The sequence below is a fragment of the Heloderma suspectum genome, chromosome 2 (genome assembly GCF_057233095.1).
Source record: "Heloderma suspectum isolate Gila_16-S chromosome 2, 16-S_ref, whole genome shotgun sequence".
Taxonomy (NCBI): Eukaryota; Metazoa; Chordata; class Lepidosauria; order Squamata; family Helodermatidae; genus Heloderma; species Heloderma suspectum.
The window spans coordinates 166,414,540-166,548,404 of record NC_139459.1 but is presented as its reverse complement, the minus strand read 5'-3'; the positions used below and the strand labels follow the sequence as shown (position 1 = coordinate 166,548,404).

Sequence of the window (133,865 nt, the reverse complement as noted above, 5' to 3'; positions counted from 1 at the left end):
GTTTTAAAAAGTGTGCCCCAGAATCTCTTCACGTGACACAGAAGGTGCTGGGCAAACCCCTGCATTAGACGTGGCTCCTTGCCTCTTCTGTGACATGCTAAGACAGCTTGGGGCGCACCTCGTGGATTTCATGCTGCTCCGTCCGTGCGCCAAACGCTTGTTGCCCCATGCAGCTGCTTGTGCAGACCGATGACTGTGCGGCTCGGGGCACAAGCGATGTGCTCTGGGTCACCTACGGAGCGTGCAAAACAGCAAGGTTTGGCCCTAAATGGCTGCATTCCAGCTTAGCACCTTAGCCAGGTCTAGCCTGCCAAGTGCAGGGACACTCCATCTACTGCCACCACCATGTCCCAGGCACGGCAGAACCTATTTCTTGGGGGCCCAAGTCAGCCAGGGCCTCTTACAGGTGTCCAAGCAGTTGCCATACCTAGCAGCATCCGAAGCTCATCCCTGGTCCCGGTCTCTGGCTTCTGTGCCATCAGGCTCTTGCCTTCAGTGGGCTGGGAAGGAACAGTGTAGATCAGCAGGAGGAGAGAGAGGCTGTGGAGGAGCCGAGGTGCGCCCATCCCTTCCCCAGTGAGCAGGGCCAGGTTCTATAGGGGAGATGGCTCCTTTCCCCTGGTTTATATCTTCTTTGGGAGAGTGGGCGGGAGGGGGAATAGCCTTTACACTGGCTCGAGGAGAAGCGTTAACCCTTGCACCTTTCAGCTATTCCAGATCACGCAGGCAAGTGGGGTTCCCTGCATGATGGGCTTAAAGGCTCAGTTGAGAAGGCACTCATAAATCACCGCGGCTTTGATGAGATCCCTATGCAGGATGCAGGCTCTCCAGCAGCCTCGCCTCTCGATCGCCCTGGGAGCCCTCCCAGCCTGAGGGGGACACCTGCAGATGGCCGGCTTCCACTCTGCTCTCTTCGCCAGGTTGCAGGCCAGCCCAATTGCACAACGAGCCCACACGGCTGCCGCCACTTGGGGCAGCAGTTTTCCGAAGGCACCGGTGGAAAAGTAAGATCCGCTGCAATGCTGCTCCAGGCGAGACCAGGGCTATTATTTACGGCCAAGCGCAATCTGACTGAGTATCCTCTGCGCTTGTGTAAGATATATCTTAGATTGCTCAGGGTCTTTTGCCCATGGCAGTGAAATGCCTCCACCCAGCCATGACCATGTACAGTGGCTTTGATGGAGGCTGCAACTGTTGGGGTTCCTGACAAATGTTGCTCTTGCCTCCCAATCCGAAATGGTTAAATCTTTAAGAAAGCCCAGAATCCTTGAATGGAAATTCCTAGAGTTGATTATGCCCAGACCTGCTGTGGCGAAATGCCTTTGAGAGGAGTCGGTTGTGGTGGGGGGGGAAGAGAAGGAAGAGCAATTCCATAAATTACAGATGCATGGAACATGCCGAACTGACTGGCTTGGCCCTGGCTTCAGAGATGATCCCAGCCTGCATCTATCTGACAAGATGTCTGGAAAGGGGGACTCCCTTTCTCCGCGCTGATGGATGGCAAGGAGATGAGGCCAGGCCCCCCCTCTTGTTTTGGAAAGTGGTGACAACGGTGATGCTTCTGACCTGTAAACACAGCTACGCTTCACAAGTGTGCCTCTGGTGGAACACAGAACTGAAATGACCACGACAGGGAGCAAAGTGCAGCAGCGTCACTTGGGAAGAAAACCAACCAGATGCTACCATTTAAAAAAATAATTACTGCAAAGCTGTGTGATGTTCCTTTGGGAATTTAAACTGCAGGAAGGTGAATTCTTTGCCTCCAGTAAAACTGTAAGAAATGCCATGCTGGATCAGGCCAGATAGTGTTATGTAGTGGTACTAGTCAGAGAGCATATATCTGTGATTGGTGCCAGAAACATAAGGCATCATGGTAATACCCCTCTCAAATTAGGCTCAGCAACTAATAATCTGAAGTGATACAGATGACACAATTCTGTACAAACAGAAAAAACATCAATGGACAGCAACAAGGAGAGGGCCTTCTCCGTGGTGGCCCTTGATTGTGGATTGTTCTCCCCAGTGAGGTTCACCTGATGCCAACCTCATGGTTTTGGTGCCAAGTTAAGAGCTTCCCCCACTCATATGATGGGGCTTTTTAATGTTAGCTGTTTTATCGACTCCTGTGTTGTTTTTCGTTAGTTGTTTTAGCCCTTTTAAACTGTTTTATATTTTTGTATGTTAATGGTTTTATATTACGTTTTATCATGTTGCATTTTTAGGGTCTTAATTTTTGTGAGCCATCCAGATTGCTCTGGCTATTGGGTGGTAGAGAAGTGGAATTAATAAATGAGTGAATGAATGAGAATGTGGTGCAGGCTGCAGAAAACAGCTTCCATTTAAATGACCTAAAAGGAAAGATACTCAGGCCCTGTTAGGCAGTCTGGCTGTTTGCATAACACGAGAGCCCACCGTGGGTTATTGAACCCATGGTGAGGCTGTGGTGCTGCGGCTGCCATTTTGAATATCCAACCCCTGCTCCGGGGTAGTCGTATTGTGCGAACCCAGCGAACGTGAGTTACGCGAGGGTTAAACAGTCCTCGCATAACCTTTGGTCTGTTTTAGCTTGTTTAACCCTCGCATAACCCACACTTGCCAGGTTTGCAGGACACAATCCCCAAGCAGGGGTTGCATATTCAAATTGGTGCCTGCAGTCACCATGGCTCATCCTGGGTTAAATAACTCATGACGCTCGCGTCATTCAAACCCAGTCAGTGTGTAACACATCTCCTGGCCTTTTTAGCAAGAAGGGATCTTCAACCTTAGTTACAGAGAGCAGCCAAATTATGTAGGTTACTGATATTTCATGGTTTATGGTTTTCTAGAAACCTCATCTTTCCTCTTAAAAAAACAACAAACAATTCTACACCTCAGCATTGTGGATTACTGTTTGAATATATGCACACAATGTTTGCAAACATGTCCAGTTTTCAGAAGAACATCTCCAGTTTCCACACCTGCATGGCTCCTCTTCCCTCGCCTCTAGCTTCCATCCATATTTCTTTGTGGGTCAACAACCATACTCCCATCCCTCACTACCCATAACTATTCACATTACCAAAAGAGCAGCTCTATATAGCACAAGCCAGATTCCTTATATTGTATTCATTGGCTTAATTTGCACAGAAACTTTGGGGTGATTTGCATTGTTTTGCAATAGCACATGAATGGAACACTTACCAGAAGAGGACTTGCCTGATGCTCACAATTCTTAAGCAGCTCAGTGTGGATTCCTCCCCCCACCCCTCACACACACACTCAAATTAGACATAGAATGAAGCCTGACCCCCTTCCGCACACTCTGCTCACTCGCAGTGACCATCTTCTCAGTAATGCTGTAGCTAAAGAATAACTGGGAAAGGTCAGTAGCAACCAGTATTCACTAAATGGGGGTGATGATACAAGACAAGCTGCGCTTCCCACACCTCAGCTCCACCCATCAAAAGCTTCTCCTATCTATTTTACCTCCGCTTTACCACCTGTCAACCATGATAGCTAAAACAGAACCTCCATGTTCAGAAGCAGTGTACCTCTGAATTCCAGATGCTGGAGACAAACAACAGGGGAACACTGCTACCTTCATTCCTTGCTTGTGTATTTCCCCAAAGTTTGGAAACAGAATGGAAGACTTTTGATCTGCGCCAGAGCGAATCATCTTATGTTCTTGTGCAACTGCTAAACCCAAATACTGCTCTTCTGCCTCACATATACAGAACATATTTTCTCCTTGTATATTTGCATATCTTCCAGCTGCCCCCCAGAATGCATTCCCCTCCAAATAATTTCCTTCCCAGATTCTCTCAAAATTCATTCCCCCAAAACCATCTCCTCTAGAATCCCCAAGATAATTTTCCCCAGATATTTTCCAAATAAAGTTCCCCTCTGCCCCCCAAAATTACTGTTTCGCAAAATTCCACACACACACACAGAAAGAGCAATCCTCGTTGTTGTTGCTTCCTTCATGCCAGCTCCCCTTCAATGCAGCCCAATCGTAGGAGGCCGCTGTTTGCCTAGTTCCTCCCTAAAGAGGCGGGGCTTGGGAAACAAAGGTGCAAACTGTTTGAGATAATGGGGCAGCAGAGCTACTGCCAATCAACCATCCACCACAACGAGCCAACCTGCTCTGAACTCATTACACACCACCTGTCCCACACAATGGAATCTGATGCGCACTATTCAGGCTTGACCCTAAGGGGCATGCTGGGCCTGAACCCCATTGTGCACCATTGTGCACTTGTGCCCCTCTGCAGCCTCAAAACACTCTCTCTACATATGTTGATTTATTTTGATCACACATATGAGCACTGATTTTTAAGGCATTTTTTGTCCTTTTTAAAGATAGTACAGCGAGAGCCCAGCATTCTGCATGTCACACCATAAGCAGGCTGGCTTAACCATCCTGCAAAAGATCTGATCTCTCTTCTGTGGTTTAATTATATGGGAGCAGCCCAATGTGGACGACCCCTGATTTTGTCCCAATGCAGGTTGCCTTCTGATGCAGCGCGTGAGAGCCCTGATCCATGAAGGGAGTTCTGCATGTTCATCCACCCCACATTGAACTTGAGGGATGTGTCAGATGGGTATCCTCATCGGCCTTCACTGGCTGGACACGATAAAGCACGCTGAGAGCTGGATTGAGGCAAGCGACTGTTCCTTTCTTAAGAAAACTGGGAAGTGGCGGACAGGTTCCCATCTTTCCTCGAAGGCGTTCAGGGCGGTGTTCCTGGGGAAGTTCAGGGAGCAACAAGGAGACACCCAGGCCAATTAAATGACTGACGCTGGCCCTAGAGGGCTGCTGCTGCAGCAGAGGTGGCTCAGGAAGGCCAAAGAGAGCAGACAGGGCTCTACGACCTTTGCAACTTGACACTGTTTTGACATGAAACACCTTGGAGATATTTCTACGACAGCCCACCACTGCATGTGACTTTGGCTGTCCATTGCCATTGGCAAGCTGATGCTATAGTGCCAAGAAGAAGGCACGCACTAGCAGTGCCTCCAAAGAGCTTTTCCTCGGTACACTGTGTGCTGTTCAGGCCAGTGCGCGACTCCGGTCCAGCTGCCTCCATGTCTGCCGGCGTTCCTGGGATGCCGAGGGAAAGGTCAACAAAGGGGGAAGAGGAATGTGGGGTAGGCAAGCCGTCGTCTGGCTGTCGGCTTAGCTCTGTGGTGCATGGAACATCTTCTTGAGCCTCCTCAAGGCTGGGAGCGCTGGCATGTGGCACGACAGAAGCAATCAATCACCATCAAGCTGACACACGAGGGATCTCCGCTGTCTGCGCTTGGTCTCTCCAAGCACATTCCTTCCACTTGGCATAGGGACTACCACAACAGGGCCCGATGGAGGCTTAGCAGGAGTGGAAACAGTCTGGAGGACCATAAGGAGAGGAATAATAGGACTGGTGGGAAGCAAGGATGGCCAGTGGTTAAGAATTGTGGGGATGGGTAGAAAGGAGGACACCTTGATTCGATCTCCTCCTTACGTGGAAAGCGAGTAGGCCCTAACTCAATAGGATCCCCATTTGGTTGGGACAAGGAGAATTGGGTGTGCTTGGCTGTTGTCTGGATCTATAATAGGAATGTGACATAATAGGATAGAGCAGTGGTTTTCCAAACGGTGTTCCAGGGAGTCCTGGACTTTGTCAGGGTTTTAGCAAAGGTTCCTCAGCAAGAAGATCAGTAATGGCAGAAACCCATCCCAGAAATACAGTTTTCCCGCCATCACTGGCCTACCCCTGCAGTGTGCAGCTCAAGGTGGGTGCAGGCTATGTTCTATGTTGTGCATTCAGTTTGCCCAGGGGGCCATGGCTGAGTGAACAGAATCTGCAGCCTACAGCATGACCCTGATCTGCTTGGTGACATTCAGAGGTTCCTCATCAGAAAGGATTCCTGAGAGAGCAGAGGATTAAAAACCATTTCCCTGTGAAGGAAGCTGGGAGTCAGCAGTTCTCTTAGCAGGCCCTCAATTGGAATGGTGCCCAGTAGACATTTCCTGCCTGCCAGAAGATACTTTGAAATAAGACTGTTCTGAGCAGACTATAGATCTGATCCTTACCTCTTGGAAACAGATGAAGCCGTGGAGACCCAGGGAAGGAAGCAGAGCAAGTAGTTTCATGGGCATAGAGAGGGGTGATGGTAAGTAAAGGGAGACTCACTATACAGTGGCATTTCTTCACCCCCACCCCCACCATCATCATCAATTTATATCCCACCTTTCCACTGAAAAATGGCACTCAAAGCAGCTAGCAGCAAAATCCAGATCAACAAAATCTTAATTAAAAATGGAATAACAATTAAAGAAACAAACAGCACCAACCAATTAAAAACCCCTTCAGCAGCAGACAAGCTTACGTTCCAATAGTCTGCCTGAATAAAACTTTCTTTGCCTGCTGCTGAAAGGACAACAGAGAGCAAGCCAACTTAGCCTCCCTCAGCAGGGAGTTCCAGAGTCTGGGAGTGGACCCTGAGAAGGCCCTTGGGTGCTTCACACAGGCAAATTCAGCCCTCTGGGGTTCCCCAAATGGCCACACCCATTTCCCCTGACAGCTGGTCATTTGGTGGTTTCCCAGCTTTTGCAGTTTTTTCTCCATTCTATAAGGTTGAAATGCCTCTCCTAAAGCTTAGTTGCTGGCAGCAAGCGCGTTAAGCTAAAATACGCTGTTATGTTTGGTATTTTGGCCTCGACTCTCCTTTGTCTTTGGACCTGCCCACCAATGGAATGCAGCCCCGGAGAGCTTCCCCGAAATGGAATTTGGCCCTCTGGCTGAAAGAGGTTTGGCACCCCCAATCTAAAAGAACTGCCTTCTTGGATTAGGCTAAAGATCCATCAAGTTCAGCATCCTGTTTCCAAAAGAAGCCAGAGATGGATGCTTCTGGGAAGCCCATAATCAGGATATGAAGGAATGCCTGAGGAGGCAAAGGAGGAAAAACAGATGGATTAGCAGCTGCCAAGAGGGATGGCTATGATGATAGCAAGTCCCCTTGCTTGCTTGCTTCTCCCTGGCTCTTGCTCACAGGGCAACTGGCCGACTTATGCCAGCCCAGTTGCACATGTCTACATCTGGATCCAACCCATGATTTGAGCCCTTAGTCTATGAGAGAATGCTAGGATTGGTTCTAAGATGCTTATGGTCTCTGATATGTCAGTCTTAACTGCCTTATCCACATGTGTGTGTGTGTGTGTGTGTTGTTTTTTAAAAGAAGTTTCTCTATGTGACTTTGTTTTGGCTTTTGCATAAATTTCGATTGTGGGAACACATTTTAGCTGATGCTATCTGTAGCATAACTAAGGGGGGCTTCTGTGTGTGCTGTTGAAGCTTAATCTGTAACAGTTCAAAAGGATCGTGGTACAGCTCTCTTGGGCTGGACTACTCCAGAAGGCATGTGGAAAACTCCAGACGGCATGTGGATGCTTCCCTATGCACAAAAATTCCTGCACATAGAAAATCATTACATCAAGGAAAAACTTGGGTTAAAATTTAGATGGGGCTCACTTCCCAAACAGGATCAGGTTCACAATCTGGGGATGCTGCTTGATCCAGCTGTGTTGTTGGAGGCTGTAGTGACATACCTGGCGCACAGTGCCACCCAGCAGGTGAGACTGGTGCAACAGCTGTGGCCTTTCTTGGATGGAGATAGAGTGGTGACATTGATCCATGTCCTGGTAGCTTCCAGACTTAATTACTGCAAATGCATAATATGTGGGGCTGCCCTTGAAGACTTTTTGGAAACTACAGTTAGCTGAGAAAGCAGCTGCTAGGCTGTTAATGGGACCATCCCTAGAAGGACCAACTGGCACATCATGCCAGTTCTGAAGCAATTGCTGGCTTCCGGCCCACTTCTGAACACAGTTCAAGGTGCTGAGACTTGCGTTTAAAAACATTTATACTGCTTGCTTGCTTGCTTAAAGTATTTTGATCCTGATCCTCAGCCAAAAAGATGGAGTTAAAACCTGACTCAGCTCTGCCCACCTGGGTACTCAGTGCAGCACCAACATAGGTTGGAGGGCCGGGGGGGGTGAGTGAGTTGCCGTGGTTCATAGAACCTCCATCTCTATCACTAGGAGTCCACTCCACCTTGGAGCGGGCCTTGAGGGGTTGCACCTGGTGTTGGGCCATAGAGACAGATTGGGGATGCTGCTGGTGTACCGCCCACCCTGCTGCCCAGCATCTTCCCTGACTGAGCTGGCGGAGGCAGTCGCAAGTGTGGTGTTGGGTGGTTCTGGGTGACTTCAACTTCCATGCTGAGGCTGTCTCCAGAGTTCCAGCTCAGGACTTCATGGCCTCCATGACAACCACAGGGCTGTCTCAGTATGTGATCGGCCTAAAACATGAAGCAGGGCACACCCCTGATTTGGTTTTTGCTCCAACTTGTGAGATGGGTACTCTGAAGATTGGGGGGCTCCAAGTAACCCCATTGTCATGGTCAGACCACTTCCTGGTGAGATTTGAACATACAGCATTACTCTCCTCCCATGGGGGTGGGGGATCTATTCGGATGGTCCGCCCCAGGAGACTGATGGAATCCAATGGATTTCTGAATGCTCTTGGGGATTTTCCAGTGGAGAGAGCTGGTGATCCAGCCGAGGCCTGAGCCTCACTGCAGAACAGTGAGATGTGGAGGGCCATTGACTTCATTGCACCTGAGTGCCCTCTCCCTGGTATACTGGGGAGCCGTGGTCAACTAAACAGGCTGGACGTCGGCTAGAGCGCAAATGGCACAAGACTCAAAGTGAAGATGACTGAGCATGCTCTAGAGTGCATAATCGTGCCTACTGCGTGGCAGTGCGGGCAGCAAATAAGGTTTATTTTGCTGCCTCCATTGCATCCTCAAGTAGCTGTCCAGCAGAGCTCTTCCAGGTGGTCCGGCAGTTGTTAACATCTTCCTCAGTAAATGGGGCCCTGGCCCCATCAAGGACCCACTGTGACCTTTTTGCATCGCACTTTGAGGACAGAATCACTTGTCTCCACAGCGAACTTGATGCTGTTGTTAGTGCAGTACCAGTTGAGGTGTCTGATGACACCATCTGCCCGCTTTTGTGGGATCAGTTCCAGTAGTTACGGCCTGATGATGTGGAGAAGATGCTTGCAATAATACGACCAACCACGTGCCCTCTTGATTCTCCTGGCTAACAAAAGCTACCTGAGGGGGTATGACTGGGTGGGTCCAGGGAGTGATAAATGCTTCCCTATGGGAAGGGGTGGTCCCTGCTGTCCTTAAGGAGGCAGTCGTGCAGCCACTCCTGAAGAAGCCCACTCTGGACCCAATGGTATTAGACAACTACCGCCCAGACAAATACGCCTTTTCTAGGGAAGGTACTTGAGAGGGTCGTGGCGGTCCAACTGCAGGCAGTCTTGGAGGATACTGATTATCTAGACCCATTTCAATCTGGGTTTCGTCCTGGTTAAATCAGCCTTGGTCACCCTGATGGATGACCTTTATCGGCAGAGGGACAGGGGGAGTGCAACCCTGTTAATTCTGCTCGATCTCTCAGTGGCTTTTGATACCATCAATCATGGTATCCTCCTGGATTGACTCTGTGGAATGGGTATCATAGGCACTGTGTTACAGTGGTTCCTGTCCTACCTACAGGGCTGATTTCAGAGAGTAACATTGAGTGACCATTCCTATGCCCCTTGGCAATTGAGCTGTGGGGTTCCGCAGGGCACCATCTTGTCCCCAATGTTGTTTAACATCTATATGAAGCCCCTGGGTACAGTCATTAGGGGATTTGGAGCCAAGTCCATCAGTATGCTGATGACATGCAGCTCTATCTCCCTGTGACATCTGAATCAGGAGAGGCTGTGCAAGTCCTGAATCAGTGCCTAGACTCAGTAATGGGCTGGATGAGGGCCAATAAACTGAAGCTGAATCCTGGCAATACAGAAGCCCTGTGGGTGAGTGGTTCCTGGGTCCGGGAGATAGGCTCATTGCCTGTTCTGGGTGGGGTTGCACTCTCTCTGAAAAATCAGGTCCGTAGTCTGGGGGTACTCCTAGATCCATCATTGTCGCTGGAGGCCCAAGTGGTCGCTGTGGCTCTGAGTGCCTTTTACCAGCTTTGGCTGGTTTACCAACTACAACCTCTCGTGGACAGGGATAGCTTGACCACGGTGGTACAGGCATTAGTAACTTCAAGACTGGATTACTGCAATGCGCTCTATGTGGGGCTGCCCTTAAGGCTGGTCCGGAAGCTGGAGCTAGTGCAGAATGCAGCAACTTGGCTGTTGTCGGGAGCGGCCCCTTTTCAGCCTGCAACTCCTCTCCTGAGGGAACTGCTCTGGCTGCCTATTCGCTACTGGGCCAGGTTTAAGGTATTAGTACTAGTGTACAAAGCCCTAAACAACTTGGGACCAGGATATGTGAGAACGTGCCTCCTTCTTTACCAACCTGCCCGGTCACTGAGGTAATCAGAGGGCATGTTCCTGGTGGTTCCACATGGACCTATGGTCTGGTTGCAGTCCACCAGGAAAAGATCCTTCAGTGTGGTGGCCCCCTTCCTGTGGAATTCCCTGCCTTCAGAGTTCAGGCAGGCACAAACATCGTATTCCTTCCGGCGCCTCCTGAAGACGTTATTACAAGAGGCCTTCCTTGCATGACCAGCTGAGGTTTGTTAAATTCCACTTTGTTGGGGTTTGTCTTTTTACAAAATGTTTTAACTCTTTTAACCTGCTGTTTTATTCTTTTACCGTGTTGTTCACTGCTCCGAAATCTTCTGATGTGGAGCGGTATGTGTATGTATGTATGTATGTGTGTGTGTATACATTTTGTTGAAGTAGGCTTAGATTGCCTGGAAATGCAAGAGTACTACCTCATCTCAGAGGACTTGCCAGATCACTGTGATCCCGGAGAACATACAAAGACCTTTCTCTAGCCCAGAAAAACAGCGTGGCTACACTTATGATGCCACATTTATGCCTTTATTTGGTTTGTCAGCGTGTGTTAAAAAAAGAAGTTGCAAGTAGTGGAACTCCCTGCTTTTGGAGGTCAGGCAGGCATCAACATTGTGTCATTTTCGGCACCTGCTGAAGACATCTTTATTTCAAGAAGCCTTCCTTGACAGCCACAGTTTTTATTGGTATTGTTTTTTACAAACTTTCAATATGTTTAATTTTGATGTGTTTTAATATGGTGTTTTTATTATTTTTATCTTTTATTGATCACCACTCTGCTCTGGAATCTATTTAGATGTGGGACAGTATATTAATTAATTAAAATTAAATAAAAAGTAGTGGCAGGTAACCTGAAGGGTTAAGGTCAAACTCAAAGTACATAGCCTTCTCATGTTTAAATTTAATGGCTGCAGGCAAACCTGAGTCTGGCTTATAGGAGTACAAGCCCTCTACTTGGGTCAGTTTAGTTTAGGGTTGTGTGAAGAAGATACTGCATGTGTCTTTTATGGCACAAGAACCCCACTGCCTCTCATGGCTTTGCAACGTGGTGTAAAATACCATGCAGTCTTCCATAGGAGAGAACGTATTTGTTCTTCTCTTACATAGAAGAAAATTAGATGTGAAGTAGCCTTCAGTAGCAAGCACTTTGAAACTAGACCTCCCCACATGTAAGAGGGCACCTTACAGTCAACGGAAACAAGGAAGTAGGGCATGGATATTTAATTCAGTTAAGAGTGACATAATTAAATTTTGTAGGGAGGGAAACATTATTTAATAATTCACTGATTGTATTGTGATGTCCAATTAAGGGTTCATGTATGGGACCACAAAGACCCACATTCCTTTTGACTGATGTTGCATTACCTTGTCACTTAGCATTTAAATAAGCCTTCCCAAACCTAGTGCCCTCCAATGTTTTGGACTACAACTCCCAGCATCCCTGACTACTGGCCATGCTGCCTGGGCATCAAAACATCTGGAGGGCACCAGGTTGGGGAACAGTGATGTAGATCCGTACATACACTGATGGTGCTTTAGATAGTTTTCTTAGGAAGAGTCTGGGAGAAAACCGTATCAAAGTTCTGCTTAGGTGTAACAACCTACTTAATGGTTGCCAGTATTACTACGGCCACCATGGCAAAGTCTGAGAGGGCTGTGCGCCACCCCCCTCGGCTGCAATGAACACAATCAGGTTTTGTGAACTGTAAACACAGCTGCCCCTGCAAAACACCACAGGAACTACAGTGCTTGGAAAATGGACGATACAGCAGCCTGCAGACATGACCCAAATCTTTAGAAGCTGGCCCAGTGCCAAAGAGAGGCCTGTGCCTCTGGGCAGGTGTTATCTCAAGGGAGTTATTTTTAGCCAGGACATCTGAAGGCCTGCTCTCCTGCCAACAGAGGCCGCAGTGGGTAGTGGCATGCAAGGAACAATGTGAGGAATGCTGGAGCTGCTCCAGGCTGGAGGATCGTGGATCTGCTGAGGATAAATCACTGTTGGACTTTCCTTAATGCTCCTGAATTGGTGATGGATGAGGACAAGGTGTTGGAATGACAGGAGGCAATACTTAAGAGAGGTTGGGGGGGAGGGGGAGAATAGCTTAATATGCAACAGCTACTTCTGCCAAAGCGGGGAGCCACACTTGTAAAAATCTCCATGTCGGTTGCCAAGTGGCTTTGCACAGCTGTGCAAGTAGCTTGTGTGATCTCCACTGTGTGGCAGTTGTGCAAAGGATATGCAGCAGGTAGATAGATCTAGCAGTAGCATATCAACTTGCTCCGAAAGCCTTTAAAAACAGCCATATTTCATGATGTGCTGAAAGATGGACAGTGATTGCACCAGGTGAATTTCCCTGACGGGAATGGCACCACAACAAAAAGGGCCTTGACTCATCTTTTCGTTCTTGCCAGTCAATAAGTATCAAGGTGGCTTTAGCTGCTTTGGGATAGCGAACGTTTTGACTGCTGGAGGCAGTGGCTTCTGAAAGTCTGCAATGTTGTAACTGCTCAAAAATTGAAATTCCAAATTAAATTGGCCAGGCCAATTATTAATTATTCAATTATTATGAAAAAGCATTTTGAGAGTGGTAGCCCTTGCTTACCTTGAAAATTCATCAAAATGTAAGTGCACTGCTAGTATCAGTTTTGTGATCAGGTGTTTGGTGAGAACTACTGCATAAGCTTTCTTTGTATACTGAAATGTTTTTTCTACTTTTCTTATATTTGGTGTTTTGTATTGGTTCTTTGAAAACACTGAATAAAAAGCATATTTTAAAGTTTTAAAAAATCTTGCAGGTACTGTTGGCCTTGTAGCCTCCCTCCTGTTCCTTTAACCCTCATCCATTTCGGATGACCTTTATTTAGCATTGCCCTCCATCTTGTTTTGGGCTGTACCATCCTCTTTAAAGAAACAAAATAATTAGGCATGCTAGTTCCAGAAAACAGGCATTCTCCAGACATTCCAAGTCCTAAAATAACTCCTAGCGTATTGTTAGAATAAAACCAGACAAATCGGAGGAACTGTTTGCTTGGATTTTAGCATGAGGCAGAGCAATTGGGATGGAACAGGTGAGACTCTTGGGTTTCCTTGTGTCTATAATCCTCTGTAATGTTTGCTTAAGTCTGATGATGCTGTCTATTTAGATAGTATAGCTTAACCTGCTTCTCTCATGGAAATTTAAGCAGCTGATAATGTCATGCAAATAAGGCAGTTCTGTTGTCTATTATTTCATATTTTTCTGCTGGTGCTGTATGCATCCTCTCGAGCATTTCCTCTTCCTGCATGGTTTGAATAGAACCCTTGTCAGTTGTAGGCTTGGTGGGGCACTACAACAAAACTGCAGCTCCTAACTAGGCCAGACATGCACATGCACAAAACAGTTTTGGCTTGAGCTGCTGGTGCGCATGAATGGATTAAGAGAAAAGCAGAGGCAGCACTGTGGTAACAAAGCAGCCAAGGCTGAGCAAGTCCCTGCCCTTTCATCCACTGAATGTTTTGGGTGAAGTCATCTCCAAGTTGTGCTGGCATTCCCATAGAAGGTGATGGTGGTAGGAGAATGAGGGGGCCCTTGCCCAGGAGTATTGTCATCCATTCCTCCCTCAAAAACCCACAGGACACATGAATGCGTGCGAGGATGCTTGGCAGATAAGACAGAGCATTTTTAGCATATTAATCACAACAAAGCCAGGCATCCCAGAGACAACTTCCTTGAATAAGAGCAAGTGATGATGCAAGTCATGAAGTCAAGAAGGCTGCTGAGGAATCAAAGGGGGAGCCCTCTAACCCCCCCAAAGGTGACTTCTTGACATAGGTATGCCATAACATGCCTGGGCAGCTCCTTTGCTGGGGTGATGCCTGCAAAAGCAGGTACTCAGAAAGTTAGGTATTGGCACAGCAGCAGCTCCAGTCTCTAGTTAGTTGGTCTTTAAATAAGGAGAAAGACACACAAAGGGGATACACACACACACACTCTCACACTCAAGTTGGGTACATTGTATGCAGGAGGGATGGGGATTATACTGCTGACCTCACTCTACATGCTCTTAGACCTTCTGAACAGGCACCAATGTACACATGCATGCACACCACCCAAACCTATGTATGCCCTGAGCAGACTGTACCTTCAGAACCTACACACATTGGGGTGTATGCGTACAGGCCTGTGTAGAAATACTACTTCAGTGTGTACTGGTTGGGAATGAAGCCCCAAAGTGCAACCCAACAATGCTCCCTGCCAATGCATACATTCATGCCCATTTTGACCACTTGTCCAGAGCTATGCACAAACACTGTAATTTTACTGCAACCAGGTCAATCACAGATGTAAGAATGCCATCTAGAATTCTGCATGGAAACAGTCACAAGTGTTTTGCAAATAAGCAGGAGATACCAGTTGGTAGACTAAATGAAGAGGGGAACACCTTTTCCAGGTGCCTCAGCAAATTCTTCCCCCCCTAAAAAAACAAAAACAAACACCCACTAACTCAAAACTCCTATTTCTGCACCTACCCCCTCCCAAAGACAAATCATGGAACTATGGAGCAATTCTAGAGCATTAAAGTTAAATATGTATATGCAAATCTAAGCTATTCCCATTCATTATAGAATTTGAAATTCAGAGCTCTCTCTTTTTTTAAAGCCCAAAGCTGTTTATTGCAAACTTAAAACAATCATGTGTTTTCAGCCAAAGGAAACTAGTCACAGCAGGGTGTTCTCGTCCAAATCCTTTCTGTTTGTCAGAGCATACAGTTTCAGACCTTGAAAAAAAGTTACATGGAAAAGTATTTGTGTACCACTAATGGCTTTCTCAGAGTCTCTGTCCTTTTGGGTAAGGGGAACAAGGAGAGAAGAATGGAACAGGTTGCAAGCAACTTGCAGAGGGACAGTGGTTTGCCTACCATAGGAGAAAACACGGGGAAAAGGGTATAAGAGATGTCCCTGTTTATTTCCCCAAAATGGGAGCATTTAGATGGTGAACCCCTCCCACATGGAAGAGAAAACTATCCCCCCCCCCACTCAGACAGGCCATACCTTCAAAGCTCCTTAATAGGCTGTGCCAGTCTTCTGCCCCCTGCCACCAGCCCTTATCTCAATGGGGCACCCAGATGACGGCAAGACAGTGGCCCTTCCCCTTCTCCCAAAGGGTGCAAATGCCAGCCCACACGGCCCTAGCTCCCAGCCACCACAGCTCCTGGTTCAGTGCAAGGGGCTCAGAGCTGCCCAGAAGGATGGTGGGTACCGAAGGACAGTTTGTATCTGGCCCCTCCTCTGGCCTCCTCATTCCTTGAGGAAAAAGTGCATCTTGTCATTGATGTTCTTGCGCTCAGGGTTGAGGTGCTTCAGGATCTGGGCCAGCACGTTGACTGTCTTCTCGCTGCTCAGCCCCGTTTTCTTGGTCTGGAACTTTTTCAGCAGGTCCTTGGTGGTCATGGGCTTGCGGGTCAAGTAGCGGCGCACGGCATCCTCTGTCAGCTGCACATCGCTGCAAGGAAGGAAACCGGCTAAGGGGCAGGCAGCAGCTACAGCACGAAGCCATAAGCAGGGGAAGGGGCCCCTGAAGGAGGAAGCACATTTACACCCCCCCCCCCAGCTCTCTCTGTGGGAAGTCAGTGCCAGTATTATTGTCCCAACACCTTTCTCTGGTGTGAATAGCTGTATATGGCAACCGCATGGTTTGGAAGAGTAAACGTACAAGCGCTCAGTGTTTCACATACATTATCGCAGTATTCCTTACAACAGCCCTGCAAGGCCAGTATTATTATTCCCAGATTGCAGATGGGAGGAGGTGGAGGCCAACAGAAATAGTGGCTAGCCTATGCCCATAGCTGAGTTGGGATGTGAACTAAGGGCTCCCTCTCCTCAACTCATACCCCTAGGCCACTAAGCTACACTAGATGTAGCTTAGCTAGGGATTTTTTTTAAATGCAGGGTGTACAGAGCGTTTCTCAAAAGCTCATGTGCATTGATGGTGCTGTAATATTTTAGAAGTAATTGCGGGACCCAACCCACAGCAAGGACCTTCCTTCCCATATATCTGCTCCCCACCCAAGCCTGTTCTGACCAAAGCATGTGGCTGCAAAAGCTGGCATTCACACACTTACCCACTGCTAGGTGTTGACTTGCCCGACTGTGGCTGCGGGGTGGACTTCCCAGAGGTCGGGGTGGCCTGGGGCCCAGCATCTATTTTCAACCTCTTGGCTGCAGGGAGGTCGCTAGAACCTGCTTGCCGCTTACCTGTTCCAGGGAAACAAGACCAGCCCCACGTCAGGACTTTGATCCCAAAGCCCCTTCCCCTTCAACCCCCAGGGCCCAGACCAGACCGGTTCTTCCCTGCCTGGGGAAATAAAGGAAATCTGGCCCTCACAGAGTGGCTGAAGAGGGAACTGGTATTCTGGGTTCCTTGCTGTTTTCAGTTCTCTTAAGCATATGGTTTAGTCCAATGGCGTACTACTGAAAACTCTATCCCAACGAAAAAAGCTCTGCACCCAGACGTAAGTGTGCTTATTTGCTCCCAAGATTTGAATTTTTGCAAGATCTGCTTTTTGTTGCTAGCAGAACAGTGACCAAATGGGGTGCAAAGAATGGGAGCAGAGAGTGACTGAAAGCCATAAAGAGGAGGCAAGAGAACGGGTTCACAAAGGAGCCATGCCCACTGAGCCCTAGAGCCTTTTGCATACACAGCTTGCAAAATGCCTCAGGAAGCCTAAACATTTGCTTCAAAAAGGAAAGATCCACACACATGGTTCAGAAATACACTGGCTTCAGAATGCACAAGAAGCAGACAAGGTCAAATCCTGTCCTGTGCTCCCACCCTGCCGTACCTTGCTCCAGTTTATTGGCTGCAGCCCGGAGTGTGGAGGAGGTGCTGCCGGCATCCACCAAGGGTGTTCCTGGGCGGCTGTTCCCTTGTGAGCTGCTTGCCGAGCCCTTGCGCTCCTTCTTGGGCGGGGTCTTCTTCTTCTGCAGTGGCAGAAACACAGGCTCAGCTGGGGATGGCTCTTCCTCTCGAGCACTATAGTTCCAGTCAGAGATACCCAAACAGGAACCTCTTGTTCCATTGACTTAAAACACCTACTGAGCATGAGCAAACAGCAGGACAGAACTGCTCTGCCAGGCCTGAAGACAGCTGGTGCTGGGAAGAGCAGTTCAGACAGGCTCAATGCAGGAAGATGAGGCAGGATGATCAAGCCTAGGTCGTGGAGCCAACGGGGCTGACTCAGGCTTGTAAGATAGCCAGTTGCCAGGACACATCTGGGCAGGGAAAGTCACTCACCCTGTCCCTCCCTTGAGGCTCCAGAAGGCAAAAACGTAAGTGCATTGGCAAGCAGTCAAATAAAACATTTCATGGACTAGTAACTTCCATGGACTGATTTGCAAGGCTGTCCTAACCTAACCACAGACAAAGGGGTCAGGAAAACAAAACCGGAGGAGAAAGGATTAGCAAACCATTAGACACTGACCATTAAGTCAAAAGAGAGCAAGTTGGCAGATCCACCATCAGGAGAATTATGCACAGCACACAAACATTAAGTTGCCCAGTGTAATCAGGTTACAGTCAGATTGTGTTAGGACAAACGAAGGAGAGTTTTACTCAAGAGTCTTGAGTTATGGTATCGCAATGGTATGGCCTCTGTTTGTGCGAACACAAGACCATGTCACCCGCAAAAGGTCTGCCCTAACTGCAAAAACACTTGTGGAATTATTAACTAATGTCAAAACATTTCTTGTTTGTCTTTTTGCCCAAACTGAGCCCTCAAGGCAGTTTATGGCAGTTGCGGAGGAGATGCTGGTGAGTAGTGAGCCAGAGGCTGGGACTGGCATTTACTGACAGGCACAGAACATGAAAAGGATAGTAGTGTGCGTCTCTCTTCCCAACACTTCTTTAGTTCATAGTCTTTACCAGAGATCAAGTCCACTTTAAAACAGTGGCAAAAAAACATTTTTCTCCATGATTTTGAGGCCTATGTAAATAGCCCTTTAAGAACAAAAACATTAGGGGATAGATCCAGATGTGTGTGCCCACCCCCCTGCACAGCAGCCTCTCTAGCCCCCTGAAAATGCTACAGAGGGTCAGGGGAGGTGAGCTGTGATGCAGAAAGGGAAAATCAGGCAGAGGCACCTTCTGTGAGTGGAACCCTTCCATCTACAGAAGGCAGATCCTGTACCCAGCCTTAGAGAATCACTGGACACCCTGCTGCAACAGAACTTCCTTCACATGGAGCACAATCATGAGCATAACCACAAAAAAAATCCTAATGGGAATTTTTAGAGCTTCCACAGAGGAGCCCCTATAGAGTGAGATGACCTTCCTTGGGTCAGCACTTTAAATCAGCTCTGTGGTCGCTCAGCTGAAATTGTCAAGGTGGAAAATTGCACCACACACCACATTATGAGACGGAGGCCTAGTCCACTCAGAAAGCAGCAGGAAACCACAAATCCTGCAGTGGCAGAGGGGCCTGGAATGGGTTGTTCAAGCTGCAGCTGGGGAGCGGTGTGTGCGCGCGTGCGGGGGGAGGAATGTGTTTTCAGGAGGTTATAGGTCCAGCCACTCTTTGCTGTGCTCATTCTCGATTTGCAGGGTGTTAATGTAAGAAAGCATTAAAAAAAATGCAACACCCCACAGCAACCATAAGTGGTACAGTCCATTCTACTGCATATGGAGACCACGCCTGACCTGGGAACTTCAGCAGCCAATCAAGGTACAGGAGTGAAGCCCCAGGCAAGCCCCACCCCTAGGCTGTATCTGGGATTACCATCATGAAGAGCGCTGACGATGCTTCACTGTCAATGTCGCTGTCCTCAGATGTCTCGGACTCATCACTGCTGTCTGTAAAGCAGAGCCAACGCGTCAGTCAGGGCTTTGCTGCCTCATGGCCACCAGCCACTGGACCTGGGGAGCTCAGGCTGCCCCTTGCTCAACAGGGAATCCCCTACAGCTACTGCAAGGCTGCTCAGTCCAGAAATAAAGTACTACACTCTCCCCTAAGGTGGCAAGGCCAGAAGTAGAGCTTTGGTGTTCAAGCTCCCAACGCTTCTGGACTCCCAGCTAGTTGGAGTGTGTTGCTGGAGACTCATTTCAGGCGGCCAGGGCTGCGCGCACTACCAGAGGTAAAATTCTGCACCAAGGGAAGCAGAATTCAGCAACCTATATAAAATTAGGCAAGTGTGTATGGCTTGTTTAAAGGCTTTCATTATTTAAACTGCTGTGCTAGGCAGAGGAGAAGTTAGTTGCTATACAGGGCACTTGAACCCTGAATCCAACAAACACGACCACACACTTTAAAGCATATCTCTGCATCCATAAGGGCTAGAACCTTGATCTTAAAAAAGGGAGGGGGGCTTAAGTGGACATTAAGATTCTTGAGGAGTTGAATTCTACGCCTATTACCATATTCTGTGCAGTTACGGCACACATTCAGCCCTGTCTTTATCGTTCCTAAGCCTGATCCGTGCTTCCCCTTCCCATCCTTCTGCCATATCCAGCTTCAGCAGCCTGACCTTCTTCACCTTTCTTTTTCTTCTTGTCCTGTGGCGTAGGGATCTTCTTCTCCTCCTCTTCCTCCTCCTTCTCCTCTGCTGGCTTCTCCTCCTCGCTCTCTTCACTACTATCACTTGCTTCATCTATACCTGCAGAGTAAGAAGGCAATGGGTTTAGGAGGAAGCAGACCTTTGTTGACTCGCCTCCAAGCAAATGTCCTTCGGGAGCTTGCGTGATCTGACCTGGAGACACAGAAGCTCATGGTTGTTCACCCTGCCCATTACAGGCACAGACATAGGCGCAGATGGGAACGGGACAGACGTTCAGTTGGCAATGATGCAGATCTGCCCAGCAGTTTTCTCCTTACCCCATGCCAATGTCCACTAAAAGGAAGCCTATCAGGCCCATAGACCTGGTGATCTCTGCTGGAGGTGCAGTCCTGGAGAGGGGGGTTGGGGGTGTGTCAGGGATCTTTAAACAGATAATGCTCAGCAGTCTCACTGAACCACAGCTCCCAAGATTCTATGGGGGAAAGCCATGATACTTGAGTTGGCATAAAACTGACCTACAGTTGTAGCCTACCTCAGATAAGGGCAAAGGGAGAACAAAACCAAATTGCATGTGAACTGCAACCCCACTCCCCCAACTGACACAGCCATACACCCTACCAAGGAGACAGGCAAGATAACCACCAGAGCCAGCAGGCAAAGAAAACCCCGTTTGGGAGGGCTCTTGGCCTCGCTGCTGTCTTGACTCGTTGGTGAGCGTGCAGCTAGTCCGCTTAATAAGCCACGAACCTTTGGGAATGTCTTCCTCTTTGGTCACCTTGGGTTTGCCCACCACTTCCTCGACCGAACTGCTGTAAGAGGACAGAAAGAAGGCCCTGGCGTGAGTAACGCAACGCGCTGACGGCAATGTAAAGTGGCAGCAGGGAACGTCACTTGCCCCATCTGAGGAAAAATGGGAAGGAGCAGCAGGGCCACACGGGGGATGCTCAGGCAATGCTAGTCCCAGCTGGGAAGAAACAGCCCACAGTGGTGCCTACCTAGACCCATCAGACATGTAGTCCACCTCCTGGCCTTCGAAGTCCCCATCGTCGCTGTCTTCAAAGGCTTCATCATCGGATCCCTTCTTCTTTTTCTTCTTCTTGGTCAGAGGGGCTTTCTTCTTGGGCTTGGCTGGCTTCTCGCCTAATGAGGGATGATGGGCAACGTTACCCACTTTCCCGAAAAGGCAAACCTCTCAAGGCCATCCCCTGAAAGGGGCAGGCAACAGGTTTCAATCCAAGTAAACAAGGAAGCCCTTTACACAGCATAGAGCAAATGCTGCAGATTGGGACATGCTGGGATCCTGAAAACAGATTCAATACATGGGGGGGGGGGGGTCAAAGGAGGTCTGCCTACTCCACTAGTGATAGTGCCTGAGCCCAGGCAGAAAGACGCCCAAGCAACAGCAGATGCAAGAGATGTAGGGAAGTGTGTGAGGCTTTTGGAAGGACCCCCATCCTTGTTGCATGGTCCAAACATGTTACAAAGCGGCGCTGGTAGCTGGGCTACGGCGCTGGTAGCAGGGCTACGGCACTGGCTGCATTTCTGGAGCTCTGGCTTCATCACACCTGAGTTGCTCAGGTGGTCCAGGTCATAAGGAGAACCCTGACAAATATCAACAACAAAATGACTTCCCTCCCACCCTAAATTATCCTGCTGAGATGAAGAAAGCCTGGAGTAACCAGGAGTGGATTTTTGTGTGGAAGGACTGTGAGTTCCATTCAGTTCTAGAACTCAAAACAAATTCCTGAGCTCAGAATTCCTTAATCCTAAGTGTATGTCTCTTGCACCAACCTCCAGTTGAGGATTCTCTAAATTCTAATAAGAACAAAATAGATCCCACAAGCCTGAAGTTTACCCATCCCTGCCTTAGGGGATGAAAAGACTAGTGAATTGTGAAGCACATAACCCCACCCCTGGTGCATCATCTTGCATGCATTCTTGGAAGGCACAGCCATCTTTGTGTCTTCTATACATCCTCACAGACATTGCCCCAAGCCCACCAGGGCACCCCTTCCCAGAATTCCCCAGACAGGAAGGAAGAAAGACTTGGTGGGCCGAGGGCCGGGTGAGCCCGTAATAAAGCAAGCTGCCGCCACCACCTCTCCAAGAGGCCCTTCAGGATCCCACATGGACAGGGATCCCCAGCTGCGCCCCCCCCCCCCCCAAACACACACACACACACCATCAGCGTCGCTGGACTCGCTGTCATCTGAGCTCATCTCCAGGTCATCTTCCAGGTCATGGATTCTGAGGTCACCCCCTTTCTTTCTGCCTTTCTTTTCCTTCTCCTCCTCTTCTTCCTCGCCACGGTCCTTCAGCCGCCGCTGCTGCATAATGCTGAAGTGGTTCAGCACCTTGTTCCGCCTGCAGAGGAGAGGAAGGACCAGCCTCACCTGGACTGCTTGTTAGTTAAAGCCCGACTTGCGGGGGCGAGGCTCAGCCAGAAGAGACGCTTGCAAGAACCTGGGCTAAGGCCTTAACAAGGCCCGAAAAGCATACTGTGGCATCTAGAACCCTTCGGCTCCGTTCCTGGTTTTTAGGAGTGCATAGGGAAGTATTTTGGTGCTGGGTGAAAAGGACAATTGGCACCCCAGCCCTTGCCAAATGCCTCAGTTCTGTTCCAAGTCCCAGGAGTAGGGTCTTTGGGCTAAGATCCACAAAACGGCGCTGTGAAGAACTGGAGTAGCACACTGGCTGAAGACTAAGTGGAGAGAAGGAGGAGCATGTAAGCTGGCTTGGGCTCCTTGCAAGAGGGGGGAAAAGGCAGGATGCAAATATAAGCAATCAGTCAATCCCTGGCCCAAATCTCACCCCTGCCGCGAACTCATGAGGCAGCCTTACAAAACGTAATCTCCTGCCTGCAATATGGCGAGGATGATAATACTGACCTACCTTACAGGGCTCTTGTAACAACCCTTGAGATTTTATTTTATTCATTACGTTTCTATACCACCCAATAGCCGACGCTCTGAGATAATGAATATAAAGTACTTAAACTCCAAAATGCAATGTAAACGCTTGGCATTTATTACCCTACTTCCGACATGTGTTTCTTGAGCAGCAGGCCTTCCATGCAAGTTGTTTTTGAAACGGAAGGGAATGATACAGCATGGGAGTCTGCTGGCCAAAGTTAAAAAAGACAAGCACTTACTGGGCGCATGTAAGACCTTGGTTGCATGAAGAGGACCTCTTTGGACCCTGGCTTATAGATTTCAGTGAGGATTCAGGCAGAACTGAAAGCCTGGACTCAGCACCCAACACGAAGCCCCTAAAAGCTAGAACATCACTAGCACAGTAAACCCAAGGATGCATAACTGAGACAAATGCATATTCTTCCCATGTCGACCCTCACATCCTTCTGTTGCCTCCTCTGTGGCACACTTCAGATTGTAAGCTCCTTGGGGCAGGGACTAATCTTTTGTGTTACTCTGTATCACAAAATGATAATAGCAGCAGGAGCTCTGTACCAGAAGCGGGACACTGGCACATCCTGGGAGTGTCCCAAACCCTCTCCCTATCAGGCCATGAGAAGGCTGCTTACTCATTAACTCCCAGGGAGCCTCTCCAGCATTTTGACTAACTTAGCTATTCCTTTGCTTTTCCAGTTCTTTTCAACACCCCACCATCTCTTGGTACTGCCCAGGTTGGCTGAGGATGTAAAGTTGCTGTAAGTGCTGCTCCCAGCAGGCACCAGCCTCTCAGGCCTTTCTGCAAGCCCTGATCCAACATCTCTTAGGCAGGAATGAAAATCTCCCACGCTCACCTCTCCCACTCCTCCTCGGCTTCCTCTGCAGTCAACGTGCGGTGCTTGGCAATGGGCGTAAAGTTATACCAGTTGTTGACCGGGAAGGCTTCAAAGGCACCATCTGGACACTGTGTGAAGATGTAGTAGGAGGTGTTCTCTGTCACACCACCCTTTTTCACACCTTTGAACCTGAGTGGAAAGAAACATGAGGCAGCGTCATAGTTTAAAGCTGAAGCACCGTTAGAAGGCCAGGATCCAAAAGTTTTGGCTCCAGATCCAGAAAGAAATAATGCATAACCAGGGGGAAAACGACACACACCTAAGAATCTGTAATCATAACAGTACAAACTGAGGAATACAGCTTGTAATACAAAATCTGAGAAGTTCTCCTAAGTACTGAGACTTTTAGCTTCTGCTTAAATAAACTTTTTTTTTTAAAAAGAGAGTTTCTAGTATTTATTTATTTATATTTATTTATTTCATTTCTATACCTCCCAATAGCCGAAGCTCTCTGGGCGGTTCACAAAAATTAAAACCAAACAGCACACAATAAAACAATTTAAAATATATAAAACAAGTACTTATGGCTATTGAAAATTATACAGCTTTGGGGTGTGGGATCAGTTTCTTTGTTTTGCAACCCCTTCCCCAAGTTTGGAACCAGAACAAAAGCATGCAAATTAAACAAGATTTATAAGTTTTAACTGGTATAGGACAGATAAAAGGAAGTATTTCTTCACACAGCACATAGTTAAACTACAATTTGCTCCCAAAAGAAGTAGTGATAGCCACCAACTTGAACAACTTTAAAAGGGGATTAGGCAAATTCATGGAGGCTAAGGTCAAGATGGTGATATGCTACCTCCAGTATCAGGAGCAGTATACCTCATTTGGCCAGTTGCTAGGGAATATGAGGGTGCTGTTGTGCTCATATCATGCTTGTGGGCTTCCCATGGAAGCATCTGGTTGGCTACTGTAAAAACAGAATGCTGGACTAAAAGGCCTTTGGTTGGATCCAGCACAGATCTTATGCTCTGGTTGAGTAAATTGCTCCATTCCCTACTCACAACACTGGAGAGGCTCTCCGTGTGCTCCCACCCAACACTTTTCCTGGCAAGAACAAACTGAAGAGCAAGAGTATCCCACAAGTCAAAGCCGAGACCCCATTTGGCAAAAAGCCCCCACTGCTCACTTGCGTCCAGCCTTGCCGTTAACTTTCAGGAGCCAGGGCTGGTCTTCAAGCTTGAACTCCTTCAGGATGATGCCATATTTCTTGCGCCGTGCCTCCTCCCGCAGCTTGCGGTTGAACTCGCTGCCAGCTCCCGACTCCGGCATCTCTTCCTCCTGGTAGATCTTCTTGTTGCTGAGATCTCGCTCCATCTTTGCCTAGGGAGGAGCAGGAAAGAAGAGTGCCAAGGAAACATTGCAGCGTCTCCAGTAAGATGGGGTGTGCGTTCCTGAGAAACCGCACCGCACGCTAACGGCCCTCTTGCACAAAGTGTGGGTTCCCGTGCAGTAGCCATTTGTACTATTTGTCTCGCTCAGGTGGCACCTGCTTCCTTTACAGCTGAAGTCATGTGATTGTGACAACCAGGAGCACTAGGGTTCAGTTGCAGGAATGCGCACCTGCGGAGAAGCCCCACAGCCTGGCTGCGCATAGTCACAAAGGCCAAGGGCCTCTCTACAGCTGTGTGCACGCAACGCACAGAACAAGCCTTTGGGGCGCGTTCCTTCCCACATGTTCTGCTCATCATCCAAGGCCTGCCCCGGATTCTTTGGCTGTCTGGTGGCAATGACAAGCACAGCCTTTTCTGTTGTGACCCCCGCCCTGTGGAGTGCCCTCCCAGCCGAAATTCACCACGCCCCAACCCTCTATGGTTTTAGATGTTTAAACCTGGCTGTTTACGAAGGCCTTCAGCTCTGAAGCCTCTTTCCCCTTGTGATGAATATGTCCTATGCCTTCGTTTTGTTTTTCTGGGTTATATGAGCTGCTGTTTTCGTTTATAGCAGTATCATCTGATGGTTGTTTAATGCATGTTACGGATTTGGTTTCACTGCGTGTAGATTTTGCATTTGTAAGCCATTTTGAGTTCCTCTTTGAAAAAAAATGGGAGATATATATATATATTTAAAATAAGGCAAATCAATTAAAAAGGAACGGCCTCGTTCTCACAGAAACGGCAAACCCGGATCTAAATCTAGACTGTACCACTACGGGTGGGCTCACCTGATGCACCACCAAATGAAAAATAAAAATCTTTGCATGTGGAAAAGTAGCATGCCAGGGAGAAGAGCTGTTGCTTAGTCTTCTCCCTGATCTGCTCATTTTCCACATGTAGGAATCTTCCCCCAACCCCACGGAGGAGCATTCCATCCTATGAGCCCCCATCTCTAGTCTGAAGTGGTACAGCCCAGACACAGGTTTAGCACTTTGGTGAGAACTGGACTTCCATCCCATAAACAGATAAAAAATGAAACAGGCTAACACAGAAGAGGACAGAGATGCCAACTGGCTGCCCCAAGAAGCCCCTACTGGGCTGACCCACTACTATAGGTTCTTCTCTGGCTCATGTTGCTGGAGCTGAGGAGGGAGACTGTGGCACAACCAAGGCCCTGCTCCAGGGTTGGCTGAGATGGTACGCCAGAGACCTCATATCCTCACCAGCAAAAAAGCACTGCATCCAAGATTCGTACCAGAAAGACATGTGGTGCCCATGTGATTTATTATATATCAATTATTGTCATTTATATCCTTCTGAGGAGCTCCCCAATACATAAAACTATCATAAATACAGTTCAAAGAGTATCAGATACTCAGAGATTAAAACACACTGGGATAAAAGATAGAAACTTAGCAGAAAGCTATAATAAAAGGCCTTGCAAAAGAGAAAAGTCTCCAGGGCTTTTTTAAAAACAGGGAAAGTGGAGACATGATGGAACTCCTGCAGAATGAACTCCAGGAAGGGCCACCACTGAAAAGGTCCCATCTCTGGTACCCACCAGTCTAATCTTTCCAACCAGCAGGGCTTCTAAGGCCAATCTTAAGGTCCAGATGAGCTCGTATGGGCACAGAAAGTCCTCCAAATAATTGCATTCAAGGCTGCTAGGCAAGATGCTCAACATGCAAAGTGCAACCAGCTACTGCCTGGCTTGGCAACTCCATTAGCCTGAGTGCAGGGCCCTACCTGGTGCCAGGTGGCAAAGTTGACTTTGTCCGCAGCATTGAAGGCCATAATATTGTATTTCTTGGAGGTGTTCCTGTGGAAAAAGGAGGCAGAAATGAGTCAGATCAGTGCCCAGCACTCAAGGTTGGAGCAAAGTGGGAATGCCTCACAGAGGGGAGTCGTTTTCTGGTCAACAGGGGAAATCCATCCCCACACCCCTGCAGAAAGGGAGAAGGAGGCATGAGTATGCTTTAGCATGGTTGATGGCCAGTGGCTTTAACCAGCACATTTTAAGGTGTATCTCTACCACAGAGATGGGCAACCTGCGGCCCTCCATCTTATTTTATGTCCTCCCGCCAGTTCCCCCCTCCCATCTTTCCCATCCCTTCTTGTACCAGCTGCTGCAAAGACAACAGAATAGAGACCAGCAGGTTGGCAGACGATCGAGCTAGGAGGTAGTGCGGTTAAGCAGACAGACTCCAGTTCAGCCATCAAATCAGCACATGGCTTTTGGGCAAGAGACTCTATTGAAGTTTCAGTTCTCCATGTATTAAAACAACAGCATCAGCAACCTTTTCCCACACCGTTGCATGGAGGAAAGAGCACTATAAAATGCCCTGCACACAAGAAGTGCTACAGAATATGCACACAAGCAACAAAGCCACCACAGAAAAAGCCTTTGGTTTTAGCAATGTGGTTCATTAATTCTGAACAATTAAAGTAGAATACAAGCCACAGGAATCCATCTTGCACACATATAGGCTCTATGCATGCGCATGCATAAGCCGATGTTTTTCAAGAGAGTTGAACTCAGATGCCTTCTAAACATAGTCTAAGCCCCCACCCCACTCTAAACACCAGCAGCCATCTCTTTCAACAGGCAAGTACACAGAATCCTTGCATACAGCCACATGTACGCAGATTATCTGTGTGTATGTGCATAAAGATCTGCGGACTGGGGCTTTGGCCAGAAGCTCCCTGTTCCCTTTCTCTTGGCAGGTTCCATAGTTTGTATAGCAGTTTTAGTGGCTACAATGCTAAACCTCTGCCACTGGCAAAAAAAACGCCTCTGGTTGTACCTGCTCCAGAATCATCTCTCTGGAATTTCATAAGCCCCCTCCATATGTTTTGAACATCCATCCCCACACACACATACCCTAGGACCAACCCCACAATTTGAGAAACACTGGTGTAAACAGTGGTCAAGGGACTGCCTCTCAAGGCTTGAGTCTGCTTCACCTATTAATTGGCTTGCAGGTCTCACAGTGAAACACACTCTCACCAGGAACATCAAGAGCAGCAAGCAACACCTTTCATTCCATTTATGTGCAAGCCTGGATCAGCAGAAAAATTATCAAGAGAATGTGAATTATGCAAAATATGCTAGAGAGAGAAAGAATTGTACTTACTTGGGAACACGGACCACATATTCAGTCGCTGTCTGGCTGCTGGTCCCCTACAAAAAACAAGAAAAAAGGAACAGGAATTGTACCGGTTAAAGTGGAAGCACAGAGAAGCCTGGCCAAGCTACCCCACAACCCACATGCCAGTGTGGCTGAGCCTTTGAGATGATCCAGGAGGGAATCAGGATTAGACATGCCCACAGACCAGAGGCAGTTCAGACAACTCGGCCTGAATCCCAGCAGAACGGGAACTCACCAAAGAAGTCATTTCTGGACGTGGAGCACAGGTGCCCAGCTGAGACTGTGCTGAGATTGTGCTGGAGCACAGGTGCCCAGCTGAAAAGCACAAGTCTGAGGGAGGAAGAGGACCGAAGAGTCGGGTCAAGGCAGAAGACCGGGAACTCTGGGAACGAAGTCAGCTGAGGTGCTGGGGGAAGTGATGGAAACGGGCAAGAGGAGCAAGGAGCAGCCCCAGCTAGGACTGCCACTGTTCGTCAACAATTCCGGCTCCTCGAAATAGCGCCTTTACCCTGCGCAGTTTTTAGAAACAGAGGACAAAACGCCGACCAGAGGCTGACCGCCTTTCCCCCCCGACAGGAAGCCAGCCTTTTTTTAAGAAGCACACGCCAACAACCAATGCAACAGCAGAGGACGTTTGAGCATGTGCAGAACACTCCCCTTCATTGCAGGGGACCATCTTTAATGTTCTTCGAAGCACGCGCAGGCGCGTACCTCGTAGAACCCGCAGGAATCACAAGAAGAACGCGGGGCGCGCCAGCCCGGTCTCTGGCACGGTGGCCTCCTGGGGGGCGCGCCCGTGGAGCCGGGATATCTGGGCCCATTCTGCAACTGGGGGACGGCGAGGGAGCTGGGAGCCAGGACGCCTGGGTCTTTCGCCAGGATGGCACTCCGGGCGAGAAGAGAGGCGGCGCCTAGCCGGGCTCCTGCGCCCCTTCCGAGGAGGGGAGAGGGCGCTTAAAGCCGGGACGACTGAGCCCAGTGGCGAAGCAGCAGAGCCGCCCCGCCCAGTCCCCCCCCCCCGTCGCCCTCACCTAGGCAGCTTAAGCCTCCTCCGTTTCCCCCATCACGCATGCGTCAAACCCGGGCGGCCGGCCACCAAGGGGAGAGGGCTTTCCGATTGTCTTAACCAGACTTCCGGTACTCGATTGCAGCTAGTGCAATCCTCCATGTGAGGGGCAGAGGAACTTAATATAAAAGGTCAGCGAAAGCCTTTCGCTGCACAATTGGAGGTCCCCATTTTGTGGCTGGGGGTTGAAGTAAACCTGCCTGGTCCCACCCCAAAAAAGTACAAAAGAAGCTAGATGTGGCGGATTTTAAATGCCACGTGTCAAGGAAGAAATCCGAGAGATGGAGATTCACTGGGAAGGCTCCACCTGCGGAACTTCTAGTTGTCATCTCAGTTCAAAAGCGTAGAGGTGTAAAGGGCGTCAAGTTGCCGGCAGCAGGTCTAGGGCCGCTGCTGCTTTGAATGCACGTGTAGAAAAGCGGGCGGAAAATAAACTGAAACAAGTAAATAAAACAAACTCTGGGTGAGCCTTCGCATGTAAAATCTCCACGTCAGCTCTGCCAGGGAACCTGTAACGAACACTTGCTGTGCAGGCTACTCCTGAGCATGTTTTATGTGGAAGTCTCGCTGATTTCAATGGGGCCTACTCCCAAGTAAACATGCATATGAGTGCAGCTTACTTTGGGGAACTGGGCCCTTCCTCATGTCCTTGTAACACTTTACTTGGTGCCATGAACTATTATATACAATGACTACAATAAATAATGATAAATAATTGTAATAAATAAATATAACTATGCACGTTTTGGTTTTTTGTTTTTTTTTGAAGAGCAACAGTGCTACGTACAATTGTGGGATTCCTTCAAAGCACTGCAACAAAGGAAAGCCTGTTACAGCTTTGTCTGTTTCATTTAAATGTTTACATTTAATTTATATGTACTTCCACTACTTCCACGTTATATATGGAGTCTAACGGGAACCTGACGTCACAGCTCTGTGGAGCGTTATGGCTTTCTTTTAAACTATTTGGCCAAGGCCAACTCCACCTGCTGACCGGGCATGGCCGGTTTCTCTTATCGGAAGTTAGAGGAGGGGGGCGGGATCTTTGCGGGTTGATATGGCAACCATGTGGGCCACCCCTTTTTGGGAACAGGCGGGCAGAAATAATGTACTTTGGGGCTTAAAATGTGGTATTATGGAGTACTGCAGTGCTTTGCCTTGGGAGTCCAGACTAAACCGATTCATCCAGATAGAGGAACACTGATTAATTTCGAGTTTATTGGCATGTCAGGGGAAAGAGCTTGACATCTTTTTATAGATGTTCAGATGTTAGCAATTCTTGTTCCTTTTTTTTAATTCTTTTTTTTATCCTGCCCTTCCTTCAAGGAGCAGAGTATATGGGGGTTATCCCATTTTACCCCTACAACAACCCAATGGAGTAGGCTAGGCTGAGAGAGTGGCTGGCCAAAATCACTTGATCAACTTTATGGCTGAGCACAGATCTGAAAGCCCCCCACCCCGGTTCGAGAAGGACATGTTCACCACTGCGGCAGACTTGCTCCCAGTTGCATATGTAAACAGCATTGCATCTATCTCTACCTGTTTGGCTGGGAGAGCCACACAACACATGCTTGTTACCTAAATGTTAATATGTGCATGCTTTCTGGGTGGGAGGCAACTGTTTTGATGTCAAAGTTCCACATTGGATAGCAACTGGATCTCATTATGGAAGCGGCATGTTCATTTCATTGGTCTCGCCGCCCCATGCCCTTGCAAGACAAATAGACCAAGGGCAGCATGTGACTCCCTTGTTGCAACAGCTTCACTAGCTATTGGTCTACGCAATTCAACGTACTGGTTATGAGCTAGGAAGACCTACACGACTTAGGACTCAGCTATTTGAAAGCTCACATTCTCCCTTGTGAGCCTGCCTGGGTTTTTAGATCCTTAGCAGAGGTCTTTCTCTCTGTCCTGCCACTATCAGAGGCACATTTGGTAGAAACACAAGAGAGGGCCTTAGTGGCTGCTCCCAGGGTCTGGAACTCCCTACCAACACAGCCCAAGCCAGCCCCATCTCTGTTCTCCTGCCGTCTGTGTGTTAATTATAATTTTCTATTTTATCTTGTATTTTAGTGTTAGCCGACTTGAGCATGATTTATTACTGATTTCATCCATTTATAGCCTGCTTGATTATATCTAAAAAGACATGTGCAGATGTCTCTGGAGCAAAACTGGTCCCATATAAATATTTTCAATACAAAATGTCCACAGTTAAAAGATCTTTTAAAAGAATGCAAAACATTTCATTTAAAAACATTTTTAAAAAACACAGACCACCATTCTCAATTAAATCACTGGAAATCAAAGAACTAACAAACAACGAACTGGGCAGTAGCTGCTAGTAGAAAGGCAGGATATCAAATAGATAGATTAGATAGATAGATAGATAGATAGATAGATAGATAGATAGATAGATAGATGACAGACAGACTGATCCGGCTCACAGGGACAGGAGGGAACTTCTGCTATGAATACCTTTCTGGGTACCAGAATGGAAAATGCTCACTGTGCATGTCAACCCAAGCCACAGTTTCCACAGCTGGCATCACTGCAGGATGAATAGATGGCCATCTATGCATGGTTTAAGACCAGTTTTTCTCCAGAGACATTTGCACACTTCCAATTAGACCAAATTGTCAGTATACTTGTTGACCATGTAGACTGGTTCTTGTAGAAGAAACAGTCCAGGGGACTTAATAGTTAATTTAGCAGTAATGGTGCACAGTGGACGTTAAGCAGGCCGAAGAAAAAAGGATCAAATCCTGCAGATGAGAAGCAGCTGAGGAAGTCCACAGCTATGGTCCCACAAGACTTGAGATCACCTCCATACTCACCCTACAGTATCTTGCGTTACCCAACAGTTGCGATTGTCAGGATCCAACTTCAGCAGCCTCCTTCGCTTCTTTTTTCCCTTGAGAGAGTTAAAAAGCAAAGGAGAGAGGTTCTTCCACCTCCTCTGCTTGCAAAGCTAGATTAGACCTATTAGTAGATTTCCTTCCATACCAAATTGAACCCTAAGCCCAGACATGAATGAAATGCACTTTTCTGGATTTTGACTCTCAAACCCTTCGCCTCCATTTGTTCTCTGTTGACCCTCTGTCAGAACACAACACCTGTCCCACCTCAAAAGCAAATCTTGCCTGCCCCAGCTTTGCCTGCCCCAGGGTCAGAAAATCCATGACATCAGATGTCTGTGACATCAGAAAGACAGCTCAGGAAAGTCACATGCCAGCCAAGCTGAAATGGCCAAATTAGTTTTGTACAGGAGTTTGAAGTTTGCCGGGCCGGGGCCTGGAGATCCCAGGGTTGAGCCCTCAGGATGGGGATTTGCCAGAGCAGCCTCCCCAAAACCACCAAGCCCTTGAAGCGTGAACTAAAAGGTAATTGGGTAAATTTCTTCTTGTTCCGTGCATGTTGTAACCATTTGAAATAATATATCAGCAGGTGTTCCAGGCAGCAGATTTCACTTGGGTTTGACTCCTAGCTCCAGGATGGAGAAGGCCATCAGCTTCAAGTCCTTCCCAGGACACAATCCACCAGGAACATCTGTACAAGTCTCCACAGAATAAACACAAGTGTTCTGGTTCGTCCAATGTGGCTTGCACAAGAGAATTTCCCGGCAGATTGTGACCCACATGAGTCTGAACTGTCTATCCCAATCTGCTACTCTGAATGAAAATATCATCTCCTCCCTGATGCACTTGCCCCTCCAAGCTGGCACTGGAGCAGGAGTCATGTTTACACGTTCCTTTTCACAAACCAATGTAGTGCTCTTGCATGGTTCCTCTTTGTTTCAATGGGGGCTCCAAAGAGGAATGGCTTGGTGGATTGTGGCCCAGTTTAATTAATGAGGGAGAGGTGCCATTTGGATTTTCAGTCTCAGGCACTAAAATATAGGGACTGCTTAAAATATTGGGACACTAAAATATTGGGGCAACTCTATATAAATGAGAGCGGAAGAAGCACCGAGGGACCAAATCGCTGTCTAATTAGGCAGAGAAAGTGGAACCAGAACCTGCAGACTTGTTGCTGTTGTTGTTTTCATTGTCTATACCACCCAATAGCCAAGGCTCTCCAGGCAGTCCACAACAATTCACAAGATAAAATACAGCTTAAACAATTAAATACCGTTAAAAAAAAAAAACAATTTAAACAGCTAAAAACATTTTCAATACAATACTAGACCTGTTCAGACAGCTGGAATAAATGCCCCCTCATATGCCATTAAATGCCTGGGAGTAGAGGACAGTTTTAACCTGGTGCCCAAAAGATGACAGTGTTGGCGCCAGGTGGACCTCAGTGGAGAGATCATTCCATAATTGGGGGGCCACCACTGAAAAGCCCTTTCCCTTGTTGCCCCCTTCCAAGCCAGCAGTAGCTGAGGTTTTAGTTCATGGTTTTTATTTTATTTATCTATTACATTTCTATACCGCCCAATAGCCGAAGCTCTCTGGGCAGGTCACAGCAATTAAAATAAAAAAATGCATGATAAAATGCAATATCAAATGTAAACATTTAAAATTACAGCATACAAGTTCAAACCAAAATAAAACCTAGCAGCAATGCGGAAATTCTTTCAGCCCAAGGGCCAAATTCAATTTCAGAGAAGCTCTTGGGGCCCCATTCCAGTGGTGGGTGGGGCCAATGGGGCAGGGGCAAAAATATTGTTGCTTCAAGCCCTTACTGTCAGTAAATGAGCCTTATGAGAGGCATTTCAACCATTTAGAATGGGGGGGGGGAGACTGCACAAAAGCTGGGAAATCACCAAATGATTGGTGGTTGGGGGAGGAAACAGGTAGGGCCAAGGAAGGGAGTGTGGGGATCTGGGGAACCCCGGAGTCCCAGATTGGGTTCCCAGGTCTGAAGTTCCCCACCCATGCTTTAGTTGCTCCCATGAGATTTGAGATTGCCCTTGTGATCATACTGTCTTTGTCCTCTTCTCCAGCCCTTGCTGGTTTCATCCTACAGTAGCCATCCCCACCTGGCACTGCCCAGATGTGTTGGACCACAAGGCTGGGGCATGATGGGGGTTGTAGCCCAACACATCTGGAGGGATACCAGATTGGGGAAGGCTGCCTTAGGGCAGGGATGGCCATTGTCTGTAAGGGGCAGCTATGCTCCAGAGTCCAGACAGAGGTCAGGAATAGTCTGCTTCCTGATAACATTGGCACTGCCAGGAAGAGTGTTGCAGTTATGGAACACGTGCGCTCAGGCACTGCACTAATGGCCTGAGGATCATATTTAGATAGTGTATTTTAGAAAAGCAAAAAGGGATGCAACATGGAAGCGTTGAATCTAGTGTGTGTGTGTGTGCGTGTGCGTGTGCGTGCGCGTGCGCACACAGGCAGGCAGGCAGGCAGAAAGACAGACAGTAAACATTTTTGATAGAGCTAACAGTGGCCAGATAAAATTGACTCAGGGTTGACATCTTGCCCATGAGTTGCCAGTTGGCCATCCCCACAGTATGTCCTTATCTCCCCCCACATCATCATCTGGCCTCACCTGAACCAAAAGGACTCCAAATGTCACCACTGGCTGTGTTACAGTTTCTTGTGTCAGCACATATACTAGCAAAGGAGTGGGGAGTCAGAAACAGGCTCCTCTCACTGACATGACTGCCCTTTCTCAGCTTTAGTTAAGCTAGGGGGGCTGTGTGCTCCCTGGTGGAGTGCATTTGGCGTCTAACTTGTTTGTGTCATGGGCCTGGGCCTCTTTTTCTCTGACCGATAGATCAATTTCCAGAGGGGCGGCCATGTTAGTGTGCTGCAGCAAAAGCAACACAATGTCGTCCGGCACCTAAAAGACAAACACATTTATTCTGGCATAAGCTTTCATGGACACTCTCCGCTTCAGGGATTCAGCTGGTTTGAAGGTGTTAAAGCCCCATGGTTTTATAGGGTGTTGAGAACTGAACCAAGTGAACTTAGAATGGGAAAAGGAAAGGCTCTGCAGTAACTGGAACTCTTTCCAGAGGGGTAGCTGTGTTCATGTATGTTGCAGCAAAAATGACAAAGAGCTTTGAGGCACCTTAAAGACTAACAAATTTACTCTGGCATAAGCTTTTATTCTGGCATAAGGCAGCCTTCCCCAATTTAGCACCTTCCAGATTTATTGGACTACGACTCCCACCATCTCCAGCCAGCACAGTAATTGTTCATGCTGACCAGGGATTGTGAGAATTGTGGTCCAACACATCTGGAGGGTGCCTGGTTGGAGAAGGCTGGCATGAGGTTGCACGGGGAAGAGGGCGCGTCATCTTCAGATGAAGTGAGCTGGTGTGTCTTGCTGCAAGATGTTGTCAGAGCCATTCGAACCAATGGCATGTGAAAAGGGCTGGAGGGGAGAGCTCATGGTCCAGTGCTGGAGCGCAGGCTTTGCCTGAGCCGTTGGAACACTGCTGCCACAGAAATAGAGAATACAGGCCTGGATGATCTGACTCAGTCTCAGGCAGCTTGGTGTGTTCAAATGCACACAGGAAGTGTAACCTTTCTTTACAAAGAGAGACACCCCTGACCACCGGATGGCAAGTGTTGCCCACAAAAGATGGATACTACCACCATGCCTTTCTTCGGAATGCTCCTGCCATTGCTGACTGGCCACCGTCAGACAACAGAATAATTCTGTTACGGCTGATGGCCAAGACAAACAATAATGACAATGGAATAGTGAGCTGGAGATATCATTGGTCTGAGCCTCCAGGCTCAGACTAAGATGTTTTAGTTGGTACCTGAGACGGAGGATCTAAATGGCACCCATTTTCGGTACTTAAACACGGGGCACAGCCCACTAGAAAGTTCTGCCCAAGACCTACTGGAAACCAAAAGATGTGCTCTTGTGCAGTTCCTGTTCAGTGCCAGTGGGGCTTGTGCAGGGAAGCATCCCAGTAGAGGGTGTGCCCCCTGGGTCAGATCTGTTCATCTTCTACTCTGCTCCCCTTAATGACATTATGCTGAACTGCTGTTTTTATACAGTTATTATTTATTTCAGAAGTGGGGAACCTGTGACCCTCCAGATGTTGTTGGACTTCAACTCCCATCAGCCCTAGCCAGCATGGACAATGGTCAAGGATTATGGGAGTTCTGGTCCAACAACATCTGGAGGACTTATTCCCCTACCACCTGGTTTATTTGGATTTTTTCCGTTTATTTTAAATATCGATCTTAGCTGGTTTGCTGCCTTGAATCCCTTTTTTGGGGAAATCGGCAGCATATACGCTTTTTAAATAAAATAAACAAATGAAATTCGAAATCTATCGCCTGAGGTGGTAGGGTTGCCTTTGTGTTCCCATATAGCAAATATCTGATCCTTGCCAATTATTGCTAAACAGAAACTGCCAGTAGAATGAACCCCTTTCATGTGCCGCTCTCTTTCTTTTGCTGCAGAGAAGCTGCAAAGCCACATCGTCATCTTTATGATAGGAGGCCCGGGCTGTGGCAAAGGGGTCCAGAGTACCCGGGTGGCTGTCAAATACAATTTCTACCACATATCTATTGGCAATCTGCTGCGGGAGGAAGGGAGCAGGGCTACCAGCAAGGGCAAGGCCATCCGGGACATCCTGCTGAAAGGTGCCCTCGTGCCCTCGGTAAGAAGCACCTGCAGCTGCCCTCTGCAGAATCCCTTTCTACTGGATAATGTTAAAGATATTGCATTGGATCCAGGCTAAGAGTTGAACCCTAAGTTAGTCATGCAATTTGGCCTGTCAGGCAAGCCCACACTGCATCTGGCTAACACTGCAGATAGACAGGTTAAAAACAAGCTCAACTGAACTTTTGGGAAGAAAATTGCAAGCACATTCTCAGAAACTGAATTTTGTTGCATTTTAACACTTTATTCTAGTTTGAATGTTGGCATTCCCACCCTATGGATGATGCTGGAATTAAGTCTTTGAAGGCACAATCCTATGCATGTTTAGACAGAGAAAAGGCCTACAATTCTCAGCATGCCCCAGAGGCCTGGTGCCTTTGCATATCAGCTGCTCTAGAGCAATAATGGATGTTGCCTCCATCACCTTCTTCTGGACTTCCCAGAGGCATCTGGGAAACTAGATGCTGGACTAGATGGGGCTTTGGTGTGATCCCTCTTCTTTCCTTCTTACATTTTCAGCATTCCAGAAGTACAATTTGAATTCTGTTTTTGTTTTTTGCAGGGAGCGTGGGGGACAAAATTTTGAATTTCTGCAAAGTTTTATTTCGTGGCTAATGCAGACTCTAGGGCCAGCTCTGGGTTTTGATGTCTCCCCCCCCCCCACCTCCCCAGCATGAGAGCTTGCTCAGTTTTAAGATCCCTCCCTTTCTGCTTGTGGCTTGATTGTGGAGTGGACTGGAATGGAAATGAGCTGATTGTTATACTTTCAAGCAGGAGTCCCCATCGCCTGGACCCAATGACAGCAGGCCTCTTGCACTTCCTCACATAGCTTTCCAGCCTCTCTTTCTGCTGCTTTCCTGAGCACCAAGAAAGCAGCAGTCAAGGTGGGTTGTGCTGATTCCAGGGCTTAGCTGCCTTGGTAGGCTCTGGCCAGCTGTCTGAATTGGTCCAGTGCTGGCTGTGGTCAAGGGTTTACTTGTACAGTGCTTCATGGTCAGGCTATCTGCTGGGGTGCAGCCTAAACTGTAATGGTGAAAAACAGCTGATGGGGGGGCACTGTCCTGCTGGACTCCATTCTGGATGGCTCCTTGCAGCGCTTGAATATGTTGCAGGAATATGGCCAGATATCCAGACCCTCCAAGGAAGGCAGATCAGTTGGCATTAGGAAGTAAGGTCTCTTGCTTTTCTCTGGCATAATAAAGCTCCTTTGGGGATCAAGATGCCTGTCTCCCCAGGGCTTCATCGTGGAGCTGCTGATCGATAACATGCTAAAAGCAGAGAATGTCCGGGGATTCGTTATCGAAGGCTTCCCCCGGGAAATCAACCAGGCCAAGCTGTTCGAGGAAGTCGTAAGTGCAGCCACTGGGTGGGAGCTGAAAGGGGAAGGCTGGCTTCGCTTACGGCAAGGGCGGGGGACGCATGGCCCTCCCGATCATGTTGAACTGCAACTCCCATGAACCCTAGCCAGCACAGCTAGTGGCAAGGGAGCACAGGAGCTGCAGCCCAGCAACGTCTGGAAGGCCACGCATTCCACACCAATGAAGAGCTGGGAAATTTTCCATAGGCTGTCATTGTGCTGGAACAGGGAACACTGTCTGTATATTAGGAACTTGTGAATTGGGATGGGAACATTTGCTGATGGTCTAGGTCTAGTGCAGCCTTCTCCAACCTGGTGCCCTCCAGATACATTGAACGGCCAGCTCATCTCATTTGAGAGGTAGAGTAACATGGCTCAGGATAGCAGCTGGGATGCAAGAGTCCTCCTGTGTTTGTGGAACTGTCCATCCGGTTTGGAATAGCTGATTAGAAAGCAAGGAAGTGAGAGACGCAGACCCCTATGCAGGTTCTGTGGGAAGCACAAGTATGGGTGGAGAAATCTGGTCCTGTTCGCCTGGGGGTTTTAAGCTTTCTCACTGGCCTTGCGGTTTGGAAAACTCCCTGCCTGGTATGGTTGGAGAGATGCATTCTCTCACTGCCACTGAGAGGTCAGAGAAGGAACAGCACTCCACCTCCTCTTGCCCTGGGAAGTGCCAGGCTTTCCAAACGGGTATGTTACTCCGTAGAACGCCACAGTCATACCAGCTGACTTTGGTCTGTTTGGCTGCTTAACACAGTATGTTCACTGATGCAGAACTGACTGGGTGAGTGATGGGGCACAAGACTAGACAAGCAGCTACTCCATAAAGCTGCTGCTATGACCTTAAGTGGGAGCAGAACACAACATAAAGCAGTGGGGAACCTACAGCCCATGGGCTGGATCCAGCCCTTCAAAGCTCCCTGTGGGCAGCTTCCCCACCCCCACCCCCAAGGAGAGTGTGGAAGGGACAAATCAGGCCAGCTGACCCACCCTGCTCTTTCAAAGTCTTGGGAGGGAGGCTTCACATAGACAGCTTTGAACAGGTGCAGGTTGGGCCAGCTGACCTGTTCCACACGTTCAGCTTTGAAGGCTTGGATTGGGCTGGCTGTTCCGCCCTTGGAAAGTGCCCCCCTTTTTGGGGGTGGCCCCTGGTGGGCCTCCACAGCACCGCCATATGATACTCCGTGCCCCCTTCTTTTCATAGCCTATTGCCTGACACACGATATTCAGCATCTTTCTCCAGGGATGGGCAACTCGTAGCCTGCCAGTTGTTTTGACTTACATTACCCATCATCCCTTGCCATTGGCTATACTGGCTAGGGCTGACTGGAGCTGTAGGCCACAAATTGCCCACCAATGTCTTAAATCCATTGGCCAGTGGCTTAGATGGCCTTAGAAGATTAGACCAATTCATGGAGGGGTTGGGTCTATGGAATATCCGTATACAGAGGCAGTATATCTCTGCAAGCCAGTTGCTGGGGGGCAATAGTGAAGGAAGGCCTTTATACCTTGTTTGTGAGCTTTGTAGAAGCATCTGGCCGGCCACTAATGGGAACAGGATGCTGGACTTAAGATAGGTCCTTTCCCAGCAAGGTTCTTCTTGGGTTAGCAAGGGTGTGTCTATATTGCAAGCACTGGATCCCAGTTACAGCCTCTGCCCTTCTGGTCTAGAAGAGCTTTGCAGGTCAAGCACAAAACAATTAACAGCTGAGCTGTGCATTTCACATTACAGGTGGGCCGTTCGCCCAACATTGTTATAGTGTTTGACTGCTCTACAGAGACGATGATCCAGCGACTGCTGATCCGAAGCCAGATGGGCGGACGGGTGGATGACCATGAGAGAATCATCCGGCAGCGGCTTGAGACCCACTATACGCTGTGTGAGCCTGTCCTCAGCCACTACCTCCAGAAGAGCATACTTCGGAATGTAGGTCTCTGTGAATCCGGCCGGGCCCCTAATGCGCCCATCTGCTTCCACGGAACCCAGGCAGGGGAAGGCCTGGCTGCTTGGCAGCAAAGAGAGAAGCTACGCTCAGACATGATTCTGCTCTGGACTAGCAGCCAATGCAGTCCCTTCAGAGACAGACCCCTGCCTCCCCAGAAACAGGAGGCCATCTGCCAGGTTGTGCCCGTAGACAAAAGGTGTGGGCAGCTAGTAAAGCTGGAGGCAGGGTCGCATTAATACTGCAAGGCAGATGTTACAGAAGGATCCTCATGCCCCAAGGAAGTCTAGGAGAAAAGGAACAAGGGGAGGAGGCTGGGGTAAAATGCCGCTGTTTCCAGCAAATAGGTTGGATCCAGGCTTAAATCATGCTTCGAGGAGACCTATTGAAATCAATGAGACTTAAGTTATCTGTTTTATGTAATGGGATTTATGAATTGCTTAAAAAAAAATTTAAGTGATGCACAATAACATGTCTAACTTCTTCCATTGATTTCAACATGCTGAACGCTATATGTGATTAAGTCTGGATCCAATCCAATGTGGTTTTGGGTTGTTTTTCTTCCAGAGATAAACAGCCTTATTTATACTGGAATGTGAAAACCACATGGATATTGGAAAGAAGGCCACCCACACAAGAGAATGGTTCAACGAATGCTTAGCAGTTATATGGTGCTTCTGAGTGTTCAAAGTTCTTCACATATGATTGTCATTGTGAGACAAGTTTCTGCTCATAGGCCTTTCCTTATGAAATCCACTTTGCATTCTGACACGTCGTCCTAAATGTATTTATTCTTCCATTGAGTAAACATCAGTTAAAGGACCAAAGTTGGAAAGGATATCTCGCTAATTTGTTGCAATCCCCTTTAGTAAGGCAGGATGGCAGAGATCTAAGGAGGCCTGAAAGATGATACCCAGACTTAGCCTGACTGCTACACCTTAAAAGGACATTACACAATGTCCTCCAGTTTACTACTGCATTAAGAGTTATGCAGTTTCTCCTAATGCTGAATCGTTACATAAAAGCCCAGTTTATCTTGGACACACACCAGAATCCCCTTGACTACACCCTGCTAATTTTTCCTCATTTATCAGGGAGGCTGTCCTTCACACTTAAGGGAAAAACTACCATAATTGCACTGGGGACTCCATTGCTGGTGGCAACGTCTGCTCCCACCTCTCCTAATACTAAACAGCCTTCACTCCCACTGACAAAAGCCAAGGGGACAGAGGCAGCAGCAGTAAGTGCTGTTATACTGAAGTTACTCCTTGGCGCCCATAGGTATCAACAGGCATTTAGCAAATTTGTTAAAACCCTAATTCTACCTTCGTTTGTTTAAATCTGTTGCTTTTAAATCTCTTTCCATGATCCTTGTAAATACGGAAATATAGTTAACTACTTTTTTAAAAGTCTGAGACAGCTGCTGTTCTACCTTGGGAACACAATACTTCAGATAAACTCTTTGCAATGCCAGGTTTTGCTGCTTTTATTTCCTAAAACAGAATTGGGGGACCTACTCTAAAAGGGGGCTGTAGCACAAAATTAAAAGACCATGAGGAATCCTGCTGAAGAGAATTCAGGTCAGGTTGCTGCACCAAGGCTAAGTGTGCGCAAAACAGTTTCAGATATACATTTTTATCTTCAAGGTCAACCAACAGAATTGATTGATAACAGCTTCAAGACAGAGAGGAAACTATTCCTTCACCGAAGGCGTAGTTAACTTAATTAACTGCAACAAGATGGAAGGATGGTGACTAGCTTAAATGTTTTTTTGAAAAAGGATTAGACATGTCTCAATGGAACTTCCATGTTCAGAGGCAGTATACCTCCACAAACCAGTTGCTGGGAGAAGTGGGGAAATTGAACAGCAGGGCAAGATGGTTGCCTTCATCAATTGCTTATATACACCTCCCAGACATATCTGCATAGGCACTATAGGACACAGGATGTTGGAAGAGCTTTTGGTCTGACCAAGTAGAGCTTTTTGATCAGGGTTGCTTAGACATCCCCATTTTAAGATGGCACCATCTTAAATCAGAGAACCTTTAGTCTTTATATACCTATGAGCTAAAGCAAGCCTCAGGGTTTCTGTACCCAGGAAATATTAACAGCAATGGGCTCCTGCCAGCAGTGAAAGGGAAGTGTGATGGCCCCAGATAAGGTGTCCAAGAGCCCTTCATTCTGTTTTTGTATTTACAGATCCTTGGAGAGGAGCCCCCGGAAACAGTCTTTACCAAGTGTTGCAGTGTTGTCGATGATGTGATAAAGGCAGCTGCTTTAAATGCATAGCTATTTAGTTCTACGTACAAATAAAGGTTTAAACTTCTGGTCCATTACAATGCCCTCCTCAAAACTCTTAACCCCACCCCACCCCGAGCCTCAATACTGGTTCATACATGCATGTACATCACTTGATGGCTTGTTGCTTAATGTGTGAATGGACTACTTTGAAAAGTAATGTTTAGAATGCGATCATGCATTCACACATGTAGGTCACACCACTTAATGCTGCGGTCGTCATGAACACGCATGAATTAAAAAGACCACCCCATCTTGCTCCAGCAATCTGTCAGTGACTTTCATCTGAGATGGCAGAGCAGAGCTTCAAAACAAGAGGTTGTGGAGGCCACCAAGCAGCCAAGGGGATCTATGACTAGCACCAAAGCACACTAGGAAGGCATCTTCTAGCCTTAGAACTTTTGAAGAGAAACACATGTAAAGCAAGACTTATTAAGATCTAGGGTCAGATGCAGAAGTATCCAACAGAATATTAGTGCCCTTTATGGCAATTCCTCATTTGTCCACCACCACAGCTACGTTCAATAGCATCAAGTGCCCAGCCCAGCAAAAGGGGATCTCTTACAGTGAACAACTGAGAGTGTATGGGTGGAAAGCAGCAAGCAGCTTCAACAGAAAAGAGCCCATTAGAGCAGCCTTCCCCAACCTGGTGTCCTCCAGATGTTTTGGACTTCAATGCCTATAAGTCCCAGCCAGCATGGCCAATCATCAGGAATACTAGGAATTGCAGTCCAAAACCTCTGGAGGGCACCACGTGGGGGAAAGCTGCATTAGAGCTGCTTGCCACAATCTTCCCCCTTCAGATCATGCAAGAGCAACATTGCATCCAAATATGAACATGTGTTTAGCACTGGCTCAACCCTGGAAGGCCTGGGCATAGCATAAGGACAATGTTCAGTCTATTAAAAACCACCACTGAGAGGCAGCTCTTCCCCACTCAGCATTGGTAAGAATCTGATTCCTTTGCCCAGAGCACTGCTTTCTGGGGCCCTACCTTTGGAAACACACACGGTTGCATCAGAGACTTTAAAACAAAAAAGCATTTTATTCAACAAAAATGCACAAATGCCTGCTCAAACTATAAAAACACAGGAAGCTCTTAATTCATGACCATTATCAGGCTTTTACAACAGCTATATTGTGAACAAACATCAGCTTCAAAAAACCCTATGGACAGAAAGAGAAAGACAGACACCACCCAGCAGACACAGGGGGATGTTTTGTTATCATTTATTTGTGAAGTTAAAAACGAGCGGTAAAAAGTAAAAATTGAGCATACAATTGTTTGTTTCAATTTCCTCTTGAACAGACAAAAACACGACAGATCAGTCCCAGCAGTGGAGAAATGAAGGGGCAGGGAAGGGGTTGTCTGAAACACCAACACCTTTGTCCGAGGAATGTTCCAACTCTAACTAAAAAGCAGAGTGACTTTTCCTTGTAAAGTTTATTTTTGAAACGAAACAGAAAGAAAAGAGGAAGTGTTACCCTGAAAACTGAGGTGTGTGTCAGGCAGGATGGGGTCTGGCGGCGGCGGTTTTAGTCGGCTATCTTCTACAGCTGCTGGCTCAACATTAGGGGTTTGGAGATCTGGATTTTTTTTTTTAAAGAGAGACTTGAAGGCGGCATGGCCGAGATTCAGAAGAAACCCAGCAATCAGAGCAACAGGCCAGCTCCCTTCCCACCCTGTCACTTCCTGCAGCAGCCACCTCTCTTTCCAAAACAAAAAGGTTCTCAGAGATGGGGAGGTTCACATTCAACTCACTGAGCCTGTTGAAAGGGGGGAAAAAACATGATGGGAGCCTGTTACTGATGAAGGAAGCAAGAGAAGTAAATACATCTCAAGGATGTGTATTTCCATCATCTCTGGGACAAAAGTTTGGTTTCCTGAAATTCAGTTGTCACTTCCCCCCATAAGCTTGAACTTTACTGAACATTTTTAGATACAACAGCATAGAATCAGTATATAAAATAAAAACTCAGCACACAGAAAAGGTGACAATACCTGCTTAATGCGCATGCCATTATACATTTCCGGACTATTAGTGTAACAATTTCCTATCCCAAACCCCACCTTCAGTTTAAAACAACTTTGGTCATTATGGTTACAGAGACATTTCAACTTTGTCAGCCTGGAAACCGAGTCAACCCAGTGCCTGTTCATCTCAATGAACCTGCCCCTTCTTCATTAGGGAGATGGCTGAATGCTCTGAAAATCAATGCATTTTGTATAACTTACTCCTTCAGCCAGCCCCTGACACAACTGCCTGTCTCCTTCTGGAGAATCACCATTCACAAAGGGAATAGGAAAAGGCCTTCACAACCTTGCCCATCACAGGGATCTGCCAATAACTATCTGTAGAGAATGTGTTATACCCACTGTAGTGCTAGGCCAGTCTAGCAGTGGCTGTGCACACCACAGTATACATGCACAGTGTACATGTGCATGTATGTGGTACATACAGTGTACCACAGTATACATGCACAGAATTTGGTATCAGGAACAAAATCCAGTGTCCCGACAGCTTCCACATTGATTTTATAAAAACCCATTTCTAGCTTTTGTGGTGGTGAAAATAAGTTTGAAATTATGAACAATGTCTGAAGTATCAGAAGCAAGCGTGCGTTTGATTTTAAATAAACAGGAGGGGGAGAGTCCAGCTCCTTGCCTCTCTACCAAAGGTTGGGAGGAGCAGAATTATGTGTATATAGCGACCATAGCATATTTGCTTAATGTGTAAGTTATACAGGTTACAGATACGGTATTTTTTTAAACATGCTTCATAGCTTTGGCTTTATTCCTGTCTTATCTTTGAAGATAAATTCCCCAGCGTATTTTTGAGAGCACAACCTGTGCTGTCCATTTTACTGGTAGTCAAAATGCAGGGAAGCTGGTGCTGAGCTCAGAGCCGCAAAGGCAGGGTCACCTAGAAAATGAACCAAACCTCTCCCTCATGTGTCCAGCATTGTTTTCTCAAATACTCAGGAACCCCACCTGGTCTCAAAAAAGCAATGCTTGCATGGCTCTGTGCTCTACAACTTGAAGATATGGCTCAGGCTTCCACAGAAGTTCAGCTTTCCTGAATTTCTCCCTCAAAACTGTACCATTTCCATATTCCCCTCCCAAGTCCTTAAAGCTAAAACACTTACCAATTTGTATCTTATAGCAACGTGCATTAGAAATGAAACATAATGCCAATCCAGGGAACTCCAGGATACAAGTTCCCAAACTTTTGTCCTAGCTCCAACTAACAAATGGGGGTCATCAGTTGGATATTTCTGCTCACAACCCCACTGCACCTCAACTACTTGCTGAGTGTGTCAGTGTCCTCCTGTACATTGGGGTACAATGTAAAAATACACCCCAACTACGTAACACGAGCAGCATGCAAGTTTACATGCATGCCTTGTGTTGGCTGGCAATGAAATGGGTCAAGGGGCACTCAAATGCAGCTTCCTGCTGCTCACGAGCATACAGCTCACACAGTAATCTCAACTATGAGATGGCTGCAGGAGAATCACCTTATGCTGGAAAAAATGATGTGCAAATTGACCCTTTTCCTGGTGCTTGGATTGGTGTAAACCCAGTTTGACTGAAGAGATAGTGTAGGACTTTTGACTGAAAAATGTAGTTCTATCTCCTGACACAAGAGTTAAAGAAGTCAATGTTTGGAATTCAAAGTGAAGCCAGGAAGGAAATTTCCGTTCTTGAAGGCAGACAGCTACTGTGCTGCTAGTTAGGGAGCAGAAAATCCTTAGATTTGCGGAGATGCCTCCTCCCTGGGTTGTGTTTGCCTATGTTCCACTTTTTCTGCCAGGAAACTGGCAGGGTGGCCTACTCTGGCAGCTGTTTCACTCCACATATTTGAAACCAAGGATGTTGGAGGCCATCTCATGTGGAATATAACCCTAAACCCTCAGTTTGAACTCTAGTGGTGCTCCTGAAGCAGCATGCTGCTTGCGCTACTGAGATAGAAATCAATTTGGATTGCATCTGCCCCAGATTTAAGAAGAACATTAACTTCTCCAAAGCCACTAGGCTAAACTTCAAAAGAAAAAGAGTGTGGCATGGAATTCTGATGGGGTGGGGGTGGGATTAATGTACCAGCCACCCAAATTACATCTCATGTTTTCACAGGAGTTTGACTCTAAGCCAGGCTCCAGACCCCTTCTACAGGCACCTGTTTCAAAGCAGAAAGAACACACCAGCAATAGTTCTGGAACTCACCTGCTGTCCCTGCTGTGTTGGTGGTGGCACTGGGCCACCAGCGCCAGGCGTCTGTCCATAGTAGGCAGCTTGTTGTCTGTAGTATTCTGCCCAGGCTGCACTGTAGTCTGGCTGAGGTCCTGGTGGTGCTGCTGGCCCTGCCCCAGTAGCTACTTGAGCTGCTTCCAAAAAGAAAAGAGGGATTGACAGTGCAATCCTATGCATGCCTGCTCAGAAGCAAATCCCACTGAGCTCAAGGAGACTTACTCCCAGGTAAGTGGGTATAGGACAGCAGCCTAAGACATATGAGGGAGACACTCCATACCCAGCCCGGTGAAGTGTAGGGATGTTAGAGATTTCTGCCACGGATCCCAGGGGGGCCGAATTCCAGTGAATTCGGCCCCCTGGAATCCGTGGCGGAACGGAGCCCCCCGCCCCTCCACCCCGCAAAAGACCTGCGAAACGGAGCCTACCTGGCTGTGGCTCTGGCAGCGGCTCCGGCGGCCACAAATGGCGGCCATCGTAGCGGCCGCCATTTGCGTCCCTACGCCAGCCCCGTGATAGGCTACATATATATTTACATAGCCTATCATGGCTAAAGCAGGGACGCAAATGGCATAGGGGACACCATTTGCGTTCCCGCTTTAGCCGTGATAGGCTATGTAAATATTTACATAGCCTATCACAAGCTACCATAGGGACGCAAATGGCATAGGGGACACCATTTGCGTTCCCGCTTTAGCCGTGATAGGCTATGTAAATATTTACATAGCCTATCACAAGCTACCATAGGGACGCAAATGGCATCCCCTACTCAGGACGCCATTTGCATCCGCACCAGCCCGGCAGCAGCTGGAGGCCCCGTCAAGGATTCCAGGGGGAGGAATGGATCGCCTCCCCCCACCCGCGGAACCTGGCGGAGCCATGTAAGCGTCATTTCGTGCACCCCTAGTGAAGTGCTACAGCCAAGATCCTCTAAGGCAACTCAGACCCTTAAACTCACCTTGCTTCTTATAATACTCTTCCCAGGCTTTTGTGTAGTCCTGCTGTGGTGGAGCTCCAGGCTGCTGAGGCTGCTGGCCTGCAAGCAGTGTCAAAGGACAAAAGGACCCTGGTCATGCAAAGCGTTCAAATACCCAAGACCCATCCCCCCTACAGGATTCAGAAGCTAAGAGAAAGGTTCTCGATAGCCAATGGGACTGGGTAGCCAGCTAAAACTTGTGATCGCCAGAACCAATGGGGGAGGGTTGAGATATTGGCTGACGTGACACTGAGCTTCAGAGGAGCTCGGAGCGTCTCAGAAGTGTAACATGACTGCTGGGGCTTGTCATGTTTTCCGAAGGTGGGAGGGATATTCATCATGGTGAGTGCATTTCTAGATCCCTGACCATGAGTCACCACACATAGGCAACCCCACGGCCAAGACAGGAGGAAGCCCAATAGGGACTGGCAACATTGCCCACTACACTTCAGAGGCAAGCCCTCTCCTACCATGGACAAGGTTCCTAACTCAGAAGTCTTGGAAGACTCCCACATTCTGAGCCAAACTGCGTTGCAGTTCTCAGTGTCTGAATGACTTCGGCTCTTGTTTCCCTGCTGCAGAGTTAAGAGATCCAAACTAAATACCAACAGGAAATATTCTTCATAGGGAACCATGACAAAGACACAAAGTCATTCTGAAAAAGAGTTGTCCATACTGCACATAAAACAAAGCAAGCTGTGCTGGCCCAGCCAGAAAAAAAAATCCAAGATCAATGGTCAGGCAAAATCTTTATTAGGACCAAATTGTATTGCTTTGTTTATCTAACCAAAGCATTGTTCACTGACATAATCAGAATCGCGACACTAAGTGCTAGTTGACAGAACGCGGACTTCTTTGAGACATCAACCTTATTGGAACTCTAATTAAGTCAGCAACTTATGTCTGGATTTGAATCAGCCATCCAAAAGGTCACTAACCCTCATGACAAGTGTTCACAAAGTAGCTGCAGAGATAGCTCAGTGGGAAGAGAAAACAAATCCTGAAGCATTTCAAGGCAATACATCATTTATTTATGAGGGGAGATTTGAGAAAAAGTTGGCCAGTTTGGTTTCTCAGTCAAGTTGTTTTCTGTAACCCTTTTAATGAGATCATTAAGCTTCTTCACCAGCAAAATAAGGTAAGAATCGATACGGTCAATTACCTAGTTTTTTGTAATATTCCTCCCACGCTTTAGTGTAGTCCGACTGTCCCGTAGGGGGTGGCTGTGGTGGCTCTCCTTGCACCGGTGGCGCTGTGGGAGCAGGCGGTGCTCCTGGAACTGGGCCAGGGGGCTGCTGGTAGTAGTGCGAGTAGTAAGCTGCCCAGGCTGCATTGGGGTCTGCGGCAGCGGCGGCTTTACCTGGGAAGGAGACAAGAGGGAAAGCCAAATGCTTCCAGCCCCTCTCCATCATCCCTAGGTCTGAACACCACCGCCCCTGTGAATCCTGAATGAACAGTATTTTGTAAACCATCCTGAAGGTCAGGGTAAGATATGATAAATACTTACTTGGGTCATGAGGAGCAGGAGGCTGCCACTGTGGATAGGCATTACCCCAGCCTTGGGGTGGGTATTGTGGAGGTGGTGGCCCCCCAGGGCTGAAAGGAGGAGGAAAAGGTCAGTATTTACGCGAGCAAAGACAGGACAAACCAAGCCTCTAGGCCCAAGGCTGATGATCTGGGGCCTGCCAAGTGGCAATCAAATTACCGCAGGACATCACTCTGAATAAAGCAAGCAACAGCCTGGAGAAATCTGAGGGCTTCCTGCCCCCACAAGTAGTAAAGAACTCCAGGCCCAGGCCAACCTCCCTTGCTCAATGGGTAGTGGTGCAAGCTGTTCCTATTTAAGGCCAACCCCGACATCAAGAAGTGCTGGCATGAGCAAACAGAAGGCACTGCTGCACTTATTATGTCTTCATTAAATTAGAACTTGCCAATGACCACAAACGGGTCTAACTTCCCCGAAAAGAAGCAAGTCTATACTTGACAAGTGAACTCTTGGGATCATAACTTTTACTCCCCTAACAGTATTCACACATGATAGCAAAGTCATCTAATATAGCAGTTTGTTTGTATGTTTCCATAACTGCCCATCAGATGCTCCGACCTGGGCCTTTTCAAATTTTCATATGCTTGAAAAGATGTCCTTGGAAACATTTTGGCCCCTATTTGCACAATTCTTGAAAGGGCCCCAAATGGTCGATGCCCTTTTCATGGCTGATAAAAGGTGTTGCAAAACGGGGCCTCCCGTTTCAGCTCAGCTTCCAGACCTTCCAAACACATCACGTTTAGGTGTACACAGGCATCTCCCCAAGCACGCAAAGCCCAGATTTTAATGTCTAAGACGACAAAAAAGAGCCTCAGTATTTCCAAGGAAAGGGCCAAAGAGGGAGGCGCGGATCAGCAGCGTTGGTACTTACTGAGGGGGCGCACTGGGTGGCCCTTGATTGAAAGGCCCTGGGTTGAAGGGGCCCATTGGTGCCGGTCCAGGAGGTCCACCAGGCCCAGGTCCTGGTCCAATTGGGCAGAGGGGGCCCTAAGGAAGAAGCGAGTCATCCCTTAAGTGAGAACTGCCACATCCAGACCCCAGGCAGCAACACTCCAGGCCTGCTTCCCCCTCTGGGAGGCCTGCTGTACAGCGGAGGGCAGGCTGCTACCTCAATCTTCTCCTCAATGAGCTGCTTGGCATGATCAATCTGCTGAGGTGAGCCACGAATGATGAAGAGCTTGAAGTTGGGGTCTCCGTTGGGTGGTAGCTGCCGAGATATTTCTACAAAAGCTCCTGTCTGCTGGTTTATGGCCTTTACATTTTCTCCGCCTGAAAGAGAATGTGAAGGCATCCATTGGGGACTTGATTTATGCCAGCTCAAGACAGCCGAGGCTAAGCTGGGGAGCATGGGGGGGGACACTCACCTCTGCCAATAACCAGCCCACACTTGTGAGTGGGGATAGAGAAGGTCATCTCTCCTCCAGGAGGACCCCAATTCCCCTGCCCTCTGCCTCTACCTCTGCCTCCCGGAGGCATTCCTGAGCCAGGTGGACCTGGGGGGCCGCTCTGCAAGACAGGAACACGATTCACTTTTATGGGAAGAGGAAAATGGAACCAAACTTTGAGGCAGTCCGTGATTACTGCATGTGCATGCTTGCACTGACACATTTTTATTACAATATTACAGTTCCCAGACTGCAATGTGCTCTCTCTCTTTGCACAAGCTGTACAGCAGTGGTTTTCAAACTGTGTACTGGGGGACCCTTGGGTGCTGCAGAAGTTCATAAGGAGGTTCCTAAGTGAGAAGATCATTAATGGCAGACAAACTTCCCTGAAAGATTGCTTGCCCACCACTACTGATATTCCCCTGCAATTTTCAGTTGTAAAGAAGGGTTGGGTATGTCCTAAGGTACGCTTTCAGTTCCAAGGGGGGCAACATCTAAGGAGTTTGGCTACCACAAGCTACCCCAACATCACCTATGCATGTAGCCTGGAACATGTCCCAGAATCATGTTCATCATGCTAGGGATCCTCAAAACAAGGCAACATGGAAATGGTTCCCTGAAGTCAGGGAGTTTAAAATTAGCTGCAGACAAAAGGGCATTTCCTCAGTTATCTGCGAGAGAATCAAGCGATTGTTAAGAAAACCCCTCTCAAAAAAACGAAGTTCAGCTTTTACCTTTGGGTTGGTAAAACAATCACAGAAGTTCTCACTGGGATAATTAAGGTGCTTTAGCGTCTTATTGGCCAAGCATGACTGAAAAGATTTTAAAACTATTTGATTAATTTATTCAATGCAGCTCTTATGCACACAAAAGGAGATGCACCGGATAGCAGTTGCAACACCTTGAGGCCGAGCTGAATCCCACAGAGCATTTCATACCCGGAGACTCTGGAGAAGGTCATTGATAATCCTGGCAGCATGTTCACATCTGTCAGGGGGACCCATGATATGGGCAATCTTCTCAGGACCCGTCCCATCATCTGAAATGAGGACCGAAACAGGAAATTTCATCAAGTTCCACATTCACTTATGAGAGTTCCAGAACCAGGCCATGGGTCTTGAGCCACTGGACACAACAACCAGCAACAACACGCAAGCATTTGCTCTCATAAGAGATAAGACGTTAACCTCCTTAATGACTTTTCCGTCCAGCAGCAATAAACTACTACAGTTCCATGAGGGGAGAACATACACAGCGCACACCAGCAGGCACCGGAGAAGCCACACATGCACATGTAACACTGCCCTTCAACTGATACTGCAAACTGTGCCAAAATACAGATCTGAATACAGCAACAAACTCATATGGATCTTCAGCTGTATGAAGTCTTAGTCTACTATCTCTGATTTTTAGAAGAGAGCTCTGCAGGAAGTAATTCCACACTAACAGGAACACAGTTGTAACAGAAATGAAGAGTGATGGTAGCCAGATCAAGCAAACACGTGGAAGAAGCATGCACAGGGAGAGAAGCCACACCAACATTCAATCAGTCCAACGTTTTATCATGCAGTATGAAGACAGATCATGGAGAGGGAGGGAGGTGAGAGGAGGAGAGATCTGGGCTTCTGACCTTGTTTGAACTGTATCCGAACTCCAGCATCATTTTGTATTTTCTTAATCATCTCGCCACTACGTCCGATAACCACACCAACAGAATGCCTGGGCACAGGAACCTGAACAAGTACGAAGACAACAAAATAAAACTAAGGACGGGTAAGAGCAATTCAAATTACCAAGAAATGCTAGGATCAAGCAGTGGGCTCCTGTTGCCCCCTACCCCCTCCTTTCAGGTATTAATACACAGGCATTTCTGGGAAGGGGGGGAAGGATAATGGCTCAATGAACTACCTTTCCCTGTGCCACAGCAAACCCAAACCAATGCCCTTACATCTATTCCTCCGCCAATCCTGGAACCGTACTCATTTCGGTCACCAAAGCCTCCCTGGTCCCGTTCTCTTAAGATGTCCATTACCATTTCACAGGCTTGCTGCAAAGAAAGATGAACATAAATTTTGGAATGATTTGGGCACCTTCCACAGAGGATTTCTCCCAAGGTTGGCAAATTATATAAGGACTTCCAATGAAGAAGCCTTTTTTGTTACATCAAGTACTTGAAAACACTTGGATACAATGGTAGGACACCAGAAAAAGAACAGGCAATTCAGTGTCACCACCACAGTATAGCTGTTCAGCAAAGAAAACAGGAGACTTTCGGGTGGCTGAGTCTAGTATGAGTTAGAGGAGCAAAGATCAGAGGAAGGGCATAATGGGGAGTAAGGACTGAAAGACAGGATGGAGCAACACTGTGGAGAGCTTTGAAAAGTTACGGTAATGTTTATAATGGATGTAGAACGGGATGGAGCTATAGTTCTTTGGAAGTGGAAGGTCCCATATTCAACCCTTGGCATCTCCACTAAAAAGGATCACAGATGGCAAGGAAAGACCTCCAACTTGAGTCCTTAGTGAGTAACTATGAGTAAGAAAACACAGTTCTGGGTTAGGTAGACCAATCATTAGACTCCGTAGAAAGCCCTAAGTTGATGAGAAGGGATTCAAGGAGGGGTGTACCATGGGATGAAGGGCGAGAGAGCAACAGAGTTTTAGATAGTGGTGAGAAGGCTAAAATGGGACAAGGGAAGGCCAAGGAGAAACTTGCAATAGTCAGAGCACCAGGGCATGAAACTGAGTGTTAACTGAGTGAGAGTGGAGCAATGTTCACCATGTTGTGTAGCAGGGCTTGGCATCTGACTGGGCAAAACAAGATCTGATCAATCTTTTGACATGGTGCTAAATGATAGTCAAGTATAGCAGGTGGCCAGTAAGAGAAACTCTGCAATGCTCCTGGGTTTGCTCCTGACATCTCCAGAGGGCAGGCTGCTGTCATTCCTGCCCTTGCACACAAAAGGACACCACAGTGAAATGAAAAAGGTTAAGGTGCCACCTAACACAGTGGCCTAGTTTGGATGTATGTATCTCAGCTTATTGAACTGAGATACGCACGAGCCACGTGGCCTCACACTGTCCTTGCATGGCCCCTTTCCTCCTTAGAGCAGCATACTTCAACACTTCCTGGGTTAATTAGCCATAGTTTCTTTTCACATTCAAACTGGAAAAATAATTGCCCAGATCAGATGCAACAGGAAACTATGATTAATTAACTCAGGAAGCACTGAATCGTGGCATGATCAGAAGGATGAAGGGAAGGGGTGGGATGATGACAGAGTGCACCGGCACAAGATACACGCATAGCAAGTGGCATTCTTGGCTTCATGGAATTTTTTTAAAATAACGGCCAGTTGCCCAGTGTGTCAACACTATTGTATAAGGAGAAGTGATATTACTTGGCAACAAATTTATTATGGGCAAGCAAAACGGCCAAATCTTTGTCTGACCGATGGTTACAGAGAAGGAGGAAAAATGAAGTCCACCCCTGCATATTTTGGCAAGCAGACATCTCAATAAAAATGTCAGAGAGGCAGCTGGAGATGTGTGACTGGATGGAGGAGAAAACTTCAGGGGTTGAGGTGTCACTGTATAGCTCATATTGAAAGTCACTGGGTTCAATAAGGCGTTATACACATAAGGCTGTCTTCACATGAGCTGTGAGGATGACAAACCCAGCCCACCTACCACACTTGCCCTGTGACATTTCTGATTCTGTTATGTACAGCTCAAAAAGCCAGAGGTTCCGAACATCCATATAACACATCTCTGGCACTCTGGAGCATGAGCAGACATCCTGAAGCAAGGTTTTTTCCCTCCAAAACACAACCAATTACTACAGGAGGTTAACAGTTTGATCAAAAAGCACACAGCACACCAACTGAAAAGATACACCCGCACTCTTACTGCAGATCTGATAGCCCCTGACTGACAGAAGGAACTGTAACTGTATCCTAGCCACAAAAGGGGCAGGAGTACAGTTATTCCTCCACCCACCCAAGCTCACAGACTGAGGAAACCAAACAACCAAGCAGCGTGCCTTACCTGTACTTTGTAAGGGTCACCAATTATCCGAAGAGGCTTGTCTACATTCGTGTTTTGTGAACCGTCCTGAATTAAAATCATTTTCACTCCAGCTCGTTCCTGTATTAAGGGAGAGGGAGACAGGAAAGTCAAACAGGTTGCACAATTGCCCAGACTTCTTGCAAGCCCCTCCCCTCAACAACTTAGCCAAAATCAACTTGAATTTCAGGAGGCCCTGGTCTCGGAATCCAGGGGCAAAACAGGCCCATCCTTGCCCCAAGAGAAACCACAATGCCAGTAGCGCTAAGCAAGCAAGCAAGGGGGCCAATATATGAAGACAAGCATCAGCTCTGCTGCAAGAAATTAGGCTGGACGTGGTACACAGCCCTCACCTGCAACTGCTTGATGGTCTCCCCTCCCTTGCCGATCACCAGTCCTGCTTTCCCGGCTGGGATCATGATTTCCTGCACTGTGCCATTCTGCCCGTTGGCGTTATCGTGGAACTGACCAGGTGGCCCACCGCGTCCTCGAGACACGATATCATCAAGCATAATTTTTGCCTTTCTGTGAAGAGGTGGAAGCACAAACAGTATGGTGGTGAATGACAGGAATCACAGCCTCTATTCTCTCACTACAAAGGTAGCAGCAGCAGAAATGGAACTCCCAGCAACAGTTCCTGTCTTCAAATCATCTGTGGAACAGAGTGTTGCTGCTGTGCTGGCTCCACAGCATCACAGTAAGAGATAACTAGACCTGCTCTAGTTATGAACACAACTGCTTTATTTTTTGCTCTGGACAGCTACAGCTATGACTGACTGAGGCCCTCGCCTTCTGTGTCTAGACCTGTTTTATGTTCTGTAATTGTGGAACAAACAAGACTGATCGTTCAGAAAGCACAGAGGTGCCATAACTAGAATGCCCAATACAGAGTTTAGTTCCACCCTAATGTCAGCCCAACCAGATATTTACCAGAGGCTGAAATGCTTCTCTATAGTAGGGATGGGGGAGAATTTCTCCCCGAAACTTCGGGGGGCTGAGTGCCAACGCATTCGGCCCCCCGAAATCGGCGGTGAAATTCTCCGCCCCCCGCCCCCCCCGGGGTGGGACTTACCTTTCACGAATGTCCCTCCCGGCGGCGGGTCCCGGTGGCGGTTCGTCAGGTCTTCGTCAGGGGCGGGGGCGGCAGCCGGTCTTTCGACCAGCCGCCGCCACCGCCATTACAAGTGCAGTAAAACAACAACAACAACAACAACACCCCGTGATAGGCTACGTAACAATTAACGTAGCCTATCACGGCTAGATCTCCAAAGTCAGCCGTGATAGGCTACGTTAATCGTCACGTAGCCTATCACGGGTGACTTTGGGAAAAAAAAAAAAGCGCGTACGCAAATGGCGGCCCCCATAGGGAGCCGCCATTTGCGTTCCTTATTTGGTCCCTGTAACGCAAAGGGCTATTTGCGTTGCCCTTATTTTCGCCATAGTCTACGTAAATCTTTACGTAGACTACAGGGAACAAATAAGGAACGCAAATGGCGGCTCCCTATGGGGGCCGCCATTTGCGTACATGCTTCCCCCCCCCCCCCCCAAAGTCACCCGTGTTAGGCTACGTAACGATTTACGTAGCCTATCACGGCTGACTTTGGAAATCTAGCCGTGATAGGCTATGTTAATCGCTACGTAGCCTATCACGGGGGCGGGTTGTTTTTTTTTCGCTGCCAGGTAGACGGGGCGCTTCTACCCGGCCTGAATTTTGGCGGCGAGGGATGGGGCGCCTCCCGCCCGGCCTGAATTTCGGCCGGGCGAGGCGGGTTGCCTCCCCCCCTTGCATGAACTTCGGGGGGAGAAGCGAAGCGCCTCCCCCCCACCACGAAGCAAGCTTCGAGGACAGGTAAGGGACTTTCGTCCATCCCTACTCTATAGGCAGCACCAAAAGGCAGTGGCCATCTGAGGCTTTAGTATGCTACATGTACCAATTTTGCTTTTTTAATTTTTACTTTGTTTTGCAGTCGCCAAGGCAGCTTCCAGATTAAAATACAATGATGAGAAAAACAAACATATCAATTAAATCATTAAAATAGCAGCAAGAGGAGCAACTGGGTCAGTTTAAAAATATATTGCCACGCTGGAGGTTAACACAGATGAAATGCATGGTGGAATAAAAAAGTCTTTGCCACCCTCCAAAAGTTGAGAAGGGACCAACCAAAACCAAACCTCCTTCAAGAGGAAATTCCACTATCTGGGCACTACTATTGAGAAGGTCAGATTGTTCTCCTGACTGTGCTGGTCTCATGGTGCAAACTGCAGTGGCCAGATTACCAAGGCTGCTTCAGGCCCATATTTTTCAGCCCACCTCATCACCACCAGCTTTTCCCTCACTGGCTCTCAGTATTTACCCATGAGTCTCTGCACGAATGATGCCTTGCTTCTCTGCTACAGCCCTGGACTATGCTACCTGGCAGCTGGCTGCTCTTGGAACACCTGCCCTCTGACTTTTATCTTCTTGAAACAGCACTTTGATAAAGGGCTACTCACTGTACAGATTCTGGTGATCCTGTCAGAGACACACTCCGCTCTGGCAGCCCCCCACTGTCTGTAGGAGAAAAGAAAATCCATCAGGAGATAAAACTAATAAACTGCTCTCCATATAAATACCTCTGCCCAGAGAGTTTGATTCTTCTTCCAATCTGAATAAACTGGCATATCTGAAGGGCAGGTCCTTCAAACAAATGTACGCTGTAAAACAACCTTGCCCAACATGGTGCCTCCTGCACACATAAAAAATGTGGATGGCGAAATATACTATAAAGGGTGGCTTGCATTTTTCTATGGTGATTGCTGTGGATGAAACTGATTGGTCAATCAGTCTGGTGGCAACAGCAAGCAACACACAGATTGAACATTTTGGAGACACCTGCAAACCTAGCAGCTGAAACCTGGCCACACAATTATTTAGGTTAGTCCCCACTCAAGCTGAATTCGCTTGCCTCAAGTCATGTATGACTCTTTGCTTTGAAAGAGCATTGTATTCATGTTCCCATCCCCCAAAGCTCTTTTCTAATGACTCAGTAAAGTGTATTGGCATGTTCAGAACAGGCCATCTATAAGGCCCCTGCTACAAGCAACATAGTTTTTCATCCCCCTAAACTATACTGCCTTACCAGCTACTCACCTCTAAAATTATAGGGTTGGGAACGACCAACTGACAGCTGTAGCTCCATACTCTGAAAGCTCTAGCTAAATCCACTTCATGCTCTGCTCTCCCACCTCACACCTACCTGGTGAGATTTGTACTTTGCATCCAGAGTCCTGCTGTATTTTGTTGATCTGCTCCCCACCTCTTCCTATGACTGCAAAGTAAGGAAAGGGGCACTGAAAAACTCAAACTCAAGATAAAAATAGAGATGTTATCCTCTAGCAGGCATGCTTAAAGACAAGTTTCTCTCTCCCTTCCTCACAAGAGATGGGAAGGAGCCTTCTGATTTACTGGAGGACTAGGGGGATACACAAAAGGAACAAGGAGGACCACAGCACAGATAATCTGATTATGAATATCTTTTTTGCTCCTCCTACAGCCACAAGACATTCCATAAATTGGGTTAACAACAAATCCCAACACAGGAGGAGTGTAAGTGTGGGTATGGGTGTGTATGTAGAGCAAAGAACAGTACTGAGTGGACCAATAATCCAAGATTTTCACAATGTATATAATACTGCAGGGAGAAATGGGGGATAGAAACGCTCCTCCTGATTGTGCAATTCAAACAACAGGAAACAAAGTACTTAAGGGTCTCGGCGAGATAGCCTAAAAGAACCAGAGATGTCAGAGCGGTACCTCAGCATCCATGTTTCAGCCAACTTCTCTTCTAGCTTTCAGAGCTTGAATGCCAAGCCAATTTAAAACCAGGGCTTGTAAACACAATGCCTCCTGGGAACCAACACTCTCCTGCTTAGTTAAAACTCTGCTTCAGGCAGTGTTTTGCAGCCACCATTCCTTCTGGTAAAGGCCTACTCACAGAAAGTTGATGTATCCAAAGCAAAGGCCATAAGCAATCCAAAAAGGAACTCTGAACCCCTGCAGCACTCCTATAGCCTGTGCCTCTGAAGTGTCCAGAGTGAATCTGTGCTGCTGCTGCTCAAATCCCAAAAGTCCTGCTATGCATGGGAAGTGCTCACATGACACCCGCCTCAAGTTGTCCCTAGCAACTGGCCCCTACCATTTAATGAATGGAAAGCTTGCCTGAGCACTTCATGGAGGAGAACACCCACCCCACCTCTCTGGAGCTACAGACCACACACAGGGGAAACTCAAATGCTCGTCATCTCTCAGAACACACGCAAAGGGGGTCACAAACAAACCAACCTGCCTGAGCCTTCCCTGCAGGAAGCTCAGCCAACAGGCATCGAGAAGTCAGAAAGGCACTGGTTAGTAAAGATAAAGTGACAGTCTGTCAACTACAGCAACAGCAGGTTTCTCCCCTCCCTGTCTAATACTCACTGAGTCCCACCATGCCATCAGGTACTCTGTACTCTTCAGTCACTGTAGACCTGCAAGGAAAACGGTCAGCAGCTTAAAGTAAGGAGTGGGAGGGTTACAGAAATGGACCTGGTGTTCACCAGCATCCATCAAGAAACAAAAAAATGGAGAGCTCTCCTCCTCCTGGAAGGGCAGACAGGAAGGTGGCTGAGCAATTAAGCACTGCTCTGAGGACATCACCATGTACCAGTGCAAGATGCACTAGTGCAGCCTGGCAGGACCCACGGCCAAGTAAGTGGCCCGGGGGCCACTATAGCCGCATTTGCACACTAGGCTCTTCAGACACAGGTTTCAGAAACTAAAGCTATGAAACCAGAAGCTACACAAGAACCTGAAGCACCTCAAGTAATGGCCAAGCAGCACAACCCTTCGCTATCTAACAAGGCACGTGAGTGCCTGGAGTGCCTGGTCTTCCAACGGCATGCCTCTCACAAACCAGGATGCTGACCCGCACCTAACGAAAGCAGACTTTTCTCTCTGGGGCACTGAAATGCTGCCACCTTGCAGGCAAACTGAATTCACAAGTTGAACGCTTAGCACTGATTGGACCATTCCAGCTCAAGTACATGTGGGGAGGGAAAAAAAGGTCACACAGCTAATTTACCTGGGGGGAGGATGGATCGGTCCAAGCTGAGGGGGAGGTGGCATGGCTGGAAAGCAAAGCAAGGGTTTGGTTATGAATTCACACTGTAGCAGGTATGCTATAAACCAGCCATTAGCTACACCATAATCTTGTTTTTAATAGACCCTGGTAAATTAAAAACACAATGCTCACCTACCTAAATCCCACACAGCCCTCTCAAAAAAGTTAGTTTATATCTTCTCCCACTTTTCAGTATCAATACGAAAATGAACTCGAATTTGCATGTAGTTAACACAGATTTTTACCCAGCTCTTAAAAAATAAATGGCACTTACGTTCTGGCTGAGGAGCCATTTTCTTGCTCTCTGGCTGGTCTATTAAAACAAAAATGAAGAAATGCATCCAACTCTTTTTCAGAAATTAAAAAGATAGCCTCCCCTTTCCTCCATTATGCAAAACCAGCCCCCAAGACTGCAGCTACAAGAAAGGGCCATTCTAGAAACTCTAATGGCTATGATAGCTATAGCTGTTGATGCATCCACATCAGTTTATAGGCAACTGGTGCAAGCACCAGTTTTGTGTAGCCTCCATTCATTTCAATGAGTTCCGTTTGGGACTGCTATGCAAGCCCCATCAAAACAAAGAGAATCTCAGCAACTTTGCTTGAGGGACTGGTCCCATGAGTTATACTAAGTCTGCTGCACAAACTTTGCCGAGTCATGTACGTGCCACAGTGTGTGCGTTCTTCACACCCCATGGGATCCAGAATATACTTCTACATGAACAGTGTTTTCCAATGCCATTTATCCTGCCCCATCGGGGCCAGTCAACACAGTACCTCCATCCTCTAGTTGTCTCTTTTGACCACCAAATCCAAAGTCAGGAGTAGTGTTGTTCACTGTCGTAGCCGAGTCCCCCCCAATTTTAGCCGCTATCTGAAAACAGAATTGACACTGTAGTTACTACAGGGAAGTCTACCATAAATCACACAGAAAGAACTACGAGCAAATTGTTTAATACACAGGTGTTTCAAGCCCCAGGAACACATCATCAACCTAGGAAAAGTAGCATGTTTAGCTCAAAATGTATCTGAAGTCACAACACCTCACCAGTCATTCAAGATCTAGTTACCCCCCATTCAGTCTCTGTATCGTGCTCTATATGGGGCTGCCCTGAAGAAGTGTTCAGAAACTTAACCTGGCAGCAGCATTTTGCTCTAGTTCACTGAATGATACTAGGCAGTTGGAGCATATTAATGTAATATTGTGTAATCTACACTGGTTGACTTTTAGTTTCTGAGCTCAATTTAAAGGAGCTGGTTTTGATCTTTAAAGCCCTACGTGGTCTGGGAACTGATTATCTCAAAGACTGCCTTCTTCTTTCCATACCCCTGTGGATGCACCGGTCAACATCTGAGGTCTTGCTCTAGCTGTCATTGCCAAAGGAAGGTTGTCAGGCATCGACTAGAACCGAGCCTTTTCTGTGGTAGTGCCAACTTTATGAGACACCCTCTCCACAGGTGCCTGGCTAAAGGATGACTTTCAGTAGGCTTTTGGGTAACTTTACCTTGCTCTTCTAGTCTTAATTGGGTTGTAGTACTATTGTTTATTGTGAATCGCTGCTGTTTGCTGTTACCTTGAAGTTTTCTTTTGTGGTTGCTGTTATTTTTATGATTGCTGATTTCGTAAAGAGGAATTTATATTTTATAATGTTAGTGATTCCATCTTGTGAGCTGCTTTGAGTTTATTTTAGGACAAATGGGGCACTGCAACAAAGTGTTGCAATGTGGAGTACTCCTCTTCAGGTTTTAGGTGGTCCATTTCATACTTCTCCCTGGTTTTCCTCCACCCCTGCAGCAGTCAGTCAGCTTTCCATGCCTACTGAGCATGCTCAGGCTCATTGAGCTGTTTCCCCCCCCCCCCCAAATTTGGGGGAGAAGTAGACAAACTCACACCCAATCCCAGCTACATTAAAATCTTTTGATTTCTCTATTGATGACTATAGGTAGCTCTCACTTCTGTCCCTGGGGATATTTTAAAACAGCTTCTCGGTTAGAACCTGGAAATGGCTTACCCAGAGAAAGAGATGTTTCTTTTGACCCTTTCTAGATCTACGTCACTCCCTCCCTGCTTTCCAGCCACTCCAAGCCATTCCCCTCTCAAATCAGTTGTCAGTTTTTTCCCCTCAGTTCACTCTGTGCCACTAAAATCTGATGGAGCTGTTGTGGGGCAGAGATTCCACCACCTTAGGGATATTTTCCTTAAAGATTTTTGGGGCATCTGCAAACCTCAGTTTTATCCCAAGTCTGCTGATATCTTTCATGTGTGGCTGAGTGGTGGTGTTTCAGCTACATAAGCACAAGCAAGGACAATGAGATAGGTGAAAGTAGGATAGAATTTTTTTTTAATAAAATACATAAAACCCCAAATAATAATTAGTTGAGAGCATGAGCTCCCTGGACTAGACTTCTCTTCTTTTGGCTTCCAGGGTCCATCGATCTTTAAGAAGCCATTTTAAAGAATGGGCTAGCCTATGACCTAGCTCTGTTTTGAAAAGACGTTGAAGTTAATGTTGAAGGTAATACCAAGTTACTTCCTAACTCTAAGCAAAGATGCTGTTATCTAGAATTTAAATGCTGTAACTTCCACATTTGCATTTTCCTTCAGGAATGAATTATTTTCACACTGACAACCCAAGAGCAGCTTCTTTATGACAACAGAAGCTAGTACACTGCCCCACCACAAAGTTATCGTACTCTATTTTACAAACATGACATAGAAGCAGCTTTCAGACTTTTAATTTGGCATATACGTAACTTCCAATGAAAAGCACAATTTCATAGAGAAGCCCCAACTCGAGGAGTTTTAGCCACCAGATACTGTTCCACTCCGGCACCTAAAGACACACCAGCATTTCTTGTGTGAAGGAACCAACAGTTTGCCCCTAATGACTTTCAAGTCCATCTAGATCTATAAAACACCTTCTCACAGTAAAGTATAAAGGTATATAAACTCTCTACCAGGAATAGTTCTCCTTCAACTTTAGAGCTCGCACACCTTTAACAAGGACATTTTGACAGGGTAGCTTCTCCCATGCTTGTAGCACTGTCACATGACAAGGTATACCTGCTAAAATTCCAGAGGAGCATGAAGAGAGAGAGAGCGAGGGAGCGCGCGCACGCACGCAAGAAGGGGCATGGAGAAAGAGAGAGAGAGATGAATTAACTAACTAAATGGAAGCAAGAGATTGAAAACATTTGGAAGTCAATGCAAATTTAAACAGAATGGGTTGTACATAAAGATGTGAAGCTCCAGGGACAAAAACATAAATGTTTTATGGATTATGAAATGTTTTCTTTTAGAATTATGAATAGAGAGTTTAAGACAATGTGTTCTTATAATGCTAACCAGCCTCTACTCTGATGAAACTATTTCTAAAAACTACATAACAGAAAAACTTTTATGTAATACTAGAGATATAAAATTTCTGAGAAGTCATTTTTTTAATCCTCTCTGTAAGATGCCCAGCACCGGTGTTTCTTTTGTTCCTTATTCAAATTATTGTTCACATGTATATTTTACTGACAGACATTTAGGGATGCTCCAAGTCATACTCAGTTTCCCAGCACGTGAGTAGAGTCACCATATCATAACATGTGAAGAAAATGTGTGTTCCTGACAGTTTGGGTTTTGTTCTATAGAGTCCTGCATATCTGGACTTGTCCTGGTTAGATGTTGTAGCAGTCAATGAATGTAGTTCCAAACCCCACATGAGGAGAACACTGTAGGTCATCCCACCACCACCACCACATGTGATGGAACATGTGGGTTATCCCACCTATGTGTTTTTTCTTTTTAAAGAACTCACTGCTACAATTTTTAAATAAACTTTCCCATTAGACCTCACCATCAGGCAATGCCGTCTCTGCCATTAAGCCTTTAACTGCTTCCACAAAAATAAGCCCCCTCTATAAAAGAAACTCAGTAGCCTGGTTCCTATGGCATAGGCATATGGTTTCAAAATGAACAAGAATTAAGTTTATTAAGGGGAATAATTTTCCAAGTCATACATCTCAATTTTATGTTCCTGAAGTAACTAAGCATAAATCTGTAAAAAGAGTGCTAATAATAAAAGAAGCATTGCATATTTTTATATCCCCCCATTTTTGCCCCCCCCCGAAAGGTTCTCCCCACAGCTTCAAAACATCTAGAAATTTTACATCTCTAGTAGTACACAACAGCGTCCTGTTGCCAACAGAACAGACACTCATAGCACACCATCCAAATCTGCTCCAAAGCATCAGGGGATTGTCTGGAGCAGATTTAGGGGCATGTGGAGGGCTATAGGGGAATGGAAACTCCCATTGTGCACTGGTTTTAGCCCAATACAACCAATAAAGAGAACAGAAGAGGACTAAGATGATCATGACAACAGGTAGAACAGATTAGGCAAGCTGACAAATCCGAGACAAAGGGTTTCAGAGAAAGAGCAGGTGCATATCTATATATCCAATAAAGACTTAGCCCTTTCCCCCACCACAGATTGTTACAACAGCTACATTCTAATGGGTGACTTTAATGATGTCCCAGATGGATAAATGCCAAGAAGCAAAGCAAAACAAAAACCCGGCAGCAAGTCCTCCAATATTTTACCAAATCTGTCTAAATGGTAGTGATTTTGAGTTTAGTAGAACTTTGGAGGTGGATGAATCCAGACGATAAAAGTTACATATTTTGCTCTAGCTCATATGTGATTTTTTTTTAAAAAATCAAACATAGTACTGAGAGCTGTAAAATAAAGATAAGGACCTTTTCAGATTTTTATCAGAATGCATTGCTCATTAGGAATGAAGAGGCAGTAGAGGATCTGGCAATTAGTTAAAGTATTTGATAACAGAACACACAGAGATAAATAAAATCTCAAATGATTTGCAAATGTGTTTTCAATTAAACAGAAATCCAGGGATGAAGTGGTCACCAATTTCGGAGGCAGCACAGCCCTTTGTTAAAGCACCATTTCTGAAAAAAAAAGACGCTAAGGCTGCAATCTTATGAATACTTATCATGGGAATAAGCCCTACTGAACACAAGAGGAACTTACGTCTGAGTAAGTATGCCTAAGATTGCACTGGACAAATCTAAACATAGGATAAAAAGAAGACCTGGACTCGTTTCGAAAAGTTGAAGATTAGACACAAAGGTGGAGACACTGCGATATACTCCAAGTGAACAGTAGTGAGGGAAAAGATTAATAGCTTAGAAATTATGAAGCCTAAACCTTTACCTATGCTAAAGTCTATACCTTTAGCACAAGTAAAAAAAATATTTTGAGCACAAAAAAGACAGCAAAAAACAAAGCAAGAACAAACTGTGTCCACAGTAAAAACAGGAAAAGGTATGAAGAATTGATATAGAGATGTGGAAAAGTTTGAGAAGTGTTATTTTGAGTTTTTATTTCAGAGTTTTGTTGGGCATACCATTTCCAAAGTGATCAAGGGCTGATATAGTATATTAGATGCCTGCAAAGGTACTGGAGATTATTCAAGATATTGCACTGAACAGCTAAGGTGCAGGCAAATTTCCAGCACTACTTTATAAAGGAAGGTAGATATGTTTTGGGTGACCTCTTAAATGCAGTGTGAGATGAGGGATAGTCCCTCCTTCTCCAACTCCAAGCTGAGGACCTGGGGTGGGGGATTCTACCCAATATGAACACCAGCCCATGCCACTCAAGCTGGGGGTGGGGTACATGGGGACTGGCTTTGGCTCTACATGTGCCAGGTGCTTGGAATGCACAGCAGACATTGCGACAAGCCCATGTGCTACTGCCTCTCCTTTCCAGCTCAGCCCTGGACAGAGGTGGTGGAGGCACATTAGCTTTCTTTGTCTCTGCCCCTTGCAGATGATCCAACTTTGGTTTGCTCAGCAAGCAAAGAGCCAAACCAAATTGCAGGCTTCTGCTTTCTGGGCTGCAGAGCATTCTTCACAATTCCAGGACTGGGAAGGGGCCTTGGGCTCATCTAGTTTGGCAAAGGCTTGCTGATCATTCGCCACAGCAACCAAGTTTATGGAGCCCCATTTATAAAACCTTTTCCACTTCTGCTGAACATATTCTATTGCGTGCTTGGAACAGAATCAAATACTGGAATCTCAAAAGGAAGCAAGGATTAATTTGATGATTAAGGCAGGTAAAGATTCAGCATTAATTCAGTTCTATCATCCAATATCCTTAATAAAAATGTCAAAATACAAGGTTCAATTTTGGCAGACTAACAGCTTTAAGGCGTAATGCTATGGTCCCTGGGAAGGTGCAAGCCCTCTCCATGTGGTGGTGGAAAGGTCTACCACTGTTGCTCTTCTGCCAGAACTCTGATGGCGGAGGATGAAAAGGAGGTGCAAGATCCAAAGCCCTCCCATTACCCTGACTTTCAAGGTGGCTGAATCCAGAAGACAAAGGTTACATATTTTACTCTTTAACTTATAAGACGTACCTGAAGATTGATTTCATTTTAAAGAAGCACTGAGAGCTGTAAAACAGGAGAAAGCTGGAGATGGCATAGCTTATTTATTATTGAGTGCAATGGGAGGGATGACTTAAAAAAGCTTCTCCCACTCCCACCCCTCTGGATTGCTCTGTACAGGTAAGGTAAGTACAGGTAAGGTAAGACCAGATTAATGAAGGAGGGATAGATAAAAAAAACACAAAAGGTTAATCACATTATGACGACAAAAAGAACTATATAAGAAACTTCAGTGTGGAGAAAGCCTTTGACAAAGTCGAATGGGTAGGGGGGGTTAATAAAAAATTTTGAAGGAATCTGAGTTTAGTAGGAACTGCACTAAATGGATTCACTTAATTTATGGAATCTTTGCCTGCATGCCAGAGAGCTTTGACTATCGGGCAATATAAAAATGTAGTGAATGAATGAATGTCCTTCCACTAGGATTGAAGAGAATGGTATGCTGTCCCAGAGTATTTTTGCTTTATGCACTGAGGTTGTGGCTACTAAAAACAGAAGTAATGCTAATATGAAAACATTATCTTCTGGAAGTGACAACATGAAGATTTCATTGTATGCAGCTGAACTGACAACAGTTACACAACCAGCAACCTGTAACATCAAGATTAGATAGCTTAGATTTTGAGCAAAAGTAAATAAGGATTTATCAGAATGGAAAAAAATGGCCCTGATTTAGGAAAATATTTTACTATAGATATTTGCACTGTCAATGCTATTTATATTCCATATGATTCAATCGTCATTTCAAGAAAAATACTACAGAATTGGCAGAAACTCTTGCGATAATCTATACAGGGAAGACAAAAGGCAAAATGAGATATGGTATATTCCAGCAGAACCACTGAACTGACAATACACAATATATTTTATTATTGATCCTGGTTAGTTGCAAAGTCCACCTGATTCTTGAGAGAGCCAATATAATTGGGGGTCAAATGGGGGTATTCTTGGCTGTGGATCCCTTCTGTTGAATTCCGTTGCTAAGGAGGTTTTCCAGGTAAAGCTATTTCATTCTCCCAGGCCTTTTAAATATTTTACACATTCACTGGCTGCGTTCGGATGTCACTTTAAGCCATGATGGCTAAATACGCTACTCACAATAGCTTAATTTTAACTTACTCCACAATGCCCTGCCACACAAGCAGGCTAATAAACTACGACAAGTAGCTTATTAAGCTACTGTGCATAATCTGAATCATCCCCCCTTGTCAAGCAGCAGTCCTCCCGCCCAAGCAGTGGTGCTGTTTCTCCCACTGACAAAGCAGCAAGAACCCCATGTGCACCAAAAAGGGGGTGGCAGCTAGTGAGGTTTTGCAGGATCGGGATGAAACGTCACACACAGCCTCTCCTATTTGGGAGGCACTCAATCCACCATCAAAACCCTGCACAATTACTCTAGAGGAGAGAAAATGCCAAGCACAGCAAAAAGGAGGTGGTGGCTATAAAACCTTTGGGGTTTGCAGGATTAGGACCAAACCTAATACAGAGCTGTAGTGCCCTTTCACTGTAGCGCTTTCTTGCTGAAGTGGACTTGCACATTTCTCCCCAGACATTACTGGCATAGAGGCTTTAACTGTTCCCAATACTGCAACTGCGCAAACGCACAAAATAAAAATTAAAAAGGAACAGAGGCAACTGCAGAATAGGGGAAAAACATGCTCACTTTTTGCCCCATCCCAGCAAGCTATCAGGGAGCTTCCATTACAGAGAGAATTCTCACAAAAAACAGAGCGATGTCAGCGATCTGAACCACTCTCGCCACGCAACTCTGTAGGGGAGCAAAATAACCCACGGTGCCTGACAGATGATAACCGACGGTGGGTTAAATAATCCCTATTGCAGACCATGGGTTATCAGAGTGGGTTATTTTGGCCAAATACGCCATCATGCATTTAAAAATTCCCAACAGACAACACAATAAGCCACTGTGGCTTATTTAACCCATTGTGGGTTAGCGTGTCATCCAAACCCAGTCACTCAGTCTGCTGCTGCTTTTAATCCTTTTTAAAGTGTATTTATTTGGGAGATGATATTACTCTATTATTCTAATTATTCTTAATTACTGGATACATCATATTGGTAGAGGGGTTGATCGGCCAATGATTGTATTTGAGGTATGACTGTGTAGTGAAAAATAAAGGATTACTATCTAGAAAGTATGTGATGTTTATAACATTAGATCAGGAGACTACCAGATACATGAATAATTGGAATAGAGATTTGGAGATTAAAATCACAATGGGAGTTTGGAATTATATATGGAATACAAGCATAAAGTATACCTTGATAATCATTTAAATATGTTATCTAACTGAGACTTGAGATAGCAGACATAAATTAGAATGAGCAGATTACTGAAAGTGAGAGGATGCAAAGCATAGAGTGAAAACTTCTATATTTGCAAAATAATCAAATTGGTTCTTCATTTAGGCTGCAATCCTATGGCCCCTTGGACGATGTTCTAGGAGCCATGGGAGAGTCCGGCCCTCCCCTTCCAAGTTTGGAAATCTGATCTTGGATCCCCCCCACCGCCCATGATTCCGTGGCTCTTCCCCTTAGATGGTGGAGAGAAGGAAAATGGGTGGATTGGGGGTGTGGTATCCAATGAAATGAATATAAACTTGAGAACACTCCAGGAGAGAGCGGAGGACAGGAAGGCCTGGCGTGCTATGGTCCATGGGGTCATGAAGAGTCAGACACGACTGAACGACTGAACAACAACAAATGGATGAAGTGGGTTGGGCGGAGGCTCTAGATACGCAGCATCCAAAGCCCTCCTAGCCTTCTGCCACACCAACAACACAGAGGAAAATTTAGCCCACCAAGAGCTGGTCTAAATGCTTCCCTTCCAGTGCTCACAACTGGAGGGAAATGAAAAACTAGGAGGAAAGGAGCAGCAAACTTTGCTCTTCTCTCCTTTCTGCCCATCCAGCAGGAGCCTAGCAGGGCTTAGGAAATGCTGGAGCACTCCGTAAATAACAGGATTGCCCTGCCCCATAGAACAAACAGTAGGATGGCCCTGCCCCACAGAAAAGCCTCCCTTAACTCAATGTATTTGGTAGAAGGCACCGATTAACTTTAGAGCTAATATATTTATATTCAGATTCAATATTAACCAAACTCTTAAAGAGAAACTTGGTATTTTCATTTTTTTAAAACCATTAAAAAACTATTTTACTATATTTTTCAATCATTGGTTTTTATCTACCATGGTCTTGAACCATTTTCTGAATCAGACCAACATGTGGGAAAAGAGGAATCAAAGTTAACATCATGGTCACAATCTTGAGGTGTGGAAGGAACAGTAAACTAATCAAGAAGAAAATAAAGCTAAAAAGAAGTTCAGTTTTAAGAAAGTGAGAAACCATCCATGACGAAATAGTAAAGAAAGCATTGGAAATCCGAGTGTATGAGTTGAATCAGTTAAAGATCAGCACAACTGAACATCATCAGCATATACATGGTACTGAAGATAAGAGCACCATGGGAGAATATATAAAGTTACAAGTGGACCCAGGACAGAAGGTGGTGGGATGCCAACAGAGAGGGGGAAAAGAGAGCAAACCATTAACAGAATCCTTCAAAATGTAATGGGAAAAACATGACTAGAAACCCAGAATCAATGGAGCCATAATGTCCAGAATTTTCCATAAAGAGCACGGCAAGTAGCAAACAGTGACTACCCAACATTCCAAGAATAGGCTGGATCTCCAGGTACTGCAAAACGCTGCAGTGCCACTATCTGGAATGCCAATAAGGAAACGGAAACAGCTGATCCACAATTTTTTTGTCATTACAGCAAGCAAGACCAATTACAACAGCTTCGCAAGTGAAGTTTAGAACAGGTACAGCAGAAGAGAAAAGAACAGGACTAGCACTGACTGCATATTGAAGTCTACTGAGGACAAAGGATTTAGGAGATACTGGGTTGGTTCAAATGCAACACCAAACCGTCATTTGACACTACACGAATGAGCCCCCCCCCATATATAACACCAATTCCTCCAACGCTTACTATTTAGGGGAAAACTATAACTTTTTGATTAGATCCAAGCTAGGCAAATTATGATTTGTCACTAAGTTGGAAGTGAGATGGGAAATCAAAGCACGCTACCAAGGCCTCTTTTATGTGTTGCCAAAACATGAACTGAACTGCTCCACTGTAACCTCAAGAATGGCAGGTAGTCCAGTGCTAACACAAGGATCAGAATACAAATCTGTGTCAAACTCCTAACTAAGAAAGAATGTAGTAGTGGATATGAGCTGGCTGAACTAACGAAGGGTATCTAGAGAGCAAACAGTCTGAAACAAGGAAGTCAGCAAGCTACTTAGACTTCAAGGGGCTAACCTGAGGAAGTAAGGAGGGTTACAGTGATTCTTAGCAGAAATGTGCAAAAACCACCACCAAATCTGACAACAAACAAGCAGATAGATGAGAAAAGGTGGGAGAAAAGATGGATTCCAGATAATGAGGCAGTGTGACCAGAGAGAGAAGTGTTCCTATTAATATATAAACAGAATGAAGCATGGATTCATGGCTTTGGCAGCTTCCTATTTTTTCTGCCTGTTACTTGCATTGGATACAGTTTGATGGTTATGTAAAAGCTGTTACTGGATCCTATCATTCAAAATGGGGACTTTAGAAATTAAAAAATGGTTCTGAGAATCTGAATTTCATCAAGTGGATACAAAAGTAATACATTAATCAATTTGCCCTGAAGTGACACCTTGGGGCCACTTGATCAGATAGGAACTAGTGGGAAATCTTTTTATATGTTTGTTGGATGCACTAGATTGGTATCTGTGGAGGGGTCAAAAGTTCTCACCTCAACAACTTCCTGCAATGCCTCAGCCATATGGCAGATCTACTAGTGTCTGCTATACATGCACTATTGCACTGCTCCTAAAAAATAATACCTTTTCTCCTTGATGAACAAATTCTAACTTTAAAAAAATTACAGAGCATTTAAAAGGGCTGAGATTTCCCTTTGCAACCAAAATAGATCCATTACAGATTTTTAAAAAGTAGAATGGTAGGGGGGAAAAGCTAAAAAGTACTTTAGATGGGGTTTTTTGGTCACGTCTAACCTTAACTAATTTGATGACCAAAACTACTTCAGGCGTTTACTGCTCTGAACTTTGTTCTAACAATAGTCCAGGGGATGAAAATCATACTAGGGCTTAAGCACAACTCAAGGAAATTCTGTAGTTACCATAATTAGTCTTAGCTCTGGACTTCTAAGCCATCAATATTTTCAATGCTTTCTAAGAAAAAAAAGCTGCAAGGTGTGACAACTTACTAGGCAATTATGATATTCACACTCTCAAGGAAGGAACACCAGTAACATGTTGCCATCCCTTTCCTCTTTTAAATGGTAGGTTTTCACAATAATATTTTAATATATTGGTGGGCAAGCTAATTAACCCTGACACGCCCAAATGAAACAGTTTGAATTCCAAAAAAATTTCAGGGTCCAGGCAAAAGAAACCTAGGTTTTCCTTCCCTCAAATAGTATCTCCCCAGAACAAAAAGCCTCTTTGCTCCAGAAGAGAACTCTCCCTGCCCCTCATGGTAATCAATTTAGATTGTGGCTGTGTAGCAGCCTCAACTTTGCTTAGCAGCTGAATACCAAAAAGCACACTGCCCAGTGTGAAAGAGCCCATGCATAAGCAAATATCAAATCTTTACAGGGACAGCCTTTACATCTACAGGTAAGGTGGCATAGTGGCTGTAGGCCCTACATGGGTTTGAACTCAGTCTCCATTGTCCAATGCTCTACACTTCAAACCCCTGTCCAGCCACGGAGCTTTCCTAGGTGATCCTGGGGCAATCAGTCAATATCACCCATAGGACTGCAGTGATAATGAGATGTCCCATCCACCCTGAGCCCCCTGGAGGATGGTTAGGAGATAAAGGTGTGAAAAAATGAAATAAAATTTAACATCTCAGTACACCACAGAGCTTACCTCTCCCCTTCTCCTTCCCCTCAGCAACTGCTCCCCCTTCCTTGCCTCATCTACTTCCAGAACCTAATTTATAAAACAAGAAGCACTGAAAGTAACTATCTAAGAAGCAACACCTCCCAAGCTGGTTCCAAGTACACAGAGACTAGCTATTGTTCCTTAACGGTAAGCAGACATATGCTGCAGACAGGTGTTCCAGGAGTGAACCCTGGCTCTAAACTGTTTATAAAATCATATTCCTTTCTCATTTATCTTTGTTCCCCTTACACTAATGTGCCTACAGCAGAACAAGTTTTCCTCCTTCTCTGTGGAAAGTTTAAACTACACTTGCAGGAGAATGAGGTGAGAATAAGATGGCAGAGTCCTGAGATAATAGAGTGGATAGTAACATTTCAGACTGCAGGGGGGACGGGGACCTTTCAGTGTCCCACATATAAAACCAAAACACTTACTGCAAATAAAAGCAAAGGTCAACCAAACTCTCTGTAAGCAGAAAATAAGAACATCAGGGAAGAAGGGTTAGCACAGCCCTTTGTAATTTTTCAATAGCTATTGGCTCAATTCAGACATAAAAGCAAACCAAAGGCTCACACACTCTCTCCTCCCCTTTATTTGCATATGAGGGAAAGAGATTGGAAGCTTCAGTTGACAAGTTGTACAACCTACCGCTTGCTCTCAAACCAGAACTCCAAACCATGATTTGAGGACAAACTATGGGTTGTGCAAACCATATCCTGCTGCATTTGGATGAAAAGGCAGACTATGGTTTTCCACAACTAGCAATGGAAGCTTCTAATCTCCTTCCCTCATGAACGAAAGAGAAACTGAGCATTTGAGCCTTAGGCCCAACACAAACCATGGTTTACTGCAACTTTCCCCAACCTGGTGCCCTTCCGATGTTTTGGATTTCAACTCCCATTAGCTCCAGCCAACAGTCAAGATGCGCTGGGAGTTGTAATAGAAAGCACCATGGGGAAGGCTGGTTTACTGTTAGACTTGAATTGAGCCATTGTCTGTCTCCAGCCTTATATGGGTTGGACATGTATTGGGAGATGCCCTTTTATCAGTCTGTTTCAATCCCCTTCCAATGGGGCCTAGTCCTTCGCATGCCATAGGATGAGGGTGGGTAATCCAGAGTTGGAAAAATGGACAGCACTAGTTAAGACTGCAGGTGGGAGATCACATTGTATAAGTTCCCCATGTCAAAAAAATAAAATCTCTGGAAATAGAGAACTAGCACACAGGGAGTAGGCTAGAACACAACCTTTCCCCCTTGACCTGCTTGTGTGTGTGTTTTAGCTCTGGGAAGCTTTTTATAAAATGGTAAAGCATTCAAAAAAAGAGATCAAACCTTACTTACAACTGAACTCATTCTACCACCTTCTTCTGGTCCATGAACAGGCCTTTCTGTAGGTTCCACAGAACGAGATGACAGACTGAGTTCTGAACTGTACCATTGCAGTGTGCAGGTAGTGGGTGTTTTTCAGTGATGACCCATGCCATTACTTAATTTATTACATTTCTATATGGCCCAACAGCCAAAGATTTTATTTTAAAATCATATAAGTCTAAAAAACTAGCACATCAGGGAAAGCTGTGCTAAGAACATATCCCTGGTATGCTAATTTTCTACATGCAAGGAGTCTGACTGCTGTGGGTTTGAAAACACACATGGAGTATTAAAATATATGACTCCATCACCTGCAATCTGTAGTACGGTCCAGAAACCCATCATCTCACTCTGCCTATTCAATTTTTAATCCAACCAACAGTAGGAGTTCTAAACAGCTTGTTGGAGATTTTAACCTAGACATGATCTCCACGTGCACCACATTAACACACAATAGCTACCTCCCTGAAGGTAGACAACATTGGGGATGGAGTTATACTAAACCACCCTCCCTATTGTGCTAGCTTTCTACATGCATGGGTTTTTGTAAAAAAAAAAAAAAAAATCGAGACTATTAAAATATGTGATCCTCGTCACCTTCAACCTAAAATAGTACAATCATCTATTATAACACCTCAGTTTGTCTAGAACAGGAGTAGGCAACCTGGTGCCCTCCAGATGTCTTGGATTACAATTCCCATCAGCCCCAGTCAGCATGACCAGAGATTGTGGGAGTTGTACTTCAAAATACGTTGAGAGCATCAGTTTGCCTATCCCTGGTCTAGGCATGACTTCCACGTGCCCCCACGTATCAGGTTCCCCCACCCCACCCCACCCCACCCCACCCCACCCCACCCCACATCCTTCCTGCAAGTAAAAACCAACACGTCGTGGAGAGAGCTGCGCTAAACCTTTGGTCCCTGCTCTACTACCTTTCTGCTCGCAGTGAGTAAACCCCTTATTCTTTAGCTTTCAGTGGCACAGTCCAGAATTCTATCGCTCCAGAACTCTGCCGCTACCTCAGCCCCTTCCAGGGGAAGAGCTGCTCTCCAGCTTCGCCATCACAAGGCCTGTTCCGGGGGGTTGGGGCGGGGGAGGGAAAGGCGCATGAGAGATGCAGCGCCTCCCGCCCTCTTCCCATTACCTCACGGTCGGGTCGCCCTCCCCCATCCACTTCAGTTCCCTCACCTGCCGGGCGCGCTGAACCGCGTCGGCGAAGGCGTCTTTACGGATCCCGCCAGGTCCGGGACCCGCTGCTCCCCCGGCCTGTCCGGCCCCGCCGGCACCTCCTCCGCCTCCCTGATTTGGAGGCCCGGCAGCCCCAGCTCCTCCTCCCGCGCCCGGCGGCCCAGCGGAAGGCGGCGGTGGACCGCCGGCGCTATAGTCCGACATGGCGGCAGAGATGGAAGCGGCGGCAACGAGGGCTCAACGCGGGAACCAGGCCGAGCGCTCTCCCCCTCTCCACACACACACGCCCGCACTGCACGCTGGGAACGCGAGGGGCGGGACTCCCCGCCATTGTTCCCGCCTCCTTCGAAGGCCAATCGTCCAAGGGCTGGAACTGACTGACAGAACGAAGAAGCCACTGGGTCTAAAGGGAAATAGGCGGCCTCACTGTCTGACCTATTCAAAGCGAAGGAAGGCGGGAGTTATAACTTGAGTGTCAGAGAACTCCCCGAATGGTAAAAAGGGAGGCGGTTCTACATGTTTTATACCTATTGGAGAATGGTGGGTGCGGGATGAGTGGTGAGCGTTGAACCAACCAGAGTGCAAGGATTGCTCAACCTCTGCTCTTCTATTGGATAAATCGCGAATACGTCATCTTGCCATAGGCGTAGATTGCGTTTCAACCAATCCAGCAGTTACGTTCTACCTAGAGGCTGGTCGACTCCCGCTCGCCGATTGACGGATTTGAAGGGCGGGATTGATGCGTGATTGATAGAGAGGCCAACCACTCCAGTTAGGTGACTCAAAGGGAGTTCCCTCCCCCCAAACACCACTCTCAGAAATTCTAAGGCCCTATCAGGAAAGGCGAAGAAGCGCGCGCGCCCTCCAAAAATCACCGGACAGGAGCGGAGGAAAGAACTAGGGACTAAACACAATTTATCACGTAGACACGGAACACAGAGCGAGGAGACGGGAGAGGGGGAGGAAAAGGGGGAAATGCTTCCGCTTCATCTCCCCGAAGATGCCCATTGGTTGAAGCGCTATAGTGAGGCGGGGATACAGCATGATTGGCATGCCGCCGAACCGAGAAGCGGGATGAGGTATCTCGTCTCCCCTGGGCCGTCCTCGCCCTCCGGTTGTCATGACAATGAAACGACGATTGCCGGAAGGGGCAGAACTAATCGCCCCCCCCCGCTTCCGCGCGTGCGGGCCGTATAGACCTTAAAACTGGCGGGCTGAGCTGCCGGCGGGCTTCGGGCTTCCGTGAAACTATTTTTTCCTTCCCGCGGGGCGGAAGCGAGAGATGCCCCCAGATGTCGGATGGCGACGGAGCTCTCATGGGGCGGCGGCGGCAAAGCGTCTCCTCCCCCGCCCCCCCCACACACGCAGGGGAAAGGTGCCGGCAAGGAGAGGCGCCCCTGCCCCGCCCAACGTTTGTGCGCGTGACGCGGTGACGCCATCCGTTCACGGCCCCGAGCAACGGGCACGGAGAGGCGGGCTGCCGCCTCTGGCCTGGCGGGGGCCGGCGGCCGTCCTCGCGGCGGCGTAGCCCTTGATGGGCTTCTCCTCCACGAGCCTGCCTCGGCCCCGCCAACGCCATCCGCAGGGGCGGCCGTCACGGCCTCCTGTGGTAGGGCGTTCCGCAGGTTACGCCCCGCGCTCCGTGGAGCAGCACTCGACGGCCTCCCGGCTTGAGCCGCTGGCTTTTCAAAACAGGCGGCGGCCCTCGGGGCTCGGTTAAATTTCAGAAAGCGCTTTGCCTTCTCAAGCGCGAATGGGGCAGTTAAAATCGTAGCATGGTTTTAGCAGCGGCGACCCGTACAGCGCTAAAAGGCCTGGCGCCTCGGAAGCGGCAGCCCGCCCGCGCGCGCGCGGCACCTTACCGAGTCCGATGAGAAATGCAGTTCCTTGGTATCGGGTGGCTCTAAGGGACGCCCGCTGCCAAAAACAAACCACCAGGCCCTGTCAAGGGGGTCGAATGCACCGGATTACTTCTGTTTCAAGAGACACGATGTATTTGATATGTCATGAATAAGATCGAAAACTTCAAAGGGAGGCTCCAGCATGAAACTGCTGGACTGGAAAGTACTGGCAAGTTTGATACATGTTTGTTTAGGGGAGGGGCAGGTAGCCTGGTGCCCTCCAGTTGTTTTAGACCACATCTCCGGTAATCCCTTACCATTGGCCATGCTGGCTGGGGCTGATGGGAGTTGTAGCCCAAAACATCTGATGCATACCAGGTTGCCTGTCTCTGGCTGGGAACCAGTCATTTCTCTCCCACTGCAGGTGTTAAATAAGCCTAGCAAAGCTAGGGAGATTCTGTTATCACCATCTACCACTGTCAATGGTCACCTGTTCTTGTAAACATTGAGTTTGGCATAGAAATGTCACAGGCGGGAGGGTCTTTTGCCCTGTTTCATCTCGCACACCCCCGTGCCCCATGCAACAAGCAGTCTATGTCAGCTGAGGATAGTACTCCGTGCATCTGATAAAATGGGCTGTAGTCCATGGAAACATCTGCCACAATAAATCTGTCTGTCTTAGTCTTTCAGTTGGCACAAACCTCTTCTGCATTTATTGCAGCAGATGATGTCATGGCTACCTCTCTGGAACTGTGTAATAAGTCATTCTGACACATTTGAAATCTCACAAGAATTCTTCCTTGAGAGATATATGAAAACCCAGTAAGCTGAAAAATGCTATATCCACTCATCTTATTTTTGAGATATTGCAAGTGACTGTTTACATTTCCCCAGATAAAGGACCTAACGGGGTATTATTTTATTTATTTACTCCAAAATATTTCTGGCCGCCTTTCCGGGCAGAAGCCTTCCCAGGGCGGCTTAACAGCAATCAAATACAATGGTAAGACCCTGTTAGATTGCTGGTCTTGAGTGAGCCCGCAAAAGCTAAGAGGATGAGTGGAAGAGAATATCCCAGCATAATGGACTACATCAATCACATCCCTGACCAAAAACAGCATCTTGCATCACACTGTAGATTCAGAGCCACTAGGCTACTGGGTGGGAAAAGAGAGAAACAGAGAGAGGCTGAATAGGAAAAGGAGCTTTAGAGAAGGAAAAGTATTAGGTGACAAAGTGAACATTATGATGCTGCCTTAGGGGGGATTTAGATGACACCCTGCCCACATTCAAGGAATGCATAGTGGGGGGATTGCTTGGCTGTGTGGGCTAGCCCTGACACCACTATGCCTGGTGGGAACACACCTCGCCGCCTGTGCATTCAGCACATGTGTGAGAGCTCTATGTACATGCACAGGGATCCTTCATGCAAGGCGGATCCTGATTGAGCTGATCCCCCATTTGCATGGAGGATCTCAATACATGTACACGCATGGAAATGCACAGCTGGCAGGGGGTGTGGCTGACATGTGCACCATGGAGGTGCCATGGCCGCCACTGGGCATGGCCCCGCTTCCCCTTCCAAGGTGTGAGGGATGTTTGTAGGATCACCTCTGCCAAGTCGAGCTGTTGGTCCATCTAGCCCAGTATGGACTACTCCAGCATTCCCCAACCTGGTGCCCTCCAAATATGTCTGGCAGCAGCTCTCCAGGATCTTAGAGTGCACTTCCCAGCCTTGTTACCTGAGATCCTTGTTACCATAGATTCTGGGGGTGACCTCCTGCAAGCAAAGCGTGTACTCTACCACCAAATGACATACCCTCTCCAACTAGCAGGAACTGTTGTCTAGGGGATGTGGGCTCAGGATCTCTAACCGAGAATCATCAGCACAGCACCTTCATTAAACTATAATTCCCAGAGAAAGCCATGATAACTAAACGGCTATAACACCACTCTAAGGGCATAATGCAGATAAGAACAATGCATTATCAGAGCGATGTTCCCACCCCATGGTGAATTTTATTGCAGATGACTCTGGAAATGCAAGGAAAACTTTGCATGTATGGACATTTCATATGGTGAGTGCTTGCTTTTAGCAGGGAGGGATTATTTGTGCCAAAGATGAACAAAATATGTCCTAATTCTTCAGCAAGAAGAATTAAAGAATGCTCTTAACTGTATGAAACCCCAATCCCCCTCCCCACAACACACCAGATCTCAGGTAAGTAGGGCTGGGCGCTGAAAGTCTTGATTGATGGTACTGGATGAGATCCTGTATTCTAAATCCTACAGGAAGTATATTGTTCAGACTATATAAATGTGAATTTTTAAAAACTATTTTGCCCTGAAATACAGCTCTCATTGAGGAAGGGTGCTTCTAGACAAGGCTTTTAATGTGCAGTCGCCCTACCTCATTCATGGATTTTATTGGGGGGGCGGGATTAGACATTGGTGACATTCATTTGTAACCCTCCCATGTTTTCCCACGGCTTCTTCTGTCCTTTTTCTTACCAGAAAAAAATCTGCTAAGGAAGACAACATGGGATAATTGCACAGTGCCTTCTCGTTGGTAGTGCTAGGAGCCCTTCGTCTGGAAGCACTCAAATAGCGGGGTATATCACATGAAACCTTCTCCACTCAAAAGGTAACATCCACTCACAGATTCATTTGGTACTGCAGTGTTGTCTGAGGTACCGAGATATTCTTGCCACCCTGAGCAGCTCCATTGATTAATCCAAGAAATAAACTCCAATGTTCCAAAGGCTACAGAGGTTCAACACCCTTATTACATGATGTGGCTACTTGGGATGGAAAAAATGACTTGTGCTGGGCTCAGCAAAAAGCCTAGCTTTGGCTGAAAATGGATAACTCTGTGTCTGGGTGGGGCTGTGCCACTTCAGACTGCAGGTGGGAGCTTAGTGCACAATTGAATACTCCTCTGTTCAAAAGCTACCCATTCTCAGTACTTAGCAAAGCAGGGTTTTGGAAACCTCGAGTATTACAGGCACTGCTTTAAAACTGTCACCTTCAAAGGAAAAAAACCCCATTGACCATGCTGCTGGGGATGATGGGAGTTGTAGTCCAACACATCAAGAGGCTGCCAGCTTGGGGAAGGCTCCTCCTCCTCCCAGTTTTGTAGCATTGCTCAAGCCCCAGAGTCCCTTGCAAACCTGCAGAGCCCAGGCCTGAACTGGAAGCCCCTTTCCAATGGGACTGATGCCAATTATGTAAACCCTTCTCCAAGCGGTGTTACTTTGCTAAGCTGATCACTTGCTGATGGTCAGGAATCATCAGCTGGTATGTCCTCAATGGGTAGTCTGGGACTTAACAAAAGAATTGGGGGCAGCCCTCCCATAAAAAAGGGTGAGGTACCCGCATCAGGTGGCAGAGTGGGAGGAACCCTGCCGCCACTAGGAGGGCCTGCTGCCACCAGTGGGTGCTCTGGAGACCCCCACCATTTGCTCTCCTGCTGTGGCATTTGTCATAGTGAGAGAGTGGCTGGCGAGGCTCTCTGGAGCAGCTGCACATGGTCTATTTCCCTCATTGCAAGCCCCCCAACCCAGCTGGAAGAAGTAGCTATGGGGCTCTCCAGCCACACAGCTCTCCATAGAGCCAATGTGGCAGTGGCAAAGGAAAGGGGGAAAGGACTGTGATGTGGCAAGAGAGCTTGTACTGGGGCTGAAAAGAATGTTAATCTCTCTTTCCTGTTTTGAGAGGGTAACACCCTTCAGAACTAAAGGAAGGGGCAGAGGTATGGATCCTGGAAGCAGAAGAGAGATGTGAGTTGACTGCTGCCCAAGCAGCCTTGAGAGGCAGTTTCTCCCTTTGGGGACCTGGTGCGGAGATGCACAAAAGCACATGCCAGAATAAATTAGCCTTTAAGGTGCCACAAGACTCTTCATTGTTTTTGCTGCAATCGACTAAAACAGCTACCCTCTAGAAACCACTGTAGAAGCGTCCGTTTGCTTCCACTAGGCTAGTCTTCCCCAGCCTGGTGCCCTCCAGATGTTTTGGACTTTTAACTCCCATCAGCCTCAGCCAGCATGGCCAATGATCAGGAATGCTGGGAATTGTGGTCCTAAACATTGGGAGGGCAGCAGACTAGGGAAGGCTGCGCTAGGCACTGCTTGTACATTTGTAAGTAAAGTGAATATTGCTGATACTTTTAAGACTCCAGCATTCTCTCCTCCAAAGGAAATTTAATGCTGCAGCTCTACTCCTGGAACTTCGCATAGCTTAAGGAGATGGGAGAAGCAAGAAACAATATAAGAGAGTGAGAGCAGATAAAAATGCCACTTTGGAAAGCATTATGTGCACGCACACAGACTTTTCCCAGTTACACCCACCCCAATCAAGCCACAAAAGCACATCGTGCTACAAGCCAGGACTGGGGAACTTCTCAAATAATTTTTGCATCTAAAGATCTTGGGTTAGGAAGCAAGATCAATTAATAGATGCGGCTCCTGATTCAAAGGCAAAATCAATATGGTGGATCCCTGCAACTAAAATGTGCGTTCTGTACGGCTGAATTCATTTCCAAGATACCAGGCAAAGAAACACAAAGGAAAGTTTAGAAAATTTATTAGCTAGTGTTTTGTTTTGTTTTCCCTTTGAAATATCAACACAAAACGCAGCAGCAGCAGCAGATGTACAGAAATAGCCTCGCCGGCATTAGACTCAGGCAAGATTTATAAATAAAGAGAAGGGCAGGATCAATGCAACAGCTGTGGGTAGAACTTCCCAGTGTGTTCCATTCCTAAAAACAAATCATTCTGTAGAACCCAGACCCCATGGTGCAACTCCACCTGGCTTCCTGGTGGGCAATTTTAGGTCAGAGGTCATCTGACTTTCACAGTCCAAATGTCTTCTCCCTGGTCAAAAGAGCCCCCCAGCCAGAAGCTCAGAACCTCGGCTGGATAATATGCTCTGCAGTGGCTTTCCCCAACCTGGTGCCCTCCAGACATTTTGGGCTACAGCTTCCAGCATGCCTAACCATTGGCTATGCTGGTTGGGGTTGACAGGAGTTGAAGTCCAACACATTAGGAGGGCACCAGGTTGGGGGAGGCTGCTCTACAGCTATTTTCAGGACAGAAGAGCCGTGCTGGATTGGATCAAAGGCCTGTCTAGTCCAGCATTCTGTTCCCAGAATGGCCAACCAGATCCCCCAATGGGAAGCCCAGATGCAGGACATGAGCACAACAGCACCCTCTCGCCCAGGAACTGGTATTCAGGGGCATACTGGAGGGAATATCTAGCCGTCATGACTAGTAGCCTTTGGTCACCTTATCCCCCATGAATTTGCCTAATCCCCTTTTCAAGCTGTCCAAGTTGGTGGCCGTCACTACATCTTGCGCAGAATCACTGGAAGGCTGTCTGCTCCAGGCCCCTCTTGCCTCCTATCCAGATTCTCTGCCTCATGTCCACATCCTGCAAATTCTGTCACGTGTAAATTAACCTTCCCATTCGGGTTGCCAAGCTGCAATCCAGAGATTTCCCCCCCACCTGCACCTTTAAACATGAGGCTGAATGGGGCAATGAGGCAGCAGCAGCTTCTCCCACCTGCCCCCCCTCCAGTCCTTTCATTCACCCCCCCCTTCCTCCACCTTCTGCACAGCACACATCTGCAGTCCCACTTGCTATAGCCAGCAAAAGAGAAGACAGAAGACAGGACCGTGGAATGCCACTGCCTCTTCTCCCATTTTGGCAACAAATTTGCAAGGTAAAGAGGGAACCTCAAGGTTGCCAATTGGAAATCTCATCCCCATCATAACACACTGCAAAAAGAGAACAGTGGGGTGCAGGGTGGGGAGTTGCTCCAGGCCAGGGCGGCCAGCCAGGCTCAACAAATACTTTTATTTTCACAGCATCCATGTAAGCTCCAGCTCTTGCCTGTGTTTTGGCCCCAGCCCTAGCAACTGAAACCAAGCTGCCACTCAGCTTCTTAAGCCATACATTTCCACTGAAAATAATCCTAACACTTCCCAGGTAAAAGCGGCCCACTGATGGCACAGCCCACTTCCGCATAGCACTAAATTTTCTCTATCCTCTAGTTCTGACCGGTGAGCTCTCCACCTTTATCCTCGAGATTTTTGTACCATTTTTGTATCATCCGTTCCCTAGCTTCCCACCCAGGCCTTTAAGAACTGGGATAGATCGGATGGAAATGCAGGCAGGTATACATGCTCAACCCCCCTGGCTGCATTTAGACAACACAATAACCCACACTAAAGGGTTGACTGTGGGTTGTTGTTGAAATGTGGGTTATCGTGTTGTCTGAACCCAGCTGCGATAAACAACAGTTTAACCATAAACAACCCAACAGTTCACACACAACCCAACAGCAAACCATGGGTTCTCTTCATGGGTTGTTTGTGGGTTATGAGCCATTGTTTGTTAGGGCAGCTGGGTTCAGACAACACGATGACCCACAGTTCAACAACCCACAAGTCAATGACAACCCACACTCAAACCTTGAGTGTGGGTTATTGTGTTGTCTGAACTTAGTCATTCCCTCTCCATCCCTTAAAGGGGCGTGAACATCTGGAGAACCCCAGTGGGCTGGACTGAGACGCTAGATGGGCTGGATTTGGCCCGTGAGCCTGAGGTTCAACACCCCTGACATTCCCACCAGGCTGTGGCTCCCAACCCGTATGTCACAAGATGGGCTGAAGTGGGCCCTTTGAAAAGTTAAGCCACTGTATTGGATGCATCCACTACTCCAGTGTTCCCCAATCTGGGGCTCTCTAGATGTGTTGGACTACAACTTCCATCGTCCCAGCCGGTGCTGGCCAATGCATCTGGAGGGCACCAGGTTGGGAAAGGCTGCACTACTTGATTGCCCCGTGAAGTGAGGACGCCCCTGTGCAGCACTGACTGTAGCCCTTCTCGGCCTCCTCCATCAACGTACGGTGCCAGGGATATCATCCAAACAGAAACATGAATTCCCTGATGCTGGCAGGTGTGCGGGAATCCCTAGGGCATCGCCATTCCCCAGAAATCACAATCCCATCCTCAAGCCCAGGGTGACTAGGCCAAAGGGAGGGCCAGAAGCAAGATGAACTGGGTTATTCTGCAGTATCAAGGAGGATACTGTCATATTGTCCCAGAAGCTGATTGTGAAGGTACAGACATAATTTTGGGAGCGTATGACTGAAGCATAGCTCCAATTTTAATCCAGAAGGCACCCCCCCAACCTCCTCCACCACCTGGATCCCAGGCAGCAACACTTTGGGGAAATGCAGGAGGTCAACTTGGGTCCTCTGGATCTGGGTTGTGCATTAGCGCCCTCTAGTGGTTACACTTCGGGCCATGCACATTTTGCAGAAGCGCAAGAACGTTCACAATGTGTACTGGGCACAATCTTTGGCTGCCTGAGAATTGCAGCTTCTATTTCCCCCAGCCCAACCCTCCAAGCAGGTCTCTAGCCCTTATGGTTACCAAGATATGTTTGAAACCATGGAACCAATGCTTGGGGTTGGGTGGGGGGAATCTCAGAAGCCGGAGGGGTAACTGAAGAAGATCAGGAGGACGGGACAGTGCCCTGCATAGCGCCTTGCCCGTAATTACCGTGTGCAGAATGAATGATGCCAAATCTCCCAGGACTGTCCATGCTAGGAGATGAGGTCCGAGGTAACCTTTTAAAGCCAGGTCGTTGTTTTTAAATTGGTGGTAGAATGGGAAGGAAGATCCATCTGAGCAAGCTGTCTGCCTACTATCCTGCCTCTTCTACAGCTTTCAAAGCAACATCCCTTGGGAGGAAACAGCAAAATGAGTGCCCACCTCCACTGCATCACGGCCTGCCAATAAATAAAGAGGGCAGCGACACAGAGCAGGGCCAAGAAAGCCAGGGCAGGTGGCTGCAAGGCTGAAGGGGTGGCATTTCTGAAATGACAACACCAGTGTGGCCAGTGCAAATATTTCACGGCGAGCAGAAATGGGTGCACCCAAGAAATCCAGGGACTGTAGGCAGGCAAAGTGCACTGATGAGGAGAGCAAAACAGTAGCCCTTGCAACTTCTTTCCGCATTCTCCACCACCCCAAAGGAGAAGGGAAAGGAATCAGGGTGGTTGGGGTGGTGGAAGAGGTTTCAAGTTCAGCCACAGAGGTCTAGGTAGAGAGTGCGGACAAGTCGTATAAGTTAAAAACAGTCCATGTGCAAAATATACAGATGCCTTCCGTAGTAAGGGGCAGGTAGAGTGGGGCTGGGCTGAAATGCAATCATCTGGGGCTCCAGTGCCCCAACAGGATCTGAGGAAACGGAAGAGGGAATAAATGTGATTCAGTCCGGCACCTTGGAAATCCGAGGGGAAGGTGGGAACCTGCCCGCCTGCCCCCTCAGCCCCCCGATGCCACCACGGTGCCGGAGTGTCAGCAGACGGGCTCAGCGGACTCCTGGTGCTGGTCACACGAATTTGTACTGTCCCCAGCGTGGTGGATTGCCTCTGAATGCATCGTCTCCAATGCTGAGGTTCGCTGACTGATTGGAGGGCGGATGGGATTTGACCCCTGTTCTGCTAACTGGATAGCTGTTCGCTGAGATCTGGCAACACTGACCGGGTTGGTTTTCCAGCAGGCCATGATGGGCTGGCAGTAATACGCAGAGCAGGAAAACGTGCTACGGTTTCTCATGGTTCTCTGTCGGACAGTCGGGGTGGGGGAGACGAAGACACATGTGCGGAGAGCAGCGGGCTGCCAGGGAAGAGCCTTGGCTCAGAAGCAAGCCGGTTTGGTGAGGCCATCTCCAAAGACGCCAGGAGGTGGGAGACGCAAGGAAATCTGCCCCTGAAGGGCCACGGCACTTCCCAGCCCCAGGCCTCTGCAGGGGAAACCGGGTGGCTGGCGAGCGAGGCGGCTTTCGTCAGCGCCCCTTGCTGAGGGAGGACGAGGAAACCATGGGCCCACCCGCTCCGGCACCTTTCAGCCCTCCGTCTCACCGCGCCCGGGGCCCCAGAGCAGAAGAGGCCCGTCCCCACGATGGCCCTTCTTGGGGCAGGGGAGGCCCCACGTACTCAGGGGTGGCGCCCATGCACTTCATCTGGATGTGACGCCCAGAGCCTGCTTCATGTTTTCATACACCACGTAGCTGATGCTGACGGCAGGAATCACCTTCATGAAGTTGGGGGCGATGCCGCGGTAGAGGCCCAGCACCCCTTCCCGGGAGAGGATGTGCCGAAAGAGCCCCAGCATGGTTAATTGGGGGGCACCCTCAACGGATGCTACAGAGAGAGAAGGAGAGACAGCAGAGAGATCAAGGACACCGTGGGCTTGTTTGGACTCACAGAGTCAGGCTGCCAGGCCATCTAAGGCTCTGGGGACAGCGCCTGGGAGCTGCAGGTAATGCCTGGCAGACCAAGGGATGAAGCCTGGTGGGGCCGGGCCGGGCCAACTGGGGTCAGAGGGCAGAGCCCTGCTGTGCCTCCTGCCTCAAGGTGGATCTTGATGGGACTCTGTGTGTGCGCGCGCGTGTGTGTGACATGAATGGCAAAGCAATACAGAGAGAAGCCGGGCTCCCCTTCATCGCTGCCCCTCACCCTGAGAGTTTACTCCTCCTTTTCTCGGAGAACCTGAAAAAGCAGAACCTAAAGCTATCTCTAAAAATATTTATTTAGAATTATTTGTAGGACACCTTTAAGGGCGGAGCCCTCTCAGGGATAATAACCACACCAAGTGAGTACAGTAACAAAAATCCATAAGAATGTTTTCAATAAAAATCCATGAAAACAGATTACCCATAAAAAGCAATTAAAACAGGACCTTGACAGAAATTCCTGTCAAACCCTCAGGCTCAGCAACTGTAAGGATAACCGCTTGTGTTAACAGGGCCCAGAGCAACAACTTCCCTCAGGATCTGCAGAGTGGCCATGTTCCTTAAGCCTTCCGGTCTCTCCCTTTTCTCTCCTCAGTGCTCCCCGTTTCCTCCCCACCGATCTCTTATCAACCCACCTCCCATCATCAAGAAGATTTCCCCCTGGATTCACTCCCCTGCCCTTGGGCCCCAGGCCAGGGCCACCGTCAGGGCTCTGCTTGGAGATAAGACTGGACCACGCTGCCCGCTCACCTTGGGCCTGCATCCGGGTCCGCACCAGGGCCAAGGGGTAGCTGGCGATCTGGCCACAGGTGCTGGAGACAGTGCCGCAGGCCAAGAGCACCAGGACCCCCGGGTCAGGGGTGTCCTTGCTGTACTTCTGCAGCCAGGTGTTCTTCAGGGTCTGCAGCAGAAAAAAGGGAAGTTTAGCATGGGACAGGGCAACGTGGCCATCCAGAACAGGGGTGCAGGAGAGGTGGGAAGGAGGCAGCTCCCTTGCTGAGCCTTGGAATCTGGTGAGGCCTCCCTTCTACCACCGGGCAAGGGAAAGAAAGAGCTCATACAAGGGTGGGTGGGGCCTCTGGAAAGGGCCCCAAAGGAACAAGGCTCCCAGGACTGTGCTCTTCCACAGATCCGTGCAGAGGAGCGGCAGTCGGTGGCAGGGAAGGCTGGGCCCCCACCCAGTTCATGTCAACCCGCTGACCTCATAAACTGCCAGGTCGATGCCAGCATAAGGGATGATGCCCAGCATGTTTGGCAGGTAGCCTTTGTAAAAGGCACGGACCCCTTCCTTCTGCAGGACCTGCCTGGCACAGTCAGCCACTCCCGAGTACTGACCCGTCTTGCGGAGGGCCAGCCGCGTCTTCAGGACCTGGAGGTGGGAGGAAAAAGGGTGATGAGCTAAAGGGCCATGGTCCCTCTCTCATCTGACACCTGAAAGTAGCAGCATCCGGGAGACCGCGGGGACAACCTGTGGCCCTCGGCCTAATCTCACATGGTTCCTCAGCCTGATTTCAAAAGCCCTCTGCAAGTGATCACAACTTGATGGCAGCCCGATGGGTGGGGAGGAAGAGGGGAGAGTGCGAGGGAGGGTGGCAGAGAGAGAGAGAGAGAGTGAAAAGGGGGTGGCAGAAAGAGAGCGAAAAGGGGGTGGCAGAGAGAGAAAGGGGGTGGGCATGCTCTGGCCCTGCCCACTGCTGGTTTTAGCCCTGCCCACAACTAGCATATGCTCCCCCATAGATCCCCCTCTCCAGGGAATGGGAGTCTCAAGAGGAAGAAGGTTCCCATCCTTGCAGTAGGAGGTGCTTTTTTTCTTTTTTAGGAACTGCCTTTTACTGAGTCAGGTTAATGGTCATCCATCCAGTTCTGATTTTACTAGGATATTGGATAGAGCTCTTTCCCAGATCTTAAGAATGTAAGAAGAGCCCTGCTGGATTAGACCAAGGGTCCATCCAGTCCAGCATTGTACTTAACCATCTTTCATTAGAGAAAACATGGACTGAACACCCTGCTCATCCTCCCTTCTCCATTTGAACCATGTGGTACAGCCTCTTTACTAGGTGAAATCTGTCTGGAGTTAGTCATAAATTAGATGAAGGTGAATAAATTGAAACTCAGTCCAGGCCAGTCGGAGTTGCTCATGCTGGGCAGCCCTACTTCCTGTGGAGTGGTGGAAAAGCCTATCTTGGGCGGGGGTCACACTCCCCACAAAAGGCCAGGTTCGTCACTGGGGAGAATTCTTGGATATTGGCTGCCTCTTGCATACCTAGGCTGGGCCAGAAGCACATTTCTTTGGATGATTTGCAAACTGCACCACTTCCTGGGAAATAGGGACATGAATACATGCCCTGATAACCTTTCCTTTAGACTACTGCAATGTGCTCTCTGTGGGTCTGCCCTTGGTGGTCTTTTGGAAATTACATCTAATCCAAAACAGGGCAACCAGATTAAGATCTGTCATTAGTTGCTCCTGCGGTTTTTAATAAGCTGCATTGGTTGCTGATTTGTTTCCAGGCTAAATTCAAGGTGCTCACCTTTAAAGCCCTTTGATACTCAAGGCAGCGCCTTTTTCCATATGTCCCTTGCTGACCTTTAAGATCTAGAGATGAAAACCTTTTGGCCATTTCATGGTCTGTTAGGCTGTTGGCCACTGCCAAACATGCCTTTTCGATAAGCTTTAGCATCAGTTTCCCAACCCAACGCAACGCAACAGATTCCAGTCCTTGCTCTTTAAAATGGGTGATTAAGACCATCTTTTTCAGATAGGCTTTTGATTATTAGTGTTCTTTTTTTTAAATGCCAGACCTGGTTTGACTTGTCCATCTTCTGTTTTATTGTTGTTTTAAGATTTTATCTGCATTGTCAGAAACGGACTTGTTAGGATGGAGAGCAGATTAAAAACACCATAAGCAAGCAGAGCTTGGATTTTATCTGTGCAAAGAATGCCCTCTTCCCCTGAGATATCGGCCTTCCTAGCACAGCAGCCACAAGCTAATATCCAGGACGACACAGAAGTGCAGCCCCGTGACAGTCAGTCTGCTGTGAGGAACACCCCATGGCCGCCATTCTCCCTGAACCCCATGTGCGCTGACCTGGGCCCCCGGTGGCTTATCACAGCAGATCCAAAACAGAAAGCAGACTCCTCTGCAGTTTCCCCCAGGACAAGGTTAGGCCAAACATGCTTGCAGTATCCAGCCTTGCCACCAGTCCCTTGCAGAAAAATCCAGCTCCTCCTTGGCCCTGTAGGGCCGCGAGCTCTTCTCAAGGCTACATCCCTAAAACCACGCCGTTCAGCATATAACAAGACAGCCGACTACGCAAGAAGCTAATGGGTTGCATAAGGGGGGGGGGCTCCTCCAATTGGGACGGGAGGGAGTTAGATTGCCCCTCAGGTGAGTGCATCAGCTCGCCCAGCTGCTAGCCAGAGAAAAAAGGCTCTGTGTATCCTCTGCCATCTCTCCAGTTTACAAAAGCAGCTGCCAGTGGCAGGATTTGATCTCATTAAAGACTCAGAAGTCGAATGCATTCAGAGCAAGAAATTCCATGCAGGAAGGCAGGGAGATCTGAGCACGCCCTGGATGGCACCATCCTGGTGGGAAAAGACATTTTCTGGAGCCCAACTTGGCCCGGCAATGCTGCCAGGCTCTCGCAGATGTTGATAACCGGCAGCAGACACAGAGCTGTTCCGCAAGCTTTATACTACCAAAGGGGGGTGGCCTTACCTCCATGGGGTAGATTATGGTTTGTGCTGTGGCACCAGCCAGCGAGCCAGCAATAAATCGCTCCTGCACCCTCAGCGTCTCCTGTTGCCCACGAATTGCCCGCTTGATCTGCAATGAGAAGCAATGGATTGAGGCCCTCAGGAAATGTCGGAGGGCCTGTCCTTCACCTCTACAGACTGAGCAAGGGAAACGTTGTGTGAGCAAAGGACGCTGCATCTCATTTTGACACCTGGGGAAGGATGCTTTGGTGCAAGGATGCCCACTCAGAAAGGATTCCCATGGATTCACGATGACTGGTTGGGGGTGACGCCACCCTGACTGCCCAAGATACAACCCCTTCCAGCATGGCACCAACAGGCTAATATACATATCCACAATACATATATAGTCAAGCAGGATAAAGATAGATATATACAGATATATATCTTTTATACTGCTTAAATATATATTCATATATATGCACATTCGTACACACACACACACACACGTGTGTGTGTGTGTGTGTGCATGCGTGTGCGTGTATAGCTGCAGCCTCCTCCCCAGGCCAGCTGTACCTGCTCGTAGGCCATGAATTTGATGGCAGACTCAGGGGCGATCTTGAGTACGTTGATGCCATTGCCTCGCCAGAGCGAGCGGATGCCTCCCTCGCGGATCATGCCCTGCAGTCCTCCTAAGACATTCATGTTGTTGCTCTTCGAGGCATGGACCTATAACAAGGAGAAGCCACAGCGGGTCATCACATGGGCAGGAAAAAAAGAGACCGTCTCCCTTCTCCCTTACGCAGGCCTGGCTTGACAGCAGCAGCGACCATGGCTGTATTTTTGCAGGGGCTCAAGGAAGCAGCATGCGTTGTGGGAGCTCCACCCCAGCATCCTTTGCAGCGCGGCAAAAGGTCTGTCAGATTTTGCAATGCAGGCCTTTGGGGAGACAAAGGAGGCAGCTTGCCAAATGTGCCAGAACTAAGAGCGCTTTGACACTGTCAGATGCAAAAATATACCAGAATTCAAATCTCTTGCTGCAGCGGTCATGTGGGCAGCAGTTCTTAGTGTAGCCCGCAAATCTCAAGCAAGGGTGTGAGTGGGAGAATGGGCTGGAAAGCGGTGCCCCCCACCACCTGCCCCATGCTTTACTCTCCTGTTGCCCCAACCAAGCATAAACAGAAGTTCTGGCTTGGTATCCTCTTCTCCCCTAACCAGTACAGCACCCATGAAAACAGAGTGGGGTGGGGGCATTCCTCCCTCTTTTCTCCTTCTCCGTTTGTCAGCATGGATTGCAGGAGTACTGCTAGAGGAGTGGAGTGGAAGAGGGTGCGGATTTGTTTGTTTTTTGCAAGAGAGCGGATGGGGAGAAGAGAAGGGGAAAAACCTATATCCTCTTAAACTATGTTAAGTGTGAGAGGAAGGGGCTGCAGCTACTAGCTGAGAGAAAGAGGAGAGTGCAGGAACACACAGCCGGCCCTACCATTAGGCCAGTAGTGCAGACACTCATCCCGAGGGCCAAATTCCATTTTGGAGAAACTCTCAGGGGCCGCATTGCAAGAGTGGACAGGGTTGAAGGCAAAAGGGGTGGGGAATATTGTAGCTTAACTCTCCTACTGTCAGTAACCAAGCCCCAGGAGAGGCATTTCAGCCTTGGAGAATGGGGTGGGGGGATTGCTAGGACACCACCAAATTAGTGGTGGTTGGGGAAAAGGGAGTGGAGGGCCAGATTTGGCCCCCAGGCCTAAGGTTCTCCACCCCTGCATGAGACCAAGTGAGGCAGCCATATCAGGCAGCTGATTATGGGTGTCATGAAAGGGTAGCAAATCACTCATTGTTTAATGTATTACTAGTATTTTTGTGGTTGCTGTTTTTATTACCGGGGAGAGCTGCTTGTGGGATGTCCTGCCTCAGATGCCAGGATGATTTAGCCAGCCTTGGGTACTCTGCATCTTGACAGGGGTGGGGATGGCCAGGTGGCAGCTGCTGTTCTGCCCCAGGCAGAAAAGTGTCTTGGGCTGGCACCGACTGGAGGAAGCCAAGCACGGTGTTTCTCCTCTGGCAAAATGTGTTCAACTACCTGTGGCCTCAGATCCCCGAGGGCCGGGGGAAGACTGCAGCACAGCTGCAGCCTTCTCTGTGCCTCTGGATGCAGCCCTTGGATTGCACACCCCTTCACGTGTGCCCCCATAACATACCCTTTCACAGAGGACAGCAAGATGAGGCTAAAAACTGGCTTGCAAGCAGACTGGCCTTCCCAAAGAGGGAGAGCTCACAGGTCTCCCACCCAGCCACTTCCCCCAGCACCCCCAACACCCTCCAATTTACTATCCTCAAATGTTCCAGGCAGGGCATCCCAGCCCACCACAGCGGTGGTCTTCACCTGTAGTGTGATGGCAGGGGCAGAAACGAAAAGGTGTAAGGCACACTTCACTGGCATGCTGACATCCAGCAAAGAGGACAGTTCTGCTGTACGCCAGGCTTGTTGAGCAGCAGCCTTCCCCAGCTTGGTGCCTTCCAGTGGCTGGGACTACAACTTCCACCATTCCCAGCCCACTAGGTTGGGGAAAGCTGTTGTGGACACCAGATTCTCAGTGAACACCTCACTGGAGGAGAATGCTGGCTTTGCATTTGGAATTCTGGAAAGAGTGAATCAGACAAAAAGGTTGCTTCTTCACCAGCCTCCTCAAAGCTGGTGCCCTCCAGATGTGTTAGACTAAAACACCCATTGTCACCAGGTAACTGGTGGGGTGATGGGAGTTGTAGTCCCACACATCTGGAGGGCACCAGCTTGGGGGAAGCTGTTCTGCACGTTTGTTTTCGCGGTCAACTTTGAAATGTGTTGGGGCATCAGCTGAGGAAATGAAACACTCCCCTGACCTGTGGTCTTCTGCACTTTGAGCATTTCTTTTTATGTGGTCCAGCCCTCTCTCTTTCTGCAGCTTTCACAGGGAGTGCAAACTGGCCACCACACACACAAAGTGGCATCCTGGGCTGAAACGTGGCCCCTTTTCCTGTAGTGCTGCCTCCGCCTAGGAACGGCACCACCTTTCCAGGTGCCATAGCAGAATGAAGTCCTGCTCCCTGTCCCCACCCCGGTTTCTTGGCTGCTCCTTGCCTGCATGAAAACTTTCAGCCGGTCCAACGGGGCAGTTCCGGTCCTGGAGACAGCACCAGCCATGGCTCCAGCAATGAGTTGTTTCCACCACATCCCTGTTTTCTTCTCCTTCTCGGAAAACTCATCTGGGACAGTGAGGCACTCGCCAATGTCAAGGACCTGCCAAGGAATGCAATCAGAACAGGAAATCCAAAGGGAGGACATGCCACGCTGCCCGCATCTGATGAAAGAGCGCCTGTCACGGAAACATCGCCAGGTTCAAGTCAAAGGAATGGGCAAATATTTGAAATGTTCCAAAATGTCAAATTACACCAAATGCTGATGTTATAGTGGTATTTTTTTAATGGGGATTTTTTTACACTGAGCATCGAAATTCAAGTGCTGTTTTAGGTTCGTTGGCACTGCTGCAAGAGGGCTTCAGGGCAGATGTCTGGGGCCCCACTCAGCAGAATGCGCCAGAGGGCTCCCAAACACAGCAGGGCTGCCTTGCCACATTTTGAAGGAAGTGAAGCAGTGGAGGCTGGTGGCTCTGATGTCGGTGGGGCAGTGCATCCGCTCTGGATTTCAGTCAGAACTGGCCAGAACTCTAAAGGAGCTATCCAAGGTTTGGAGCACCCTGGATAGCTCCTTTAGAGTTCTGACAGAAACCCCGAGCAGATACACTGCCCCACTGACATCAGAACCACCAGCCTCCATTGAAGTGAAGCAATATGTATTACCACCGGGGGAGCGGGGGGGGGGGGACCATTTAGTCCAGAGTCTAACATTACTTGACTGCACTACGGCCTCCTGATCCTTTTGATTCAGGCAGGTGTCTTATATGAAATTTCATGAACTGCCAACCAGCTGTCAAATGCTTCATGTCAGCTGTCAGCTGTATATCAACACTCAAGTATCCAGTATTGTAATCCTATTTTAAATGTCAAATGCAAAATGTAATTGGGCGTTAAATATGGATATCAAATATTTTTGATGGTTGTTTGGATAAAATCCAATGAATTAATTTTTCATATCAAGAGAACATGCCTAAGGGAATTTCTGGAAGCAAATTAGGCTGTACCACACCAGGCAGCAGGGGGAGGACTTACAAGACTGAATGTTCTTCTGTACAAAAAGCAAACAAAAAACAAATCCCTGCATACGGAAAACTAGACGTTAGGGCGAAGAGTTTTAGCCACTTTGCTAGTTTTTTATGTGCAGGTTTATTTTTTGTATGTAGGAGCATTCAGTCATATGAGGCCTCACTTGCAGTTAGAAGTGGTACACCCCTGACACGAGTTTACCACTCCAGTGGGAACTAGGCCTCGGTTTCAGTTCAACTGCAGGCACCTATTTGGTCCATTACTTTCCCCAGAAAAGCTTTTAAGTCCCTGGATGTTATGCTTAAGCATCCTCCTGTAATGGGATCACTTCCAGAGTACCATGCCTCGAAAGGAAGCGTACCATCATGATATACTTGGAAGGACAGAAATTACATGGGAAATCTCAAGCTTGAACAAACTGCATCGTGGCCTAGACTGGAGGTAATCCCTTTTTAAAGGGAGGGAAAATTCAAGGTTCCTCTCCCCACATTCTGTGACTTTGATGCTCCAGAGGGGAGGAAACACTCTGCCTCCAGAACTGTAGCCACAGTGGGTGTCCAAGAAGGGCTGGGCCCCTCCTGGATATTCCACATCTCTTTTCTGAATGTTCAGCTTGCACATATATATACATTTGTGAGCGTGTGCGCGTGCGTGTGTGCGTGGCTTGGTCTCCAGCCCTTTTAATGAATGAAGAAATTGTGCAGGCAAGGTTCTGTTTCATTCACCTTCAACTGATGGGCTGTAAATCATAACCCAAAATTGGGTTAGGAGGGCCCATAACCTGGGACAAAGCACATGATTTGCTTGAGTAAGGCCCTGGGGTTTAATCCCTGGCATTTCTAGTGAAAGGCTGTAAGGCAGAGTAGGAGACCTCAGACCTTGTGGAATCCATTTTTGTTTGTTTTTACTAGAACCCCGAGTTCAGCTGACCACAGCCAGGCACAAAATAGTGGCTTGGAGGAGCAGGACCACACACACAAGCGTGCACGCGTATACACACACGCAAAATTAAGTAACAAGTTCTGGGCACATGCTTAGGACAGAAGATGTGGTGGAAAAATGCAGGAGAGTTACAAGTGGAAAACAAGGAGATCTGGACCCCATGCCATAAAATTCTGTGAATGAGATGATGGTGTGATAAAAGCCTCATCTGGAAGCATCCTCGTTATAAAACAGTTTCGTAAGTTCTTTTACGATCTGAGGTGGTCACACCAGGGAATCATTGACATTTTCTTCCTTTCAGACTTTTAGATGGAGAAAGAGCAAGAGAATTACAAGGATGGGTGTGTATAATAATAATAAAGCCATTAAGGGCACAATCTTATGCATGCTTAGATAGAAAAAAAAATGGCTGGCTGGGGAATGCTGGTAGGGCTTTTTCTGACTAAGCATGCATAGGATTGCACCCTTAAAGTGGGTCCTACTAGGTTGGGACTAATAGCGGGACCTGATTATCACAGGTTGGGGATGGCTGTCCTGCACAATTGCTCAAAGAGCAAGAAACTTGCTCGCAGCTTCCAGTGTCCTGGCCAAGAAAATTCAAAGAGCACTGGGAATGACTGCCCTGCACTTCGCACTTTAATTTCCTTAAAATCCTGTAATCAAATCACTTGACATGTATTCAACTTCGGGTGCTTAGGCTCTTGCTCTTTTGTGTCGACTGACGCCTGATGCTCTCCCACCCCACGCTGTGGGGGTCCCCACCCCCGTGTTCCAAGAATCCTGGCCACGGAGCTGCTACAGCCCACTTCCTATGCCAAAGGCTTTGCTACACCAGCTGATGATCTGCTGCAGATCCTGTTACAGGGCAGTCATAGTTTCATGCTGAAAACATTCTGGTGCTCGAGGACTCGCATGATTTAATAAGATGAAGGAGAAGATTACACACGCACGCACACAGGCGGTCATTTTGCAGGGAATTCCGTGTTGTAGGAAAAGGCATGGGCAATGTTAATACAGGTTAAGCCTGAGCACTGACTAAGGGTCCTTGAAGCCCCTTTGCTTTGGCCTCTTTCTAGCTGGACTGGAGAGCAGAGTCGACAAGCCCACACCTGGCCTGTCTGCAGATCAGCCCGCTGTGTTCCTGGCACTAATCTTCAGCGGCTTTCTTTTACATGCATTCTTCATCCACTCTGGATTGTGGATTCGCCCTTTTACCTGTTTTTTTTTTTTTAGGATGGCGAAAATGGGGGGCACAAAAAGGAAAGAAGCAAATCTTGAGGCACTGTCATTGTGCAAAGTAAAGAGGATTTTGAAATTCCGCAGGCAAGCTGCAGCTAGGGAGACCTGGGTTCAAGTCCTCATTCAGCTGTGCAGCTCACAGATGACTTCGGGCTCGTTGGTCTCAACCTAACCTACCTCACAGGGTGGCTGTAAAGATAATATGGGTGTGGGGAAAGAGCCATGTATGCTGCCATGATGAGCTCCTTCAGTGAAGAGTTGAATACCACTACAAGAAAATCAATGAATTTGTCCAAACTTAATTGCAGGGAGGTTTTATATAAAGAAGCTGGTTAGCACAGAGCTTATCGGAGACAGACATGGGCAGCCTCCCCCAACCTGGTGCTCTCCAGATGTGTTGGTCTACAACTCCCAGCATCCCCCAGCCAGCAGGTGTCCAGTCATTCCCAGTTGGGAAAAGCTGGACAAGGGGATGAGAAACAGCTCCTTTCGGCAGAGCAGGAGTGCATGATCCTGTCAACTGATCCAGTCACATCCCCGCCCAAGGTATTGCTCTTTTCTACCAAAGTGGCGGACCACAAACCTCATCCTGCACTGAACCATGTGTTTGTGTCCAATGTTAGTGCCACCTAGAGTAGGCCCATTGAAATGAATGAGATTTAGGTTAGGCTAACATTGGATACGACCCATGGATTCCATAACTGCTCACACCTGTCGTAGCCCCTACAAGCCATGCTGGACAGAGGGTGACACAGGATGGATCCTGGACACAGGATGCAGGGCTTCACCGTTGGTTTGATCTTGATGGGAACAGCCTAGTGGCTTTGAGAGGCAAAGGGAGGGGGAGCAGAACAAGAAGCCTGGATCCATGCCTAAGCATTCTGAGGCAGCCAACAGGTCAGGGAGAGGGGAGGAAGCGCCAGCAGCAAGAGCGTTCAAGCCCTACCATGTCGTGTTCCCCCAGGATGGACTCCAAGCCTTTGGGGTGCCTGTGGTTGGCCTCCCACAGCTCAGCCAGGGCCAGCAGCCGTGAATCGCCATAGGTCCCCGAGGGCCTCTGGGTGCTGGGGCCTTTCCTGACAGGAGAGAGCTCTTCCATGTTGGGATGCTGCGGAAAGGCGAGGGGGCCACTGCAAGCAGGGCACACCATAAAACCCTCCTGCAATCTGCTAATGGGATTGAGGGGCTAAGCAGTGGAGAAGGGAGGGGCTTGGGTGGAGGAGCCAATCCCAGCTGCACCTGTGGATTACAGACACAGGGGCAGGAAGGGGACCTGCCCAAAGTCAAGCAGGGAACTGGAAGCGGGGAAAGAAACAGAATCCCGGAGAAGGGTTGACCGCAAGCTATTTTGGTGCCCAAGGTAGCAAGTCCAAATGGTGCCCACCACCCACCAAATGAGCATGGGGCATCACCCATCAGGAGGTTTCCCTGCACAAACTCCACTGAAATGGATGGGATGAGCAACTACCCTTGCTCTTGCGCAGTTCAAATGGGGCTTGTGTAGGAGAGCTTCCCCAGATTGCATCCCACAGCTCAGATCCTGGCGCCTCCCACTCTGCCACCATCCGAACAAACTTGCCACTTGAGGCAGCCCTCTAGTTTGTGGCCCGAGAGGGCAATCTGCCCATAAGTCCTATCTCTTCACCACTGTCCCACTCTAACCGCTAGGATCCTTGGCCCTCTCTCACTGCTGAGAATAACACCTGAAATTCCAACTGCCCCCATCTCTGTCAGTCTCAAAGCACCGCAGGGAACAAAGGTATAAGAGGCTGCTGGGGGCACTGGGTCTTGGGATGTGTGGATTTAAAAAATCTGTTCCACCAGTGTTTTGCATGTTGTCAGGCGTCTTTCATTCTGTTGATGGCTCATTGATGGAATCAGATTATTCTCAATTTCCCGAATTTGCATTTGTGTTGTGAAGTGAGCACTTGCACAAATGCGCACTTATGCGCAAATCCCTCCAAATCTGCGTTTTCATGCTTTAGCCTGTGGGGGTGGGGAGGAAGTTCGCATTTTCGGTCGGTGTTTTTTAAAAAAATCTATCTTATTTTTGCACGACTAAATTTGCATACAGTTCTGGAACGTAAAAAACTGATCTGCAGGTCTGCGGAATTTGCATGACTCGGAAAAAGCCAGTCAGCTGTTGAAGCCGTGAGTTGGATTCGTAGGAATCCGAACTCATTTGAAGCTGTTGCAGATTTCTCCAACACCCCTAGCTGGGTCTGATCTAAGCAGTGCCTGGGCGGGGAGAGGAAGAACAATGCAATTTGGAATACAGAGGGTGGGTGGCCCACCCGACATGAGCATGCCCCCTCCCACCGAATCCTCCACCTAATACTACTGGCACATACTACTCTACCTGCCCCCTGGTCAGGGGGGGGGGGATGACGACACCGTGTTTAAATATAAACTTTAATCTCCCCTGTTCCGATCGGCTGATGAGATTAGTGTGGCTGGAACAGGACAGTGAAGAACGAGGGCCTTGGCCAGCAGCCAGCCCAGACATCTGAACTTTTCCCGTTCCTGTCCCCCCACCCCGCTAGTTCCTATAGAGATCAGAAAAGGTGGAAAGGGAGGTGGGAGACCATCGGAGGTGGCTTCCTGGCTAGCTGATCCCGGCTAGCCTCGTCTTGGTGAAGGGAGAGGCACAGAATCATAGAACTTTAGGGTTGGAAGGGGCCTACAAGACCATCGAGTCCAACCCCCTGCTCAGTGCAGGAAGCCTAATTCCCAGGCGGTCTCCTATCCAAGTACTAACCAGGACTGACCCTGCTTAGCTTCCGAGATCAGACGAGATCAGGCTAGTTTTAATATAACTATGATGTTTCCCACACTCCCCACTTCCGTGAGTGATGGGAAATCCCAGTCTTTCGCAAAGTCAGTCCCCTTGTGAGGACAGAGTGCTTGGGACTGGCAGCATTTTGGTGATGTCTTTTTATTTGCCAATACACACGTCCAAGCATGTGAAAGCAGGCAGGCAGTAAAAGCCTTATGAAGCATCATCGGCTCCCTGAAAGCAAGCAGCATGCCTCTGGAGCCCCCTCAGCCTGCTGCAAAAGTAATAAAGCATCCCCTGTCCCCGCACGAACCCCCAGACCTCTGTCTCCTTCAGCAGCTGTACTCAAACTTGCTTTTTCCTCTCCTGTTATACACACACAAGAAGAACATAGGTTTGCACCTGTCCTGCAGGCAGGGCGGACCTCTGGTCTAGGAACATGAACTGGTAATCAGTGCCCACAGAGCAAGAACCAAGCTATATAAAAGCCTAATGGAAGGGGGCCAGCGGAAGGGGGTGTGGCCTTTGGAGGACCTCAAAGGGCCAGATTGGGACCCCAGGTGGGCCGGATTTGGCCCCCAAGCCTGAGGTTCCCCACCCCTGGCTAGAGAGTGTGAGTGCCATCTCTACGTCTAACACAGTGCTATACCATTCCCATAACATGGTACCCCGGGTGGCTCTGATATGTTACATATGTCTATTGAGTATTTCAAATGTATTAGCTTCACACTCTGTTTTTAAGATTCCCTCCTGCTCTTAATCGCTGGTGATGATTTAAAGTTTTACATTTGTTTTTAAAGTTTTCAAATTATTTCAAAGATAAAGAAAAGAAAAGCTTTTAAGTTGTTTTACATTTTAATTGTAAGTCACTTTGGGGCCCTATCTGGGCTGAAAGGAAACTCATAAATGTACAAACAAAAAGGCAAACATGTTTGCCCTGGGATCACTTTGCAAAGTTACAGAGGATGCGGGGACGACGCTGCAGCTCTAACCACAAGACCCCACTCCTGAACACCACTTCACTGTCTCCCAGGAGCAGAGGGGATCCCTCACTGGGTAGCCCCTCCTGTTGTTGGACTCCAACTCTCATCAGCCCCAGCCAGCATGGCCCACGGTCAGAAATAAGGGGAGCTGGAGTCCAACCACATCTGAAAGGCCACAGGTTCCCCCCACCCCCGGGGTAGAGGATGGAGTATAGGCTGCCAGTTCCGATTCCAGTCCCCTCTGCTCTGGTACAGCCCTCTTCTCCCTCAGAGAACCTTGAACCTGGCAAGGACACTGAGGATGCCACTTTAAATCCAGCTTGCCTTCTCTGCTGCATTGAGGCAGAGGTGCCCAGGTGAGTATGTGGCATGAATCGGTGGTAATAAGCATATCTAATAGTCCCCTGCCTGGCTAATGCTACTCTATCAAAACTTGAGCATTTTTACTTGGGGTAAGTAATGAGAGATTCAAGGTCCCTTGTTTTATATACCGTGTCACCTGGAAAAATCCATTAAAAAACCCAGCATTAGTGGGAACTGTGGGCTGCATGTAGAAAGCATGAATATTCTCGACTGGAGGGTTGCATCTCTACGTGTATATGTTACTATTTTGCCAAGCCCAGTGCTCACTGGGATGAGATTACTCTTCTATACATACAGTATAATTCCATGTTTGCTGTCTCTATTCATATTAATCCATTCTGGCCCACTTCCACAGTGAGACTGAAGCTCAGTGGTAGAGCTCCTGCTTTGCATGCAGAAGGTTCCAGGTTCTATCCCCGGCGTTTTTAGGAAGGGCAAGGAAAAACTCCTGGCTGAAACCCTGGAGGGTTGCTGCCAGTTAGTGTCGACAATATTGAGCTGAATGGTCTGATAGTATAAGGCAGCTTCCTTCATTCCAGAATCAGGGGGGTGGGATGGGTGGGAAAGGAACCCATGCCAGGCCTGGGAAACAGGCTTACCGTTGAGTGTTTCCAGTAGTGCACGATCTCCTCCATGTTCTCCAATGGATTGAGGATGAAGTGGTCCCGCCACTCATGCCAGTCAATGGTCATGGTGCCATCTTTGTCTATGCTGCAAAACACACATGCACAGCCAAGTAAGTTGGGGGGGTGGGGACTGCCGTGGGTTGGGGCAAAGGGCATCAAAGCCTGATCTTTGCTCCCCAAGGACAGATGCCTCGTTGCAGAGGGGAAAACAAACGGGCGACTTAAGCAGAGGCAGCTATTTTCACACATAGTGGGGGCAGCAGTAAAAGCTGAAACCTGACTCCCATCTCCCAACCGCCTGGCAGGGGTGACTCTAGGTTTAAGATGCCCTCGGCAAAGTACCTTCTGATGGGTCAAATACGGGGCGGGCGGGGGGGCTTACCTGGTGGTGGCAGCAAGCATCACTAGAACTCCCTTCAGCACCAGGTGCCAGGGGCAGCACCATTTTAATTTCTCCCAATGCTATGTCAGGAGCATTATGGGAAATTAAAATGGTAGCGTTTGGAGCCTGTGGTCTAGCACTGTCTGGAACAGCGGGGGGGGGGGAATTAAAGGGCCCCAAGTCAGATGTCAGTAAGTCCTGCCGTGACATTTGGGCTTCAGCAACAGCCCAAGAGACCAGGCTTTAAGGTCTGGCATTAGAAACCCAGAGCTTCAGTCCACTCCTGAGCCTTGCTTCCCTCGTTCTCCACCCTGCTGCCCACTGAAATGAAAGCAGCCACTGCGGTGGGTCCAGGTCTCACCCAACCCAGCTAAGTGGAACACCATACAGATATGGGCATGGGCATGGTGTGTGTGTGTGCGTGTCTGTGCAAAGCAAGCATAGTCCCAGCCTCACCTGTGCAATATTTTCTCCGCTTGCTGCAGGGATATGTAAACCCCCAGGCCATGGAAGGTTTGCTGGATCTCGGACACATCGATCTGGCCTGCAGCGCAAGCATAGGGACAAAGGGGGTGTCAGTCTGGGGGAACTGAGGCACAGTCCAGGATATGGATGGGTTGGGAGAAGCTGTGGAGCCAAGGGGGTTTGATGGGGGTCCCCTAGAAGGAGGAAGCAAGCTGTGCCAGACCGACTGTCATGGGCTGCGGGCCTGGCGGAGAGCCAAAGGACCAGCAGCAGGTTGGGAGGCATTTCCTGAAGGGACAATGGTGGGTTGGTGCGGGGTTGTAGCAGTCTGGTAGAAGGTCCAGGGGTGCATGCTGTAAGAGTGGTGAGGGGGCACCATACAGCCAGCCATACCAGCCTCCAGGATTCCCCTACTGAGCTGCCTGCCGGCGTCCCACCTGGAAGAGAGACAGAGAGGGCTGCAGAGGGGGTGGCACTGTGTGCTGTGACCCGAGGAGCAACAGGGCAATTTTGTAGAGCGCTGGAAAAGAACAGACTCTTCCCCCAAGCATCTGCAGGCCGGGGTCTCACAGATGGGACGTAGGTGCGCCGTGCTGGAGGAGAGCAACGACTGAAGTGGGAGGGAGACACTGAAGCAGCCAGCAGAGCCAGAAGATGATGAAGAACACGAAAAGATCAGTGCTCGACCAGACCAAGAGTCCATCTAGTCCAGCGTACCGTTCACAGTGGCCAGCCAGCTGCCCACGCGAAACCCACAAGCGGGACACAAGTGCAACAGCACCCTCCCGCCCATTTTCCCCAGCAACTGGCATACTGCTTCTGATTACTGGAGACAGCATAGAGGCATCAGGGCTAGTAGCCATTGATACATTCTTATCCTCCAGGAATTTGTCCAATCCCCTTTATAAGCCATCCAAATTGGTAGCCATCACTACTTTGTGAGGTAGTGAATCCATAGTTTAACTATGCGCTATGTGAAGAACTTCCTTTTATCTGTCCTGAATCTCCCACCAATTAGCAGCCCAGCTTCATGGGATGATCCCATTGGGTTCTAGTATGATGAGAGCGGGAGAAAAATGTCTCCCTATCCACATTCTCCACACTAGGCATAATTTGGTACACCTCTATCATGTCTCCCCTTATCCCCCCCTTTTTTCCAAGCTAAACAATCTCAGCTGTTGCAACCTTCCCTCGTAGGGGAGTCAATGTAAAGCACAGCCGGAAAATGAGCACACACAGGCACTTGGTGCAAGCAGAGGTCAGCAGAGGCTTGGCGAGTCCATGTCTGTGTTTGTGCAGCTGTTCCCATGTATATGCAAATAAGTGCGATAATGCTTGTCTGGGGGCGGGGGGGAGGGGCACCTTGTTGACATTAGGTAGAGTGGTTTCTCTTCAGGTTACATCCCTGCCCCTCACCTGGGTCTCCAGCACAGAGGGACTGAGAGGCAGGTGCATCCTGCATTGTCTTTACTAGTTTTACCCTGCGTTGAAGCTCCTGCATTGAGCACAGGGTTGGACTAGATGGACCTCCAAGGTCCTACAATTATAGTATTTGTTATTTATTTGTTACTACTACTACTACTACTATTTCTACTCAGGGATAAAAAGAAAATGTACACCTTCATGTGCCTATTTTGCCAGTTTCCCTTCCCTGCAGGTTGGGAATGCCAATTAGGGCTAGACTAGCTGCCAGCGCAGAGGCAGTACAAATACAGGCTTCTGTACAAATATGTGCACAGATGTCCATGTCACCTTTGGGGACTTTGCTGCCTAGTGGCAGGCATGATGAACAGTTTGCCTTTTGGAAGGTTCCAGTCGGTTTGATCTGCGTCACCTCTGTAGCCCACCACCTCCCCATCTGGACAAGGCCCTGGGGGCCCCAGGAGGTGCCTTTCTCATTTCCCTGCTTTTTTGACTGCTGCACATTGACACTCATAATTGCAAAGGCTTCCAAAGTTGTCCTAAGGGGAGAAAAACACCAGGAGCTAATCCCTCTTCCTGGGAAAAGGGCTGGAGACATCCAGGTCAGCGGGGTGGCCTAATCAGAAGGGCGCGATTGCTCTCCTGTGTTGCCTGCTTGCTCTATATCCATCTTTGTTCCTTCTTGAGTTGGGGATCAATAGAACTGGAAAATACTGCACAAGCCTGCATTGCTATTCCCGTCCAAAAGAGAGGAAACGTTTATCAGCTAAAGCAGCCTTCCCCAACCCGGTGCCCTCGTGCAGATGGGTTGGATTACAACTCCCATCATCCACAAACATCATGAAAAAGCAGCACCATGCTTGGAGGCACTAACAAAGGGCAAGAAGGGATGATTCCCACCTACCCAGCATGTTGCACACCCACCTTGTGAACCAACAGCCCTGTCTCCTTGGGGGAGGGGCATCAGGGGAGGGGCACTGCAGAGTGGTCGAGCCCCCGCTTTGCATGCAGAAGGTCACAGGTTCAATCCCTGGCACCTCCAAGTCGGGCTGGAAAACCCCTGCCTGAAACGCCTGGAGAGCCACTGCTGCCAGTCAGTGTTGACAGTTCTGGGCTAGATGGGCCAAGGTTCTGACTCCATATAAGGCAGCTTCTGATGTTCTGATGCAGTGGGGGAAGCCACTCTTGCTGGGCTGGTTCAGTGCCTGGGCCCAACGAGATAAACCACTGTGCTGGGGCCTTGATACTTGGGAGGGGTGCAGGTGCAATACACCTGACATTCCTGGCAATTCTGTGCGTCTCATTTGCATTCTCCCTCCCCCGCCTCCCCCTTATCCTAGAACAGAATCACCATCCAGTTCTTGCAGTCTGTCCCTGTGTCCTGGTGAGCTGCACATAGAGAAGAATTGCCTTCCAAGGCGTCCAGTTTATGCTTTCTAGATTACCACTTTCTCAGGGGCTGGTATCAAAGCTGAAAAGGATCTGACCCTCGGTACAGTCACTGAGTTTCTACAGTGGTGCAGTGGTTTCTACAATGGTCTAGAAGGGTGCAGTGGTATATCTTGAAATACAGGTGCTCATCATGACAGCCCCCACAGTCATGCCCCAAGGAGAGTTAAAAAATGCAGGCAGCAGCGTTGATCCATGTCACCAAACCAGTTCTCACAGTTTTCATCTGCGCCAGGAATAGGTCTTCAGGAAAGCTAACGGGTCTTAATTGCCCATTCAGGACCAAGCCACCATAAAACACTTCACATTACAGAAGATATATTGTTGGGAAAATTCAGGGGGGTGGCAGATGAAGTCAGTGCCCTGCTAATCAAAAAAGCACTGGTGCCACCTCCCTGTGAGCCCTGACTCTGAGCTACCCCACTGGGTTTATGTAAGAGCACAGCTGGTTGGCACAAAGATTACATGTGTGTGTGCATGTCTCTGGCCTGCTGCTTTTGACTTTGGTGTCCCCATCTCCACAGCTGTGTCCCTTTGGCTAGATCAGCCTTCCCCAACATGGTGCCCTTCAGATGTTTGGACAACTGCCAGCTTTCCTGGCCATTGGCCATGCTGGCTGGGGCTGATGGGCATTGAAGCCCAAAACATCTCAAGGGCAGCAGGCTGGGTAAGGCTGGGATAGATCTTCTTCATGCAGTGTACACTAGAGTGTTGGGGCCACAGTGTTAGATGCCAACTGGGGAGACTCAGGTTGAAATTGCCACTCCCCCATGATGCTCACTGGCTGATCTTGGGCCAAGCAGACACAGACAGAGACATGCACACACCTCTCTCAGCCCAACCTATCTCACAGGGCTGTTGTGAAAATAAAATGCAGCAGGCTTGTTAATGCCCTATGATGGGTGGAAGAAGGGCAAGTTGGTGTAGTGATTAGGGTGTTGGACTGGGACCCCGGAGATCTGGGTTCTAGTCCCCATCAGCCATGAAGCTCACTGGGTGACTTTGGGCCAGGCACTGACTCTCAGCCTAACCTACCTCACAGGGTTGTTGTGAGGATAAAATGGAGAGGAGGAGGACCATGTACGCTGCCTTGGGCTCCTTGCAAGAGGGAAAAAGGCAGGATATAAGTGTAATAATAATAATTAAAAATAGCAAGTTAAAAATGTAATAATACAAAGTGGCTCCCCTCTTCCCTCCATGCCTTTAGGACAGGGGTGGGGAATCTGTGGCCCTCTGGATGTGGTTGGACTACAATCCCCATCACCCCCAACCACTGGCCACACTGGCTGGGGCTGATGGTAACTGGGATTCCAATAACACCATCATGCAGATCACAGGGTGCCCACCCCCGATTTAGGATGATGCTAGCAGGGCTATCTTGTCAGTTTTAAATGTTTCCCCACAGGTTTGCAAAACTAGAAAGATTGTTATGGTCTCTCCATAGCGATTTCCAGCATGCTAACTGTTAGTGGTTCTCATAGTTCCACAGGAAAACTGAGAGAGAGAGAGAGAGAGAGAGAGAGAGAGAGAGAGACCGACTCTGGCTTCCCTGGCCGGACAACTGGAAGACTGGCATCCTACGATCTCCTGTGTTGCTGACCTACACGTGTAGCTCATAGCTGAGACACAGTGAGCAGAGAGGCCCCTTGTGTGGCAGCGCTCGGCAGGAAAAGCGGAGAACACATGTGAAGCGGCTGTCGCTCCAGAGGAACCATCCACTGGCGAGGAACTCTACCGGCGGCTCTCATCGACGTGCGCGAGCTGCGACTGGCACAAGGCCAGGGAACGTCATCCTGTGAGCTCGGTCTTCTCAGATTGTAGTCGGGAAGAGAACATTTGCTCAGATTTCCCCCAAGAGGTGGAACAAGGCTGCAGGGAGGGGGAAGAAGAGAGCGGGGCCACAGAAACCAAGGGGAGTGAAAGGCTCCATGGAAGGGCAAAGAAGTGTGCATTAAATTAAAAAAAAAAAAAACGGAGAAGAAAAAGTGACAGGTAGGATCATCTGGTCCCCTCCAGTTTGCCCAGTGTTGCTTCCTGCTCGGTTAGTTAGACTCTCCCTGGTGCAGCTAAACAAGTCACTGCAGGCATAGCATCCCAAACCAGCAGCTGTGGGGGAATCAGGCTCTAGAGGGGTCTCCTTCTGGCAGCTTCCCAGGCCAGGATTAATGGATGGCTTCTTTCTCTCATGCCCCAAAGGCGGCAGCACAAGCAAGTCTCCTGTTATTTTCCCTGCCCACCCTCCTGTTCTCCAGGGATGCAGCCCTGACCCTTTTAATGAGCACATGCCCCTACGCAAAGCAGAAGGCCCCATAAATCACCACTCTCAATGTAAAGTGTGAAGTGAAGCACTTTGCCCATTAAAAGTGCCATGGAACAATTCAGTGTGATTTAAAGGCCCAGCCTGGTTTTTGCCCTGGAGCTTCAACTCCCCACGGTGAAGCTGATTAAGGCAGCCGTTCCCCCTAAGGAGGGGACCCTTCTGCCTGTTTTGGCCACTAGCCACCTGGAAGGTACAAAACCTCCCTGGCAGCAGAGGCAGCGGCGGCAGCGGCGGCAGCAACAACTACCCCCCAGCTGGGAGCCGGAACACCAGTTTTGTCTGGCCCAGACTGTGGTGCTGTCCAAAAAGAGCAGGATGGAGAGAAATAGCTGATGGGTTTTCTCCCTCTGTTAAGGACCAGCCCAGAAAAGGGCTAGACAATACCTGCCTATACGGCAACTGCTCCTTCACAGTAACAAAAGACGAAGGCAGCTCCCCCAACCTGGTGCCCTCCAGATGTTTTGGACTTCAACTCTCAGCATTCTTAACAACTGGCCATGCTGGCTGAGACTGATGGGAGTTGAAGTCCAAAACGTTTGGAGGGCACCAGGTTGGACAAGGCTGGACTAGGGGATGGGATGAGAGAAAACACAAAGCCCGAAGTTTAAATATAAAACAAACACCACACTCTGTACCAGATGTTTCAGACTGATTATAAGTGCCTGAGCTACGTATTCACGATGACAGCATGCCTATGGTGGAATCAAATTAATGGCATATCTCCTAATTTTAATACAGATTGCAGCCTTACTTTTATCAGCATTATGGCTTTCTCTTAAAGGCCTCTATAAAGGACCATTAGCTTAATGGCAGAGCACACACTTTGCAGGAAATGTTCACACCCAGTATGTCCAGTGGAAAGGGTATTTATTTGTTACATTTATAATCTGCCTTTCCTCCAAGGAGCCTAAAGCAGCGTACATGGTCCTCTTCCTCCTCTGTTTTATCCTCACAAGAACCCTGTGAGGTAGGTCATGCCGAGAGTCACTGACTGGCCCAAAGTCACCCAGCGAGCTTCATGGCTGAGTGGAGACTAGAACTCGGGCCTCCCCAGTCCAAGCCCAACACAGTGAGGGATCCCCAAGCTTCTTGGGTTGCTGGGCACATTTGGAATTTTGAAAGAGCGTTGAGGGCATCACCCTAGCCAGCACTGCCAATAGTGAGGCATGATGGGAGTTGCTGCCCAACAACATCTGGAGGGCCACAAGTTGTCCACCCCTGGGCTAGATGGACAACTGGTCTGACCCAGCAGAAAGTGAGCGTAGCTCTGCTTAAGGGTTCTACATCTCTGACAGAGAGTTTGCAGGACTCTTGCAGCTACTAAGAGATGGGGCTCCATCTGTTTAGCCTTGACTGCAGTTATCTGTTGTGCTGATGCAACGCTTAACTGGGATTAAAGCCAGATGGGGTAAAGGTGAGGAGAATTTGTACAGGATCAGGGAGGGAGAGTACAGCCCAACCACCTTCTCCTGCTCTCCTATGAGTTAGAAATTAGGGATGTGATATCTGCGCCAATCTGCAGAGACCAACCAAGACTTTCAGGAAAAGGGGAAAAAAAGGAAGGCTAAAAGTGCACAGGAATGTGAACATTCAGGGACATCAGCAGTACTTTGCCACCTCCATTCTTCCATTTCATCGTTTTGAGCTTTCCTCTTCACCGCTAACATCAGTAATGAGAGAGCTAAGGGGGAATCTGTGAAGTGTGAACCACCGCCCAAACTCCAAACATTGTGTGTTCAGTGTAAGAGAGTAGAGACTGAAACAGGGGTATGCACCCAAGGCTAAGGACTACTTAAAGCAGCATTCCCTGACCTCCAGATGTTTTGGACTTTGACTCCCAGCCAGTGTGGCCGGTGGTCAGAAATGCTGGAGTTGTACTCCAAAACATGTGGAGGGCACCAGGTTGGGGAAGGCTCACTTAAAGAGTACATGAGGTGTGTGTGTGTGTGCTGGGGGAAGAGAGAAAAACGTCGTCCTTGGTCAAGATTAAAGTACACTTTGAGACTAATAAAATAAAAAGGGGAAAGTGTTACATTAGCTAGACACTAGAAAACAGCTCCAAATCCCCAGGCTTGAGAACAGCTGAAAGAAAGAACAGTGTGTGGCTGAAATGGAAAAGGTGGCGCTCTTTCTCGCTATCGTTGTATAGCACAAGAGAAATCATTAGGTGGACTTCATGGTTTCAACTAAAAACAGTCACATTTCCCCCATGATACAGGAACGAAAACTGTATTAGAGCACTGGTAGCACAAAATGTGTTCTCCATAGTCTGAGCACGAATAAAAGATAACTTAAAAGAATGGGCATGGCCCTCCATCCGCCATGCTTTGCGCTGGGTTGAAGCTTCCTCTCTCTCAGGCCAGAAAGAGTTTTTTCAGAAGGCACTTGGCAAGAGCGAGAGACATTGTGACTCTTTGACTATGCAGGCCCCCTTATTGCAACATCCAGTCAGCCTTCCCACCCCATCCTCACCAATCCTATCCCCACCCCCCACCCCGCAACTAACCTGTTTGTTGTAACATCATGCCTGATGATGAGATCTTAAAAACTTGCAAATATTCTTGTGATCTTTGATTTGTCCCATATTACACTACATAGATGTGTGTGTGTGTGTGTGTGTGTGTGTGTGGGTGGGTGGTGGTGGTGATTCCCCTTTCTTTTATGGCCCACATGCCTGCCTTTGTTTTTTGTAAGGTTTTGTACAGTTTTAAAAGCCTGCAAAACCCCTTTGATCAGAGGTGAGCATAAGGCAAGAAAGACATGTGCCATGTATACCTTGGGAAGCAAAGTTCTACTTGTGGAGTGTTAATTTGGGTTGGATCTTTTGCCATATATTCACATCCTATGGAAAGCCTATGATAGGCCTCCAGCCTGAAGCTCTAGAAACAGCTTGCTTGTAAGACACCATTATTTTGCTAAACACAGGTGGACATGGTTTAAAGTAGAGCACAAGAGGTTTTGTCAACCAGTCTCTGGGACTAGAACCAGAGGAGACTACAAGGAAGCAGATTTTGGCATTACTACTAAACTTCCTAGTGGTAAGAGGGAGCTGTCAGATAGTGAAATGGACTGTCTGGGGAGGTAGTGGCCAAAGTAGAATGACCTCAAAGATTGCCTCACCTTTAGACATCGCAAGCTCAACACATCAGTTAATAATTCATATTTTGCTCTCAAGAGTTTGGTGTCCACTGCTTCTGAACCAGACTGGATCTGGACAGGAACTTTTTATTTCCTGACTTTGAGGAAATACGTCATACGCATGTGGTTTTGGAAAGCTGTTTTTATGCAATACCATGCAATGCAAGTCCATAAGAAATGGCTCATTTTTGCTCCCATCTTGATTCTCCAAAATGAAGCCCTTTGAACAACTGATGGAATTTATCTGCCCCAGGCTGTCTGTCTGTCTGCCTTTCATAAGAAAGGAACCCTGCAGTGGCTGTGTTGGATATTAGGCTGTGCAAATGTGCCTTCTTTTCAGTTATCGCCCCCAAAGCTTTCCACCTCTCTTTAAAGTGATCAATTGTCTCCAGCCGGAGAAAATATATTTCAAAAGACTCTTCCCTCCATCTCACAGGGAGTGGCACATATATGAATTAAAGGGTGGCCGTGTATCCTACTTTACAGAGGGCAGTTCTCTTTCTGAAGGTGTCCTCTATTTGAAAGGCTGTCCAGTCCAAGAGAAAGAACCCTAAGAAGGAAGAGCAGGGAGAGGCCTTGAAGTTGCCCATCCATAGTTGCAAGCACCTGGAGAGCAGACTGTGCGAGGCACACAAGTCACCTGATCACAGTCTTCCCCACTGTGGTGAGATGTATTGCACTTCTAGTTAACGTATAGTAATTATTTCTAAATTTGCGTCTATACATCAAATTAGCATATGCAAATGTGTGCTCCATTTTATCCTCTTTTGGGATGATGCATTTCCTCTTTTTTGGCAATGTGTAAGCGGCCATCCTACTGAACTGGGTACCTAGAGACATCGGACTGATTCCCTGTTTATTGTACTTTTAGTTGGACACCCTGTTTCCAATGGGGAATTTAACCACCCAGTTAAAAGAATTTTAAATTGGTTAATCATATGCGTTTTTGTTGATTCACCTGCCAATTAAATTGCACATGGCTAAAAAACAATATTCCTCCATCAAGAAGCATGCTTCCTTTGATTGTGTACGCCTATGCTGTAGCAATGATCATCTTTGAAGAGGCAGTCTGCCTATGCGTGAGAGAAAGGGAATGCTTCTCAAGATGCTTCTTCCCATCTGCAGTTTATAGAAGTACTTGTACTAAATATATTTTTTACATCTGTTGCTTGCTTAACTGCGGACCCCTTTTTAGTCAATTAAGGCTGCAATCCTATTCACACTTACTTAGGACTAAGTCGCACTGGACTCAATAGGAAATACTTCTTAGTAGACACATATAAGATATGCACTGTAAAAAATTTAAAAGAGTGGAAAGCCCAGTTAGATTAAGCAATGAACTGCTTAGATGTTGCAGCCCTAATAAACATGCCTGACATTGTTCCAGAAGATGTTCAGTTTCAGGCTTTGGAGCACCAACGTGAGCTTGTGAACTGCCACTGCACTAGCTTTATACCTGAACTGTATGAAGGCAGGAACGATGGTTGCCAGGTCTGCATCGAAATACAGCCGACTCTTCTAACTTGTCTCTACATATTGTTAAGTTCAACACACATCTGAAGTATTTTTGGAACCAGGCCTTAGTTTAGAGAGATCTGCCTTCTCTGGCACTGTTCTGCCCACAGCTGCTCCCACACACATACAGATAACCACAGCCTTTTCTCCTAGGGAAAGTAAAAAGAAAGAACACTGCAACTCTTAAAAGCAATCGTTTGTCCCCAGCTTTGCATGTGGGGGGAGCCTGGCAAGGGACCCAAGAACAGGGGGACAAGATAACTAGCAGCTTCCCGGCCTTCCTGAATTCAGTAGGCCCTGCCTGCCCCTTTAAGGTCCAAAGCAGAAAGAAAAGATGGAGCTGCTTTGTCTCCTGCTCCCTCGACCCATAGCTCCATTCATCCATTCTGTCCTCCCCTGCCGTCTGCGATTTTCATTTTTTTGCCCCAAGCCATTGGAAGAAGTGCATGGCAAAGAATCTGGACAACCAGTGGACCAGAGGCAACACAACTGTCCCTTTTCACAACTCAGGACCTTTTTAAAGAAACTCGTGTTTAATCTCTGTGCCATTGTTCTCTCCCCTTCCCTCCCCTCCCGATGATAAAGACAGATTATTGCAGAGTTCGTGAAGAATTGCAAAGTCACAGGGGAACAGGTGGGATCAGTTGGACTTACAGGTTAGTGCTGCAGTTGGCATCCAGGGGTGTTGTTGAGGGAGGACCACCTGGGCATGGGCTACAGATCTTTTGAGCTGTTTCCTGGATCTTGTAAACTGTCGTAATTGCCATTTTTTTTACATTTTCCCACTGACTTGCATTGGAAAACAGAAACGGCCATAACTTTTTTAGCTTGTATGATAAATTCATGAAACTTGGAGACATGGAGACCATGGATCTGATTGAGCCTTCCCAATTTCAGGCAGTTAGGTCCAGTCACAGGTAAAATTTGCTATTTTCAAGAAAATCTGTCAATGCAAAGAGCTATAATTTTTTTGTTCTTCCACATAAGTGCATGGAATTTGGGGACCTGACAGCCCCCATGGAACTTATTGAACCTGCCAAATTTCAGACAGTTAGGTTCAGTGGCTTTTGTGCTAACCATGAGTAAAGTTTCCTTTCCTCAAAGAATAAACCAAAAAGTAAAAAAAACTGTCAAGCCGCACAGGGGATTAGAGATCCTTATCAGAAGGTGTTTAAGGTGACCATTAAGAGGTCACTATCCCTAATCTCTGGTGTAGGGTTTTTTTGAGGTGCAAAAAACCTCTCTACTTTTCTGCTCTTACATGCCCACTGTTGGGAGCTTGCTTGCAATGAAATTTTGAAGAGAGAAGGAAGGGAAGAAAAAGGTCCATGTGAAATACTGGTATTTCACACAGCATCTGATTTTACTGCCCCAAACTGCAACCTTTGGTTTCTGCAGAAGTTTAGTAGCTTCAGTACAGCAAAGGATCCAGTCAGCCTCCACAAACTTCTTTCTCCCCCTCCACTTTAATTTCTCCTAAATAGCTGTAAGACTCAAATAATCCCAAAGGGAGGGTTAGGACTATGTGGTGTCATGATCGAGAAACTGCTGGGGCTTTTAAATAGGTTCTACAGTTTTAAAAAAGCTAGAAAAAGCCCTCAGCCACCTCACCTCATATGGTTAATTTAAGTACATGCAATCCTTACAGACCCTCCACAGCCTCCTAAATTCCTCTGAAGTACTACCTCTCTGAAAGGAGCCACTTGGCTTAGGAAATTCTCTCTACACCCCATACCCCCGTGCATTTCCAGTCACCATTCTTCTTTTCTTCTTCCTTCCCCTATCCTGTTTTCTTTCTCTTCTTTATTCCACCCAGAGCATATCTTAGGGAATTCTCAAAGAGAATTTGGTGGGCAAGAAAAGTTCTGAACTGTATTTTACTTTATATAAACAGACAAGAGGGTTCATTTTTCTCCTTCTCACTCAAGTGCTTGAGAAAAGTGGGTTCACATGATTGCAGAGAAACAAATCTGGGGCCGTTTTGTGTGCCAGTTGCCATTATCCAGCAATAGGATGGGCTGTAGCTCAGTGGTAGAGCACATGCTTGGTATACAGAAGGTCCCAGGTTCAATCCCCAGCATCTCCAGGTAGGGCTAGGAAAGAATCTGGCCTGAAACCCTGGAAAGCTGCTGCTGCCAGTCAGTGTCGACAATACTGGGCTAGATGGACCCAGGGTCTGACTCAGTATAAGGCAGCTTCCTATGTTCCTATGAACAGAAAGCTTTAAGAAAAATAGAAGTTTGGGGTTTGTTTTTTAAGTGGAAGGGAGATAAATGCTGCTCATTTATACAAGCCTATGTATGCCTATTCAGAAGCCCCATTATGATTAATGAGGCTTACCCTCAGGAAAGTGTGCATAGGATTCCAGCACAAGTTAGTTTTGCAGGGTGGTTTGCACCTGATGTTCTACATGTTTACTCAGAAATAAGTCCTGAGTTGTGAGCATCATACTGCAGGCTTAATACAATGCCTACCCAATTCCATCTAGCTCAGTCCTATGCATGTTTAGTCATTTGTGTTTTTACCTGAACTCTCGCTTCAGTGGTGAGGGAAAGGCACTTAGTACATGGTCAGGGTTTCTCCATAACTTAGCCCTAGTTTTGAAAACAGACTCTTTGGCTGAATCCTGGTGAAGTCTTGGCACAAATGAAGTTATGAGGAGGAAGATACAATGAGAGCTTGTGCATAACAAGGAGGAGGTAGAGGAGAATTGCACAAAACATCTGTTTTTATGAAGAGTTGCTGGAGGATGGTAGGATGGGGAGGGATGGTTGCATAGAGGGGAACAGAATTGGTAGGGGGAGAATGTAAGTGCTCAGTGGTGAAAGAAGAGCATTTTGAATATACTCAGAGGCACTCTTTATTTAAGAACATAAGAACAGCCGTGCTGCATCAGACCAAAGTCCATCTAGTCCAGCATCCTGTTCACACAGTGGCCAACCAAATGCCCACAGGAAACCCACAAGCAGGACTCAGAAGTAGGGATGGGGAAATCCAGCCCTTTTTGGTCTCGCCATATTTCCCCAGAACCCTCAGCTCAGCTTGCATTTGTGAGCCAAGCCACAGGCTTTCCCCCAAAATCCAGGAAATCCCTCGGGGGGGGGGGGGGTCCACTTAAAACCACCAATTGTGTAAATTGTGCAAATTTTGGCCATAATATGCTTAATTTTGTGCATATTGCAGGCACAACTTGCACAAATTAAGCATATTACTGCTGCAATTTGCATAAATGGCAATTTTAAGAAAAAAACGAAACCCAGAAATCAGAGAACTGGCCCGACTCAATAGAGATAACTTACTCTTGGCCCCCCAGGCCGCAGGTAGGAGAGCCAGGGTCTGGGGGAAAGCCGCTGAAAGCTCTGGGAACTTCACCCCCCAGATGGATTCCTCTAACATCCTTACTCAGAAGTAAGCAGGACTAAGTCACTCAGCAGTTTCCTCCCCACTCTCTCCTGTAGGGAAAAGCTCTTCTCTCTGATCAGCAGCTGATCAGAGAGAATATCTTTTTCCTGCTGCAGCAACAAAGGCTCTCTTTCTCACTGTGCAGGAGTGAGAGAAGAGCTTTCCCTACAGGACAGAGGGGGAGGAGCCTGGGGAAAAAGCTGGTGGGCCAGATGGTGAAACCCTGAAGGCCATATCTGGCCCGCAGGCCGGTTCCCCATCCCGGTTTTAGTGTCTTCTCAAGCATCACTTTATACATTGTTGGTTACTATCCAGGAGCTTCTTAAAGCAGCCTCTGCTCCACAAAGCAGTGATCACACATGCAGAGGCTCATCCCATGGACAGGTGGGAAACAATTCAAGTAAAAGTCCATTCCATGTGTTACAGCCACCCATGGCCATTCCAAGTGGCCTTCACATGGTGGCTGTAACATGGAACAGAAACTGACTGAGCCATAGACCGAAACCTTAAAAGGCCCGGCTTATACCCCCTCCGCATGGAGTCTCCTTGTTCAGCAAAGTTTAAAGCAAACCTTAAGGCTATGAACTGCCTTCACTGGATATAGAGCATATTGTGGGCCCACCTAAATCCCCAGCTAGGCCTCAGTCATGAGATTCATGCACTCTTTTTTCCTCAGCAACAGACCAGGCAGACAAGTTCTCCAGGCACATAAATGTGGTCTCCATGTCACATGCTATGCCCTATTTGCTGGGTGGTGGGGGTAGGAAGAAGGAGACAGATGTGAGTCCATGCCTCACCATACATAATACTTTGATTCCAGGTCCACATATGAACCAGCTCCCAGGCAACTCACTAAGCCAGAGGGTCCCCAGCTTTGCTCTTGAGCCTTGAATCAGTCCCTTCAGAGCCTCCCACAACCACCCGTTGCCTCAGAGCATAAGACACAGGCCTGAATTACATCTGACTAGGCAGAGACAGCCCGGGACATTTTGTTGCCTGAGGCAGAGTGGCAAATGGCACCTCAGCCATCTACCCAAGTAAGGTGTATAGTATCCAAAGTCACCAAAGTTACTTTGGTAAATGAGGCAGAAAATCCCATAAGCACCTCTCCCCACTCCTGCCAGTAGAAATACAATAAAAAACAAAGTAAATAACTAAGAATTTGCTGCCCTTTCATGATACCCCAAATCTGCTGCCTGAGGCAACTGCCTCACTCTGCCTCATGGTAGGGCCAGCCCTGCAACTAGGCCAGAACGAGAGGTAAGGCAGCCATGCAGAATTTGGCACTTGGACGCTCAGGCATCTCTCCAAGGCCTATATGAAAGGAAGCACAGAGCCACTGGGGAGGATAGCTGGGCGGGAAGGTCTGCAGTCATCAGGTAGGAATTGGAAAGAGCTGGGAGCGTGACAGGAGGAGGGAAGGCCACCCGCTCTCTCTGCCAAGGAGTGCGGTGAGCTATGTCTGGATTTCATCCTGGAGCTGTCTCAGAGCTGTTAAACCAGACCTCCTTTATTTAAGGAAGCAGAACAGAACAGGCACTTCCTGGCTCGCTTGAACCCCACAGAAGAACAGAAACTCCTAGGCTCCCATCCCCTGGACCTCCACCATCTCTCACTAGCAGCAAACACAACTGAGTCCCAAGTGGAGGGAATTACACAGGTGTGCCAAAGAGGAAGGGGGCGAGGGACATGCCCTGGACACTGTTTGAGCTGTGGCCCTGAGTTCTTCCCTACAAAGGAGACATAAAATGGCCTGGTTTTTGGAAGACATAAAACAGCCAGAGCTTTGGGACTCGCCTGTGCAGACAAAGCGGCTGCTCTCCCTTGCACAGGCGAGTCTCAAACCCCAGGCTTTCCCACATCTCTGCTGCTGTCTCTGATCTGAAGGGAGGTGATGCCCTCTGAGAGGATTCCCCCTGGAGGAACCCCAATAGGCTGCACAGGCTGGATGGGGGTGCCCTGTGGGCTGGAGGTTCTACATCCTGGCCTACACTGTGCGTGTGTGTGTGCGTGGTGGCTTGTACAAACAGGGTTAAGCTGATGGCAGGGTTGAAGAACCATGGTATGAGGCTGGAAGCACCTTTTTTAGTTAGGTCTGGGCTAAGGGGTCCATAAGAAGGGGGTATGAACAGCTCTGTGACTACAGTGGCAGGCAGGGAGGGGTTTTACCAGACTTTCCCAACCTGGTGCCCTTGAGATGTTTTGGACTACAGCTCCCAGCATTCCTGACCATTGACCATGCTGAATGGGGCTGATGGGAACTGAAGTCCAAAACATCCAGAGGGCACCAGGTTGGAGGAGACTGGGTTTTACCAATAGCTGGGGTAGGTAAGAGCAGGCATTGGGAAAAGGGCAGAGATTGCAGGATCATAGACTTGGTTATAGGATGCAAGCATGTTCCAGGGAAGCCAAAAGCTAGGAGTCAGCCAAGTTGGGAGAAGCCTAGAGAAATACCGGCCCCATTCCAGGCTCTGGCAGGGATTGCATGAGAAGCAGCTGGGGAAAGGCTCCATACCATCATGGTTGCGGTCTAGGCTGTGAAACATCAGCAGAAGTTTGCGTTCGCGCTCCTGGAGGTAGCGGGCAAATTCCTCAAAATTAAGCTCGCCATCTTGGTCGGTATCACCGTCGCGGAGAATATCCTGCAGGCAGCGGAAGAGCGAAGCAGGTTTTAGAAGGTGCTTGATGCAGAACTGCAGTTCATAAACATGGCAACCACCATTTCAGAACTGTTCAGAAGGATTGTGTTTCTGTCCCATTTGGCACGATGATATCAAGGATACATTGCATTTATGTAGCACTTTAGAGCAGGGGTGGGGAACCTTGGGCTCAAATCTGCCCCTCTGGTGTTCCCCAGATGGCCCCAGCCCCTTCCCCTAGTGCTGTTCCCTCTGGCCACAGATCATTTTGGGGTCTCCTGGCTTTTGTGCAGTTTTTTCCCCATTCTGAAAGGCTGAAATGCCTCTTCTAAGGCTTAGTTACTGGCGATAGGAGCTTTAAGCTAAAATATGCTGGCATTTTTTGTATTTGGGGGCACACCATTTTTACCTTTGCCCCTCCCCTTTGCCTTTGCCCCACCCACCACTGGAAAGTGGCCATAAAGAGGTTTTCTGAAATTATTTGGCCCTCAGGCTGAAAGTGGTCCCCCATCCCTGCTTTAGAGCATTCAAAGCACTTCACATGTAATCCCATGTTATAATCCCCACAACAAACCTGCAAGGTAGGCCAGTACTATTAAACCCATATTGTAGATTGGGACGGGGGTGATACTAAGGGCAAAAAATAATGGCTTGCCTAATGTCACTGAGTGAGTCCTTGGCGGATTTGAACCAAGGACTTACTAACCCTGTCTCTTGGGCAGTATGCCACACCAGCTTTTAGACAATGGATGCAAAAGAGTATTAGTGAGAGGCTGTATTTAGGAAATGCTAAGCGAGAACCCTTCTTCCTGACCTGCTAGCTTTCTAAGTGGAAGGAACTGCTTTTGTACAGAGAAGCCCCCAGGCGAGCTCCCACCGCAGTCTAAAGTGGTTCAGCACCTCAGTGAGAACTTTGCCTTGGCTTCCATGCAGGAGTGTCCACAGGTTTGCCTAGGAGCGGAGGATGACTTTCAAGGAGGTTCAATTGCTCACTGAAAGGAAGCAGTTAAAGCAAGGTTGGGCAATCCTCAAGTTTGCGGGATCTATTTTGGTTTTTTACTAGAACCCTGAGGTCCAGCAACCTGAGCCAGGTACAAAACAGTGTCTCAGACAGATGCTCACACACCAAAGAACAGGGTCCTCTGAGCACATGCTCAGTCCAGGAATTGGTGATCTGTACCAGTACCAAGTTCACATGTCCTTTCACACAAAAATCCATTCCTGGTTTTCTGCCCAGTTGTTCTTTTTCAGCAACCTAATTGGGGGCGGGGGCTTTTTAGTTGTTACTGTTAAGACAATTGGGAGTCAAGAAACCCTTGCAGATCTACTACAAATCATGGAGAGATCTACCAGTAGATCCTGATCTACCTTCTGCCGACCCCTGGGTTCAAGAGTCCTTTCTCTCACTTGGCAATCAGGGACCCTGCAGAAGGCTAGATGGGAAGCCACTTGGGGGACAAATTTAGCTGCACTACTACCAGCTTGGTGACACTCTGGTTAGCATGTTTTTGCTTGCCACTTTCAGCTGCTATGTGTTTTTCCATTGCTACTTTATCTCCAAGAGGCTTAAAAGAAACCTGATCCCTAAAGCCATTTTACTGGACAAGGCCAAATAACTGTTTGGCCCTATAGCACGGTATAGTATTAGGATTATGATTATTATTAATAACAGTAATATGATATTATTGTTGTTGTGGTTGTTCTGAACACAGAGTAGATAACACAATGTGTTTCATTGTTTTAAGCCATTTAAAATCTTGCAAGGTGGTTTGAACTTTCATTGTAGCACTATTCAGACAACATATCTGTTGATATGGAGGCATGATTGGGGGTGGGGGGTGGCGATTACACCAACTGCCCCCTCTCTAAGGCTCTGTTCATTTTTGGATTAATGCATAGATGCGGGGGGGGGGGGTGTCAGGGCCAGCAGCCGCAATCCCACTCTCCTCCATGATGTGTTGTCTTAAGTAAGGTGTGAATTCAAAATGCTACAAAACAGTTTGAACTGCCTGAACCAACAAAAGGCATCATTTTCTCTACTCTGTGGCCCTCACTAAAACAACAGGAGGATAAATTTTAATGAACTGTTCTTTGAACTGGGCAAGTAGCAGATTGTGCAATCAATACAGATCCCCCCAGCTTGGGTGTGAGAGACAGAGGAGCCATCACATTCAAGACCGTGGCAAAAGCCAACTTCAGCACTGGCATTATGCAATCTAAACCAAAACAGTGAAGAATGATACATTAATTAGGATCTGTAAACAGAGAGCCACCAGGGACTAGTTTCTAACACCAAATACCAACCCATGAAAATGTATAGATCTACAGGAAATGTCTCTTTATGGGAACTGTGTTTTTTCTTGGATGCTCGGGCATATTCTTGTCTGCCTACCCATTTCTTCTCTGATCCTATTTTTTCCTGTAATAGCTGCAATGTTCTGGATGCTCAGGCTTTCAACTCCTTCTGCACACCCTGTCTCCTCATTGTTCTCTGCTGCTTCCCTTTTCACATTGCCTCCATCTCTCACCAGCTGCCACTAAAAGCTTCTTCTTTAATATTCCATGTCTTACCCTTTTAGGCAGTTTGGCTCAAAAATATCCAGTGATTATGCAAATACCCAATCTCCAGGTTAGGCACAAAGACATACAAGCTGGTGGCCAACTTGGGCAGTTGCAGGAGCAACAATGGCCTGCCACCTCAATGACACCACCATCCTAATTTTGCACCAAGCAGTCAAGGGCATGCTGGAAGTTTTACTCCAACACCTCCGGAGGGCCCCATGTTGAGGAAGGCTGGACTAGATTATCTGCTGATCTCTTCCAAACCTGAGATTTCTACTATTTAGAAAAGTGGGCTCCCTGAAGAAAGCCTAACTTCGCTCAGGGGCCAGTTCCTAAAGGGGAAGCCAGGGAATACAACTTGGGAGGGATGCATTTGTCCCCAGAGCTTAGGGACAGTTAGTCTAAACCCAAGTCATGTTCCTCATTTGCTCCATTTTGTGAGCTGGGAACAGGACCCAGGAGTCTCGGCTCCCACCTCTTTCTGCTCTAACAGCAGTATTCTCACATACTTCCAGTATGCTCACATGACCAGCGAGGGCAGGAAAGGGAGCCAGACAAGTTCAAGGAATGTAAACATAGAAGTATGAAAATAGCCCAGTGCCAAATGGTTTGAACAGATTCCTAGCACCATTTCAGAGTTTAGAGTCATCATAAGAAACCTGAAGTGTTTTTAGGCTGGCATCCTAGTTCCAGCCATTCTTCCAGTTCCATTGCAGTTTATGGACACGTTCTGTTTTCTACAACACCCATCATATAATGGACAATTCCTTTTACACCCAGTTGCCCAGCCTAAGACGTCGTGGGTGACAGCAGGATGCCATCTCCTCAGCTACTGATCCAAATAGGGTCAAGGTACCAACACCAGGATGACACAGCTGGGGCTGTTGTGATGGATCTGAGACCCACCCCCAACATAGTAACCATGATAGCTGCTAACTGGAGCAACACCCTACCTTGTTGCTTTCAGGGTACATAGCAAATCACCCTACATTGGCGTGTTGAACCTATTTCTCTTGAGGGACACATGGATGGGACAGAAGGCAAAATGGGGAGTGCCAAAATAGCAACAACAACAAAAGGAAAAAAGTGTATTTTAGCTTAAAGCTCTTTCTCTCAGTAGCTAAGCCTTAGGAAAGACATTTCAACCTTATAGGATGGGGAAAAACCTGGACAAACCCTGGGGGGAAAACAAACGATTGGTGGTTGGAGGGGGGAAGGGGGTGGCTCCAGGGGAAGGGTGTGTATGGCTGGCTGGGGCATGCTGGGAGCTGTAGTCCAAAACATTTGGAGGGTACCAGGTTGGGGAAGGCTGCTTTAAGGGATGCTGAATTTAGGTGAACCGGTTAAGTATGCTCAGATGCATCAGATCCAGGTCCCCGTCCCCTCACTCATGGCTGAGAACGTGTTACTACAGAGAAAACTGGCAAGCATGGCATTAGCCCAAGAGGATCTGCTGGCAGGTGATTAGAGGGGCAGGGACTGTGGTTAGCACATGTTGGTTCAGCTGTTATTCCCATCCAAGGTTCAAGGAAGTCTGCCAAAGAGGAAGGACACTTCCAGGGCACAAGTGCAGATAGCTTCCTCCACCGAACCCCAGTACAGGTAAGAGGTGAACACCTGACCCCTGTCCCATGTAGTTAATTTCCCAGAAGCTAGCTTCCTTGTTCTGCTGCCTGCAACCTGGAAGGCTGAAACTCAGTTTCAGAATGGGTCCGTGTGCAGTTTGCAGACGGCCTCGGTTCCCGTCAAGATGGCTTTTTGTGTGGTTTTAAACCAATATGTGCGTGTGCACTGGGCAGCCTGTTAGGAAAGGACAGATGCACACTGGGCCCTGCAGCAAACAGTGTGTATGAGCAAGCTCTGGAATGCCATGAGATGAAAGAATGGCAAGTAGCTAATGCTACAGGGACATACTGCAAACAAGAGCAGGTAATCCAGAACCACAAAATACAGGGGGAAATGTGGATGGGGTCATTTTGAAAGTATCCCAACCTACAGATCTTCAGGCCAAGACAGCTATGTGGGCTGGTGCACAGGATGGCTGGCCTTAGGATCACCGTCATCATGGGGCGCGGGGGTGGAGATGGGAAGGGAGGCTGTCTTGACATATATAAGTGCCAGATGTCTTGGCATATATAAGTGCCAGGCGTCAAATATATACGTGATTTGTTGGACTGCATCTCCCATCAGCCCTTGCCAGCATGGGCAATGGTCACGGATAATGGAAGTTGTAATCCAACAAGATCTGGAGGGCCAAAGGTTCTTTACCCCTGTTCTGCAGCCATGTCTTATACCAGAGGTGGGCAACTTGTGGCCTTCCAGATGTTTTGGCCTACAACTCCTTTTGAGATTGCTGCCTTTAGAAGTGCATTTGGTAGCATCCTAAGAGAGAGCCTTTTCGGTGGCCACTCCCAGCCCGTGGAACTCCCTCCCAAAGGGGGCTAGATTCGCTCCCTCTCTGTTGTCCTACCACCAGCAGGCAAAGACCATTCTGTTTAAGAAGGCCTTTAACCTGTAATTTGGTTTGGTGGGTTGAGTGCTGTTTAATATTTTTTTCTTGGTATGTTTTTATTGCGTTTTAACATAACAAAAATTGTTAGGATTTTATTGCATTTTTTTGCATCAATTTTAATTGGTTCTGTAAGCCATCTTGAGTGCCATTTTCTTGGGGTAGAAAGGTGGGGTACAAATAAAATAAACTCCCATCAGCCATAGTCAGCATAGCCAGTGGCAAGGGATGAGGGGTGTTGTAGGCCAAAACAAGTTTCCTACCTGCCTTATATGGAGAAAACAGACATGACACTGGAGACGTGTGAATGGGTAATCTCCCAATAGCATTTTACTGAAATGCAGCCACGAGGGGCTACAAATCTTGTCAGTGAGGAAGAGAGTGTGCTCAATTACCCAGCTTGGCCTGAAGAAATCAAAATATGGAGAGAAATGTGATCGCCACCTGCTAATTGTTGCAGATCAAGCCAGAGTTAGAGGCAAAGCTGCACGGGCCGGGTTGAGAACCTGGGAACCCTTGGAGCCAGGCATGAACCCCCATTTCAAGGGGACAGGCCATTTTTAGCCCTGGTTTTAAGAACAGCTTTTAGCCTCATATCCTGGTTCCCCGCCCCCCCTCCCCCGCCGTACCATACAGAATCCAGAGCCAAAGGATTCTTTCCATTCTTTTACCTGTGAAAGTTAAAGCTAGGCTGTCTGGAGTACCTAAAGGTGAAAGCTCTTTGTTGAAATAAATTCATCATGCAAAGGAAGCCTGCTGATGGGAGAGGCTCAGATAAACGGCAGACCTTGCTGTGTTCACAGTAGGGTGGCCAGATGCAAAACGAGGACACTTGCTGGAATTTCCTCCTCCACACAGCTATTTAAAGTGTAGGAACCCCATCCTCGTTGGCATCTGGCCACCCTCATCCACAGACAAAAGTGGATGCAGCACAAAGCTGATGGGTGTTTAAAAATACCACTCGGACACCTGAAATCCAGAAGACTGCATGCCAAATTTGACGGCAAAGCTAGATCAGTTCCTTCTGCAGACACAGCGGGGAGAAATTATGCCCACACAGATGAAGTTGCTGTGTATGAGAGAGAGAGAGAGAGAGAGAGAGATGTTTCTGGGTGTTATTGCGCCACTTAGCGATAATCGCTTAGTGACTAGACAAGGCCGTCATCCACCATTTGGCTACCTTTTCCCTTACCGGAGGAGCTGGTATTCCAGAGCTCAACAGGTCATTTCCGCATCTGTCATGTGGGACCCCAGAGATAGCTTTAAAAAAAAAAAAAAGGTCGCCAGGGACAGGTTAAAAATAACTGCAGGCACCATGAGCAATCCTCTATTTATAACTTCCTGTGTTTATTTGGGTGTTTCATGCCCTCAGATCCAGCCCCCTTGGCATGCTCAGCCTCAGCCCCCTTCAACTTTCCTGCAACTTAGGTATACAGCAGCCTTCTCCAACCTGCTGCCCTCCAGATGTGTTGGACAATGACTCCCATCATCCCCAGCTACCTGGGAATGATGGGAATTGTTGCCCAACACATCTGGAGGGCAGCAGGTTAGAAAAGTCTGGCAGGGACACCCCTTCAATATAGCGTGGTTCCCCCCCCCACACACACACAACAATTGCAAGAGCAAACAGCTCCAGCACAAGCTTCCTCCCTGTCTGAGCAGGAGAGAACACACACCACTGCTGCATCACCCCCACACACACAACCCTTAGCTTTGCCACCATGTCGGTTCTATGGATTGCTGTGCAGCTGGAAGAAATGGCTGCACAGCTCTCACAAGAGCCCCACTGCTGCTGCTGCTTCTAGCCTCATGGCTCTCCATAGAGCTGTTGTGGCAGTGGGAAAAGTAAGGGAGGCGCACGACAAGGGAAACAGACAGCCCCGTCGGCCACTCTTTCACTGCAACAAATGCCACAGCAGGAGAGCAGCTGGCAGGGCTCTCCAGAGCACCCACTAGAGGCAGCAAGGCAGCAATGGCAGACCGTTCTGGCAGGGGCGGGTGCAGCCTGATGCGGGCACCTCACCCTGCTTCATGGAAGGGGCAGCCCTGAGAGGAAAGTTACCTCTGAGCAACAAGCCTTTCAGAGACCACAGAGCCCTCCCACCTGCAGAGAGATCGGCTTGGCATGTATAGAAAGTCTTTGTGTATGGAAAGATCCAAGAAAGGGGTTAGGATTGAGACTGCTTCCAAGAAGGAAGCTGGGCTTGGTTCAAGCCTGCCCAAACCCATGCCCTCTATCTAGGAAGGGAGGTCTTCTCCCAGTCCCAGAAACAATGGGGGGGGGGCGTTTATACAGGTTATGGCAAAGGAAGAAAAATACAGAAAACACACAACACAATCTTATGTTTGTTATCTCAGAAATAGGTCCCATGGAGCAGAGCACAGTGGGGCACACTCTCAGGTAAATGTGCATTGGGTTGCAGCCTCCATTATTGTTTCCCGTATACCAAGGCTCAGCTCTGCCATTAAACACAGGCCTGTAAGGCCCAGCCCTCCTGAGCACTGTCTCAACCCTGCTTGGGAGCGGTTTCTGGTTCAAACCTTGGGAGGAAGTGAGACCGAGAGGTTTGAGGAGACGGCCTTCACGTCAGCTGCATGCTTCGCATTTCTTCCTTCTGCATATGCAAACAGAACTAGTCTAATTTCACCATTCAGTGATGCTGAAATGCCATTTGGAGTTCAAATACCCAAGTAGGGTTTAAAACCCCAGTGGGGGTGTCGTGCATTGTAAGCCATCAGTCACTCTGCACTTTTCCTGTCAGCAGGCCTCCTTCACATAATTCATTTCTAAAGTGGATAGCCAGCCTTGCCCCCCAGTTCAGGGGCTAAGGAGTACCTCCGTTGCATGTGCACATGCTGAGTGTAAGCAGTCAGGGGCAGAAAGAATTACAGACCCAACCAGTCATAACACTGGCAAGTTATTAATTATATCAAAGGCACCTGCGTATGCATTCCTGTGCTGACAATAAAGAGGTGGATACAGATATTGGAATAAATGCTGCTGCAACCTTTATTAAACACAACAGCATGTTTATTTATTTTATTTATGTATTATTACATTTATTTTCCACATTTTTTCCTCCTGCAAGGACTCCAAAGTGGCTTACATGGTCGTCCTCCTCCACTCCATTTTATCCTCACAGCAACCCTGTGAGGTAGGTTAGGCTGAGAGTCAGTGCCTGGCCCAAAGTCACCCAGTGAGCTTCATGACCGAGTGGGGACTAGAACCCATATCTCCCCAGTCCCAGTCTAACCACTACACCACGCTGGCTCTTTGATGTTGACAGGGACTGGGGGAAGATGGGAGGTGAAGGGGTGGCCTGTTTCCTACTCTGTGCACCCCAGAGCCTGGCCTGGCTGCCCATATATCTATTGGGTGCTGCACTCACACCATACTTGAGCCTAAAGCTTGCTGTTAAAAACCTCTAGCATCGTGCATCTGTTAGGCTGTGAGCAGATGCTGCCATGATCAGCTGCCAGGTCCTTGCCCTGCTGCTCTGCCCATAACAGAAAATAGGTGACTCCTCCCATTCAGGGGAGCTCCTCCTCCTGTCCCTTGGTTACTGGAACAGGAGTCTCTAATACTGCCTTTCCCAACCTGGCAGCCTCCAGATGTGTTGGACTGCCATTGGCTATGCTAGCTGGGAAAGCTGGGAGTTGCAGTCCAACACATCTGGAAGGCACCAGATTGGGGCAGGTTGCTCTATTTCTAATTTCCTGCTACCAATATGGGACAAGAGCAAAGCTGAAGCAGCTGTTGGAAATGATCTGAAATAGATCTGTTCATTAGCTAATCTGACTTAAGCCAGTGCCTGACTGCAGCAGCAACAGCACATCCAGGAGCATCCATAAAGCAGCATGCAAACGGGAAGATACATCTCAGCCTACAGACATACCCCTACACACTTTTATGCAAAGGATCCTGAGGCATACATCTCAGATCACGCAGTGCAGCTGCATGGGGAGTTTCTGGCCCATCCTGAACTCCTCTTCTGTAGTTTAATTGCATGCTGAGGATAAACATTATTAACATTCCTTTCCCTTTCTAACAGCTTGAGCCTCCTCACAACATTGTTGGAGAAATGGGCTGATAGCCAGTGATGAAAACTGCAAAGCTTTAATAAAGTCAAAGCATTCATAAAGTGTTCTCCTATCCCATGGGGTTATTTTGCATTCCTCAATTAAGCTAGGGAAACTGAGGCACAGAAAACTGAAAGAATTTCTGAGGCTGCAATCAAGTGAATATTTGCATGGGATTAAGTCCCATTGAGTTCAATGGGACTGACATCTGAGTAGAACTATGGGGTTTACTTATTTCTGTGTAAGCATGCTTAAGACTGCACTGTTAGTTATAATGACAGAACTAGAAAGACATCCCACTTCCAGCAGCTGCTTCCTTCTTGAGCCCAGAATCCATCAAGTTACACCTTCAAGATGAAAAGGAATTCTGGAAAATGTGCATAAATCTCCAGTTTTAAACTCTGACCTTGACCTCAACATTTTGTGAAGAGAAGGCCTTTAATTTAGGAGGCACCATCCACCGAGACCCAGGCACTGGTCAGATTAACACATTGGCTTAGACTGTCTTCACTAATTTCTTTTTTAGGCCACTAGTTTCCTTGGCAACCAACTCCAGCTTGGCTTCAGTACTGAATTCAGAATGAAGAATATGAACTGCGAAGTAGCAGCTTTGCTTCAAAGCAGTTCGGCTTCCAACCAGTTCTTGTGGAATTCCATTGTGTTGCTTCCTTCCTAGCTATCTGGATTGAGGTTTTTTATTTTTAAACCAGTCTGTCTTCTACAGCTGGCTGGGGCTGGCTGGAGTTGTAATCCAAGCAGCGGCCATGCTGGCTGGGGATGATAGGAGTTGGCACCCATCACATCTGGAGGGTCCCAGGGGGCAAAAGGATGCTGCAGAGCAGGGGAAGGCAAACTGGTGCCCCCCCCCCCCGGGTGTGTTAGACTACAGCTCCACTAATTCCTACCCCTGTTGTAGAGGACTGACAATCTCTCCCATTTTTGCATCACCTGGGCAGTTCTTTTCTATGCCACTTCTCTATTTTAAAAAATGCACACAACATTGATGATGCCCATTGCAGAGTCAACTCACACATAACTCATTGCAGCATCAAGAGATGAAGGGCACACTCCCATGCATGTTTAGACAGAAAGAAGTCCTACAACTCTCAGCGTGCCCCAGCCAGTATGGCTGGCTGAGGCATGCTGGGAGTTAGACTTATTTCTGTCTAAACAAGCCTAGGATTGCACCCTAAGTTACTGAGCATTTTCAAGTTAACTACCAAAGACAGTGTGTCAGTAGCACCCTATGCGACCTCAAACACAATGCTTTTTAATCAGGAGCCATTCAAGTGAGATTCCTCGAGACCTCTTTTACGTCTAATGATTTGACAAGTGCTGTACATGAATGCCTTAACCGACACTTTGGTCACCAAATGGGAACCATAAATGCCTTTTCCCAGTGTAACAATACTTTCACACCTTTGCCATTTCCTTGCTTGATCTTTTTACCTGAAGTCCTTCTTAGCAAGCTGGGCAAAAGATAGAGCAGGATTTGTGGTAGATCAGCAAGGTTTCTGAATCCCAATTGTTTAGCAATAGCAACAACAGCAAGGCTCCCCTTCCTGCCCTAAATTAGGCTGCTAACAGGAAGAAAACCCAGGCATGGATTTGTGTGTGAGAGAACTATGAACTCAGTTCTTGTACTGAAAACAAAAAAGACACTGTGTCCTTTTAATTCTAAATGCATGATGCCTCCTCCCTCCTTGTTCACACTTGGCTCCAGTTGGTTGATCTTGGGGTACAAGTAAAAAGCAAGCTTGAATTCTGCCCACACCTGCCTTTCAGGGGAGCTAAATAAAGCCTCGCCTGCAGCCACTTAGAAGAATAACCACACAATGCATTGGGGTGTTGTTCTACCTCTAGTGCACTTTGAATGAACCTACAGAGGCTGCCAATAATGTGTTAATGGCTCCAAAAGGGAGCAGCCTGTAAAACAGCCAGTGGAGACATACAGAGGGAAGGCAGCAAGCCACAAGCACGGTCATTACACTCCTTTCACCAGAATAAGGTCTTTACTATGTATCTCTCCAAGGCAGGGAAATGGGTGAGGAGAGGAATATTAATGATAATGATGTCCCAAGAGCACCATTAACCTGGATCTGGCCTGGCTCGTGGGACAATGATGATGATAGGCTATCAAGTGGTGGAGGGTTGGCCCTGCGGATTTGCATCATTGCCTGCTATAGCCCAGGGCATCTGTTCCATGCACATGGCTACTGTGCCAATTTCGCATACATGCGGTGCTCCTTGGGAGGAAAGCTATGGCAAACCTAGACAGCATAGTAAGAAGCAGAGACATCGTCTTGCTAACAAAGGTCTGCATAATCAAAGCTATGGTTTTCCCAGTAGTAACTATGGCTGTGAGAGCTGGACTATAAGGAAGGCTGAGCGCGGAAGAATGGATGCTTTCGAACTGTGGTGCTGGAGAAGACTCTTACGAGTCCCCGTGACTGCAAGGAGGTCAAATCAGTCCATCCTAAAGGAAATCAACCCTGACTGCTCCTTGGAAGGACAGATACTGAAGCTGAAGCTCAAATATTTTGGCCACCTAATGCAAAGAGAAAAGTCACTGGAAAAGTCACTGATGCTGGGAAAGACTGAAGGCAAAAGGAGAAGGGGACGGCAGACGATGAGATGGCTAGATAGCATCACTGATGCAATGAATATGGACTTGAGCACACTCTGGGAGAGAGCGGAGGACAGGAAGGCCTGGCGTGCTATGGTCCATGGGGTCACGAAGAGTCGGACATGACTTAACAACTGAACAACAACATAGTTTCTTTATATTATTGCCATTTGACCCCACTGTTTGCAATGTTTTTTTCTCTACACAAGTGGGCATAAGCACACACAGCTGCCAACTTAGGATAACACTTCATGCACTGGACGAAATGGACTCCAGTCCACAAAAGTTGTATGCCACAATAAATGTGTTCATCTTTAAAAGGTGCCACAAGACTCTTTGCTGTTTTTGCTGCAACAGACTAACACAGTTACCTCTCCAGCAGTCTGCACATGACAGTCACTTTCTAAGAAGCCACTCCAACAGCAGCATCAGCTGATCTGGAAAGTCCAGCTTCTAATCCTGTGGAGCGCAGGGTTCACTGCATTTATATCTACCGTCTACCTTCTGCTTACATGTAACCATTTCTCTGCATACATTTCTCAGAGCGATCAGGTGTAAACAGAAGAGAGGAGGAGGGAGATCTGGCTCTTGCTACTTGCCAGACTGGGGTGTGTAGTTGCAGCAGCAGCAGCTGAAATTCTGGCCCTCCTTCTACAGAGCTGTTATAAAGGTCCCACATCTGACCAGCTTAGCACCCCCTTCCCACCATCTCCTCTCTCCGAAGATGCACCTACTTACTACTGTACAGTTGCCAGTCCACAATTGCGACAGCACCTTTTTACCACTGCAAGGCAAAAGGGATACATTGTTTTGTCCCTGTTCTGACAACAATTTGGAGATGGCAGAGACCTCTTCTAGAGCCAGAGTGGGAGCTAGAGTGACTCATACGTAAAGCTGTCTTATAATGCAGGGATTGTGTGCCTAGTAAGTGGGGACTCTCGCTTTCCCCGGTAACAGGTGATTATGCCATGCATGATGCAAGAGGCTCCTCTCCTGCAGCCAAACATGGAAAGAGGCCCTTGAGGAGGGGCCAAAGCAGCCCCCTTCCCAATAGGACAGGACCTCTAGACAGGTTCTTTGTGGACTGGACATAGGCGCCATCCCTGGGGCCTCAGGAAACGGGAAAAACAGGACACTGTGGAATGAGGACTGGGTTAGGTTAAGGTGCAGGAGGTGGGCTTGGGCCAGGGGCGGCGGGACTGCAGACTCCTACACTGCCAGAGATGCAAAAGGGGTTGGTGCCTGATAGGGCCAGAATCTGGCTGCGCCTCCATCCTCCTTCCAGCCTTGCCCTACCCTCCCGCTGTGCTGGACTGCAACTCCCATCGTTCCCGGCCAGCTGGGAAGGATGGGAGTTGCAGTCCAGCACAGCGGGAGGGCCCCAGTTTGGTCAAGGCCGCCCTGTTTCCACGCCGACCCCTCCTCCTCCTTGCGCGTGCCTCAGTTTCCCCTTACTTTGCCGAAGGCTTGCCCGGCCGGGGCGCCCGCGCCACTCACCTGCTCGGCGTGGGAGCCGGCGTCCATGCCCATCCGGGCCAGGCCCTCGCGGAGCTCATTGACGTCCACTCGCCCATCCTTGTTGGTGTCCAGCTGCTCGAAGAGGCTGGCCCAGCGCTGGTGGCGATCGGGGTCGCGAGAACTCTCCTGGGCGGTGGACGCCTGCTGCTGCCGGGGCCTAGGCCCTTCCCGGGGGCCCAGCATGGCACTCGCGCTGCTCCCCGCTAGACCCCCGGCGGCGGCGGCGAAGGGCGTAGCGGGCTCCCTCTCGTGCCTGCCAGCTGGCTGCGCCTGTGGCTCGCCCCGCAGCCCGGGCCGGGCTCCATCGCTTCGCTCCTCCCGCTGCCCAGCCTCACTCCGGCTCGCTTTGCCAAAGCGCGGCCACCCGCCAGCACCGGGGTATTTAAAAATGTGCTGGTTGGCGTCGCCTCCCACCGCGATTTCCTCCTCCCCCCACCGCTAAAAGAAGGGAACAAGGAAACGGGAGGGGAGCATTGCGCAGGGAGAGCGAAGGGTTAATGCGCGTTCAGGAGGCGAGGGGCGGACCCAGGAGTCCGGCGGAGCCTTTGGCTATTTAAAATCATACCAGGGATCAGAGCAGCGCTGGGATCTCGAGGGAAGCCGCCGCCGCCTGCACCAGTTCTGTCCCTGCCGCTGCCCTTTGGCGGCGACTGCCGGAGGGGAGGCCGCGCGCAAAGCCTGTCACGCGCTGTAGTAGCGCGTAGTGGCTTCAGAGACTCTTGAGCTACGAACCAGGAAGTCTCTCTCCGACGCGAGCGTCGCCTCTTGCTCTGCCGCGCGCTCCTCTAGGAATAAATAGCCCCCTCCGAACGTATGAAGCTGCCCTACGCACGGAGTCTGAGACCACCGGCTCATGTAGCCCGATACACTCTACCCCGGCTGTGCCGTGACAAGATCTCAGGCGCGGGGCGGTCCACGCACCTGCTACCTACCACCTGTGTGAATGTGCTCCTTTAAGGGGGGGGGGGCTGGGCCTTGTGCATGCAAGCCGTGCGCTTTACCACTGAGCTCAGGGCTGCTACTGATGTGCAATATAGGGGAAATAATAATCCCCTACCTTATATGGCTATTGTAAAGATTGCAAGGCACTGTGGATGAAGGTATTTTGAACACTTGAAAAGCACTGTGTTAAGAACCTAAGAGCCGTGCTGGATCAAGGGTCCATCTAGTCCAGCATTCTGTTCACAGAGTGGACAACCAGCTGCCCATGGGAATCTGACAAGCAGGCCATGAGTGCAACAGCACCCTCCTGCCCATGTTCCCCAGCAACTGGCATACATAGGCATACTGCCTCTGCTGCTGGAGGTAGCATATAGCCATCAGGACTAGCAGCCATTGATAGCCTTATCCTCCAGGAATGTGTACAATCCCCTTTTAAAGCCATCCAAATTGGTAGCCATCGCTATGTCTTTGGTAGTGAATTCCATAGTTTTAACTATGTGCTGTGTGAAGAAGTACTTCCTTATATCTATCCTGGATGCTCCTCCTCCTCCTCCTCCTCTTCTTCTTCTTCTTCTTCAGTGGACCAACTAGTGCCTTGGTAGGGCTGCCAACTTTTCAACCAGCCCCTGCAGCTGTTGATGAATAATGTTTCTCTTTGTGGGATGAAAACCTTCATCTCCTAATTTCCAGGGGTCACATTGCTGTTAAAGACACAGGAGCAAGCCTTGGTGTGCTCCCCCAACCCCCTGGCTCTTCTGGTCAGTTTTCAACCATATGCCCAGGTGGCACCAACTAAAGTTCCTGGTGGTTATATTTGGGAATGTTGGTCTAGAGTGACCAGATGTAAACAGAGAACAGCGGGGCTCCAGTACCATTGCCAGTTGTGTTAGAAGAGGAAAGTCATGAAATACCACTTATTTTGGGAAAAGACATTTCCAAAACACCTGAGCTGGCTTTACTCAACCTATACTATGGGGAAAATAAAAATTTATTGAATAAAAACTTGGTGGGTTTTTTTGTTACCTGTGGCAAGATTGCTAATAGCCCGGAAATGGAAAGATGCAAAGGGTTTAACTATTGCAAATTGGTATAACATAACATCCCCTTCATAGATCACTGCCTTGTTGTGGCAAAGGGGTTTGCGTAACTCAGTGAAGCCATAAGCTATGCCATGCAGGGCCACCCAAGACGGACAGGTCATGGTGGACAGTTCTGACAAAATGTGGTCCACTGGAGAAGGAAATGACAACCTGCTCCAGTATTCTTGCCAAGAAAACCCCATGGAATGTATCACAAGACTAAAAGATATGACGCCAGAAGATGAGCCCCTCAGGTCAGAAGGTGTCCAATATACTACTGGGGAAGAGCAGAGGGGTGAACTTTATTTATTTATTTATTTATTGCATTTATACCCCGCCTTTTTTCCTCTTGCAAGGAACCCAAGGCGGCTTACATTATCCTCCTCCTCTCCATTTTATCCTCACAACAACAACCCTGTGAGGTGGGTTGGGCTGAGAGTGTGTGACTGGCCCAAAGTCACTCAGTGATCTTCCATGGCCAAGTGGGGACTAGAACCCAGATCTCCCAGCTCCTAGTCCAACGAGGCCTGGCGTGCTATGGTCCATGAGGTCACGAAGAGTTAGGCACGACTTAACGACTGAACAACAACAACGGCAGAGGGAATTTCCAAGTAGCACCAGAAAGAGTGAAGCAGCTGGGCTAAAGCTGAAAGGACACTCAGCTGTGGATGTGTCTGGAGGTGAAAAGAAAGTCCGATGCTGTAAAGAACAATATTGTTTAGGAACCTGGAATGTCAGATCAATGAATCAAGGCAAGCTGGAGGTGGTCAGACATGAGATGGCAAGATTGAACATTGACATCTTGGGAATCATCGAACTAAATGGACAGGCATGGGCGAATTTAATTCAGGTGACCATCATATCTACTACTGTGGGCAAGAATCCCTTAGAAGAAATGGAGTAGCACTCATAGTCAACAAAAGGGTGGGAAAAGCAGTACTGGGGTACAATCTCAAAAATGATGGAATGATCTCAATACAAATCCAAG

The 133,865-nt window shown here is 48.0% G+C and overlaps 4 protein-coding genes across 22 annotated transcripts; 1 reads left to right on the top strand and 3 right to left on the bottom strand.

The window, feature by feature from the left end:
- Positions 1 to 14,661: 14,661 nt before the first annotated feature.
- On the bottom strand, positions 14,662 to 29,323 carry GTF2F1 (general transcription factor IIF subunit 1). 8 transcript variants are annotated; one of them, XM_084835789.1, is made up of 14 exons: positions 28,959 to 29,323; positions 28,483 to 28,756; positions 28,233 to 28,279; positions 26,845 to 26,917; positions 24,852 to 25,045; positions 23,678 to 23,848; positions 22,097 to 22,278; positions 20,910 to 21,054; positions 20,662 to 20,723; positions 19,894 to 20,013; positions 19,140 to 19,213; positions 17,208 to 17,346; positions 16,488 to 16,620; positions 14,662 to 15,868 (listed from the first exon to the last, which is right to left on the bottom strand). In XM_084835789.1, exons 2-14 carry the CDS (start codon positions 28,492 to 28,494, stop codon positions 15,664 to 15,666), a joined length of 1,557 nt encoding a protein of 518 aa, XP_084691915.1. In that variant the 5' UTR covers positions 28,495 to 28,756; positions 28,959 to 29,323; the 3' UTR covers positions 14,662 to 15,663. The 8 variants fall into 8 exon arrangements, with proteins under 8 accessions (XP_084691915.1, XP_084691913.1, XP_084691909.1 ...); XM_084835787.1 differs by having other exon boundaries at positions 29,279 to 29,323; XM_084835783.1 differs by having other exon boundaries at positions 28,483 to 28,577; positions 29,279 to 29,323.
- Positions 29,324 to 32,632: 3,309 nt separating this feature from the next.
- On the top strand, positions 32,633 to 42,486 carry LOC146353135 (adenylate kinase isoenzyme 1-like). The gene is made up of 5 exons (XM_084829700.1): positions 32,633 to 32,693; positions 36,696 to 36,895; positions 38,133 to 38,246; positions 39,987 to 40,181; positions 42,397 to 42,486. Exons 1-5 carry the CDS (start codon positions 32,633 to 32,635, stop codon positions 42,484 to 42,486), a joined length of 660 nt encoding a protein of 219 aa, XP_084685826.1.
- A 1,580-nt stretch (positions 42,487 to 44,066) lies between these two features.
- Positions 44,067 to 75,149, bottom strand: KHSRP (KH-type splicing regulatory protein). Of its 4 annotated transcripts, none has more exons than XM_084835777.1 (20): positions 74,856 to 75,149; positions 60,632 to 60,728; positions 60,129 to 60,167; positions 59,816 to 59,861; positions 59,173 to 59,222; positions 57,953 to 58,024; positions 57,210 to 57,267; positions 55,070 to 55,241; positions 54,699 to 54,797; positions 52,600 to 52,698; positions 52,282 to 52,384; positions 51,590 to 51,690; positions 50,631 to 50,772; positions 50,375 to 50,535; positions 50,138 to 50,253; positions 49,228 to 49,316; positions 48,883 to 49,080; positions 47,703 to 47,780; positions 46,721 to 46,881; positions 44,067 to 44,262 (listed from the first exon to the last, which is right to left on the bottom strand). In XM_084835777.1, exons 1-20 carry the CDS (start codon positions 75,057 to 75,059, stop codon positions 44,254 to 44,256), a joined length of 2,094 nt encoding a protein of 697 aa, XP_084691903.1. In that variant the 5' UTR covers positions 75,060 to 75,149; the 3' UTR covers positions 44,067 to 44,253. The 4 variants fall into 4 exon arrangements, with proteins under 4 accessions (XP_084691903.1, XP_084691904.1, XP_084691905.1 ...); XM_084835778.1 differs by having other exon boundaries at positions 46,721 to 46,878; XM_084835779.1 differs by lacking the exon at positions 59,173 to 59,222.
- Positions 75,150 to 79,828: 4,679 nt separating this feature from the next.
- Positions 79,829 to 131,212, bottom strand: LOC146353133 (mitochondrial adenyl nucleotide antiporter SLC25A23-like). 9 transcript variants are annotated; one of them, XR_014787987.1, is made up of 11 exons: positions 130,836 to 131,212; positions 117,438 to 117,564; positions 101,668 to 101,755; positions 100,803 to 100,914; positions 92,819 to 92,977; positions 90,277 to 90,429; positions 89,723 to 89,830; positions 87,205 to 87,372; positions 86,754 to 86,904; positions 84,263 to 85,911; positions 79,829 to 81,642 (listed from the first exon to the last, which is right to left on the bottom strand). XR_014787987.1 is itself a non-coding variant. In XM_084835776.1 (10 exons), exons 1-10 carry the CDS (start codon positions 131,037 to 131,039, stop codon positions 85,727 to 85,729), a joined length of 1,455 nt encoding a protein of 484 aa, XP_084691902.1. In that variant the 5' UTR covers positions 131,040 to 131,212; the 3' UTR covers positions 81,642 to 85,726. The 9 variants fall into 9 exon arrangements, 2 of the variants coding, with proteins under 2 accessions (XP_084691902.1, XP_084691901.1); XR_014787988.1 differs by having other exon boundaries at positions 84,677 to 85,911; XR_014787990.1 differs by having other exon boundaries at positions 85,086 to 85,911.
- Positions 131,213 to 133,865: the final 2,653 nt, after the last annotated feature.

What these genes read in the sequence shown, in the direction of transcription:
- GTF2F1 (XM_084835782.1), bottom strand. Translation starts at nt 29,318, where the DNA reads ATGCGTGATGGGGGAAACGGAGGAGGCTTAAGCTGCCTAG. An exon ending in GTCCAGAAATGACTTCTTTG is followed by an intron (nt 28,280 to 28,482) that starts GTGAGTTCCCGT and finishes TGTTTTTTGTAG; the next exon opens with GGGACCAGCAGCCAGACAGC. An exon ending in AAGTCAACACCTAGCAGTGG is followed by an intron (nt 15,869 to 16,487) that starts GTAAGTGTGTGA and finishes CCTTCCTTGCAG; the next exon opens with CGATGTGCAGCTGACAGAGG.
- LOC146353133 (XM_084835775.1), bottom strand. Translation starts at nt 131,039, where the DNA reads ATGCTGGGCCCCCGGGAAGGGCCTAGGCCCCGGCAGCAGCAGGCGTCC. An exon ending in GGCTGAAAGTTTTCATGCAG is followed by an intron (nt 90,430 to 92,818) that starts GCAAGGAGCAGC and finishes TCCTTGTTATAG; the next exon opens with GTCCATGCCTCGAAGAGCAA. An exon ending in AATTCATGGCCTACGAGCAG is followed by an intron (nt 89,831 to 90,276) that starts GTACAGCTGGCC and finishes TTCTCATTGCAG; the next exon opens with ATCAAGCGGGCAATTCGTGG.
- KHSRP (XM_084835777.1), bottom strand. Translation starts at nt 75,059, where the DNA reads ATGTCGGACTATAGCGCCGGCGGTCCACCGCCGCCTTCCGCTGGGCCG. An exon ending in GTGACCCTTACAAAGTACAG is followed by an intron (nt 52,699 to 54,698) that starts GTAAGGCACGCT and finishes CTTTCTTTGCAG; the next exon opens with CAAGCCTGTGAAATGGTAAT. An exon ending in TCATTGAGGAGAAGATTGAG is followed by an intron (nt 50,254 to 50,374) that starts GTAGCAGCCTGC and finishes CTTCTTCCTTAG; the next exon opens with GGCCCCCTCTGCCCAATTGG.
- LOC146353135 (XM_084829700.1), top strand. Translation starts at nt 32,633, where the DNA reads ATGGGGATTTGCCAGAGCAGCCTCCCCAAAACCACCAAGCCCTTGAAG. An exon ending in CCAAGCTGTTCGAGGAAGTC is followed by an intron (nt 38,247 to 39,986) that starts GTAAGTGCAGCC and finishes TTCACATTACAG; the next exon opens with GTGGGCCGTTCGCCCAACAT. An exon ending in AGAAGAGCATACTTCGGAAT is followed by an intron (nt 40,182 to 42,396) that starts GTAGGTCTCTGT and finishes TTGTATTTACAG; the next exon opens with ATCCTTGGAGAGGAGCCCCC.